The sequence below is a fragment of the Trichomycterus rosablanca genome, chromosome 6, assembly GCF_030014385.1.
Source record: "Trichomycterus rosablanca isolate fTriRos1 chromosome 6, fTriRos1.hap1, whole genome shotgun sequence".
Lineage (NCBI taxonomy): Eukaryota > Metazoa > Chordata > Actinopteri > Siluriformes > Trichomycteridae > Trichomycterus > Trichomycterus rosablanca.
Window position 1 is genome coordinate 41365249 of NC_085993.1, and position 121896 is coordinate 41487144.

Here is a 121896-nt window from a genome sequence, read left to right on the forward strand (position 1 = left end):
ATCTAACATTTATTTGAAGCTGTTGACAGCTTTAATCAACTCTGATTGTTGATAGGATAGGAGTGATGTGTGGGACCATGTTGAAGTTTTGTATGCAACAATTTTTACTTTTAATCACAAACTGAAATACACTGATGTTTAATGACAGTTATTTGTTATATTTTTGGGAGCTTTTTATCCACCGACAACTGCATTTTTTTATCATTTGTTTCTTAGCCTGTCTACACCAACAATATGAACTGAGAGCAGCAAGGGATGTAATAAGAAGATAATGAAGATTGTCATCACCCATTCCTACAGTGTCTGTACAGGTATGGCATTAGTGGACATAGTGAATGAACTGATTTCACTTGTAGATATGTGTCTAATCATCTCCTCTTAATCTCAACACTGATGTTTGGGATCTAATTACATACTTTCCTTTAGCTACACACACATTTTTCATTTCATTTTCAGCTTTTAGCAGACGCTTTTATCCAAAGCGACTTACACAATGAGCAATTGAGGGTTAAGGGCCTTGCTCAGGGACCCAACAGTGGCAACTTGGTGTTGGCGGGGCTTGAACCGGCAACCTTCTGTTTACTAGTCCAGTACCTTAACCACTGAGCTATCACTGCCCATTTTTCCATTGACTTGTGTATTACTGCAGAAAGACAATGCTAATACTAAATGTCCAACCAAGGTCAAAGTTGTTTATTAAAGATCTTCCTGACATCTGGGATCAGCTTACATGCTTTACTCAAAATAGAGACACAAACACATAGGAGACACATTTTGAGGGTATATCCCCAATGCCTACACAAGCCCAATGTTATAATATACAATAGTACCAATATATATGCGGAGGATAAGTTCCAAGACCAACTGCGGGTGCTTGAAACCACTGATAACACCAAACAGTACTGTGTGTATATAAGTTTTTTCTTTCTATTCATATATATCTATGATAAAGATTAATTTGAAAATTAGCCATAAGGAGCCACAAAATACATTTGCAAATTGGAATGATTCAGATGGAAAAAGCTGTTCAAGGTCAAACATCCTCTTCTGACTCAGTCCCCCACAAATTATTTAAATAATGTGCATTAAAAAAAACAGACGGTATCCTAGGCTCCATTCACAAGACACGTGACAAACTGCTTTTGCACTGGCAGTGCCATTGTTTCCTATGGAATGAGGCCGTACCTTGAGTGTTGCGCACCATGCACATTTACCTCTTTAACGCCATTTACCACTTGCCGCTGCATTTAAAGTTTTATCTGACTGACCCAGATTGCTCCTCACCAGCCTTGTGGTAAACCAAGTGCAAACCACTTACCATGTGAAAGCAGCCTTAGACTACAAGCTCTACTATTTAAACCCTTGGTTCCAGCAGTAGTGTTTGTTTGTTTATTAGGATTTTAACGTCATGTTTTACACACTTTGGTTACATTAATGACAGGAACTTTAGTTACTCATTACACACAAGGTTCATCAGTTCACAAGGTTATATTGAACACAGCCCTGGACAATTTAGTATCTCCAATTCACCTCACTTGCATTGCATGTCTTTGGACTGTGGGAGGAAACCTGTGCACCTGGAGGAAACCCACACAGACACGGGGAGAACATGCAAACTCCACACAGAAAGGACGCGGACCGCCACACCAAGGGATCAAACCCAGGACCTTCTTGCTGTGAGGCGACAGTGCTACCCACTTAGCCACCGTGACGCCCGTTTATCATGTGAAAGCAGCATTAGTCCACAAAGCCTTACTTTTCGAACCCTTGGTCCCAGCAGTAGTGAGCTAACATAATTTATCACTGTGCCACCCAAGACCCCTTTTTCTTATTTGGGGTTATAGTGTAATAGGGTATGTGTGCTTTAAAATTTGGTATTGCGTAAACTATTGATGCACTGTGTGACCTGTATGTAGAGCTTCTTTTTGGTATGAAATTCTACTCCATCATGTCAGGGTTATGAGTTCATGTCGAATGTATATTCTGTTTAATGACAAACATATTTAATTATTAAGCCTGAATGAAAGCCCAGCCTTACATGGCTTTTGTTGTGCCACAGGCTTAATATCATCACTCTAATGACGATGGAGCAAACAGAAAAGAAAAGACAGGTGTGTTTGTGATACACAGAGAGAGTACACATAGTATTGTTGAATGCATATGCTTGTTTTTTTCATTCTTCTGTTTCTTAAAAGTGGTTCTGAAATCCTGCTGGAACTAGATGAGCTGTTGTTAAGTTCCTGTGTCTGTTTTTCCTCCTAGGCGCTGGACTCTCATAGCTTTTTGTTGGGCACTTGCCATGTTTATATTTAACAAGTGTCTCTGCTGTAAACTGCAGAGCTGCTCCTGACTGTGTGAGGTTCTCTCATTTTGGCTGTTGTTTTTAAATGTTGAAGTTTGTGGTGTAGATTACTCCAGACTATGCCCCCTGCGTGAACCAATTAAAAGAGGAACATTACCTTAAAAAGGTAGAGAAAAAATGTGTAAAATTGAATTACTTTAAAGAACTTAAAAAACACAATGTTTCAAAATCTGGTGGATAAAATGGTACATGTGAATTACAAAATATATTTCTAGTTAAAGGTGCATTTGTCAATATTTGGCACGATTATTATTATTTATTCATTGTCTTTTTTTATGCATTTTCTCCCCATTTTCCTCCTGATTTAGCACACTTGATTTGTCTTCCGCTGCTGAGGGATACCCGATTGCATCTGAGGAGAGCACATTGCTGTACATGACACGTGCACAGCCCTCCTCTTCTCACCCCTGCATTCTGCACAGTCGTCTTTTCCACCAATCAGGGTCCTTACACTGCGTATGAAGATCCCACCCCACACATAGTCCGGCCCCCACCCTGCAGATACGGTGCCAATTGTGCCCGCCAGATGGCACCCAGCCGCCCGGTGGCAACGCGAGTTTCGAACCGAGGAGTTCAGAATCTCGGCAATGGCGTGCTAGCGGAATATCCCGCTGCGCCACCTGGGCAGACTTCATTGTCTTTTTTCACTTTATCTTATTCAGGGTCACGTTCACTGGGTGAAAGGTAGGAAACACCTCAGACAGGTTACCAGTCCATTACAGGGCAAACACACACACAAACACACACAAACATTCACACTAGTAAGCATGTGTCCATAACTAAGTAGCTCCAGAGACTCCAGTACTTCAGTCTTCTCCACATACCTTTAGGTGTAAGCAAGTGTAGATGTGGGTGTTTTATGTCTCATAATCTGGCATGATCTGGCATTCTTTTTAGGAAGTATTTCTGCTTTGAGACAACTGTCATGGACTGGCCCTGAACTCACTGTGACCAGAATAAGAGATTACAGGGGAATTAATAAATATTCAAAAATGCTGTATTAAACCTATCATTTAAAATCCAACTCTGTATTCTGTAAAAATATATTACATACGAACTACAATACTGTGTGTCATGTTGGCACAGACTTACCTTCGCTGCTGTCCTCACATAATGCATGGATGCCTTCTTATCCAAGTAACCAGAGCTATCAGTCATTACACCAAACGTTTTAAAGTCAGTCTGTACTCAGGTTCTCTATAACAGAGGTGCCTAAGCAACCATGGAATTCAACTTCCAGTGCAGGCAAATTCAAACAGTTTACCTCAGTGAGTCAAAATGTGCCTTGGTTGCCAGGTGCTGCAGATGTGTCATTTCAGAAGCATTTTAACAAATAACCACCAGGGTGTCACTGGCAGAGCCTGTGAAAGGTGAGACTTGCTAAAATGTTAAGTGAATGGAAGTCAAAGCCACAGATTTTATATGATGAGAAGAATAATGCCTTTTAAAAATATGTAATCATTCCTCTGTAGAAATACTTCATAGACAGAGTGCCAGATCATCATGAGACATCATGCACCCACTGTCTCATCTATACTTGCTTAGACATAAATGCATGAGTAAACCCTCTTTAGGAGATAGAACCTGTTTCAGGGTTGAATGGGTTCAAGGAACAGCAATGTGTATGTGTGTGGCTGGGAGTTATTAGTTAACGAATGCTTGTAAAACCATGAACCATTAGATTTAATCCTTAAACAGTTAGTCATTTAACAAACTAATAAAAATGCCTTTATAGTCTAAGTATACCAGATAATTGTATTTATTGAAAATACTATGTTACATAAATAATGGCCAAATAAATACTATTAATAATGTAGAAATAATCTAATAAAATAAACACGTTTCAGTCCATCTAAAGTGGCTAGGCATATTTTTCGAAAAATCAAATCTTTTTAAAAGTCATCTTATCAAAATAACATCAATGAAGTGACAAAAGCCATTCAGGTGGCGCAGTGGTAAAACACGCTAGCACACCAGAGCTGGGCTCTCAAACACATGGTATCGAATCTCAGCTCTGCCATCCGGCTGGGATGGGCAGCTGCATGAACGGCGATTGGCTGTTGTTCATAGGGTAGGACAAGCCGGATAGGGACTCCTTATAACTGAGCGAATTACAACCTCTGCTGGCTGGTTAAAGCCGTCAGCACAGAGTTGAGGAATAATGCCGATCAGGGTGTGACTGTCCGTGCACAAAGCTGATCGGCATATGAACTCGCCTTGTGCAGGTGAAAAGATGCAGTTGGCTACTACACACATGCCGGAGGGGGCGTGTGACAGTCTCACTCTCCTGAATCGGGGTGGGGGTCAGCTCCAGTGGAGAGGAAGCATAACGGGTATAAATCGGACACGCTACAATCAGGAGAAAAAGGGAGAAAATATGCATAAGAAAATAACAAATTTACATGACAATAATAAAATCAAATCTTATATAAATAACTTTATTAATAATAATCTAGGCATGAAAGAATTAGCCAAAAAGCTGTAAAGCTGTAGGCATCAACAGACTGTGACTTCTTGTGTAATTATCACCAGTTCTAAATATAATAAAGTGATTTTAAAACTCTCTGTAATTAAACTGAATGTACAGGTGTGTTTGTGTATAATACTGAAGCTTTGTTCCTGCTCCATGCACCACTGTCACTAAGCAAACTGCTGTTTTCTGTTTGGCTGTTGCTGTGGTGCTGAGGAGAATAAATGAAAAGCTGTTCCACCAATGGTTTTGTGAGGAGCAGTTCATGATCAACCAATCATGAGAAGTGAGAAGAAGGGATTTACAGACGGGGTAAAGCAACACAGAAAGACATAAACAATGTGAGTCAGCTGTAAAAACAAGTGTGAACTTGAAATGCCTTTTGTAAACTATTGAAAAGTGGACATGTCTAAAAAAAGATCACATAATGGCACCCTGTGTTAAGGTGCTGTTAAGATGGTATGGAATTTCAAATAGTTGCTTCAAATGGTCTGCTTATGGCCTCTCTGTCAGAATCACATTATAAACAATCATATTATATAAGCAGCACTGTGTAGTGTTATAATTCACATGCATAGCCCTACAGATCTGTATCTGTAGCATAAACGGTACAGCAAAATCTCTACCAGCAAACACTCTTCTACTGTCAGATAATATACACCGATCAGCCATAACATTAAAACCACCTCCTTATTTTTGCACACATTGTCTATTTTATCAGCTCCAGTTACCATATAGAAGCACTTTGTAGTTCTACAATTACTGACTGTAGTCCATCTGTTTCTCTGCATGCTTTGTTAGCCCCCTTTCATGCTGTTCTTCAGTGGTCAGGACTCTCCCAGCAATAGATGAGCGATCGTCTCTGACTTTACATCTACAAGGTGGACCAACTAGGTAGGAGTGTAGAATAGAGTGGACAGTGAGTGGACACGGTATTTAAAAACTCCAGCAGTGCTGCTGTGTCTGATCCACTCATACCAGCACAACACACACTAACACACCACCACCATGTCATTGTAACTGCAGGGCTGAGAATGATCCACCACCCAAATAATTTATTTTTCCATCTCAACATTTTCACCACTTTATTTTATTCCAACCCCACTTTCATATATTGCTGTCTCTTTCCTTTTTTTCTGCTTTTAAGTCCCTTACAATTTCCAGTTTTTCTATAAATATAGTCATTGCTTGTTTCCACTAACAGTTAAGTTTTTTCAATTACACTACTGTTACCAGACTTGGAGAGTGAGCTATTTATGCTGCTGTTTATGATCAATGGAAGACTTACCCAAGATTGGCTAATGCAACTTTAATAGGGGAAACAAGAATGCTATCCCACTCAAGGGAGTCGGGCCAGTTGACTCCTGGCCATGGCTGGATTTGGAATCAATGAAACATTAAACTTTCAGTCTACCAACAGCAAATGCTTTTCTCTTGTGCCACCTGTAGGCCCATTTTTAGCCTTTTGTCTCTTTCTATTTTGCCAATTGATCATACTTTCCATTCAGAGTAATAACAGCATCACTTGTGAAAAGATAAGTATGTAACCCCTAGAATATTATTTTAATAATGACGACAGTTAGGAAGGTTGTTTCAACAACATTATTTGGAATGACTTGGCAGATGGCAGCCATAAGCACCCCCCTCCGCTCGAAATGTTGATTCATTAATAAAATGATATTACATATACTGTTATTTCAAAATGTAGAATGTTTCTTGGCTCTGAATACATGTTATACTTACCTTAGGCAATTTCACCTCTTCATTTTCTACTACTGTTTTTTTTCTGATCCATCTATATCACTTTTTTTTATGATTTGATATTTAGCTTTGGGGCAGACAGTATTATTCCATTTGGAAGTAGGAAAGGGGCAGACATGTATTAATAGCATCAGACTGAGACAGTTTAATAGGGGATTAAACAGACTACCATTGCCAGATTATCACAAAACCTCTTCTTATGTCTGGGTTGCCATTCTGCATCTATTCATTATTAAAATATTGTCCTAAGCAATTTAAGTTATGTTGACTAATGGTTAATTGTGTACTTTAGGCCAAATCACTAAATGGGTTAAGTGTTGCACTAACATGTCTAATAGTACAATGCCTTTTTATGCAAGGGCTCCAATCCATTGCATTGCATTGCAGGACACAAAATATTGACACTTTGGGCACAATTTGGACATGTTCACTGTGGGGTGTACTCACTTATGTTGCCAGCTATTTAGACATTAATGGCTGTGTGTTGAGTTATTTTCAGAAGACAGTAAATCTACACTGCTATACAAGCTGTACACTAACTACTCTAAGTTATATCCAAGTTTCATGTCTATAGTGTTGTCCCATGAAAAGATATAATGAAATATTTGCAGAAATGTGAGGGGTGTACTCACTTTTGTGATACACTGTATATATATATTATATATATATTTATATATACTATATATACACATACATATACATACATACATATACATATAGCTATTTGCCACTGATAGCTGGCAAAAGCTAAAGTGCTAGTAAACTGAGATGACATGACACAATTCTGTAAGACCTAGATACAAAAATAAACACAAAAAGATAGACAGAGAGAAAGCAGAGAGTGTGTGTGGGGGTGTGTGTATGTTTTTGCAGGTTTAGTCATGCACGTGTGCATCTTGTGCAGCACATATCAAGTATCTTACAAAAGGTGACAGATTCCAGACCTGGTGAACCTCAACTGCTCCACTAGACTATTTCATTATGATCACATTTCACTTGGACTCACATTGCATTACATTTGCACACTGGTCCTCAAAGTGCTATCTTTTTCTTTCTGCATGTGAGTTCGTGCCAAAACTTCTTACCCCCTAGAACACCTGCTTCTGCTTTCCGTCTCTCGGGCTTAGCTTCTGTTTGTATTTTCAGAGTGACGAGTCACCTTGGCTCGTATCTTTTGGCTTGTGCTTATTACTTTCATTCCTGCCTAATAATGTATATGTGCCTGTTGCCCCACTTGGCCTGGTAAGCCCATTAAAAGACCTGGTAGTAGGTGTTCCAAAGCTTTTGATTTCAAGCTTCAAAGAATTGGATTCCAAGCATAACAAATGGTACCTAAGAACATGAACTCTAATTAGTAGATTGCTGAATTAGTGCCAGTCTGAGGATGATGAAGAAACTCCACCATGTTACAGTTTGTTACTTTATTCCAAGCCGAGTTGGTGTGTGTGTGTGTTTGGGGGTGACACAGTCTTGTTTACAGAGATTACCAGGGCCTGCTTGGTAATCGAGATGGGTTAAATGCATGACTTAAATGGACCAGTCTATCAGAGAGGTCACCTAGTAATTTTTTTAATTTGTATTTGTTGTTTATTTTAGTCAGGGCACTGATGCCAATGGGTTGATTTTTGTCTTTGACATATTCTCCCTTATGTGGTTTTATTAAGTATTTGGGTGGATTGACTACTTTATATTGTTCCCAGTAATTGAGTAAATAAATAGGTGAGTGTATATTCCTGCGTTGTACAAATTGTTTTCTGCTGGCACAAGACCCATCCTGACTATCATCAGGTGGTAAGTGAAAATGAAAATTACTACAATTACTTATATACACTGATCAGCCATAACATTAAAACCACCTCCTTGTTTCTACACTCACTGTCCATTTTATCAGCTCCACTTACCATACAGAAGCACTTTGTAGTTCTACAATTATTGACTGTAGTCCATCTGTTTCTCTGCATGCTTTGTTAGCCCCCTCTCATGCTGTTCTTCAATAGTCAATACTCTCCCAGGACCACTACAGAGTAGGTATTATTTAGGTAGTGGATCATTCTCAGCACTGCAGTGACACTGACATGGTGGTGGTGTGTTAGTGTGTGTTGTGCTGGTATGAGTGGATAAGACACAGCAGCACTGCTAAATAATACCCGCTCTGTGGTGGTCCTGTGGGGGTCCTGACCATTAAAGAACAGGGTGAAAGCAGGCTAAAAAAAGTATGTAGAGAAACAGATGAACTACAGTCAGTAATTGTAGAACTACAAAGTGCTTCTATATGATGTGAAGCTGATAAAATAGACAGTGTGTGTAGAAATAAGGAGGTGGTTTTAATGTTATGGCTGATCAGTGTATGTTTTTGCTCTATGTCAGATGCATTAGTTTAGCACAGTGGGTTACAATGGCACAACAAGTTAAGCTTCACTGAACCAGCAAACAGTCCATCATTCTATAAATTTACAACTGCATGTCATCCAGCACAATGTTCAACATATGCACGCATGGCATGCAGTGCAGCGAGCAGTGAAAGGGATCCCTGTGTAGTCTGTAACCCAATAGCCATTCTGCTTCATAAAGGAACAAGATGTTCTTTTTTTTCATTTTAGATAAATGCTAACTCTAATCAGTAGATAGCTGCAGCTATCAGATCATGCAGTCTGCATATAAATATTACGTCATTACTGTAGTATTTTTGATTGTGAAGTGATTTGTCACAGTGTTTTTTGACAGGAATGCTTTGGTTCAGTACACGATGGTGGTTATTTATTTGCTGTAAAAATAAGAGAACTGTGTGTGGCTATAAGCTCTGCAATGTATTGGTGCCCTGTCAAGGGTATTTCTGCTTTCTGCCCAGTGTATCCTGGTGAAACCAGACTTACTTTGACCCTGTCCAGGATTAATGATAGCGGTTAATGAAAAGGAATTAAACTAAATGTACCGTTAAAACAGCTGGAAGGAATGCACACATCTGACATGTTTTGCACATACAGAGCCCCAAAGAAATTCACTCATACCATGTAGGCTTAGCTTTTTATTTACTTTTAATGATCTATACTTTTAATACTCTGTCTTTTTAGCAATATATTTTATACATATGTGGATGCCTTACTGGCTCTACTATTACAGACAAGTCTACAATTACAAACAAGGTTCATCACAGAAGCACAGTGTTTGCCAGTTTCATCCTGCCATGCCCTAAGTAACAGCTGCCAAACAATAATTGTGTATATGTATAAAAAATTTATTAATGTATTTTTGTTTATACTTTTTAAATGGGTGGGTGGCATGGTGGCTCAGTGGGTAGCACTGTCGCCTCACGACCTTGCATGTTTTTCCCGTGTCTCCGTGGGTTTCCTACGGGAGCTCCGGTTTCCTCCCACAGTCCAAAGACCTGCAAGTGAGGTAAATTGAAGATACGAAATTGTCCATGACTGTGTTTGACAATAAACTTGTGAACTGATGAATCTTGTGTAACGAGTAACTACCTGTCTTGTCATGAATGGAACCCAAGTGTGTAAAACATGACGTTAAAATCCTAATAAATAAATAAATAACATTTAAATTATTTCTGTACAGTGTACTTGTCCCAATCTTACCCATGCTGGCTGTTTAACTGCCATATTGTTAACATCTAGCATCTAGTAGCTCAGCATGTTTACTGAGTAAAATTAATCCACAAAAACATTGTTTAAATATTGTTTCCTTTACCAACATCATACACACAATTATTCTTAGTAAATCTCTCACAGAGCACCCACTGACTTTAAACAAACTACTAGATAATGCCAAAAAAGCCCTTTGTTTTTGATTTGGTAAATTAGAGCACATCTGTTGACACATTACATAGATAATGAATAGATAGATAGTTAATGAAAAGGAATTCAATTAAATGTACACATTAAAACAGCTGGAATGAATGCACACATCTGACATGTTTTGCACATACCAAGTCCCAAGGAAATTCACTCATACTCATGTTGGCTTAGCTTTTTATTTACTATTAATTATCTGTACTGTCTTTTTAGCAATTTATTTTATACATATGTGGATGCCTTACTGGCTCTACTATTACAGACAAGTCTACTATTACAAACAAGGTTCATCACAGAAGCACAGTGTTTGCCAGTTTCCTTTTTCCATGCCCTAAGTTACTGCTGCCAAAAACAATAATTGTGTATATGTATAAACATGTATTAAATTATTTTTGGTTATACTTTTTAAATGGGTGGGTGGCATGGTGGCTCAGTGGGTAGCACTGTCGCCTCACGACCTTGCATGTTTTTCCCGTGTCTCCATGGGTTTCCTCCCACAGTCCAAAGACCTGCAAGTGAGGTAAATTGGAGATACGAAATTGTCCATGACTGTGTTTGACAATAAACTTGTAAACTGATGAATCTTGTGTAACAGTGTACTTGTCCCAATCCCACCCATGCTGGCTATCTAACGTCGTATTGTTAACATCTAGCATCTAGTGTTTCAGCATGTTTATTAAGTAAAATTAATCCACAAAAACATTGTTTAAATATTGTTTCCTTCACCAACATCATACACACAATTACTCTTATTAAATCACTGACTTTAAACAAACTACTAGATTATGCTAAAAAAAAATGCCCTTTATTTTGGATTTGGTAAATTAGAGCCTAGGTGTGCAAATAATGAAGTTCAGAGTTTAGCTTAAACAGTCAGAAAGATTTGCACATCTGTTGACACATCATATAGACACTCATGCATGCTAGTTACAATACACTGTTGATATTTTTTGTCAAGCAGACAGACTACTGTGTATACTGTAAACATAGCCGGTACAGAGCAAGTTTTGTAACACAGACATAAACACAAACTGGCTCTGTACAACTGGACATGAACATAATCATGAACTCACAGTGACAAGCTAAAATAATCTGATCTTTAAAGAAAGTTAAGGTGACAGCATGAAGCATGGCATTTATTAAGGATTACCAAATACAACAATAAACCTGTACAGTCAATGTCAGTATACTAACACAGTTTCCAAAATGATATGTAAGTAAGTAAAATTTATTTATAAAGCACATTTAAATTGACAAAGTCAACCAAAGTGCTGTACAATGCAAACATAAAATACTGAGCAGTTTAGGGAACTAAAACATAAATAAATACCTAACAAAATTGCACAATACCTAAGAATTAAATGACAATGTAAAAAGATGTGTTTTCAGTCTTGATTTAAAGACTGTAAAGGAGGGAGCAGACCTAATATTCAGTGGAATGCTATTCCAGAGCTTTGGAGCAGCAACTGAGAAGGCACGGTCACCATTCAGCTTCAGTCATGACCGAGGAACAGCCAGCAGTAACTGGTCTGAAGATCTCAGAGACCTAGATCCAGATTAAGAACTAAGTAACTCTGAAATATATGACGGAGCTTGCCCATGTAACGCCTTAAAGCTTTAATAATTTCCTGGCACAGAAGAAGAATATGCTGATCCTCTGAGAATCAAACCCAGGTCATCAGGAGCCATATTGTTGTGTCATGTGTGCTACTGTGCTGCCCTGAAAAAATCTAGCTGGGTAGTAGTGCAAAGAAACTCACTGGTGACATCCTGCAATGTTAAAATATACAGAACTCAGCCATTGTTGGTCATTGGAGAGTTTAATTTTAGGTCTATACACCTTAGCATGGTTGGAATATTTTAACCCTCTAATTACAGAAAGTAATTACATATGTGCTTAATAAATGCCTCTTTACCTGAGCAACAAACTTCCAAAAATCTAAATTCTCAATAACACCTGTTTTTGAACATTTTTGTTGTTTGTAAGTGGCTTTACTTCCAGAAAAACCTGTTAAGCCACATTAACTGTTACTGTGATACTGAAAAGTGATGATAATCTTAGATACCTGCATTATACAAAGAAAAATGCAAAAACAAGCAATATTAAACACATATTGTCGTATGTAAGGAAACAAATTTTAGAATTGTACTGTAGGTTAAGTAAAATTACACTTCCGTCATAACCACAGCAGCCAACATGTACAAGCTGGTGAGGGACTTTAAATGTTTCTATTTAAATAAATACATTTACTTAATTTTATTTTTATTTTTAAGGTAACTAAGGTGAAACATCTGTTTTTAAAGGCGAGCAGCCATTGGAATTGATGTTAACAGGTGTGGCAAAGGCATCACACTTTTGAACATTGAGGTTTCACAGCTTTGCCAGCTTTGACTCTGCACAATTTGTCTTTTTCAACACCCTGTCATTTATAGCCTATAATTTATTTATTACTGTGTAATAAGCACTGCTAGTTTTGTTGCAATGTTAGTGTTTGTCTAATACAAAAGGCAACTAAGGAAATCAAATGCTACATCCTACTGTAAATCAGTAAATTTACTGTATCCTTGCCATAATCAGTTCTTGAGTTTAGGTCTAGTTTTCTGCAAAATAATCAGCCTTCTATTTTTACCAAATTTGTACAGAAAGGATTTTGGTTTATGCTCTTATGTCAGATTCAACAAATGTCCCTTAAAGTTATTTGACCATATGGTTTAGTTAGCTATGTTGCTTTGAAATCTCACATATCAGATTTCACATATCAGGGCTGGAGTTTCTCTTCATTCACGTACAAATCTTTCGCCTTTTACTAAAGATTTCCGTGGAGAGGAACGCTGACAAGTTCAACTTCGTGTTCCGCTCATTGTGTAAGTCGCTTTGGATAAAAGCGTCTGCTAAATGCTGAAAATGTAAATGTAAAATGTAAATATCAAAGTGCTCATTTGTCAGTTCTGTGTTATAGCTGATACATGCTTTTAATTACCATTGAAGTCCCTTCAATGTCAAACTTCTTTTTATATGTAATCTGTATTAGTTGTATAAGTTTTTTTTATGTAATTTTTTTAAATTTAATTTACTGGTAAGATACATCAAATAATAAAATGTTTACATGCCATACAATGCCTTTATTTCTCATATATATATATATATATAAATATATATATATATATATATACGTATATATACAGTATATATTCATGTGTGCAGTACAACGAAATTCTTTCCTTGCACATCCCAGCTTGTTTGAAAGCCGGGGTCAGAGCACAGGGTCAGCCATTGCACAGCTGAAAAGGTTAAGGGCCTGGCTCAAGGACCCAACAGTGGCTGCATGGCAGAGCTGGGATTCGAACTGTCAACCTTTCAATTGATAGTCCAAAGTTCTACTCACTAGGCTACCACTGTCCCTGCATATGTTACATTTGATATAACAACAATGTGGCATATAATATATGATACACAATATATAACCACTTTCTGACCTCCAGCTTTGTAGCAACAAATTAGAGAAGTCTGTTACATGTTCCAGCGTGATTGTGTCATTGTGCACGAAGCAGGGTCAAAAAGGACATTATTTAAAGAGTAGGAATTTCAGTGACTTGCACAGAGCCCTGACCTCAAACCCACTGAAGACCTTTAATATTATGCTGATTGTGATCCAGGGCTTCCGTTACTGACCATACAAATATTCTTTTTGGTTTTGGAAGGGGATTTTCAACAACCTCATGGTTAGATGTCCTCCTATTTATGTAAATCTCTGGCAAAGGTCAATGACCAATAAACCTACTGTCGTTTTACAATACAGCTACATGGCTGCTTTCTCTGTATATTTATATTAGCTTTCTGAGAATAAATTAAAATGTTTAGCCAATCATTTAAATCTATATGCATTTATACATTTTATTTTATTAAACATGCTCATTTGTTTCAGTGAAGGAAATAGTCTTCTGGACACAGTGATCATTTCTTTTGCAAATATGTTTCATATTTGGTTGGTGCTCTTCAGCCTATTCAAATACAGTCAAATGTAACACCCGGTTTTATGAGTGGCTCATTATAGAGAATGCTGATAATGATAGCTTTTGTTTAATGACACACATAAGCAAACATTAGTTACGTTGTTTATATCTCTATGTTAACATTATTAATAGTTTTTAAATTACATGTAAATACTAATTATTGCACTGATAAATAAGGGTGTGTGTGTTTAGGGGGGTACGCACTTGCATGACTTCAACGTGACAAGATAAAGCACCAACAAGCTGTCTCTTACACAGTAAGCCCACTTTCAAATAAAAACACACTGCTTCTGAGAAATGAATACTTTTCTCAGGCAGAAATTCCTTAGGCAGCCTGCTCTATTCTGCATGAGCATAAGACGACCCTCTGTGTTGTTGCTTGACAGTAAAACAATGGGTCTTAGAGAGCAGCGTACCCAAAGCACGTTCCTGGAATGCGAGACAAGAAGAGAGTGGGTAGGTTGATTGGCACCAGACTAAGACATTAATTTTTGTCTAGCACCAGTCATTTTTCTGTCACGCATAGAAACATCTAGTCTTTTTTATCCTAATTTATATCCAAACACATTTGTACTACACATAATTGACATCAATCAGCTATAATATTAAAATCACCTCCTTGTTTCTACACTTACTGTCCATTTCATCAGCTCCACTTACCATACACCATTTACCAACAGCGCCCCGTGGGCAGCGTCCTGTGACCACTGATGAAGGTCTAGAAGATGACCAACTCAAACAGCAGCAATAGATGAGCGATCGTCTCTGACTTTACATCTACAAGGTGAATCAACTAGGTAGGAGTGTCTAATAGAGTGGACAGTGAGTGGACATAGTATTTAAAAACTCTGATATCTGATTCACTCATACCAGCACAACACACACTAACACACCACCACCATGTCAGTGTCACTGCAGTGCTGAAAATGATCCATTACCTAAATAATACTTGCTCTGTGGTGGTCTTCTGGGGGTCCTGACCATTGAAGAACAGGGTGAAAGCAGGCTGAAAAAATCATTCAGAAAAACAGATGGACTACAGTCAGTAATTGTAGAACTACAAAGTGCTTCTATATGGTAAGTGGAGCTGATAAATTGGACAGTGAAACAAGGAGGTGGTTTTAATGTTATGGCTGATCGGTGTATGTAAATATATACATTGCTATGGCCACCTTATGACTTTTACAGTTGCCTCTCTTATTGCATATTCATTGTACTAAACGAGTGGCAGACCTGCTGACCAGCTCAGTTATGACTGTCCCAAATGATCTCAGAAAAAAACATGTACAAATGTAAGGGCAGTGGCTGTTTAATGGTGTGGGGTGCTTTGCTGTGTCAGGACTTAGAAATGAGGAAATTAAATGTCATCTCTTGCTGAGTTAAAACTGTTACATTAACAAGATCAAGATCTCAAACAATAATAAATAATTTAGATAAGACCTTAATTTATTGATTGTCTGTTCTACCAACACTTTATTCTCGTCTGGGTTGCGATAAGTCTGAATCATTGGGCAAAAGACAATAAACACTTCAGACAGGTTGCCAGTCCATCACAGTTCATTTCATTTCATCTCATTTTCATCAACCACTTTGCCCTAGTCTATGTTGTGGTGGGTTCTGTTTTTCCCAGCAGGAATACACTGGACAGGATGCCAATCAATCACAGGCGATCCCTGATTGGTCATGCTTTCTGGTTGAGTGGAATGGTATTTTAGTGTCCACTATGAATCATGTAAGACCAGCCAGGTCTGGGCTAGTGCTGATGGACGTGGATATATGTCCAAGAAATGTGCCAGCTGGCTTCTGACAGAAGAGACATATAAACCTGTCTTAATTGGGGTGAAAATGGACTAAAACATCCAAAACATTGGTGTCTGTTGGTTGTGTGTTGACTACCTCAACAAAAGCCCTTTTTAAAGGCTTTCATTACAGGTGGGTTATAATTAAATAAACAGGTTTTCCACTCTTGGTACACAAAAACATGTTGAAATTTAAAATTCTTGTCTGTTGTAATGACCCAAATGCTACAGATGCTTTAGCCAGAGATTAGGTTTAAAATATGAAGAATAATAACGTGTGAAAAGTTTACAACAGCCAACATTTATATTTAATTGATGAAGATTGGGTGAAATTTACAATAGTGTATTTTTATGTCCATGTATAAGCAACTTCAGCTTGCTACGGTTGTGATGTTCTCTGGAATATAACACGCAATCTTGAGGACAATCTCACCTGACGAAGTTGGCTGGGGGGCCCTCGCCTGAGCTGGAGCTGTTTTTTACAGTAAAGCCAAGTTCACACTACATGACTTTCCAAGTCGTCAGGTCGCTGTACAGTTCATACTTCACAACTGGATCTCTTGTAATCTTTTGTAGTCCAAAAATGCACGTCAACAAGTAGTGAGTGATTAAAGTGTGTGCGCTGATGTGCAGCGTAAAATCAAGGAGAAAAAAATAATGAATCTGAGTGGATTTGGCTTGGATTGTTCTATATGAGTTGGAGGTTAATAAATCATTTTTGCAATGCAGTGTTGGTGTTATGTTTTGTAGAGAACGATAAGGTCAGAAATACTGTAAAACTTGTGTGTGCTGATGTATTCTGCTATAAGCTAAATTAAGCCCCTGTCCCACTTTTTTATAACTTCTCCCCTGCGTTTCCCCTCACCCCCTATCTTGCGTTCTCATTAACTGTTCAACACTGCACTCATTGCCAGTCGGGCAACTCGAATCCAGATATTTAACATGCTAGAAATCTCTCTTCAGTCGGCGAGCCACTCGGATCGAGTTGTTGAGTAGTTCACATATAGCGATTGAGAGCCGAGTTTCGATCGCCGAGCAAACGCCAAGTTACTCCCGAGCCGCAAATCTAGCGCCGACCAGTCACTGAGCAGGGCAAAAATCGTGTAGTGTGAACTATGCATAAGCAAGATCATATATTTTTCAACCACAATAAAGGTCGGCTTATTACAGCAACTGATCCATATTGTTTTACTTACTTACTCATGGATAAAGGCTTAATGACAGAAAATAATATTGCATTGATAGTTGAGAGCCAAAATTTTAACAAATTGACCCCCTGAAAATTCACACCAGGTGTCCAGTTGGATTTTGTGTAGAACTTTCTCTCTCTCGCTCTCTCACTCTCTCTCTCTCTCATTCTCTTTCTTCCTTTTTTAGCAATATAATAGACAGTGGAAACTCCGAGCCAGAGTGTGACCTCTTGTACTAATCCACACAAGGAGTTTTCACTCCTGAGATGAGTTGTGTGCTCATCAGCAGGATGTGCTATGATAGGATGAGGTGTGGTTAGAACAGTCAGGACATTTTAGAGGAAACTGATTCAGGGAAAATCTTTTCCAGGAATGTTTTAACTGCTAAAGATTTATGTATTTTTCTCTCTGTATCGTCCTCCCCCATTTTTTGCTCCTACTGCCACATACACACATTGCGTATTATATTATACTAGTCTGAATCATTATATTCTCAATTAGAGTGCTTAAAATATGCACTAATATGGCTGCATTCCAAAATGCATTAATTGGACTAAATAATGTCATGTAATAAAAAGTAGGAAATAGTGTTTGAGCAAAGAGCAGCAAAAAAGAGAAAGAAGTCTGATGTTTACTTTCACTTGTAAAAAATGGATTTTTAACTGTTTTTATTGTATTTCTTTTGGTTTGTGAGTAAATGATTATAACAGAAATTTTACTGTCATGTATTCACCACCAAACTAATAAGCTTGTTTATTTATTTAATTGATTTTGCATTCTTTAAACTTATAAAAGAACTTAAATTTGTAGAGGTTTTTAGACATATAAGTACACCGATTAGGCATAACATTATGACCACCTTCCTAATATTGTGTTGGTCCCCCTGTTGCTGCCCCATATGCAACAAACTGTGATGCACTGTGTATTCTGACACCTTTCTATCAGAACCAGCATGAACTTTTTCAGCAATTTGAGCTGCAGTAGCTCAGCCTTCGCTCCCCACGTGCATCAGTGAGTCTTGGTCGCCCATGACCCTGTCGCCGGTTTACCACTGTTCCTTCCTTGGACCACTTTTGATAAATACTGACCACTGCAGACCGGGAACACCTCACAAGAGCTGCAGTTTTGGGGATGCTCTGACCCAGTCGTGTAGCCATCACAATTTGGCCCTTGTCAAACTCACTCAAATCTTTACTTTTGCCCATTTTTCCTGCTTCTAACACATCAACTTTGAGGATAAAATGTTCACTTGCTGCCTAATATATCCCACCCACTAACAGGTGCCGTGATGAAGAGATAATCAGTGTTATTCACTTCACCTACCAGTGGTCATAATGTTATGCCTCGGCGGTGTATGTTATCATTTATTTACAGTAAAAGAGTTGCAATAAAATTCCAACATGACATACATGTTCCTCAAATGTTAACATTATTTGCTTTCTCTTTCTGTTTCTCTCTCTTTTTTTGTCTGATCTTCTTGCCTAAGTGTGTTACAGATGTTGACATTTTGGGTAGATTTTCATGATGTGTATGTGGGATTTTTTAAATGTGTTCATAACTGCAGTTGCTGTGTTTTAAGAACTTGAATGTTAGTGCTGGTGCAGGTATGTTAATATATAAAGATATAAAAAGTTTTCTACCATGACCCCTACCTAGATAAAATGGCTAATTAAAATAAATAAATGACTAAGTGAACATCCTGGAAATCAGCAAAATTCTGTTTTCTGATGTGCAAATAAATTTGAAAACTCAATCAATAACAAAGGTTAGTGTATCTTTTTATTATACACTGCCTGTTATGCTTTGTAGTGTCAGGTCAGGAGTCAGGAGACTGTAGTCATTTGCACAAGTATTGGAACGTTTACAAATACCCATCTATGTGTGAGTTTTTGTGGATGTGGGAGGTACATGACTATGTGTCAGCTACGGCAGTGTATTTATGGTCTACGTGCCTGATCGTAGGTGGTATTTATAGTTTTGGTATTACTCACTGATCTGTAGGGATTTGCTCTGAGCTGTCTGGTCAGGAGACTGAGCTTGTCCCTTTTTCCACCACAGTTGACCACACAGGAACATGGTTTTATGGGCATCGGGCCATGTTTATTTAAAACATATCCACATAACCTGCATTTAGAATATGATCTTGTTGTCTGCATTTAGATGTCTCTGTGTGCTAATTTATGTGCACATGATTGTCGACAACTTGTAAATCTGGATGTCATGTTATTGTATTCTAAAATGAAGCCTGTGTATTTTTATTCTACAAAGTGGCAGCCATTTACACTTTCTAACATGTTACACTTTCTAACTGATTCAGCTTTTTGCTGTATTTAAAATCAGTCAACACCTGCAAATTTATACCATCCGTAACAGTAACAGTAGCTAAAGCTCTTTGTCCTTCACTTGCACTTTTCTATCTCCAAGGCAGTAATTATGTTTTATAGCAATCTATCTAGGGTTTAAAATTCTGCCTGTGATCCCTGTGCCCTACAAAACCTGCCAATAGTGACCTTAAGGGCAGGTATGCGAAATGCCAAACTGGTTCACATAAACCCACCTAACAGGGTGAGCGAGACACGTAACACATGCATCTCTTCATTTAAACCATTTAAATCTGGTATCTTCCACAAATATGTAAGAATCGTTTTAATCTGTAGGTTCAGCCACTGTAGTCATACCCATTGCATAAAATTATATATACAGACAAATAATCTTTTTTTGACAAACATTGTAGAATTAATTTTACTGCAAAGAGCTTTGCCATTCAATGTAGCCATGTCATTGGATTCTAGCTTTCCAGCAAATCAGTGTATCAGCTTAAGTACTATTATTGTAAAGTGAATGTTTAGGACTATAAACAGCTTTGTCAAAAAGTGTTGGGCCAAACAATCTCAAAATCATATTTCCTTATATTTTCAATAACTGAATGCTTCCAGCTTTGTGGCAATTATTATAACCAGATCCTTTTAAAGCACATAAAGAAACAGTTTTCCGTGGGTGGCATAGAATATCTTGACTGGTCTGCACAGAACCCTGACCTCAACACCATTAAATCCTCTTAGGATAAAGTGGAATGTTAACAACATGCCAATTCTTTGCCCAAAATTAGTGCCTGACCTTCCTAATCCACTTGTGGCTAAATGGAAGTAATGGAAGTAAATCCCCAGTCATTCTAGGGAAATGAAGGCTGATTTAGCAGAAACAATTAGACCAACCCTAATAATGCCAGCAATTTTGGAAAAATAGAATAAGATGTTTAACAAGCGCATATGGATGAATTGTTTATGTGTCTATACACAGCAATGGGACATACAGATTGGATGTAGAAACATACCCTCACATATAAACAGTTGTTTAAGCAAAGGAAAAATTAATACAAGTTATTATGTATTTTAACCTGATCAATATGAGGGAACAAACTCATTTAGAAGTGGTATCTTCCAGGATAGGGCAGGGGATAGGGACAAAGACATACCCTTGGTCTATAATCCATTGATTAAATCCAGTCTTGAGTAAAGTGCCAGTCCTCATGCCCTTTAACTGTTTAACGCATTAACATGAGACTTGGTATCACATACCCATTCATGAGCTCCAGACTTGGCCTTTTAGATTGAGCTCCTATTGGGTTACCAAGCCGCTGGTTCTCCTGCTCTCTCCGTCTTGCTGTTTAGCTGGGTCACAATGTACTGAAGTCAGGATTAATTTAAGCAGGGCTGGGTGCTACCCTGGCACCTTCTGACTGAACTCTCTTTAATGTGCTTGTTAAAAGACTGGAAAAGATGCCAAAAAACATGATTAATGCTAGTATGCTTCCTCTAAACAGTTTAAAACTTCACCTATCAATCCTCTCAGTATGCCCATTTAATAAGCAGTTATTATGGACCATAAATGTAGGTGGTTTTGCACTGTATATTTATGTGTTCTTGTCATCTTTCTATACAATTTGTAATCAGATCCTATTTCTCTAGAACAATGTGCAAATAAGATAGGGTGGGAAGTCAGACATCTGTCAACGTAAGACAGACTGCAGATAACATTAATATCAACCAGTATAAACAGGGAATGGAAGGACTAGGGCAGTGCTAAAACTACTAACATCTGCAAAGAAGCTGATAACAACTTGGACAGTCCTTTACGTCTTTGGTACAGAGAACCCAACGTCTGTTTTTACACGTTTCCACTGTCTTTAAAACCATCTGAAATGAGATTATCCCCTAAAACCTCAATAATAATGTAGTTATAAAGTATTAAAGCATTTTTTCTTTTTCAAGAAAAGTGCTTAATATTTTATTATGATGAAGGTATAACCAGTTGCTACATATCAGTGATAGTAATATTGTTTCTGTGGCTTACAGCCAGATGTCAAGTCATTCCCCAGCCTTAGAAACAGTGTAATAAGGGGAAAAGGAATGCGTTTAAAAATAATTCTTGGCATCTGTTAGAAAACACATCAGTGTGCATTGTTGGAATGTTGTGTTATTATTTTTTCACCTACTGGGAAACTTGTATGTCAGCCAACATTGTGCTGGATAGTTTGCAACAGTGAAAACTTAGTTTAACAAAAGGCTTTTTGTTGTGGTTCATCATTATAGCATAGAATGGCTTTATTTGTCATATATACATATACAGGTGTACAGTACAACGAAATTCTTTCTTTGCATGTCCCAGCTTGTTTGGAAGCTGGGGTGAGAGCGCAGGGTCAGCCCTTGTACGGCGCCCCTGGAGCAGAGAGGGTTAAGGGCCTTGCTCAAGGGCCCAACACTGGCTGCATGGCAGAGCTGGGATTCGAATTCTTAATCTTTTAATTGATTGCCCAAAGCTCTTTCCAGCAGGCTACCACTGTCCCATTTGTTATTCTAAATAGTTTATTCTAAATAGTTTGTGTAAATGTAACATTTTATTTGAAATTGGTAATTGAGATAGTCCTTTATTTAAATTACATTACCTTGTTTAATTTGCTGGCGTGTGTATGAACAGATACTACATTTCTAATTCAGTTAGCTGACGGTCAGCTGGAAAACGGTCTACAATGGTCTACTGTCTACAACTAAGCAATTTTTACAAAGTCATAGAGTTAGAGAATGCGCTTCAAAAACAAGACTGTTTGTTTGTTTATTAGGATTTTAACGTCATGTTTTACACTTTGGTTACATTCATGACAGGAACGGTAGTTACTCATTCCACAAGGTCATCAGTTCACACAAGGTTATATCAAACACAGTCATGGACAATGTTGTATCTCCAATTCACTTCACATGCATGTCTTTGGACTGTGGGAGGAAACCGGAGCACCCGGAGTAAACCCACACGGACACGGGGAGAACATGCAAACTCCAGACAGAAAGGACCCAGACCGCCCCACCTGGGGGATCGAACCCAGGACCATTCTTGCTGTGAGGCGACAGTGCTACCCACTTAGCCACCGTGCCACCCTCAAAAACAAGAAAAATGCAGGGAAGCGGGGGCTTCTTATGCTGCGGCCCACGCAAACGCTTGATTGTAAAACATGTCAGCTGCTTACCAGCGACTTCTATGAATTGCAAATTGCCATTGTTTGTACTTTGACTTCAATTTACTTCAAATTAGCATTGCATTGATCTAGTAAGTAGAGGAAACCATATTATACTCATGGCTATGGTAATGTTCTGCTAGCCAACTATACTATGGATAGAGTTTAGGGTAAAATGATTGTATCTCTTGCCCTTTAAACGGTGGTGCAATTTGGACGCCCATGTCAGAGCTGAAACTAGCTCAGTGGTTTTGGTGGAACTGCTGTTTGTGTTCCTCCTCTTCCTCTTTCTCTCCTCCCCCACAGTCCTGCTTCCTCTTTCTCTCTTTGTTCGTCTGTTTGCTGTCTTCGTTGGTTTCCAGCGACACTTCTGTCTGGGCTCTGATTGGTCAGTTGTTGAAGAGGCGGAGTCACTTTTGCTTGGTAACGTTTTATTTGTCCAGCGCTGATGTACGCAGCCTCAGACTGACGTTAGCGCACTTCGTGACTGCGGCTGTTATGTATTTGTGAATTAAAATAAAACGTTTACCCATAAACTATTGTTAAAAACGGTTCATACGGTGCTGTGTGACTAACAACACGGTTAAAACTAGTCGGGTTTTGTCGTTACAGCTCCAATTTTTCTTTGTTTCTTCTGTTGTTTGTGTTTAACAGCGACGCTGTGTGCTAGCTAGTCGGCTGTGTTCGAACAGAAATGAGAGAGAGATAGAGAGAGCTCTTCTCTTGTCTTTCTCCCACCAGCTTCCGTTTCTCCGCGTCCGTTAGGATCCGACTTTTGGGAGCCTTAATGCCCGCGGAGGATGAGTCCAGCCATCGAAGGGATGGAGCCAGATCAGCCGGTGGCTTTGGGGAAGGGGGTTCTCCTTGAGCCCTTCGTGCACCAGGTGGGCGGCCATTCCTGTGTGCTTCGCTTCGGGGAGCAGACTATCTGCAAGCCGCTTATCCCGCGGGAGCACCAGTTCTACAAGAGCCTGCCACCCGCCATGCGCAAGTTCACCCCCCAGTACCGAGGTAAGCACCAGCCGAGGCTTCTTAGCTGCATAGGCCTGTTTCTCCTCAGACTTACAATCCCAGCCTGCGCTTTCCCTTTATCCACACTGATGCGTTTATAGTAAATCTGTATGATTAATGGTGTTTACGATCTGAATATCATTTGATCAGATAGACAGGACAGTACATAGTACTGTACTAAATATCAGTATATACCCATATATCAAAATAGTGGCGTAACGTCAAGACTGCACCATAATAGCTACAATATTTATTATTTAACTGTATTAAAATCGTGATTCATTACCTCAGATAATCTAGCCACGTGTTCGTTCTGTTACACTTAATTTTATTTAAAGGGCTTTTATTTCTTGCATATGATATTTTTATATGTAATATATGGCTGTCCAAATCCGATGCTGTAATAAATATTAATTTAAGTAAACAAATAGTCATTTAAATAATTCTGGCTATCCTTACATTTCTCAAAATCATGTGAAAGATGTATTAGCTGTTTCTAATTCCACCTGGTTCTAAGTCAGTGGGTAAAATGAGTGGGTGATGCCCTGTCATTGTATTTTCATTTCTGTGTAAATACATTAATTTGTCCTTTTTTTATGTCATTTTCTTCTTCTAACACAGTATTTTTTGTTGTTATTACACAGTACTGTACTACACTATTGTTATATTACCCATCAATAAACATAAATAATAAAACAGCTACTTACAAATATAACAACACCAAAATAGTTACAATATGTCAAATAAAAATGCAAGTAAACAGCAAAACGTAGTCCAAATAGTGACTTACTGATGACAAACAGTGGGTCACTTTGATGTGATTCACAAAAACTGATGAATAATTGTGGTCATTTTAAATACTCATGATTGATTAACAAGTATTTGGTAATTGTGACTGGCCTCATTAGGGCCAATACAAGTGGTGAACAGTGGCTACATATTGGATTAGATTTTATTTTTATTGTTTTTTTATTTTAAGTATTTTGTTTATTTGATAAAACTGTAATGCGCTGTGCAGCGTACATAGCATTGTTTTTACTATTTATTACAGTATGTGGTTTTGGACATTTTATGATTTTGTGTCTCAGAACAACATTAATGTACATTTGCAGCATTAACAGCATTATGACTAAAATCGAGGTGCACTAATGGGGCTGTAGTCAATAGCTAAACACCAGATTAATTCTATTAGGCATATCGAATGCATTGTGTCATACCTTATAAGTTGTCCACTTATATAGGCAATGGGGGGAATTCAGGTGGTGTTTTGCTGTAGTGGTGCCTCATATATTGGATACACAAGTTCGCAGGCACAGTCAGGTAAGTAAAGGTTTTCTAGCCAAAGTTAATAAGGACAAACTCCAACAAAGAAGAAGGACCTCTCTAGTCTCTTCCTGGCTGTGGATATTAACATGTTGACACATGATGTGTTGACCATGTTAGCCATCTCACCTGACAGACCTGTTATCACACATCCTCTTTATTTACCCTCTGAACACTGAAATACAAAATATTCTTGACACAAATATTTCTTAACCATATCACCAAACTGTTTTATTGTTGTTTACTTTTTGAATGTGTAGTATTAGCATTCTTGGAAGGCAATGTGGTCTTGTTTAACACCTGCCTGTATTTGCAGTCATAAACATAATGTGCTTGGTCATTTTAAGTCACGTAACAGTCCGTTGTATTTGTATTTTACTTGTACTTTCTTTTTTTTTTTTTTTTTGCTATAGTTTACTTAAAGATGTCACTTTTTTGCTTAGACTCATCTACACACATGTCCACACAATTTAGCAATTAGTGAAACAAACAGGACATTTGTTGACATACTGGACTGGTTAGATGGAGAAATATTTATTTTTTATACACTTGCTTCTCTCATGTTCAAACAATTTTGTTTGGTCATGTTTTGGCTCTTTTGTATAAAGTGATGATGCAATGTTTTGTGTATTAAGTATTTGTTTTATCTGACTTTTGTTATGAAAAGTGGTTTTTGTGCTGCTGTTTTATAAGGGTTGATCAACACTTCTGTTATTGCTGTTGCTGCTGTTTCATGGTTGAGTAATTTGAACTAATAAATTCTGTTGCTTTCAAGTCTTTTGCCTTGTGTCCTTTCTTGGTTTGTATTCACTACTGTTGGTTGGTTTCTCTTGTGGAAAAAAAACATACTTGTTTCAGATACAGTAAAACCACACATATATTGTGGTCTTTGTTGTTTCTTGCCCCCAACCCCCACCCAGCTCTTTGTTTCGTGTCTTTTTCTCTGTACCTCTGCTTTCTGCACGCATCTTTCTTTTCTCTGTATATTGTGGACCTGTCTGATCTCTATCAGGTTAGGTGAAGGCTGTGCAGTCGGCTCTGTAACTTTTGTAAAACGCTGGAATACTTGTAAGAACATAAGAGTGCTGTGGGTAAGAGAAGCTTAAGATTTCCCAGTCTGCCTATTTTTGAGCTGGGAAGTCTGCCTATGTTTTAACATGATGTGTTTATTTTGGGTTTTTGAAACTAACTTCTCCTTTTCTCCCTCCCTTCCTCTGTCTGTAGGGGTGGTGTCAGTGAGCTTCGAGGAGGACGAGGAAGGCAATCTGTGCCTAATAGCCTACCCTCTGCACAGCGATTTGGGTGATCTGGAGAACATGGACCCCTCCTCTGATCTGGAACCCAAGAACAAGATGAAGTGGTCTAATAAGATGCTTATGGACAATGAAGGCTACAGCAAGGACAGGTCCAGACATACTCGCAAGGACAAAGACAAGGGGTGAGGTTACTTATTTTTGTTTTTTTCAGTTGTGCGGCTAAGAGATAAAAAGAACAGCAGACTTAAGCCACATGAATGGTGCCTGAAATTATTTTCCTAGTAGGATGCCACATTTTCCTTGAGTTTAGAATATAAAACAAAACACAATTAACTTCTTTTAGTCTTCTGTGTCTGAGCTGAAGTGGACGAATCAAAAATTCAACAGCTAAACAGAATATGTAGCAGAGAAAGCCAGTATGGAAACTGGTTCTTTTCAAGTTGATTAAGAAAGCTCTGGTCATCAGTACCTGGACAATTGTACTGGCTGCTGAGATTGGTACCAAAAAGTTTACCCTAGTACATAATAATACCAACATCCCTGACAATAAACACCATTTCCCATAAATCTTGGCACTTGTATTTAACTAACTTAAGACCTTTTAAAGATCTCGGTGATAAGGTGACAAATGTGCTTAGCCCCCAGATCATCGCTTTGCACCAGTGCAGCTTCTGGAAAATTGCTTGTACATGCACTCAACAGGACCGAAGCATAGCATGACGGTGTAGTGTCTGAACTCACTGTGACCCTGGTTGTAATTTGTCTTTGCAAATTCATCCAAGCCAGTGGTTCTTAAACCATTATCCATTGGTCTGCAACAAAAACCAAAAGTAATTCCCATGTGCTGCTGACATGTATAAGTCATCCATTACTGTGAAGTAATAATAGGCCTGTGGCTTACAAACAAGCCGCACCTTCTGTGAGAATCACTGCTGTAATCAGCTTTTTAAAATTCTGTGCTGAGCTAAATAAAAACTTGTGAAATCTAAAAGAACAGTTGCTGAGCACTGGCGGTTTTAGTCTTCTGTCACAGTTGGAAAATCACATTTTGTTCATTGAAATAAAAAATGCCAACACAGTGTCTGTTTATTCACAATTTCTGCAACTACTAAAGAAATATTTACCCATAATTTCATAAATGAATTCCCATAATTTCAAACCTAGCTTTCACAACTGCTTTTTTATTTTTAAACAGAAAAAAATTTGTACCTTAAATCGTCTTAAAATTCGGCTGCTCAGGTGGTGCAGCGGTAAAAACACACGCTGGAACCAGAGCTGGGATCTCAAATACATCGTATCGAGTCTCAGCTCTGTCTGCCGGCTGGGCTGAGCAGCCACATGAACAACGATTGACCTGTTGTTCATATAGTGGTGGGATTAAGCCGGATAGGGTCTCTCTCTCATAATTAATGTAATTACGATCTCTGCTGGCTGATTGATGGCGCCTGCGCAGAGATGGGAAAAGAGTGCTGTCAGAGTGTGTCTCTGTACACAGTGTTGAGCTGCACTGCACCCATCAAAGTGTAGGTGACAAGATGCATACGGCATGCTGCCCACGTGTCGGAGGGGGCGTGGGTTAGCTTTGTTCTCTTCAATCAGAGCGGGCATCGGCATTGGTGGAGAGGAGGCATGACGCAATCGGGCAATTGAACGTGCAAATTATTATTTTATTTTTTTTAATTGTCTTAAAATTGTATCATTGTGCCTATTGTATCTGTTGGATGCCCAAATGTTAAACCACAATATTTTTGCCTGAATGATTGTAATGGTGTGGTGTTCTGTCCTTTAGTCTTAAGCGGGAAGAGGAGTTGGAGTGGTTCCAGCAGGCTGAAGTGTTCTACTATAGACTAGAGAGGAGCAACGCAGCTGCACCACAGCTTAAGCACAACCCTTGGAGCCTCAAGTGCCACCAACAGCACCTGCAAAGAATGAAGGAAAACGCCAAGCATCGCAACCAGTACAGTATCCTTTGAATGCTGTTTGCAAAAGGACATGACAGAAGTAGAGTACTGCTTATGGAGGACATTAACTGCGACCGATGTTCATTGTTGTAGTTGCAGAGCAAGGAACAGAATAGCAAAGACATGCGTATGTTCTCTACTGAGCTGCAACCTCTTTGTAAAATCTGTATTTCCCTTAACCCAGTTAATTCGTAGAGTTTATTCTGCTGGAGAACCTGACATGGCGTCACAGGATGCCGTGTGTTTTGGACCTGAAGATGGGCACACGGCAGCACGGCGATGACGCGTCAGAGGAAAAGAAAGCAATGCAGATACGAAAATGTCAGCAAAGCACATCAGCCAGCATCGGAGTCCGTCTCTGTGGCATGCAGGTCAGCTAAAATTCAACACACCTAGAGTGCTATAATATTATTATTGTTCTTCACATCATTATCAGTGGCATGGTGGCTCAGTGAGTAGCACTGTTGCTTTACCTCAAGAAGGTCCTGGGTTTGATCCCCAGGTGGGGTGGTCTGAGATCCTTTCTATGTGGAGTTTGCATGTTCTCCTTCCACAGTCCAAAGACATGCAAGTGAGGTGAATTGGAGATGCAAAATTGCCCATTACTGTTTGACATTAAACTTGTGAACTGATGAATCTTGTGTATTGAGTAACTACAGTTTCTGTCATGAATGTAACCAAAGTGTGTAAAACTGGACGTTAAAATCCTAACAAATAAATAAAGTCTGTCTGTCCTGTACTATTCTGGTCTTTTAAACCAGGAATCCTGCCCAAGGGTTATTTCCGTTCTGCAGAGCGTTTGCCTGCGAGACTAGCTGACAAAAAGGTTGACAGCCACTGCCATCAACTGATCTTTTGTTAAGCATTTTTCCCTTTTTGTCCTAAGACTATTTCTCTCCAGGGAAGCTACCCAGATTCTGGTCCAATCACATGTAATCTCACGGTTGGACTACTGCAACTCCCTCCTGGCAGGAGCTCCCATGTCCACTATTAAACCCTTGCAGCTCATTCAAAATGCAGCTGCCCGTCTGGTTTTTAACCAGCCCAAACACTGCCACATCACCCCACTGCTGCGTTCTCTTCACTGGCTTCCTGTAGCTGCACACATTCAGTTTAAAACACTGATGCTCGCCTACAAAGCCAAAAATGGACCAGCTCCAAGCTACCTTCGAGGCCTAATCAAACCTCGCTCTGTACCATTCAACCTTCGAGCCACTAGTCTCGCTCGACTTGATCCTCCACCTAGGACTAAAGGAAGACAAGCATCAAGGCTCTTCTCTGTTCTAGCACCCAAGTGGTGGAATGAACTTCCTCTGTCTGTCCGAACATCTGAGTCTCTTGCTGTCTTTAAAAACGATTAAAAACCTGCATCACCTCTTTACTAAACACTTAAGCTGACTTGTACCTATTTACTAAAAAAAAATTTTCCATTTCCAAAAAAAAACAAAAAAACACACACTTTGGTTCTAACAGGTTTCAGCAGATTTGTGTTCTTTGACTGTTGTTTACTAAAACTTGAGAAATGAAATGTTTACTATGGAAGCACTTCTGTAAGTCGCTCTGGATAAAAGCGTCTGCTAAATGCAGAAAATGTAAATGTATCTCTTCTACTGCTGAAAATACCTACTCAGACCCAGGAGGGCTGTACGTGACACAAACCCCTTCCAAAATGTGTAATAGTAACCAACTGCTTTTTTCACCTGCATGAGTTGTGTTTACAGTAGGGATGTAACGATACACTCTGCCCACGATGCGATACAGTTCACGATATGATTTTGTCCCGATTTTTTTAAACAGAATGAAAATAAAGAGACATTTTGACAGTTTCCTTTTATCATTTCTCTTTAAAAAATAAAATAGAATACTGTATGTGTGCTTATCTTTTATTTATCTAAATAAAAAACAATCAAAACAATGCTGCACGTTTCCCCTCATTTCACATTGTGTAAAAATTTTTTAATGAAATTTTAAAACAAATCCCACATTAAATAAATAAATAATACAAATAAAAAAAGTAACCTCAAATAAATAAACTAAGGTTTTGTCTGTGCTCCGTCCAGGCTTGGTAAAGTGCTGGCATTACAGCATGGCTAAAGTGCGGGTGCAATGGAATGCAATATTTAGGCTCCAGTGTGTTAACCAGCAATCAAAATCCCTCATTTTCAGCTACTAAAAATGGTCTCATATCTTTTGCCATGGAAGTACCAATGCGCCTTATAATCTCGTCTGCTCTCGCACTCGCTTGAGCGAGCGGTTGTGTAAACGCCCTTTTATAAATGATTTTTGCTTACGCGGGGTGACCGGAGCTTTATATGTTTATCATGTTCGTTGTGCTATGTGTGTAGTTCAGTATCCGGTTGTTTTGTTTTGTCCATTATCTTTTTTCATTTTTGGTCTTGAGGAAGCCAAAATGCGGCCACACTTCTGATTTGAAAGAGGAAGGAGCATCCTCAAGTTCCACATCTTTACCTGCGGTCACCTTTTTTCTAGGACTGTGTAGTGACTGGGTTGCCAAGTCAGGCATGAATCACCACCGCAACCTTTTAATTTTTACCCATTTTGAATATAGCCTGATTTGGCAACCAGGCGAGGTGGCTAGCGCAAGTGCTCTTTGCTGTTTTAAGTCAATATTGATTCAATTTACTTGAATTACCGATTTAAATCGTGGCAAAAATGCATCGATTTTTAACTGTGTATTGGTGCGTCGTTACATCCCTAGTTTACAGTGATCAGTATCACGTATGAAGAATAACGCACCGATGTCCATTATTCCCAGTCTCTTTGCAAGTGCCATCGGCTGGCCAGCAGAGGCCACGATTGCAACAGTAATGATGAATTTCGTTGGGCTGCCCTCACTTAGACATAGCTAATTGTGTCTTGTGTAGGAGTGCTATTGGCCAATAGTGAAGTGGTGGGGTAAAATGTTTTAGCGCTGTGCCACTTGAGCACCCTGCACCGATCTTTTAAAGTTCTGGGAAACTGCAAAACAGACTGTAGCTAAGCCCATCTTTGTACTTTATTCTTATTTGTGTGTGTACAATTAAAACTAAATGTAGCAACAACAGTTAACGAGCATTTACCATTATGCAAGTTAAATCCTGTAATCCTGCTGTTGCTGACAATACTGAATGAATCCTCCATCAGCAAGAAAAAAATGACTTATAATAAGTTAAACAAGGAAGGCATAGCATAATAACAACCCATAATAACAGGGATTTCATCTAGTGTTTACATACTAATAGAACAGCTTATACTATATACAAATTTTAAATAACTAACTTTGTGTTTGTTCCATCTTGTTGCCTGCAGGTCTACCAGTCTGACTCAGGACAGCTTATGTTCATGAACAAGTACCACGGGCGCAAACTGACTCTGGTCGGCTTCAAAGAGGCTTTGTTCCAGTTCTTCCATGATGGGCGGAGACTAAGACGCGAGCTTCTCTCCCCCGTACTGCGGCGCCTCCGTGACATGCAGGCCGTGCTGGAGGCGTGCGAGAGTTACCGCTTCTACTCCAGCTCGCTTCTTATTATCTACGATGGAGAACCTCCGTGCTCACGCCGTTCCCCCGAGGACCGCCTCTCTGACGAAGAGGGAGAAGAGGAAGAGGAGGAGGACGACGACGAACAGCAGCAAGGGGCATTCGGTTTTCCTCATGGTGCTGCGGGTGCGAGCGGGAGCGGCAGCAGTGCTGCTAGCGGTGGTGCTAACTGTAGCAGTGGGAACTCGCCCGTGGTGGATGTGCGTATGATCGATTTTGCCCACACCACTTGCCGCCACTACGGCGAGGACAGCGTGGTGCACGAGGGCCAGGACACTGGGTACATCTTCGGCCTGCAGAACCTTATCACTATCATTTCACAGCTAGAGGAGCACAGCGCCGATTAGACCTGGCCTTTTGATTTCAGTCTACCAATAAAACTGTCTGACTCCTTCAAAGATGTGACTTGTAAGATTATATCCAAGGGAGTTTGCCAATGTCAGTCTTTTTCCAACGTCTTTCTCTTTTCGATTCCCAATCTGTCCTGCACTTTCAAAGGAACGTCAGTGCAGCTCTGAAATTCAGAAGCTTTATTTGTGATTTCTTGATGTTCCTTTGCCGTTTTTTCTTGTGCACAGAGGAGTAAAAAGGGTTAAAGGGAGTGGAGGGTGAACACTGAGGACATGGCAGTGGTTCGTTCACCAGACTGGGTGACTGGCAGCCCTCACATTATCCTTCCTCTACTGTAAAAAATACTATGTATACTATGACAAGTGGTGCATCCCGAAATCCTGTGTTCTAAATGTATTTACAAGCAAAAACATTGAGAAAATGATGAACTGATTCTAGTGAAACCCATTCCAAAGGAAGGTTCTAGAGCTACAAATTGCACTCTGTTGTTTGCCCATTAACAGGGTTAAGAATAAATGAAGGGAGGAAAAAATTTCATTAAGAAATGACCACTCTTACAATTGTTCCATTGTAACGAGAGAGTTATATTCAGCTACGCAGTAGACAAATTATTATAGAGCTTTATTTATTTGACATACCATATTTCTTAAATAAACTAAAAAAAAATAAAAACATGAATGGTGATGACATTCCATGTTACTACTATTATTATAATAATATTAATAACAATGCTGTTATTTCACATGTTCACAGACCTGTTGTCAACAGTATGTTGAAAGACAAATAAAAATGCTTTTTGTTACATAAGCTATTTTTGACTTTGTGATTGATACTTTTATCGTAAGCTGCAGATTTTAAAGGTTTTTATTACCTTAAAAATAATATACACTTCTGTGCCATTATCACAAGATAAAAAATGCTGCAGTAGCATTTTTTTATTTAAATTTTTTTATTTTTCCAACCTTTTTTCCCCCAATTTTCCTCCCCTAATCTAGTCGTGTCCAATTACCCTGACTGCATCCTCCACTGATTCAACCCTCCACCGCTGACTGAGGACACTTCTCAACTGACACACGCCCCCTCCGACACATGCTCAGTACAGACTGCATTTTTCACCTGCACGAGTCGAGTTCATATACCGATCAGCACTGTGCATGGAGAGCCACACCCTGATCAGCATTATTCCTCAGCCCTGTGCAGGCACCATCAATCAGCCAGCAGAGGTCGTAATTGCATCAGTTATGAGGACCCATGATCCGGCTTGCCCCCACCCTATGAACAACAGGCAATCGTTGTTCATGCAGCTGCCCAGCCGGGTGGCAGAGCTGAGTTTCGATACAATGTATTCGAAAACCCAGCTCTGGTGTGCTAGCGTATTTTACAGCTGTGCCACCTGAACGGCTTTGTGTAAGAACAGTTGACTGCTTTACATATTTTGGGGAAGGCATGTGAAAGTCTACGTTTCCCCCTGGCCAGTGATGTTCTTGTGCGATTAGCAAATGTCTTCTTATTGCACAGGAAATCTGAGTATATCCAAACTGGGACAGCGCAAGAAGTGTTTGCTCCGATTGTTTTTGTCCATGTTCATGGTGCTGAGTGTATCCCGGCTGCACCAGACTTCGTTTGGAAGGGTGCCCCATTTAGGGTGTGTTCCTGCCTTGTGCCAAACTTACTACAGCTCAGGATTGAGTGTTGAGTGATTATTGGATAGTATACACTGTGTGGCTGATACAATGGGTGCTGCATGGCACCTGAAGACCATGGATTCATCGTCTTCAATCGTTGAGGAGTTTTACATTCTTACTGTCTCAGTTTTCTTCAGTCCTCCAAAAGTAATTAAGTGAATGTGTGAGCGAGATATATTTGACTCGAGAGGAGCCAGCTGATGTGGATTGGGCATCTTACCAGAAGGGATTGTATCTCACAGTTGGGTTGGGAACTTCTGGGGATCCCCAAGTAGGAGCTGGAATCCGTGGTTGGGGACATACAAGTCTGGGCTGACCTTCTCAGCCGGTTGCCACCGTGACCCTCACGAGAACAGGCGGATGGACGCTGGACTTAATTTATTATATAGTCCTTCTATTCTGTAGAGTTGAACACTTCATCTTGGGCCTGTAAAATCAATGTATAGTTTTACGACTAGGCACTCTCACTCTGTGGTAATTTAGCTTACAGTTTCAGTACAAGCTGGCACTTAATGTGCAGCCAAGCGCAGTGACCCTTACATGCTGGAAGTGTGAGCGGGTACTCTGTGGTGTCTGCCAAAAATGTCACGAAGGATTAATGGATTCTACAGTTGATTAGACTAGAAACAATGTAAAAAAGGTTCGCCTCATTTCAAGATAAGCTCTGTCAGACTGGATTACAAACATAGCTCAGACTAATTAAAAGGTTATTAGCTGTAATAACCAGTATCTATATTATGACTGCAGTCACATCGAGTTCTTTGAACGTTGTCCATTAAGCCTCGTTTGAAGCTTTAAATAATCACAAAGGCAGAGTTTTAATTATTTTGCTTATGAAATGCCTATGTCTCAAATTATTAATAGCAGTAAGTGATTTGCAGAAAAACTATTTAAAAAATTGCACTTGCAATTAGTTTTTCCAATGACTCTTTGCCCTCAGTAGCAACACAAATGTATTCATCAGTGTAAAAGTTTCTGTCTGTGGCTATTGGCCTAATAACAGGGTTTATACAGTTTAACATGCAGACACAGGCCCTGAGAAAGCAACGGAATTTTTTTCCTAAAACAGCTCTTATCACATCTGCTTCAGCACCACTAACCCCAAATAACAGTTTCATCCCTCTGAGCTTTCGTTGCTCGGCCCATCACACGGAGTGAAGGAAAGCACCCATGCTCCCGCTCAGCTGCTGCAGAAGGTTTATACTGTACTGTGTACGGAGCGCATGAGGCTGCAGCTTTTATGCTTTAATATGAACTTTAATGGCAGGATGATTCAGACACCGGGCTCGTGTTCTGATTTTGTTAAGCTGTCTATGCTACTGTCTGAAAGGGTGTGTGTCTCAGGTTTCTATATAATGCAGACCAGTTCAATAACAGTAAGCATATCGCCATGGCAACAGAACAAATCCAGAGTGTTCTTTATGTAATGCTGCAGCTCATACCTACAGTGTATCACAAAAGTGAGTACACCCCTCACATTTCTGCAAATATTTTATTATATCTTTTCATGGGACAACACTATAGAAATAAAACTTGGATATAACTTACAGTAGTCAGTGTACAACTTGTATAGCAGTGTAGATTTACTGTCTTCTGAAAATAACTCAACACACAGCCATTAATGTCTAAATGGCTGGCAACATAAGTGAGTACACCCCACAGTGAACATGTCCAAATTGTGCCCAAAGTGTCAATATTTTGTGTGACCACCATTATTATCCAGCACTGCCTTAACCCTCCTGGGCATGGAATTCACCAGAGCTGCACAGGTTGCTACTGGAATCCTCTTCCACTCCTCCATGATGACATCACGGAGCTGGTGGATGTTAGACACCTTGAACTCCTCCACCTTCCACTTGAGGATGTGCCACAGGTGCTCAATTGGGTTTAGTCCATCACCTTTACCTTCAGCTTCCTCAGCAAGGCAGTTGTCATCTTGGAGGTTGTGTTTGGGGTCGTTATCCTGTTGGAAAACTGCCATGAGGCCCAGTTTTCGAAGGGAGGGGATCATGCTCTGTTTCAGAATGTCACAGTACATGTTGGAATTCATGTTTCCCTCAATGAACTGCAGCTCCCCAGTGCCAGCAACACTCATGCAGCCCAAGACCATGATGCTACCACCACCATGCTTGACTGTAGGCAAGATACAGTTGTCTTGGTACTTCTCACCAGGGCGCCGCCACACATGCTGGACACCATCTGAGCCAAACAAGTTTATCTTGGTCTCGTCAGACCACAGGGCATTCCAGTAATCCATGTTCTTGGACTGATTGTCCTCAGCAAACTGTTTGCGGGCTTTCTTGTGCGTCAGCTTCCTTCTGGGATGACGACCATGCAGACCGAGTTGATGCAGTGTGCGGCGTATGGTCTGAGCACTGACAGGCTGACCTCCCACGTCTTCAACCTCTGCAGCAATGCTGGCAGCACTCATGTGTCTATTTTTTAAAGCCAACCTCTGGATATGACGCCGAACACGTGGACTCAACTTCTTTGGTCGACCCTGGCGAAGCCTGTTCCGAGTGGAACCTGTCCTGGAAAACCGCTGTATGACCTTGGCCACCATGCTGTAGCTCAGTTTCAGGGTGTTAGCAATCTTCTTATAGCCCAGGCCATCTTTGTGGAGAGCAACAATTCTATTTCTCACATCCTCAGAGAGTTCTTTGCCATGAGGTGCCATGTTGAATATCCAGTGGCCAGTATGAGAGAATTGTACCCAAAACACCAAATTTAACAGCCCTGCTCCCCATTTACACCTGGGACCTTGACACATGACACCAGGGAGGGACAACGACACATTTGGGTACAATTTGGACATGTTCACTGTGGGGTGTACTCACTTATGTTGCCAGCTATTTAGACATTAATGGCTGTGTGTTGAGTTATTTTCAGAAGACAGTAAATCTACACTGCTATACAAGCTGTACACTGACTACTCTAAGTTATATCCAAGTTTCATGTCTATAGTGTTGTCCCATGAAAAGATATAATGAAATATTTGCAGAAATGTGAGGGGTGTACTCACTTTTGTGATACACTGTATATACACTAATACTGGGCTATAAAATACAGTTGCAGTGAATGTTTGTCAACGCCTTTAAATTGACTGAATTTCTGTGTTAATCTGCATTTCTGCATTAATTACAAAAAATGCCATCTGCTCCTCTAAGTCAGAGGTTCCAATATACCTGCTGCTAATACATAATCTGCATTCACAAGCACAATTAATCCAGCTACATTATAAATCTGCCAATGAAAAGCTGCCACACAAATTACTTTTTTGGATTTTTCCTCGAGCAGCTTCATTAAGTAATTGCCCACAATGCATTTCCAGGAATAAAGACCTAAGGGGCCAGTTTATTATGGCCAGACATCTGGGTTGAGGTATTTATGAAACAGCAAGGGGGGCTCACAGGCAACTAAGTAACCAACAGTGGTTTGAGGAGGAACAAGCCATGAACTGCCGACAGGCCAAGACTATGTGTAGACAGTCTTGTTATTTAGTCATAAATAAATTCATGTATTTATTTATCTTCAGTTACTGCTTAATTCTGACCAGGGACACAGTGGATATGGAACTAGATGAGAAACCAAATCATTGCAGGACCAGAATTCCCCCTAGATTCCTCCTGAGGACCCTGGAGATATGCAATGCCAACACTACTTGTGTCGTCTTTTAGTCACTGACAACAGGACAACATTTTTTTCTGACAACTGTTGCAGTTACATTAGCAGTTGCATAATGTTTAGGGTCATACATAATTTATGTCTTCTGGCAAAGGATAAATCTGAGACAAGACATGGTGGCTAAGTGTAGCACTGTCGCCTCACAGCAAGAAGGTCCTGGGTCCTTTCTGTGTGGATTTTGCATGTTCTCCCCGTGTCTGCGTGGGTTTACTCCGGGTGCTCCGGTTTCCTCCCACAGTCCAAAGACATGCAAGTGAGGTAAACTGGAGATACAAAATTGTCCATGACTGTTCGATATAACCTTGTGAAGTGATGAACCTTGTGTGAAGATAAACTACCGTTTCCTGTCATGAATGTAACCAAAAGTGTAAAACATGACGTTAAAATCCTAATAAACAAACAAACAAACAAACTGAGACAGGACTGAGAAATAGTGTGTAGCCTACAGCACATGGCTTACAGACAACATTTTATTTATTTATTTATAATAAATAAATAAACACCAAACTGATAATTTATTAAATTTTCAGCATTTAGCAGACGCCTTTATCCAAAGCGACGTACAGAACAGTACACACAGTCTGAGCAATTACGGGTTAAGGGCCTTGCTCAAGGGCCCAACTGCAGCAACCTGGCAGTGGTGGGGCTTGAACCAGCGACCTTATGTCTACATTTGTGCATGGGGACATTGTCATGTGGAAACAGGAATGGAACGTTTTCAAACTGAAGCATGAAATTTAAAATTCTTAGTTTTTATGATAAAGAACTAATAACTAATAACTTTTTTATGATAATGAACTATGCTTTCTGTGTAAATTAAGTCTCTACATTAAAAAGACCTGGGAATTCCACCTCAGGAAGGTTGAATAACAAGCTACACAGGCAGTTAGAGAGGCTTATTTAGGGGCTTACATGATGCATTTACATGATGCTTTGACATACATTAAGTGCTTTTTGTGCATTAAATTCATCATTTCATTTGGAGGAGGGGGGATGAAATTTAGAGTGATATTAGAAATCAACTCCAACTCCAAAAACAGACTGACGACAGACCCCTGCAGACAGTTTTTTAATGAAAAACACTTGCACTTAAAAATCTCTATATTTTTTTAATTACAAAGGCATTACATTTTTCACAGCTTTTACCTTTTTTAACATTGTGAATTATTTACAGATATCTATATGATGCTATAAGCAGCAAAGTTGTAGTGCTTTTCTTTGTCTTATTAAAAAGCCTTAAAATTTGTTCATGCAGTTTATAAGAAAATGTTAAAATTATGCGAGTAATATAAGTTATTCACTCCAAGCTTGTATGTAACCAATTATACAGTACAGTAGACCCTTGAGTTACGAACGGTTTACCATACGAACATTTCGGGTTACGAACGATCTTTTTCAACTTAACGTACGAACAAATTTCGGATTACGAACCGAAATTCGCAAAACAACCTACAAAATACAACACTATTGAAAGTAGTTATTGTTGTTTCTGGTAGATACATTTTATAAAAAAAAAGAAGGAAATGTATTATGGGGTATGGTACAGCACACGTACTGTAGTGAAATGTGGTGTGTGTTTTATGTACAGTGCTACTGTGTATTGTTGTTTATTATTGTTTATTACAGGAATGTATATTCTATAATTTAAGATTCAAGGGAAAATATACTTGTATTTATAACAAAAAAGAGCATTTAAGACATTAGAAAGGTTAGGTAAAGGGGGGGGAGGTCTGGCACGGATTAATTCTATCTACATTATTTCTTATGGGAAAAATAGGTTTAACTAACGAACATTTTGACTTAAAAACAGCCCTTCAGAACCAATTCAATTCGTAAGTCAAGGGTCTACTGTATTTCAAAGTGCCGGTGGTAAATGAAGAATGACTGGAACCAGCAGCTAAGCGTGGAGCTTTTTAAAACGCTGGTGTAGAGCTGACATCTACTGTTCACGAATGGATTTACAAATTACAAGTATAACTACAGTACATTCTACTGTATATATTTGTGCATCCCATATATAATCAATGTTCAGGAATTTAAAAAAAATGATAAAAGCATTAGACGCTTCATTCAATACTTTGTTAAACCTTCCATTGGAGCAATTGCACATGCAGGTCGCGTTTCTACAGGCTTTGCCTACATGAATCTGGGCAGTTTAAACCATTCTTTATGGTAGATTCTCTTGAAAAGAGAGTTTAAAAGGTGAACTGTTGCGCCAGTCTACGTTTGAATGTACTCTGCGGTTTTCATAAAGGCTCTGTTTGTATTTGGCTGTTTTTTAGCCATTCCTTAGTCCTAACGAGTCCTCTCTCTGCCGCTGAGAGGCACCACACCCTCACCATGTTGTACCAGAGGTATGATTTTAACCAGGGTGGCTCGGTGGGTAGCACTGTTACCGCACAGTAAGACGGTCCTGAGTTTGATTTCCAGTTGGAGCAGTCTGGGTCCTTTCTGTGTGGAGTTTGCATGTTCTCCCACAGTCCAAAAACATGCAGTCAGGATAATAGGAGACACCAAACTGCCCTAGTTATGGATGTATGTGTGTTTTTCCTGTGTTGGACTGGCGAACTTTCCACGGTGTTTCCTACCTTTCGCCCACTGAATCAGACCCACCATGACCCTGAAATGGATAAAGCGGTGGTAAAATGAAGCAATAAGCCACGAGAGACCGGTCTCGAGCGGCTTATTGCTTTTATAAAACGGCGGTCAACATAAAATATAATAAAATACAACAATGTTCAATTTATAAATGTTTTTATTTACAAAAACACTTACAAAAAGCATTCTTCCGCGAAATCAGGTAGTCCTTAACAGTGTTGCTAGGCAACATGAGGGCGAACATAACATTCTCAATAAACATTCCTCCATAAACACTATTACACTATTTTTTGGACTAATGATTAGGATTACTGTTTATATTAATCTGGACATTTCCTTGTATAGTACATGAGTTAAAATAGTGTTCAACCAAGTTTGTACTTTTTCTTTTCAGTGGCGTATTAATATGGAATGATGTGAGGTGGTCATAGGTGTGCGTTTATCAGGGATTTTACAACGGCGTCCAACGCGGCTCAGCCAATCAGATTTTAGGACCGGAACTATCCGTTTTATAACAGACAATGAAAGAATGAATGATTTGAATCAGATGATATACAGTGCCTGTTTTTCTACAAACATTCAGGTGTGTTTAAAAAAATCGAATATTGTGGAAAAAGTGAACTATTTCTTCATAAATTGATTTAAAATGTTTTTTTTTTTTTTTTAATTACACGAAAACATATTGCAAGCCTTTTTTTTTGTTAATGTTGATCAGTATGACTTATAGCTCCGGATAATTAGACATCCAGTAGCCTATCTCAAATGTTTGAGTAAATCACTATTCAAACAATGTGAATACCACAATCATGGGAACGACTGCTGATTTTAAGGTTGTCCAGAAGACAACACAGTGCAAATGAATATATGTTATATTATTACACATATATCACAGATTTGATGTTAGTAACAGGGTTGACAGGTCTTGTCTGTGTCTTAAATTGAACATAATTTATAAAAAGTTCATCCAATTAAAATAAAATGCAGTTCCTTTATTTAAGTAACTAGTAATTTAAAAAAAGTTGTTAATGGTTGAAATGCGTCTCACACAATCTGTGATTACATCTGCATTTAAATCATAAGCTGATTTCAAAAAGTATTTTTTCGTACACCTAGGGCACTTATTAGGGCGTAAGAGGCTATTGTTTCCCCCTATACGTAGTGCCCTTATATAGATAGTGTGTTTGTATTTGGGACTGAGCCGCGGAGACAAACACACTGACGTGTTAGTGGTTTTCCAAGATGACGTGTCGCTGTGGATTCTCTTCAGGCTCTCTGCAGGCTCATGCCACACAGTCACTGTAACCCCGACTGGCACACCGACACAGCAGCATGGGAAGTGAGTCTGACTTGTTTCTTTTTATTTATCTGCAACGTGGCTTGTAGTTCTCATTGGGAAGAAATGTTAAGTGCTAGACGCTGTATGATACATTAGTAAGTCGGTTTATGGGCTGTCAGGTGTTGCTATAACTTGGACTGTTTGGTTTAAAATGTGTTTGGTTAAAATGTGTTTTAGTTAATGTGCATGTTTGTCGATATCTGGTCGTTCCTAATGTCCAGTTTGTGCTTTGCAAATGATTTACAAGCTTGCAAACTAACTGGAGATGTATCTGTTAGTCTTGGAATCAGTAGTTATGATTAATGCAACAAGTTGGGGCTGATAGCATCCTAGTGTAGTAGTACTATCCATACTCATAAATTCTCATAAAACATTTTAATATTATCGTTTGTGAATTCGGATTATTGCACTATATGTTTTGCTTTATATATGTTTTATATGTTGTAATAATAAAACGTTTTTAAAGCGCATTTTCTGCTACATTGGTTACTCCTGTCATTTAAAGAGAATCTAACGGGATGTGATGACGTTGCACTGGAGAGGCAGAATCCCAAACTGCTCTCTAAATAATGCTCTAGTGCACTAACTACGGCGCACAAGACATTATTTCATCCCCTGCCTAGTGCTGATATATATAGGGAGCTGAGATCCATTTAAAAGTCAGCCTAAGTCTTAGTTCCCACCAAGTTTTAAGACGGCAAACAGAGCAGTATGGCCACGTAGTCTGAACCACTTCACGCTGTGCAACACAGATCCTAAATACTGTGTTTTGTTTTTAAATTTCATTTATTACAACTGGCTCAATTCATTATTCATTTTAATAGGCAATGTCAGACATATATAAGGCATAAATTAAGTTGGGTTTTTAATAAAAATTTTTGGGAAAGTTCAATTTGGTTACAGTGTTCATAGTTTGAGTGTAACAGTTCTTAATGGATAAATGGATATTTATTATTTATTTATTAAGATTTTAACCTCATGTTTTACACACTTTGGTTACATTCATGACAAACTCGTTACACAAGATTCATCAGTTCACAAGTTTAATGTCAAACAGTCGTGGACAATTTTGTATCTCCAATTCACTTCACTTGCATGTCTTTGGTCTGTGGGAGGAAACCGGAGCTCCCGGAGGAAACCCACGCAGACACGGGGAGAACATGCAAACTCCACACAGAAAGGACCCGGACCAACCCACCTGGGGATTGAACCCAGGACCTTCTTGCTGTGAGGCGACAGTGCTACCCGCTACCCACTGAGCCATCTTAAATATAATTTCTGTCTGCACAAATGTTAAATTACACAAGAATCTGATTTTGGAATAAACAGAATACAGAATAAACAATATAAAATTTTCTATCCCCTTTCCCTGACATATTGTTGTTTTATGCATCTTTTGCAGTTAAATTTTTGGAGGTTATAAAGCCGTTTTGTGCAGTATTACCTGAGATCCAGAAACCTGAGAGACGGGTATTGTACATTTTTTTTGTATATTATGTGTGTGGTTGTTTGTAGATTTTTAAATAAATGTCTAATTTGGGTAACTTAATGAAGTTGGGCACTGAAGTAACTGGCTTATTTTACTACAGATTCAGTTCAGAGAGAAGGTACTATGGACAGCCATCACTCTGTTCATATTCCTGGTGTGCTGCCAGGTATGTTTGCTTTCTCTTTTTAAATGGAAATGATGTATTTTGGGTGTTTGCATTAATATTTTCATATCAAAATAATTAAATTGCTGCTCTGTTTTTTTTAAATCCCAGATTCCACTCTTTGGTATCATGTCATCAGACTCAGCAGATCCTTTTTATTGGATAAGAGTCATTCTTGCTTCCAACAGAGGTAAAATGCAGGCCTTGGGAGAACAATGTTTTAATGTAGACATTAGTCACAATAAACTTTGTAAAACTGATTATTACCTGTAGGTGCTGTAGTGATGTGTATTTTTTTAACAGGTACTTTGATGGAGTTGGGTATCTCGCCCATCGTTACCTCTGGACTTATCATGCAGCTGCTGGCTGGAGCTAAAATCATTGAGGTTGGAGACACACCTAAAGATAGAGCATTGTTTAATGGAGCCCAGAAACGTATGTTCAGAACATTTAGTCTTGAAATCAGCTTTGTTATGTATATATGACTGTATAGCAGAACATGAGGGTCTGATCTAACTTCTTTATTTCTTGACAGTTTTTGGAATGATCATTACTATTGGTCAGGCTGTTGTGTATGTGATGACTGGCATGTATGGAGACCCGTCAGAAATGGGAGCTGGTATTTGTCTGCTTATAATCATTCAGGTGAGAGTCATTTCTTTTCCACAGTAATCTGATCTGTGAGCTTTTTGCTTGCAAGCCACCCAGATAAGCTTGCCACTTGTCAAAAGTGCTACTCAGATAAGCTTGTCAAATCCCTTCTTTAAAAAGCACTGATCTCTTGAACACATTCAGACACTGTGTGTGATCAGTATATTTTGATGAGATTATTTCTACGGGCATTTTAAGATCATCCAAACCAATCACCTTAATTGTTTTTCTATTGTCTTAATATGTCCAATTAGGTCCATCTAGTAAGTTTCCAAACCAATAGGTACCATTAAATACCATGGTACTTGTATAACTCGCATAAGATCAGTAGAAACTCAAAAATAAAATCCAGACCTAATCACCAAATATGCCCAGATTTTTGGAAGTAACCTTAATTAATACCAGTACCTTTTGGTAGGTACTAACCACTGCATACCAGGAACACCCCACAAGACATGCTGTTTTGGAGATTCTCTGACCCAGACTAGAGATGGGACGATCGATCGGCTATGAATCGGTATCGGCCGATTTTTAATCAAAATATGCTATCGGCGATCGGCGATATTTCCTAAAAGTAGCCGATCCGATCGTGTGATATATAAAGATCACGTTAAGTTAACAGCTCAGTGGATTGATCCAGACTTTGAGCTACGAAGCACCAACCATCACATCACCATTCATCAACCATCGTACAGAAACCACAGTGAAAGCTCTTCATGACCTAAAATAACATCATTAACGTTGTGCATCATACATACGATGTAATTTTGCTGATTGTAATATTTACTTTAAAAAGATAATTCAACCCGGTCACATCTGAGTCGATTCTATCAGCACGTTATATAAACTCCTGGTTCACTTTGGTAAATCGTAAGCGGTTCTTACTTGTGATGTAGATGAGAACAGAAAACGTTACAGAGCCAATCAGAGGCAAAAGTTTATTCATTACCAAATTCGTTAGTTCAGGATCATCTGCTGAACTTTTAGCTCCTTAGACGGAACGAGTCTGACTCGGTTACAGATCTGTGGTAATAGCAGTTTAATTAAGCTTTTTAATGAAGCTTTTTAATGTAAGAGAGTCACACAAAATGTTCTGTAGTAGCTGGTGTTTATTTAAAACCACGACATTTAATTAATAACAGTAAACACGGAGAGATAACTGAGAAGAGAAACTTACGCTTCGCGAAAAATGACTCGTGAATCAATGAATCACTTATAGCGATACAGTGAACAAAGCGTCTCTTCTAAAGGCGCACCCCCCCCCCCCCCCCCCCCCCCGATCGCAATCGGCTATCGGCTATCGGCTATGTCCCTGAAAGGAGATCGGAGATCGGAATCGGTGCCAAAAACCCCATCTCTAACCCAGACATCTGACCATTATAGTTTGGCCCTTGTCAGAGCCACTCAGATCCTTACCCTTGTTTATTTTTCCTGGTTCTAACAAACACATCAGCTTCAAGAAGTGACTGTTTACTTGCTACCAAATGTATCCCACCTCTTTACAGATGCAATTGTAATGTAATCAATGTTATTTACTTTACCTGTCAGTGATTTTAGTCTGCATTTTAGATACTTTTCTTTTGTTTAAAATGAAATTTTAAATGCTGCTTCAGTCTCTTAATTAAAAACTAGCTTCAGTCACTTAATTTATGTTTATTTTAATTAGTCATAAATGTGTCTTGACTACTTTCACAGCTTCTATACTTTTTGCAATGCTCTGTTGACGTGCATTCTTTTTTCCATGAGACTTCAGAGTTATCTGTCAGTCTCTGGTCAAAAAATTGGCATTTACAAAATGTGCATCTCTAATGTAATTAAGTGATTTATATTATTTTTCATTTTGTATTTGCTGTTAATTGTTTCTAGAATTTACCAATGGTGTGTTTTCTCTGGTGTGTTGCACTGTAATGGTGTGTTTTTCTGTGTAGTTGTTTGTAGCAGGTTTAGTCGTGCTGCTGCTGGATGAGCTGTTACAAAAGGGCTATGGTCTGGGCTCCGGTATCTCTCTCTTCATCGCCACCAACATTTGTGAAACTATTATTTGGAAAGCCTTTAGCCCAACCACAGTCAACACAGGCAGAGGTATGTGCTGCCATCTTTATTTACTTTCTAGTGTGGTTGGTCATTATGATTATGTGCCTGATTGGTCAATAGGTTATTCAAAAGCTTCCTAGTCAATTAGTATGGACCTGTTAATTAATTATTAGCTTTTTTTACTATGTTTTTTATGCAGGCACAGAATTTGAAGGAGCAGTTATTGCTCTGTTCCACTTGCTGGCTACGCGTACAGATAAAGTACGAGCTTTGAGAGAGGCCTTCTACAGACAGAACCTGCCCAACTTCATGAACCTCATTGCTACTATCTTTGTTTTTGCTGTGGTCATATACTTCCAGGTCAGTATGCACCAAAGTTATAGTTGTACATGAATTTGTACAGGTCAGTGTTGGCTTTGGTACTGGACTAGTAGGAATGTAACGATACACTCTACCCGACGATACTGAGTTCACGATACGATTTTTTCCCGATTTTTTCAACTGAAATTGAAGACAAATTAGGACAAAGTTTCCTTTTATTATTTCTCTTAAAAAAATAAAATAAAATACTGTATTTGTGATTATCTTTTATTTATCTTAATAATGAATGCCCTTTATTTCTGAGGTAGGTACAAACTATGCAAAACAATTTTGAATTAAGCCCAATTTGGCTGAAAAACCTCGAATTTGGCAACCAGGTGTATAGCGCCGGTGACGTAAACCAAGCGAGGTGTATAGCGCCAGTGCCCTCTGCTGTTTAAAGTGAATATTGATTCATTTTACATGTCAAATCGATTTGAATCGTGGAATTTTTGAATCGGTTATTAACTGTATTGTGGTGCTTCGTTACATCCCTATGGACTAGTAATCAGAAGCTCACTGGTTCAAGCCCTGACACCACCAAGCTTCCAATGTTGGGCCCCTGACTTTTTACTTCAGCATATCATGCTGCTTTCTTGAGGCAGTATAGCCCATCATTGAGCACTATATGTCTTCACACCTGCTGAGAAGGACTTCAGATCTTGGAGCACTTGTAGCTCAGCTGCAATAGTGTTCCAGAAATTATTTGATTTAAAATACAAAGTATAATATAATTAAAAATAATAATTCATTATTATCAACACAAAACATTTTTTTCAGGGTTTCAGAGTTGATTTACCCATCAAGTCTGCTCGTTACCGTGGCCAGTACAACACATATCCCATCAAGCTTTTTTACACCTCCAACATTCCCATCATCCTGCAGTCTGCTCTGGTGTCCAACCTCTATGTCATCTCTCAGATGCTTTCTACCCGCTTCGGTGGCAACTTTTTGGTCAGCCTGCTGGGTACCTGGTCTGTAAGTAGTCAGTGCTTTTTTGTCAGTAAACAGTGAAGTTCTGGCTGCTCAAAAAGCATCAACATTACAGGCATGTTATTTTAATTGTTTGTGTGTGTTTACAGGACACCACAACTGGAGGACCAGCTCGTGCTTACCCTGTAGGTGGTCTTTGTTACTACCTCTCCCCTCCAGAGTCATTTGGCTTGGTCCTAGAGGACCCAATCCAAGCCATCATCTACATCATCTTTATGCTGGGTTCTTGTGCCTTTTTCTCCAAGACTTGGATCGAGGTGTCTGGATCTTCTGCTAAGGATGTGAGTCATTATTCTGTCTCTGGATGTATGAAGATGTCTTTTATGTTGTATACATATTCTTTACTGAATTGGAAGTGACGGTGTGTATGTATTTGGCTGTTTTTTTGTCTTTAGGTTGCAAAACAGCTCAAAGAACAGCAGATGGTAATGAGGGGATTCAGAGACTCATCCATGGTGCATGAACTTAACAGGTAAACACACACACACTCTCTCTCTCTCTCGGCCTCTGACGAATCTGGCTTTATTCAGATACACAGAGACAACAGCATTAGACCTATTCCCACTGAGTTTTTCACATTACAGCCTATTTTGTAAGTGTAAAAAGCTTGTAAATTGAATATATTTGTTTATTTATGTTATAATGTCAGTTAAATTACGTTCAAATCACCCAGTTAGAAGGTCCTGGGTTCGATCCCCAGTTGGGGCGGTCCGGGTCCTTTCTGTGTGGAGTTTGCATGTTCTCCCTGTGTCCACGTGGGTTTCCTCCGGGTGCTCCAGTTTCCTCCCACAGTCCGAAGACATGCAAGTGAGGTGAATTGGAGATACTGTGTTTAATATAACCTTGTGAACTGATGAATCTTGTGTAATGAGTTCTGTTTCAGACCGTTTCTGTCATGAATGTAACCTAAGTGTAAAACATGACGTTAAAATCCTAATAAACAAACAAACAAACAAACAAATTACCCAGTTCTCTAAAGCACTGCTTGTCAGTGTCGGTTGCTTAGCACAGAAATACATGTATATGCAGAGTTTTCTCTCCAAGGTTGTTTTTTGCAGCTATGCTGTTTAGCATGTGTCCCTTTGCAATTTGTTTGATTGATCTACTGATTGGCAGTGTTGATGGGTGAACTTTACATGAGCCACATGAAAATGCTTTATTGGATAAGTAACGTATGCAAATGGTGTGTCACCACAGTACAAAACATTGGTCTCTGTGTGAAGGCTCTTTAATAATTAAACATTTTCTGTATAAAAAATGTTCGTCTGGAACTGACAAAAATCGTTGATATAAAAGACCCAGTAATAACAACTAGCAATATGTTTAAATATATTACATTAAAAAGTTCAATGAAGCATTTTTCAGAAGCTATAAAATACAGCATGCATTTGTGGCTAATGTAGCTTTGACTCATGTTGTTACCCAATAACATTGGGTAACATTGCTTTTTGTCTGCAAGTACAAAGAAAGTGCTTATTGTCTATCATTTTCATTTTAAATTTCAAAACATTTAAATGACAAGCTTAGCTAATGTGAATGACTCTAAGAACCAAAAACTGGTGTTATGAAATGATATTTTAGGCCTGTTCCTGAGCATTTACTTTCTCTGCTTTTACATTCTAGGTACATCCCAACAGCTGCAGCGTTCGGAGGACTGTGCATAGGTGGCCTGTCAGTAATGGCCGATTTCTTGGGCGCCATCGGCTCTGGAACAGGAATCTTGCTGGCTGTCACCATCATCTACCAATACTTTGAGATCTTTGTAAAAGAACAAAGTGAAGTTGGCAGTATGGGTGCTTTGCTTTTCTAGAAAATTTTCCAGGGATGTTACAGACTGGCACAGTTTTTATATAACTTTTTATAAAATGGACACAATCAGTGCATTTATACAGTGCATTTCTTCCCTTTCCAAAGCCCTGCACATTTAAGATGCAGTTTTTTGTTTGTATTTGGCAGCGGAAGCTTCCAGGTATTCAGCATTGGAAGTTTTTGTCCTGGTCCTCAGCTCAGCTCTGTTCAGCTAGAACACAACCTGCTGTGTCAATCAAAGTACTGATGGTTAAAAGCCCACATGGTCAAGACTGTGGAACTGACTGAACCAGTGATGTCAAAGTGTGCAATGTATTTGTAGTTTGTGAACCCAAGGTTTAAAGCTGTGTGTGTGTGTGTGTGTGTGTGTGTGTGTGTGTGTGTGTGTGTGTGTGTGTGTGTGTGTGTGTGTGAGGGAGAGATCAAGTAATTACAGTGTCATGTCAGGTATCATCTGATGTAAACAAAAACGTTTTGATATAATGTCTGAAATAGGAAAGATGTGTACATGTGTATCATACACCCAATCATTTGGGTGAAATTCATGGGTTTGCAGGTAAAAGGCAGCTGTCTTACTCATTTTAAGCATTTTCTTGAATATAACATATCGTATGGTTGGTCTCTGCTGAAATACATCTACATTAATGGAATTTTTTTCTCCACTTAGGTTGTAATTTCAGACTTACAGTGCAAGAATGTTCTTGTTTGGTTTACTTTGAGGTTCTAAATTCTATCTTTTATTTAAACTGAGACTCCATGACATTCAAAGAGTATGAATGAATATTTGTACTGTATTACAAAAAGAGTATTCTGACGGAGAATTGTTTACAATGTCTGCTTCCCTCTTTTTTTGTTCTATTTAGGGTGGAAATAAAAACACTACATGGACAAAGACTGTTTCAATAAATCTTTTTTGTGAAGGTTTACATTTTTTGTGAAGGTTTAAGATTTACAACCTCATTTCCAGAAAAGTTGGTACATTTTGTGAAATGCAATAAAAAGAAGAATCTGTGATTTGTTAGTTCTCCTGAATCCTTCAGGCAACAAAAGTAAAAGAGGTTTTGAATATTTAAGTTAGTGTTTTGAAACAACGTAGGACGATATGGTGGCTCGGTGGGTAGCACTGTCGCCTCACAACAAGAGGGTCCTGAGTTCGATTCCCTGGTAAAGCGGTCCTTTCTGTGTGGAGTTTGCATGTTCTCCCTGTGTCTGTGTGGGTTTCCTTGTCGAGCTCTGTTTTTTTCCCACAGTTCAAAGACATGCAAGTGAGGTAAATTAGAGATCCAAAATTGTTCATGACAGTGTTTGAAATTAAAAACTTGAACTGATGAATCTTGTGTAATCAGTGATTACCTGCCCTGTCATGAATGTAACCAAAGTGTGTAAAACATGATGTTAAAATTCTAATAAATGAATAACTACAGTAAGCAGTTGAATTGGTAACAGGTGAGGGAATTGTGATTGAGTATAAAAGAGTTAACCAAAGGCTTATTCTTAGCAAGCAAAGATGGTTGTGGCCATATATAAGAAAATTGCCCATCAATTCAAAAAGAACATTTCTTAATTTAATGTAATCAACTTTCACCATCTACTGTTTATAATATTGTGAAAACATTTAGGAAATCTGAAGAAATTTTAGTTGGTGTAGGGCAGGCCCAGAAACCACTGTAAAACTGTCATATTTTTGTAATAAATATGGCCACCTAAGACTATATTACACAAAAAAAGAAATCCATGAAATAATTTGATGCTAAAGGTACTCCAGAGTCCATGTGCCTATGTGTATCACAGCAGCATGCTGATTTCTCATGCAGTGCTGTCTGAGGGCTTGAAGGTCACTCAACAATGGTTTGCGGTTTCTTCTACGCTGACTTCTGATTCACGGAATCTTTCCACAATATAGTTTATGGTATATGGTAAAAAAATCGAAATTATTTACATTATTGTGTTGAAAAATGTTCTTTTGAATTCTCTCACAAAGTTCGGCTTAAAGTGATAAACCATGACCCATGTTTGCTTGGAAAGACTGAGCCTTTGTTGGATCCTTATTTTGTATTCATTTGTTACCACACTTGTTACCAATTCATTTGCTTACTGTGGAATGTTTCAGAATGGTGCAACTTGAATATCCTATGACATTTTCATGCTTATTTTGCCCTGTCTGGTTTTTTGAGTGTGTTGCATCAAATGTGTTTATTTATACAAAATACAATTAAGTTGGTCAGTGAAAGCATTGGAAGTAAGTCGGTTGTACTGTTGTCAGTTAAATAAAGGTTCAGGAGAGTTAACAAATCACAGAATTTAATTTTTAATCAATTTTACAAAATGTCCCAATGTGTATGAAAATGAGTTTTTCTTTCTTTTAATTTGTAATGCATTCGCTAGGGGTATTATCGTTTTAAATGGGCTAAATCCTAAATGTTATAAACTAGATATATAGTGCACTGGTTATGGTACAAAGGCTCCTATAACTCTCCGCATATGTAGTGCACTTGCTGTAGGGAGTAAAGGGGCATTTAGGATTACACCGCTTGTGTTCTAGCCTCAGCCTGGTAGTACCCAGTCTAGTGAAGCTGGTGCTGCAGATGATTTTGATGCTGTTCGGTACCTGCGTTGTCGGAGTCTGACATTACCAAGTGTTTAACCCCTAGTGACAAGGTAAATGGCTCTAGCTGATAAAAAAAGATCTCTTGACTTTAACTGAAGATGCTGCGGCTTTATAGCATTTTTACTGAGCATCAGCAAGCTCGGCTAGTTTGTTAGCTATTTAGCTTCAGTCCGGTGTTAGTTCTGCGGTGTTTTATTTTAATAGACATTATCAAGACATAATGACTAGTTCGACTTAATTAGGTAGTAAATTATTTAATTGGGTAATACGTGTAATTCAGTTGAATTGGTAATATGCAGTTTATTAATAAATAACTAAATAACAGCATTAGCTAATAGAGTTAGCTTGACGCCTATAGCTAGCTAGCCAGCCGGACAGGGTGGTATTATTTTGACTTAACTTGGGACGCTATTATTTTTAACGGTTTTCGGATTAAATGCTGCAAAAACATATACATAAAGAAATCAACAGACTGAACACAATTTGTTTCATTTGATTAACTCGATAAACGTGTATTTTATGTTTGCATGACGAATTAACTCACAAACCAGCCACCTATAACACATCAGGGTTACTAGGGATGTTAATGGTTAACCGATACTCGACAGAGAAGTCAATGTTCGGTTAATACTGTCGTATGTAAACGGTATTTCAATTAATTTCCAACAACCGACACAGAAGAGATAGATTGAGAGCTCAGTTTGCTCATTGGGGGGACTATACATCAGCCAGACTCAGTGCGCATGCCCTAGTTCTCCTTTTGCTGATGCACCATAAGAGGCAGATCTGGACTGCAGGCAGGGCAGTCAAGCACACACACTCCATGTCTATAAAGCAAAGCTAATGGTGGCTCGGTGGGTAGCACTGTTGCCTCACAGCAAGAAGGTCCTAGGTTCGAACCCGGGTCGTTTCTGTGTGGAACTTTTCACAATCTATATGGTAGATGCTGAATTTTTTTGATATGTTAATTCTCTTACAAAGTTAAGCTGCATGTGGTGAGCCACGACCCATGTTTGATTTCATAGACTGAGCCTGAGGTTCTTTTACACCCAATCATGATACCCTTACCTGTTGGAATGTTACTGTTTAATATTTATGTTTAAAATTAATATTTATTTTAATTTTTTGAGGGTGCTGCAAACATCTAATTAAATTTTTTGTTATATTACAAAGTCATGTTTGTAGTTTTGTTTAGAATGTTGTATTTTTATTTAACTGAAATCACATAATCTTGTTTTTTTTGCATTTATTTTCCCAACTTTTCTAAAAATGGGTTTGCATAAAAATCCATCTGTCCATCCATTTATCTATACAAATTTAAAACACATCACAGGTGTATGTTGTCATTTTTTTCATTCAAAAAGTAAAACATAATATGGGACCTTTTTGCCTGCCATGTGGTCTTTACCAGATTTCTGTTCTTGGTTTGTTTAATGGTCTTAATTTTATTTGCTCTTAAAGTTTTGTAAACCAAACTGCTTTCTCTCTTCTAAAGGTTGGGCTTGTCAGTGCCTGAAATAATGGCTGAACCTGAACTACTTTTGGACTCCAATATTCGCCTGTGGGTGGTTTTGCCTATTGTGTTCATCACTTTCTTTGTGGGAGTCATTCGACATTACGTCTCAATCTTGTTACAGAGTGATAAAAAACTCACACTTGAGCAGGTGTCAGACAGGTAACTTATCATCTTTCCTGCTTACAGGCACAGTTTAGATTTAACCTTGATTTATAGTCTTGAGATGTGTTCTTATTTACAGTCAGTTGTGTGGCATTTTTTTGTTCAATTTGCAGCCAGGTTCTTATCAGAAGTCGAATATTGAGAGAAAATGGGAAATACATCCCCAAACAGGTAAGCAATGAGCATTTAACTTGATTTAGCGTCCCTGTTGAAATGCTTACTTATGCACTAACTGGCCATATTAATATCAAAACAACAAATCAGCCTCTGTGAACTTAGTAATAATGTAGGGCAGCTGGAATGGCTTTGTCATATGTACATATACACATGTACAGTACAATGAAATCCGTTTTGTGCGTATGCAAGCTTGTTTGGATGCTTGGGTCTGAGTGCAAGGTCAGTCATTATACCTTGTCCTTGGAGCAGAGTGGGTTAAGGGCCTTGCTCGAGGGCCCAACTGTGACTGCATGGCAAAGCTGGGATTTAAACTGTCTTACTGCTTCAAACTGTTTACAAGAGGGGGAAAATGAATGCCCAGATTTTGTAGAAAATGTGCAAGTGAATTCTGATTTTGTTAAACAGTCTTTCCTGATGAGGAAATTCTACTTCAATAGCCAAGAGGATGGATTCTTCAAAAAGACAAAAAGGAAGGTGGTGCCACCATCCCCAATGACTGGTAAGCACTGTAATTATTACTGGTATTTTCATGATAAACCTTAAACAAATGAAACAATAAGAGTATTTATTAATATATTGTGTGTGTTTGTTCAATCCAGACCCAAGTATGTTGACGGACATGATGAAAGGCAATGTGACAAATGTTCTTCCAATGATTCTTATTGGTGGCTGGATCAACTGGACCTTTTCTGGATTTGTCACAAGTAAGAGATTTCACATCATAGGCTTTGTTAGAGAATTCTGTTAGGATTACTTTTACTTTTATTTTTAACTGGAGATATATATGGTGGTGCTCATTCAGGGTAGAGACACTGTGGTGAGGTTAAATAAAGGAGGCCAAAAATGTACACTGTGATAGAATCTTTAACCTAATGGACTTTTTTGGAAGCTAAATCGAATTTAGCAGTAGCATTGTGTAATATGATGATCAAAAGTATATTATATTCATCCCTTGATGTCTGTATAAATTTTGTATTACAAGTAACTGTTACACTGACTTCTTTTGTTAAAGTGTCTATACATTTTTGGCTCACTCTGTATATTGCATTGAGGCGCTCGGATGGTGCAATGGTCTTACGGTATTATAGTCTACCACCATCACCACCAGTTCTGGCTTTGATCCCAGCCAGTCTACACAGGCAGGATTAGCTGGGTCTATGGAAGGGGTGGGGGGTTGTAAAGACCCTGCGATGGAGTAGTATGCTGACCATGGTACTCCTGCCTTGTGCCCAATGTTTCCTGGAGAAATCACACCCAACATGACCCTGACCCAGATAACACGGGCAATGAAAATGGGATGAAATAAAATATTGAAGTGTAAAGATAAACACAACTAACTGGTTTAAACAGTGAGTTTAGTTCGCTATGCTCTGTAACCCTGTATATTTTGCAGCTATGCTGTACATATGCTGATGTTTTAAAATTGTGTTCTTTCCTCAGCCAAGGTGCCATTTCCTCTCACACTTCGTTTCAAGCCTATGCTACAACAAGGAATAGAGTTGCTTTCACTGGATGCATCCTGGTAAGTGATATTCCTGCCCGTGAAAGATGTTTTGCTGTTTCACTGACCACATAAAAAAACAATAAGGACATTCATCTATAAATCTGGATTTTAAATATCTTTCAGTGTAGCCTGATGGGTGCTTTGCTTAATTCTAATTTCTGCAGGGTAAGCTCAGCATCCTGGTATTTTCTGAATGTATTTGGACTAAGAAGCATGTATTCTTTGATTCTTGGACAAGACAATGGTAAGCTTTTCTTCTTTAAAATATCTTTTAATTTTATAGTTATTTAAATTCCACTTGTTAATTTGGTAAAGTTGTATTTACAGATAATTTTCTGCAAACTGATTATACTTAGCCTTGGCCTAAATGCTGCAATATGCATGTAGATGTGTGATTAAGAAACAAATGCTGGAAAGCCTAAATCTTTCATTGTTCTTAGAACAGTAGGAGGTTCTTAGCTCTCCGTCCATTAGACAAGAGGACAGATAGGAAACAGGCAGAGAAAACACCATTTGAGACATTCAAAAATTCTTCATAAGGCTTAGTGTACTATTGATGCTTAATTCAGCTTTTCTGTTGTAATATGAGGCTGTTTATAACTCTAAGGTTGATTAGGGATTTTAAAATTGTACATAATCAAATGCAAACATAGGGCTTTGCTCAGGGGCCCAATATTCGCAACTTGGTGTGGTGGTGCTTTAACCAGCGACATTCTGTGCACTTGTTCAGTAACTTGGGTAACCACTAACCAACCACTGCCCTCACACATGGGGGGAAATGTTCAGAATGATAGAATTGATATTTTATTTGTATTTGAAACCACGAGAATATTAAGATTCAACCATTCAAATGTCGTTTTTAATTAACAAGCTTCTCGATGTCATACGTTAGAATGTAAAACTGCAATAAATGGCATCAGCAATTTATTTATGTTTACAAATGAGTGGACTGCACTGGAAACAGTGGTTATCTGTGATCATACAGAGGGCAAGAAAGACCTGGGTACAACCGATTAGCCTCACCCACTGCTAATCCACTAACTGCAGACTTAAACTGCAGAATTAAAAAATAACAACCTGAACAAATAAATACAAAATGTGCAGCAGGGCATCAGTGTTCAGTTAGTTTTGTGTTTAAATTTTATTACAAGCTGAAACTGACCTGGTTTGTCTTTTCGTGTGAATTTTGTCTAATGATATAAGAGGTGAAATTACACATTCTATTTTAAATTAATAATTATTTTAGTATAATGACATTTTAAGTATTGAGGACTTTACAGAGGTCACTATTTTAATATTATTTGTTTCTGAATTGAGATGTCCAACAAGCTCATGGTTAGATGTCCAAGTACTTTTGAGCATATAGTGAATATTGTAATGAGCAATATTGTTTTGGAACAGGTGCTGATCAGTCGCGCCTCATGCAGGACCAAATAAGCGGTGCTGCTATGGCGATGCCTGCCGACACAAACAAAGCATTCAAGGTATCAGAAAACATTCACAATCGCTGTATTTCTTTATTGTTTAATTAAGTGAAAAAAATAAATCCAACTTTTAATTTTTATGTTTTACCTACTACCAGGTTTATCCTGGTAAGGGTCACGGTGAGTCCAATTCGCCCAGAATCACTAGGCTCAATGCAGTAACACACCCCTGGACGGGTCATAATTCATTATGGGGCCTTGGCCATTTCCCCTTCCTCCTCCTTTTAGACACAGCCAGTCATGTCTGTATGTTGATGCCTGACCGGTTGACAGCACCCCTGGGGATTCATAGTCTGGATCCCAGTGGTAGTGGGCTAGTTCAATTTACTGCTGCATCTTTTAAGAAATATACCATGTTGTCGTTACTTGCTTCTAGTTCTGAGACAGTGGTGGATTGGGTTGTCTTGTCTGGACAGCATTTACCATTTACCCATAGCTGTTCATTGATGGTCAAGGGAAAACTTTTTTTTTATAAAAGTACTTTTTATCCCTTTAAATTTCAGTAAAAACAGACCTGATGGCAACCTTATTTTATAGGACCACAACTGCTCCTACTAAATAAAGAAAAAGAAAAAAATCTATTTATTTAGTCCATCCACAAAGGTAAAATTGGTAAATACACAAATGATGTGGGATAACGTACCAGATATGTAATTTTGGCATGACAGCCCAAACGTTGAATTTAATTCATTTTAATGATTAGGAGAACAGAGAAGCCTGTGCATTTAGTTATTAGGGCAAGACTTTTGTGTGATGATTTCACCTTTTTCTTCTGTTTATAGGCTGAATGGGAGGCATTAGAGCTGACTGACCATCACTGGGCATTGGACAGTGTGGAAGAGGACTTGATGAGCAAGGACTTGGACCTCTCTGGCATGTTCAGCAAAGACTTACCAACTGGCATGTTCTAAATAGCTGTTGGTCTGTGGAAAGACATTAAAGGGCATCACTTATTACCTGTAATTATGATCACATTGTACGGACCAGTCTAAAATGATAGTAAACATCTTAGTGATTATTTTTGAACGACTGTATAAACCTCACAGATAGACATAAGTCAGAAATTGTCATAACCTTGCACTGTTTGTCAGATATGTTCTGTTTAAGTATTCTGAAAATGTTAATGAAATGCTTTGAGAGTCAACTTTTCTATTCCATCTCGATTTGCGTTTTCAGCTGTAATATAGCAAACTGCAATGCAACTATTAAATTAATTACTTACAGTCCTGAGTTTGGGTGGAAGTACTGCAAAAAGTTTAGGTTAATTAACTAGCAAGTTAGTGTCTAGTGTAAAGTATGTTTGAACTGTAATTTTAGTTTAATGAGTTGAATTTGAATGTAATCTTTTTTTGCTCTTTAAAACATTTAATATTTTTCATTTTCTTCAACCACTGTATCCTTGTCAATCACAGAGGGTCCAGTTCCACTGAAACACTGGTTGCAAAGCTTGATATTGCCAGTCATGCTTGTGTAGTGATTGCACCGCTAAGATTCGAACTCTGATCTCAAAAGTTGTGGGCTTCCTCTTTAAAACATTCCTTTATAATTATTAATGTTTTTTTAACGTTACCTTAGTGAGATTAGTTTTTTTTGGATTGTACTTTGTAAAATGACTTATACACTAAAACATTTGTCAGTGTTTATCTTTGTAAACATGTTAAAAACTGTGCACAAAAAAATCTCCAAAATCATCCTGTTGGAAACATTTGCACTTCAGATTTTCAGTAAATACGACTCCCAACTGTGTTGAACACATCAGTACCAGAAATTTGTTTTAAATACTTTGTTGTACTTAATTAACCATCGTTCATTTGTGTGCTTAGTTTTGTTTATTTGACTTATTTATTTGTTTTAGAACATATTTGTAAAGTAAACCTCAACATCATTATGCACCTGCAAAAAAGAGTTCATTTCAAATACAAGTTTTATTAAAGCAACAGAGTTTTGTGCTGTTTGTTCCTTCATCTCACTGATGCTAGTTGTGTAGCAATGACAGCAGTGAGGATTATATATACAGTGTATCACAAAAGTGAGTACACCCCTCACATTTCTGCAAATATTTTATTATATCTTTTCATGGGACAACACTATAGACATGAAACTTGGATATAACTTAGAGTAGTCAGTGTACAACTTGTATAGCAGTGTAGATTTACTGTCTTCTGAAAATAACTCAACACACAGCCATTAATGTCTAAATGGCTGGCAACATAAGTGAGTACACCCCACAGTGAACATGTCCAAATTGTGCCCAAAGTGTCAATATTTTGTGTGACCACCATTATTATCCAGCACTGCCTTAACCCTCCTGGGCATGGAATTCACCAGAGCTGCACAGGTTGCTACTGGAATCCTCTTCCACTCCTCCATGATGACATCACGGAGCTGGTGGATGTTAGACACCTTGAACTCCTCCACCTTCCACTTGAGGATGCGCCACAGGTGCTCAATTGGGTTTAGTCCATCACCTTTACCTTCAGCTTTCTCAGCAAGGCAGTTGTTATCTTGGAGGTTGTGTTTGGGGTCGTTATCCTGTTGGAAAACTGCCATGAGGCCCAGTTTTCGAAGGGAGGGGATCATGCTCTGTTTCAGAATGTCACAGTACATGTTGGAATTCATGTTTCCCTCAATGAACTGCAGCTCCCCAGTGCCAGCAACACTCATGCAGCCCAAGACCATGATGCTACCACCACCATGCTTGACTGTAGGCAAGATACAGTTGTCTTGGTACTTCTCACCAGGGCGCCGCCACACATGCTGGACACCATCTGAGCCAAACAAGTTTATCTTGGTCTCGTCAGACCACAGGGCATTCCAGTAATCCATGTTCTTGGACTGCTTGTCTTCAGCAAACTGTTTGCGGGCTTTCTTGTGCGTCAGCTTCCTTCTGGGATGACGACCATGCAGACCGAGTTGATGCAGTGTGCGGCGTATGGTCTGAGCACTGACAGGCTGACCTCCCACGTCTTCAACCTCTGCAGCAATGCTGGCAGCACTCATGTGTCTATTTTTTAAAGCCAACCTCTGGATATGACGCCGAACATGTGGACTCAACTTCTTTGGTCGACCCTGGCGAAGCCTGTTCCGAGTGGAACCTGTCCTGGAAAACCGCTGTATGACCTTGGCCACCATGCTGTAGCTCAGTTTCAGGTTGTTAGCAATCTTCTTATAGCCCAGGCCATCTTTGTGGAGAGCAACAATGCTATTTCTCACATCCTCAGAGAGTTCTTAGCCATGAGGTGCCATGTTGAATATCCAGTGGCCAGTATGAGAGAATTGTACCCAAAACACCAAATTTAACAGCCCTGCTCCCCATTTACACCTGGGACCTTGACACATGACACCAGGGAGGGACAACGACACATTTGGGCACAATTTGGACATGTTCACTGTGGGGTGTACTCACTTATGTTGCCAACTATTTAGACATTAATGGCTGTGTGTTGAGTTATTTTCAGAAGACAGTAAATCTACACTGCTATACAAGCTGTACACTGACTACTCTTAAGTTATATCCAAGTTTCATGTCTATAGTGTTGTCCCATGAAAAGATATAATGAAATATTTGCAGAAATACTGCATATATATACAGTATATATATATATATTCTTTTTATTACATTAGTTTTTGTACCACTGTAAAATGTGAGATCATGGGTATGATAACATTTCCAAAGGGTTACATTAATACACAATGTGTATTAAACAAAGAAATTGTTTCTTTTTAAACAAAGAAAAGCCATTCACTTCTTGTTAGTTTTTTATGTTAATAGGCCCATTACTCTTCACCTGACCGTTAATGTCTAACTATTTTAATATGTATGAATACGTATTAACAAAGTGGACAAATTCCTTTAGTCCATCCACAGTCCACAGCAAGATTAGAAAATACACAAATCATGTGTGATACTGTAAATACATTTCAAAAAGACTTAGCTGCCAGACAATGCTTATTTACAGTCATGGCCATTATTAAGAAGTGAAACTGAAGCATTGATGAACCTTGCCAGAATGAGGATATGTGATTTACCTTTATAACAATGGTTACAAAGGCAAATATTTCTTCTTTTAACATAGTGGAAGATTTGCAGACGAGGGAAGCATTTTGGTGTGACAGGAGACCAACCCATGTATCATGCATGGACATGTTCGATATGTATATAGAAATAGTGTAATGGATACCAAAAACAAAAAAAATCAACTGTAAATTTCAAATTCAACTGTATGATCCTTACTATCCCACTGTACATGTGCTTTAATCAGCTTCGAGCAAGAAATACAATATTTTATATTATGTCTTTGTTAATTTCTAATAGTATTATAACTCTATTAATCAAATCTCATAATTAAATATTTGTTGTCATCTTTCTTTACTTATACCTGTCATGAACAAGTTCATAAGGTAATTACTTAGTTTTATGACACTGTTGAGAGAATATATACTGTACATAAAGCGGTTAAGATCATTAATTTGCTGGTGAAGAAAAATAAGTGGTGTCCGTCCTTGTTAGTGACTGATAAACAACAGCTGGTGAATTTTCTCTGCGCACACAAATATGGATAAATTACATGAAATTCTAGCCAATGTCTGGCTTAAGTTGGAAAAAAAAACCTGAACAGTCATGTATGCCTGGTTGACGACACCAATTAAAAACAATCAAAAACTAAAAACCAGATCTGGAATAAATTAGAATCTGCTGCAGTTAAACAGGCTTTAACTTAATATGGGCTTGACAGTTGAGGTCCAAGATCAGCAATAATTTAGGTCGAGTTTTAAGGTGGTTTTGGAGCAGGGACTTCTTTCTGATCATCACACACGTTTTCTCTTAGGCGACTGTTTGTTTGTTTTTCGACCTGGGGAAAAGACCACTTTTTAATCGTACTTGTACTTTTTAATGTATTTTGATGAGCTTCTACCAGACACAGAGAAATCACTATTTAAATCATAATTACTGTTTAGGAAATGATTTCTATATTGTATACATATAAATATAGAACTATAAACTTATATAACGTAAATTTCTGAAAGTTTTGTTTGGACAAGAAACCATGTGTTCCAATCATTTAGTCAGAAAAAAGAACAATAGCAAAATGAACAATCAAGACTGTCCTGACATACTTGTTTCTTCAGACGTGTACAGATGAGATGCGCTTTGTAAAGCTGTGTACTAAATAATCAAGCGAGTCTTAGCTTTAGCCGCTAGCGCCTTTCTACAGCGGCACTGTGTGTGTGTGTGCGCGGCTTCACTCACTGCAGCATGGCGGAGGGAGGCGGACCCGAGCCGGGCAACAGTTCAGACCAGGAGCCGGTACACCACCAGCCTGCGGTCCCTTCTATCGAGAACCAAAAGCAGAGCATCGGAACGCTACTGAAAACCACACTGCGGAAAGGAGACGAATGGTGGGACTGAGATACATTGGATTAAAGTTCGCTAACAAGCCCGGTGAACCCAGCACCAACTGTAGCATTGCTAGCTCACACTGTAGTTCAGGCCTCGGAAGCGGTTAGCTAGCCTAAGCTAAGCTAGTTGTAAAAACTTTAAACGGTATTATGGCTGACCTAGTTAACATTGTGTAAAGTTTCTGAATTGAAACATGTAAAATTAACTAGGCGCCACCTTAGCTGCTTTACAAATAACCGTAATAACTAAAACTTACTAACCTAGCTAAGGTTACCGGTAACTTGCTTAGCGTTCCAAACCGCACACTGCGTACTTTGTAGTGCGTGTAAAAAGAACTGATACTATATAGTGGTGTACTACGGTGACACACTATTTAGTAGAAAAGTATGTTGTTTGCGACGCAGCCATTTGATTAGCTTGTTAACACTGGACTTTAAATTCGACTTCTTTTAATTTTTTTCTTCTGTTTATCTTTTGTTTAAGAACTAATGTAAGATGACGGCCTATATTACAGTCTGTGTGGTCACACAGAATTGTTTTGACAATTTTAATCAGGGTTGACTAGCATGTTAGCTTGGCCGCTGTTCAACTAGGCTACCTGTAAATGCGTTTGCAATTTGTCATGACTAGTGTTTGTTCTGTAGTTGTTTAGGTGACTGACACCTTAAGGAAACGAGAAAGATCAATATAATATCCTAAGCAAATTTCTTGCCAGTTACTCATTTGTTAATATATTGCTTTTGTTTGTGATCAAACTCCCTACATTAGGTCGTAAGCTAGCTAGCTATGCTACTGCTTTGTCATGGGCACTGGATTCCACCCAGTTACAGTGATAATGAGCACCAAAAGACACTTTTTTAATCAACCAAACAGTCCATGTCAATACAATAATGAAAATGTTAGATTAGCAGAAGCCCAAACTGTTAGATACAGCTGTTCGATAGATCCAGTACTACTGCTGTACTTGACAACCAGTGCTGTTGTGGCTGGGTTCACAAGAGTGGTCTGATCTTGTGGCACACTGATTTCAGTGATTGCCATCCCTGAAATCAGTGCCATTACTTCAGTCACAAGTTGCCCCTAGAAATTGAATTAGACTTTAATCATTAAGATCACTCGGTTTTACAGACTTGCAATCCTTGCTAACCAGTTAATGCAGTGGAACAGATTTGGATCAGATTAAAACGCTTGACATCTAATAATTTTTGTTATGCTCTGCTTTTTTTTTTTTAAGCACCTAACAGTTTATCTATGATGTGTATCTTCTAGGTATTTAATCGACAGCCGGTGGTTTAAGCAGTGGAAAAAATATGTGGGGTTTGACAGCTGGGATTTGTACAATGTTGGGGAGCACAATCTATACCCTGGCCCTGTTGACAACTCTGGACTTTTTTCAGGTTAGTAATTCATACACAATGTTTAGTTATTGTTTGATTCATTACCTAGAGCACTGTGATGATAGGGTCTGAAATGTGTCAGTATAATATTTGCATCCAGTTATGTCCCGACTGACCTAAAATGCTTTGACATGTTTTAGTTTAGTTGTCTGACATTTTGAAACATGTAACATTTATGTAAATAAACCAACAAATAATTTTAATACACACCACTATAACATCTTTCAGATTTTGCTTATCCTATGTTCAAAGAGTTGGCATGATGACTGCAAAGTTGTCAGTATTGCATCAGTGTTGATATCAGCAGATTGGTAATCCTTATTGCAGTTTGTTATTGTTAGTATTGTCATGATTAAGTGCTTTTAAAATTAGTGAACCTTATATTATTTGTTGTCGATTTGTAACATGAAATGTGTGTAAACTTGTTGATGATCACTTCTTGCAATTACTATATATGTAACTGATTAGGCAGATCTACTTTTGTACTACTACATTTTACATTTTCATTTTCGGCATTTAGCAGGCGCTTTTTATCCAAAGCGACTTACAGTACAGTGACAGTGTACTGTCTAAGCAATTGAGGGTTAAGGGCCTTGCTCAAGGGCCCAGCAGTGTCAACCTGGCAGTGGTGGGGCTTGAACCAGCAACTTTTCGATTACTAGTCCAGTACCTTAACTGCTAGGCTACAACTGCTCTCTAATAATAAAATTATATTATATAATAGTAAAATCTCAATCATAAAAAAAAAAGTCTAATAAAATTTGATTAGGTTGCTCATACATCTCCAATATTTTGTTTGCAAAACTTAAAAATGATTTTTTTTGCATATTATCTGTCCTAAATTCCTAATGATTACCAAGGCATGTACATTTTATCAAGTCTGTGCTACCTAATACCTAGTTTAAATAATAAGTTTCAATAAACAGTAAAGAGAATAAATGTTTATTTTAATGCACAACTACCTAAACTGTACTACTTCACTTAATCTCATTACTATACTATGCAAGCTCACAAAGCTTATGGGCAAGTGAGCAGAAAGGCTGGGCATGATCTTAACTAAAAGTATGCTATCTATTCTGTTAGGCAGCAGGAGTAATGTAGTGCATTTTTTTCTCCTATTGTCTTGCAGACCAAGAAATGCAAGTGCTGAAAGAACATCTTATTGATGAGTTAGACTATGTCCTGGTGCCCACAGATGCATGGAATAAGCTTGTCAGCTGGTATGGTTGTCTGGAGGGGCAACGACCCATTGTCAGAAAGGTAACTTTTTTTTAGATCACAGTATTTTAACATTGTAATGATTTATTGTTATTCAAGGTTAAAGTTTGTTTTTACTGTCTGCTTAATGTTCTTTAAATTGAACCCATGAGTGGAAGGGATGTTAGGACTATGTGTATAAGAAGTTGGCAAGAAGGTGTGAAATAGTAGTAAAGATGATAAATGTGTTCTTGTGCAGATATTTAAAACTTAGCCGTTCAAATATTTTTCAGACAGAAAATATCTGCTCATATCATCCCATCTCACATGTAACCAGTCTCTTTCCATGTGTGCTCAGCATAGTGACTTTCCTGGTGTAAACCGGACAGGAGAGTTTTTGCAGCACAAACAAGCCAAGGCACCTTCACTTTTGATTTGTACGTGGCATTGTTTACTCTAAGGTGCACTAAAGCTTTCATTTTTATTTTGTGTGCCTTGCTGAGCAGGAGAACTACTATAAAACACTGGTGAACTGTTAAAGATTATCTGTTCAATAAGAGCTGTTGCTAAAATGCTTCAAAAACAGCTTGACAGTGCTGACATTGGCATTGTACCATGCTGTAAAGACAGCAGTTTACTATTTTAGTGTCAACTTGTGATTGTTTACTTGTCTCTCACAATGGTGGCAAAGAAACTAGAGTCAGAATCTTAGGTTTTGTTGGTTTTAGTTTGGATCATTTTACAGTTTTTCATTTAGCTGCCATTTTCAGCATTCAAAAGTGAAGACAGGAATACCCAGGACAGGGGGCCAGTCCATCACAGGGCTTCGAACGTAGCATGATTTAAACTCAGATTCCAGCAAAGGTTAGGCCGCTGTGCCAGACGAGTGCCAATCCCATATATGCAAAATAAATGCAATGAATGCAAACCTAACTCTGTAACATTGTGCTGCTTTATAGCAAATAGCATGCATCATTAATGATTGTATCTTTGCTTCTTTTTCTTCTCAGGTGGTCGAGCATGGCATGTTTGTCAAGCACTGTAAAGTGGAAGTCTATCTATTGGAACTGAATTTGTGTGAAAATGACAACATGGATAAAGTGGTAACTCGCCATTTCAGCAAAGCTGATACTATTGGTATGAGACCTATACTTTTGTCCCTATAAGTCTTTAAAAGGTTTTAGGTGTGAACAATATAAAATCAGATCAGCACTAATTTATTATAAGTTTTTAAACAATTGTGACTTTTGAATTAGCATTTTGTGAGTTTCGCCTATGGAATATGTGTCTGTTCAAAATAATTTGATTCTGCACCCACAGTATAAATATAGTTTTAGTCTCTTCTTAGTGCATTATTCTTAGAAAAATACCCACAATATCCAATAGCTACCGTTTGTAATATGAGATCTTGATGTAATTAAGTCTATTTTTGACAATATGTGACTGGTAACATCTAATTGCACCCCTATGGGCATCATAACTCTGCTCTTATTTCATTGTTTACTGTTTTTCCTCAGACACCATCGAGAAGGAGATGAGGTCTCTCTTTGATATCGCATCAGAAAAAGAGACGCGATTGTGGAATAAGTACATGAGTAACACCTACGAGCAATTAAACAAGCCTGACAGCACTGTTCAGGATGCTGGGCTTTTCCAGGGCCAGGTAAGATGTTACACAACCCTTAACTCTCCACATAATTCAATTCAATCACAAATTAATTGGTATAATTATCCACTGTTTTGATAATAAAGGATTTGTGATCTCTGGTCCCTATCTGATGAGTTAGAGGAGACGGTCTCACTGGGTTCTTGTGGTTTTTTTAGCCACTCTTATTTCTTCCCAACATCCCAAAACATGCTTGAAGTAGATGTACTGTAGTTGCAATCAAAAATATCACAGGATATTTTGTTAATGCCTCCATGTCATTATTATTCCACCCATTATTCTATATGGTCTTAAAACCATCTGCTCACCTGTATGAGCAAAAGTTGGGTTAAAACATGATTAAATTGGAACTTAATAACCACCTTTAATTTGCTTTCGCTGTAATGTGTTGTATAAACACACCCAGAGATTCAGTGCAAAAACAACCACAGTAAGTTGCTTGTAACTTATATATAAGGCTACCGATTGCAAGTAAATAAAGTCACGTACAGTGTGAGCAGTGCAGTGTTTCTGAGATTTTAGGTATGGGCACCATAAGCACTCTTGTCTGCCCTCAGGTGCTTGTGATTGAGAGAAAGAATGAAGATGGCACATGGCCCAGACAAGCCTCCCATCCCAAGTGAGCACATTTATATTTTTGCTTCACATTGGCTCCAGGTATCTTTTGCTAATAATGGTTTTCATTGAGAGATTTGATCACTTTCAGGTCCAGTACAGCCACATCCAGGACCTACACCACTTCACCGAAGCTCTCCTCCAATTCACCTGCCACTATTTCTTCTACAGTGACCAACGGAGACAGCAGTAGCAACTCAAGCTACATGCTAAACAACAGCAGCTCATCTGGTAACAGGTATGTACTTGCATCATACCAGATTTTGGTATTTGATTTCTGCTCTTTTTTTTTTTTTACATCTGAACATAGCACAAATGCAGTGAATCATCATCAGATAATGTGAAACGCCTATTAGAAAAGCTGAATTTTATTTATTTGTATTTACCTGCATATGAATGTTCTATGTACAGTGGGGCCAAAAAGTATTTAGTCAGCCACTGATTGTGCAAGTTCTCCTACTTAGAAAGATGAGAGAGGTCTGTAATTTTCATCATAGGTACACTTCAACTATGAGAGACAAAATGAGAAAAAAAAAATCCAGGAAATCACATTGTAGGATTTTTAAAGAATTTATTTGTAAATGATGGTGGAAAATAAGTATTTGGTCAATAACAAAAGTTCAACTCAATACTTTGTAACATAACCTTTGTTGGCAATGACAGAGGTCAAACGTTTCCTGTAAGTCTTCACCAGGTTTGCACACACTGTACCTGGTGTTTTGGCCCATTCCTCCATGCAGATCTCCTCTAGAGCAGTGATGTTTTGCGGCTGTCGCTGGGCAACACAGACTTTCAACTCCCTCCACAAATTTTCTCTGGGGTTGAGGTCTAGAGACTGGCTAGGCCACTCCAGGACCTTGAAATGCTTTTTACGGAGCCACTCCTTCGTTGCCCGAGCGGTGTGTTTGGGATCATTGTCATGCTGGAAGACCCAGCCACGTTCCATCTTCAATGCTCTCACTGATGGAAGGAGGTTTTGGCTTAAAATCTCACGATACATGGCCCCGTTCATTCTTCCCTTAACACGGATCAGTCGTCCTGTCCCCAAAGCATGATGTTTCCACCCCCATGCTTCACAGTAGGTATGGTGTTCTTGGGATGCAACTCGGCATTCTTCTTCCTCCAAACACGACGAGTTGAGTTTTTACCAAAAAGTTCCATTTTGGTTTCATCTGACCACATGATATTCTCCCAATCCTCTTCTGGATCATCCATATGCTCTCTGGCAAACTTCAGACGGGCCTGGACATGTACTGGCTTAAGCAGGGGGACACGCCTGGCACTGCAGGATTTGAGTCCCTCTCTGTGTAGTGTGTTACTGATGGTGGCCTTTGTTACTTTGGTCCCAGCTCTCTGCAGGTCATTCATCAGGTCCCTCCGTGTAGTTCTGGGATTTTTGCTCACCGTTCTCATGATCATTTTGACCCCACAGGATGAGATCTTGCATGGGGCCCCAGATCGAGGGAGATTATCAATGGTCTTGTATGTCTTCCATTTTCTTACAATTGCTCCCACAGTTGATTTATTCACACCAACCTGCTTGCCTATTGTGGATTCACTCTTCCCAGCCTGGTGCAGGTCTACAATTTTCTTCCTGGTGTCCTTCGACAGCTCTTTGGTCTTGGCCATGGTTGAGTTTGGAGTCTGACTGTTTGAGGCTGTGGACAGGTGTCTTTTATACAGATAACGAGGTCAAACAGGTGCCATTAATACAGGTAACGAGTGGAGGACAGAAGAGCTTCTTAAAGAAGAAGTTACAGGTCTGTGAGAGCCAGAAATCTTGCTTGTTTGTCGGTGACCAAATACTTATTTTCCACCATAATTTACAAATAAATTCTTTAAAAATCCTACAATGTGATTTCCTGGATTTTTTTTCCTCATTTTGTCTCTCATAGTTGAAGTGTACCTATGATGAAAATTACAGACCTCTCTCATCTTTCTAAGTAGGAGGACTTGCACAATCAGTGGCTGATTAAATACTTTTTGGCCCCACTGTATTTGCATATATTGGCATTTAAATCATAAAAACTTTCACATCTGTCATTTAATTGTGAAACCAGACTAAAGTGGTGGTTTTGATGACCTGTTCCTTTTTTTGCAGGTTGGGAGGCTACAGCTCTTACAGCTCATCATACAGTTACAGAGAGTCTGCGGCACAGCCTGGCCTTTGTGGCCTAAGCAATCTGGGCAACACCTGCTTTATGAACTCTGCACTCCAGGTTTACTTGGTTGTCTTTGCTAATTTGCTCACACCCACTGATGATTTTCTGATCTTACAAACATGTGTATTAAATACTGGGTGGTTAAACTTGTCTCTCAAGGTTTCTTTTTTTCTTGTGCTTATTAATTTCAGTGTCTGAGTAATTCGCCACCGCTAACAGAGTATTTCCTGGAGGACCAATATGAAGCGGAGATCAACCGTGAGAATCCATTAGGGATGCGAGGGGAGATCGCCGAGGCCTATGCAGATCTGATCAAACAGATGTGGCTCAGTCGGAGCAGCTACGTGGCTCCCAGGACTTTCAAAGTAAATTTTCATATTTGCATTTACTAACTGGCCAACATTTTCTTACTTGGATCAAGAGATGTGAGGTTTGGCCTATAAAAGTGCTCCTTTATGACCCTAAATCAAACATCATTAAACTTATTCTGGCTGGTCTTTTGTGTGCAGACACAGGTTGGCCGCTTTGCCCCTCAGTTCTCTGGGTACCAGCAGCAGGACTCTCAGGAATTGCTGGCCTTTTTGCTGGATGGCCTGCATGAAGACCTAAATCGGGTCAAGAAGAAGCCGTACTTGGCCCTGAGAGATGCAGAGGGACGGCCAGATGAGGTATCTCATAAATCAGTACAGTCAGGATGGTTTGTGGATGCGCTGAATTTTTTTCAGTAGATCTGACTACTACTACTTTTACTAATGTTTTCACATGCTTGTCTCTTTCTCTGGTCCCAATGTTTCTGGCACTACCCAGAAACATTGGGCACAAGACAGTTATACACTCTGGACAGGATGCCAATCCATCCTATCCTCACAGTAGGGAGAGCAGTAGGAACTAGTTCACTTTGTGCATAGTTTTGGGTAAACCAAGGTGCCTGGGGAAATCTCAAGAGAGAGATTGCGCTTCACTATGATGTAACTTCTCTCTGTTGACTACTGTTTAATAGGATTTATAAATGGTAGTTAAATCATAGTTGTTTGGGACAAAGTGGATGTAAACATAACCATTTATATACAGTTTTTACAAATTAAAACGTATTATTAATACATTTCCTGCCCCAAAATCTATCATGTAAAGGCCGCCCTATAAGTGACTTACAAGTTGTATTTAACTGGATGATTCAACAACACTTAATTGCAACTGCTGTGTTGTTCAGATAAACACAGTAGCATTCTGTTTAAAGAGGGTAAAATACTTTTAATGTTTTTCCTTCTTTCCAACCTGTTGTAACAGTTTTGTTTAGTCAACTCTGATGGCCTTTACAGTAAACCTGTCTTTACCTCAAACCTGTTTTACTTTACCAGATTGTAGCTAAGGAGGCTTGGACGAACCATCGGTTACGTAATGATTCCATCATCGTTGACATCTTTCACGGCCTGTTCAAGTCCACACTGGTCTGCCCCGAGTGTTCCAAAGTGTCTGTCACTTTTGACCCCTTCTGCTACCTCACTCTGCCTCTGCCCATGAAAAAGGACCGCACCATGGAGGTGTTTCTGGTCCGCAATGACCCTCAGTCTAAACCCATGCAAGTAAGTCCTTGGCCTTTTTTTTATTTCTATGCTTTGGGCATTGTCTAATTACATTAAATACAGTGAAAAACAGTATATAAATAGATATAAGCACTGGAAAGAAAAACTTGTATAAAATCTTTCAGCTCATTGAGGTTTGACAGCTTGCACGATGATTTCTTTAAATCCCACCTAAGAATTTTCTATAGTATTTACAATTAAGAACACTACTGATTCCAGGACTGATTCCTTAATTAAGCTTTGGTTGACTTGGAAGTGTTCCTTGGATCATTGTCTTGCTGGAAAGTCCTACTATCACTAAGGTATAATTTCAACTCTAAACACAGAATATTCCTCAAAATTCCTTAAAATGCCTTGGTATTCCTGTAAATCCATGATGCCAGTCTCACAGTCAAGATTGGCAGTTCCTGCAGCAGAAAAACACCTCCATGCTAGTCTGGGGTAGTTTTGTTTCTTGCACAGGACAAACAGCTCATCTGCATGACCAAACAGTTCACATTTTGATTCGTGACCCAATAGAAGTCAGGTGTTCCAGACATCTGCAGGCCTATCCAAAATTCATTCTGGAATATTCTGTGCAAATCAAATTCATTGCCATTGAAACAGGTTTCAGAAACATAATAGTTGTACAGTATACACATTCGAACCAATCCAGCAATTCTATGGGAGGTGAACCAGCCAGCTGCGGTTGCACTATATTTGCGTCCATAGTTGCCTTGTTATTAATAATACAAAAATGCACAGGGTAAATGTTGGCTCTAGTGCTTTCATGATGATTAAGCCTTTTATTAATTAGCCTGATGGGTTATGTGGCTAGCAGAAGGAATGTCAACAACCCAGCCCAGTTTTGCTTTGAACAGATTATTAGCTTATTATTATCATTAAGCCCAAATGATATAAATGGGATTATGTTTTACTGTTACCTTGTCGTTGTAAAAAGGAAATTTGTATATGGACAAATTTGACCTAAATGGTTAGTGTAGCCTATATGGTGGTGATGTACATTACACAATTTATATATTTTTATTGTGCATTCTGTTCTTTCCAGTTTCGTGTGGTAGTCCCCAAACTAGGTACAGTGGCAGATCTGTGCAGCGCATTGGCAAAACTGTCCGGAGTTCCTGCAGAAAATGTAAGACTAACATATTTGCATATTTAACATAATTAAAATTTTTTAATTTTGGTGTTGGTATTCATTGGTCTGTTTGCTGTTCTTGTTTTCTATCTAGATGGTTGTTGCAGATGTTTACAATCACCGTTTCCATAAAATTTACAAAAAAGAGGAAGGTCTTAACCACATCTTGGAAAAAGATGATATCTTTATGTATGTCATCATTAATTCAGCCTCACCTAGTTGACAACAAAACAAGTTTTTAGTGAATTATTTGGTTTATATTTTGATTTGACTCATTTCGTTGTATGTGTAGATACGAGGTGTTGGAGGAGGACAGTGATCGGATGAATCTGCCGGTGTACTTTAGAGAGAGACAAATGAAGCACAGTGGAGGCTCCTCAAGCGCCATGCTGTTTGGACAACCACTGCTCATCACAGTTCCTCGCCAAAACCTTACTCCCGACACTCTGTATGAACGCGTGCTGGAAAGAATTGGGTGAGTGCCCCCGTTAAAAGCAGGTGTGAGCTATGTGTACCTTCAGTTCACGCCACTTTCCTCACTGCTCTGTTTAATTTATTCTTGCTGTGCAAACTTTTTAAACATTTTCATGTGGTAACAATTGATTTGCACCTTTCTGCAGGCGCTATGTAAAGCACTTGCAGGGCACTGTAACGGAAAGCAAAGCAGCTGCTACAGCTACATCCTCCAATAGCCATTCACTGGATTGTGGAGCTTCAGCATCCAGCCACAAAGCAGGACTAAGTAGCACTAGCAGCTCGATGTCCAATGGAGCATCCTGTAGTGCTGGTTCCATTAATGACAGCAACCACTCGGAAACCTGCAACGGCCCCAATGGAGTGTGTGAACGTAAGACACACAAGTGTTCAAACATTGTGACCTATATATTAACGTATAAGTGTAGTTTCTATCTGGCCTAAATAGCTTTAAGATAAGTAGGTATAGATATAGGTCTTGGGGCAGTGGTCGAATGCGGTAGCAAACCATTGTGGAATGTTCAAACTTATGAGTTCGACTCATCAGAACCACCAACCTGGCCAGGAGCCACACAATCTCTGGCTGTGTTCGACAAAGAGAAGGTTAAATGGGGTCTCTTCTTGCTGCCACTGGATTATGCAATCTCCAGGAGAAGTCCAGGCATGTAGGGGTTCATGAAGCATAGTGTAGCTCTTCGTACACAATATGCTTCAATGTAGGAGCCCAACACTGGCAAGTAATAAAAAGCTGCTGCAAATTGGACATTTGTCAGAGGGGGCAGTGATCAGGCTCTCCTTAATCAGATTGGGGTTGTGCAAGCAGCAGCGGATTCACATTTGGAATTTAGAAATGACTAGTTTAAGAGATAAAGAGGAAAAATCCAGAAAACAAATTATATATGTTCTTACTACATTTCCTTTTTATTGCTTTTTTTTTTTATCACTTTTTTTGACTGTATACCTTTTTTTTTCTTTTTTAACTGGTCCATTCTGTGTCCTTTCTTTCTTTTTTCTATTTCTTTCCCACCTTTTTTTAGTTTATTGATTATAATGTTGGGTTATTTTCGGTCCTATTTACAGGCGAAGAAGAGGCCATGGATCACCAGGGCAGCCCAGATCCAGAAAGCAGCCAGTCAGAGACCGTGGATAAGGAAGATGAGGCCTCAGATTCTGAAAACAAACCCATCACTAAAAGTGGAAAATCTTGTTCCTCCCGGCCTAAACTCTTTTCTTTTAGTGTGGTGAACTCCTATGGCACGGCTAACATCAGTTCCTTACCATGCGATGGCAACAGCCTCAAACTCACACGTAACCACTTTATATCAACGTGCACAATTATTTTGGTCATGTTGTTGTGAATTGATTAAAATAACAAACCAAATAAACTGTTTGTGTTTTCAGCACATTCCACTTTAGCCATTGACTGGGACTCGGATACCAAGAAACTGTGCTACGATGAGCAGGAGGCAGAGGTTAGCTTGCTATACATGTTCTGTCTTTATTGAGATGGTAACATACCCGTTTTCAGAAGGATTTGAGCTTCTTTGTCTTTCTTTCAAGGCCTACGAAAAGCATGAGAGCATGATGCAGGCTCAGAAGAAAAAGGCCACAGTAGCTTTGAGGGAGTGCATTGAGCTCTTCACTACCATGGAGACTCTGGGCGAGCATGATCCTTGGTAAGGAATAATAATAGAAATAAGCACACTTTGAACAGTACTTTTTAAGACTTCTGAGCTAAAATTATTTTACATGAGCTTAGAGCCTGTTTCTGTTGTCTTACTTTGCAGGTACTGTCCCACTTGTAAAAAGCACCAGCAGGCCACTAAAAAATTTGATCTGTGGTCTCTACCCCGGGTACTGGTTGTGCATTTGAAACGTTTTTCCTACAACCGCTGCTGGAGAGACAAACTGGACACCGTGGTTGACTTCCCTATCAGGTCAGACAATAAGCTTTCAGGTCACACATTTGTTCCTGACTCCACTCTCTCCTTGTTTTAGTTTTTCTTTTTTTTCCCCACGGGGTCTACCCTATATTAGCTTGCACCTGCTTCCTCATAGACTCATGAGCCCAGTTACTTCCTTTTTATTAACTACAGCTATATATTTTCATTAGGCAGATTACCCTGCATTAAATTTGTATGCACCACAGCTGCCTATGAGTGGCTAGTGTTGTTTTGCTCAGTAGGAAAGGCAGGACTATCATGCTTTGTAGAACTCTGTTAGGCCGATTCTAAGGGCAAGTGACTGACAGGGGTCATGTTAGATTAAACATGCTGATCATAAAGTTTTGTAGTCTGATACAAAACACAAAAGCCTGTTCAAGATCATAAATGATCATAAAACTGTCGTACTGCCTAAATATCTGCACTCAATAGCATTACCCCATAATGAGCATTTTTCAATACATGTACCTATAAGCAAGCCTCAAGTGTTATGTCTCTCTATTGTTTCCTTTCCTTTTGAAAAGGACAGTGGTAGCTCAGCGGATAAGGTACTGGCTTAGTAATCGGAAGATTGCTGGTTGGCAAGGGCTCTTGAGCAAGGCGCTTAACCCTCAGTTGCTTGCATTGTATTTGCCACTGACTGTACGTCTGCTATATGCCGTAAACTACATTTTTTACTTATTAGCAGAAAATTTTAAATACCTTAAAGATTTTAAATACCTTTTATCAGGTTTATTGTATTGCTGCTGCTTGAAATTCCATAAAATGTAAAGATTTGTGCTTAACAGAAGCGTGTCAATGCACTGGCATCTGTAAGTATGTGCTATTGCAGATTTGCTAAAGGGGTACATAAAATGCTCATAGAGGGACCCTGTAAGCCTTGAGACACACTACAATCTTACAGTAGCAAAGGTCATTGAGGGACAGGGACAGTGTAGTCTTTCCATCGGATGGCAGCACGCTCCAACGAAATGACTTGCATGGTTTATTTATAGCACTGTCTAGACTGTGGATTAGGGTGTGATGCTGTGTTAAAGGTCTTAAGGGTTATTGATTTTACATGGGAATAAGTTAGCTGGGAGGATTTATCTGACAGTCTAGATTGAAATGCTGCAGGCACACTGAAGTAATGGGATGGGAAGTAGTGTTCTGTAATATTTTAAGTCATTCTCAGAATATGGTGTTAGGTAAAGAAAATGAAGCTGATAAATCACCTTAAGTGTTTAAAATGTTTATTTGACCAATTTGGTTTATCTGCACTCCTGTGTGTCAGAGGGAGTAGTGGTTGGTTCTACCAAAGAAATAGGGTAACAAAACACTGTATTAATAGTGCAAAATCTAAAGTATTTGGTCAAATAAAAGGTCAAACATGGGAGAATAAACACTTGTCATTAGGAGCAATTTAGCGACAGAGTATTGCTCCTGTGCAAATTTGTAGTAAATATGTTTGCATTTTCCAGTTAGTTACAATGATAACTAAAACATTATTTTTTATAATGTTGCTTTACTTTACTAATTGGTGCCTTTGCTGAACTGTTTCCAGAATAATAATTATTATAGATTTGGATCATAATATACACAGAGGAGTCGGTGGCTCGGTGGGTAGCACTGTCGCCTCACAGCAAGAAAGTCCTGGGTTCAATCCCCAGGTGGGGCGGTCCGGGTCCTTTCTCTGTGGAATTTGCATGTTCTCCCCGGGTCTGCGTGGGTTTACTCCAGGAGATCCGGATTCCTCCCACAGTCCAAAGACATGCAAGTGAGGTGAATTGGAGATACAAAATTGTCCAGGACTGTGTTCAATATAACCTTGTGAACTGAAGAATCTTGTGTAATGAGTAACTACCGTTCCTGTCATGAATGTAACCAAAGTGTAAAACATGAATTTCAGGGTTGTTTCTATACTGTGTTGCACTGGGACGCACAGAATAAAGACGGGCACAGGTGTACCTCTCTGATTACCAGTCAGTCTCAGGGGCATGACTGTGCAGCTGGTAAAAACCTGTTAAACACTAAACAGATAAAGTGATTTCACAGTAAAGTAGGCACTACTCTACCTTGAATGAGAAACAAAGAACAAAAGAACACTTAGAAAATTTGGATAAATTACATTTGTTTTTTTTCTTAAAGATACAAGAAAACCGTCTCAATAAGTACAGTTGTGTTCCGTTTGCCAAAACTGCATCCATTTTTCTTCCACCAATTCTCCTTTTCAGTTTCTAATTTAATGACATTGTTGTATCATATCCATGGCCAGGCAAAACACATACGCACAAGCTATCATTACCTTCTCCGCTGCGTGTCTGTCTGTTATTTATGCATTTATTTATGCCTGTCTGTTACTTTTGGGAAGATGCTGGGGCATTATGGTAAATGCAGTGCATGTAGCGAATTGCTGTGGCCTGTACTGTAGTTCTCCTCAGCAATTAAGGATTTCTTATTGACTTTTTTACTGTAGTGATTTTAGTGAGGCACAGCAACATTTTACTGTGATTACATTCCCCTAAAACTATGAACTATGTCCCTGCTGGTATTTGAGCAATAACCCCTGTTTTGTTTGTTAGGAAAGAGCCAACAATACATGCTTTTTTTTTGTTTATAAATGTAATAACGTAGTGATTCAGATTTTTTAGAACTCTGCATCCAGGATCACTTTTGCTTAAATTAGTTTGTTGAACAGATGACTTGGTGTGACGATAACACTAGCTTGTTTTTTCTCACAGGGATTTGAACATGTCTGAGTTTGTCTGCGACCCTAAAGCTGGCCCCTATATTTATGACCTTGTTGCTGTGTCCAACCACTATGGAGGAATGGGTGGAGGCCACTGTGAGTTATTAATATGTATCTTTCTTATAAGCTGTTACATCCTCTACAGAAAGTGAATCACATTTACAGCTAAACCAGTTAATATTTACTCAGCTTATCTGATTCTCTGTGTGCAGCACAATGTTGCCATTGTTCATCTGGGTTATATTTATCAACGGCATGTCGATTCATGTTTACTCACACACTAATACCTAGGGCCAATTTGTACCAGTCACTTTACTGATCTGTTAGTATACAGACATAATGCTGATTTAGCCAATGGATTTCTCTGTATACTTTGTACCCCCTTACCCATTCCATCAATGGAAAGGGACCTCATACCGCCCCTCACTGACCTCCCAGTGTGGTGCCTTTTGATTTTCTGTAACTCTGTTTATGTTTTCTATGTTTCACATGTCACCATTTTATTAAAATCAGTTGCGGACTGTTTTACCAGTCAAGGGTCTGTATTGTTTTTGCCCCACCCATACTGCCTATAGTATTTTGGTACGCTTGGTCCCTGGGCAAGAAGGGCGATCAAATTTAGCTTGGGTACTTAGATAAAGTACATGTAATTTAGCAATGGAAAAGCCACTAAATGTGGGAGCCTTACCGTACTGCAGGGTACCATGCAGTAGAAAATGGTCGTAGGTGTACAAAAGCAACAAATGGGCTACAGTCACAATAAATTTGTATGCAAGATATAGCTTAGTCATTATTGAGTGGACATTTCAGATGTACCAAATGTAACTAATTAAATGCTTGATGACCATGACGGTTAAAAATATTACACCATACCTGACCTCAACTGTTACGAGCAACATTAGACACTCTCTTGACAACATTAGACATAAAGTGTTAAACAGTAATTACAACAACTGATTAATTCCCAGTTAAAGGCCAATAAATGTATTTGCATGTTTTCCCCAAATGTCGTAAAAAAAATTCAGTGCTTCCTTTATAAACTCAACAGTAAAAATAGTGGCTTAAAAATGCATCATCTTGCATTTGCTCCTGATAAAAAAAAAAAAGAATACTTGTGTTGCTTAGATTTTGTATTTTTGGTTGCACAATCAGTGTTTTTTTTGTACTTCATTCTCTTCCTCTTACAGACACAGCATATGCTAAGAACAAGAGTGATGGGAAATGGTACTACTTTGATGACAGCAGTGTGTCCTCTGCCTCTGAGGATCAGATAGTAGTAAGTTTTTTTTTTTTTTTTTTTTTTTTTTTTTTTTTTTTTTTTTTTTTTTTTTTTTTTTTTTTTTTTTTCTTCTTTTTTTATGTTGTGTTTTTGTTTTTGTTTTCTTTTACTGGAACCAAAGGGCACAAGCCTATCTTACACTACAAGTGCTGGTTGGTTGCAACTAACGTTGAACGTTTTAGAGGCCCTTTTAGAGGCCCTTGAGTCAATCAAATTTAAACAAAATAAAATATTATCATTTTAAAGACAGGTCTGTTCACTAGCATTTAAACAAGATAAACAAGCCGTCCAGTAGTGAGGTTTTATTTATATAGCGTTTGTAAGAAAAGGGACACCGGTCACCACATGTCATTTAAACGTTAAAATCCACAGTATTCAAATATGCTCTTGTCCACAAAAAGCTGCAATGACTGCATGTGATTAATTCCCCCATGCAGGCATTTGACCTGAAGTTACCAGTGTGTTTAACCAGTCTAGTTCTTTAAAAGCGTAAGATGATTCATGAATTTATATAAAGATTTTGCTTGACCGAGATCAGAACCTGTAGCCGTATACCATTTTTGTGTTTAGAAAAATCTGTTGTACCAAGCCCTCAAACAATACAAAAAATGCTGTAGATCAGACTCTCCCCAGCATTGTTTTTGCCTTGTTTTTTTGAAGTGCTGTATTTGTTTACATGATTCTCTCTGTTCTATTCCAGACTAAGGCAGCCTACGTGCTGTTCTACCAACGACGAGACGGAGAGTGCCCATCAGGATCGGCTCCCTCCGCAGCACTCGGAGGAGCCTCTGAGTCCCAGGATGACCGCATGGACACCAACTGAGATTTGGTAGTTTTTAGGCACAGCTCTGAATAACAGCTGAATGCTTTATGAACAGGTTTCTCAGTGACTTTGGCGGTCCAGCCGTTTTTTGCGTTGTTTGAAATTTTTTCCACACATATACCACAGCGTATTTGCCACAAGCCAGAAAGGATCATTTAAAAAAAGAATTTAAAAAATCAATAAATAAATTGTTTAGTTTAAAGTGTGATGACAGACTTTGTCTATGGACAATACAGCCCACAGAGCACTGCTTGTTCGTTTAAAAAGAGGAAGATGAAAGGGCGGGAGACGGAAACAGAACTTCTTGGTGGAAATGTTGAAAAGTTGCTTAAATGATTTTTGTGAAAGCAGAATTTCCCTCGGTGGTAAAGTTTGAAACAGAAAGGAGCCACGTGCATTGTGTTGCATCAACCAAAGCTTTAAGAGTATGCCTAGATTTAGTCTCGATGTATGCAAACCTTCGTTGAATTTCTTTTTCCCCTGAACTCTGAATTAAGCATTTTGTAATGTGCCTCATGAAGACTAGAAAAACAAAACAAACAAAACAGAAAACGCAGAATGCTTTTTGACAGAAAACTTTTACTTAAATATGGGGATTTCTTTTCTTTACACATACTTCATTAGAAAGCTGGTGTGGATAGTATAGGCTAAATAAGCAGATATTCATTGCTGAGCTCTCTCTCAAATCTTAGCACTAGTTGCCTTTCTGCCCCAAGAATTCTAAAATGAGGGGCTTTAGAGTACATTGCTCATTCTAGTTTACACATTCTGCTTGAAGAAAAGGCACTGAAATGTATGGCACAGTATTTCTTTGGCTAAGAAAAAAACATTTGCAATTCTTTATGCTTACGCTTCTTAATCTTCCGGTTTGGAGGATTGTAATATTTAGTTTGACGTGGTTGTTCCTCTCTCCTGAAAGAGTCGATATAGAGGAGAGGTTTATCCAGACACTGGTTGAAATGGGTGCTAAATTTGCAAAGCTTGAAAAAGTCTCAGCAGGGTGGGGGCAGGGGGTGCAATATCAAGGCACCTTCAAAATAAATTACATATTTCATTCTTTGCTGAATCATGCATTTTATTGGTTGCAGCATTATTTTCTTTGGAGTGTTCTTTAGTTACTGATAAATTCTGCACTTACTGGCAGTCAATCTTTAAGGCTACCAAGTGTGCATACATCATTAATCCTCTGAGTTTGAGTGGAAAATCAGCAAGTACGCGTCTAAAAATGGAACGAAAATGGAACTGTCTCACGTTGCCCCCCCTCACTCAGTCAAGCTGTGACATATGCTCGAGATGATCCTTCAAATGTATAAAAAACATGCAGCCTACAGTAATAACGTAGGGGCCAATGCATTTGTATCCAACACATCAATGTAACATCCATCATATGGATCAGTTTTTCAAAGACGTTGCATAGATGTAAATAGTCACATACTATCAGCAAACTAGGATGCGTTCGTTGTGTTTTAATATTTATCATGGCAATATGTTCAACCCCTGATTTTGAAATATTCAGAACAAGAATAAAGAATTGGAGTCTGATTTAAGTCATGTTTACTTCTGATCGTTTTACAGCACCAATCCTAATGAATTGATTAATTACTGTTAGAGATACCAGATGCCTCTGACACACTGAAGTGTGGCTTGCACTTGTGCATTGACTTCATCCACTGTTGTGACCCAGCTGACTAAAAGTAACACTGATGTATAGCAAACACCACTATTCTATGATAACTGGAAATGTCTGAATATTGCCATAAATTACTAATAAAACAGCAGCTGATGTTAGAATTAAGTAGATGTTCGGTGGTAGCCATAAGTTATATTAACCTATTACCAATGGGATTCAGGGTTTGGGTCTTATGGGCAATAGGGGTCTACATACACGAATGGCTATGTCTGGGATTGGGGGGGGGTGTGGCTAAGGCCCCGCGATGGATTGGCATCTGGTCCACGGTATGTTACTGCATTGCGTCTTGTAGTTGTTGGCGACACCAACCCCATCCCCATCATGACCCTTACCAGAAGAAAGTGGTGGTAAAACATCAATCATAAAAAAATTTAGGGAGTCTGAAGAAATCTCTGTGTACAGGGTAAGATCTATTTGAGGGCATTGCTTTCAAACTTGTCATGGTTCTGTACTGGATATTGCCACACAGGTTTTTGGATAACTTTGATCACTCAATTTATTTTTTATGATTTATTACTGCGTTATCCTGCTCAAGGTTGTGATGGGTCAGGTTTTCCTGTTATCATTGGGTGCAATGTTGTAACACACCTTACAAGTAAAGTTACTTACTAAGTAAATGTGTTAAATACATAGTATAATTGTTAGTGTGGTGTCGGTTTATTGGAATGCATTGGAGGATCAATCACAGTTTATGATCTAAACCAGCTGTTGATCTTGCCGCTTATCTTTGACCCTGAGATACGTTGCAAAATCTCTTAAATGTTTTAATATCATTACCTGATATAATTTTCTTCAGTTGACCAGGACTAGGATAATGCAGTCATAAAACATGAAAATGGAGTGAATAATTGGTTGTCATAAGCTTGCATTACAGGTTCCAGATACTCAAACATGGTCCTAAACCACTTGGATTTCTGTTTTTTTTTGGCAGCATCTAGGAGAGGTGGCTGCTCCTGTGCTTTTCAAAAACATATGTTCTTAGTACTATGTACAGGTGTGACGACTTAATGAATGATTTAGACTAGAACTACTGAGATCATAAATAATCAAAACTACCTAATTGATATTAAATTTGTAATGCACTTAAAAAAAAAAAAGTTATAAAAAAACTTAAATCTTGTAAACATGACCCATTTATCTCATACTCATCCCCTAATATTTATTTTACAAACTTGTATAATATGGGCCATGCTTTTATTTTCCTTTTTGCTCTTTTCTTATTGGCTGTATGTTCATATAAGCATGCTGTCATTGGCAGCCTACTTTATTTTTAAAGAAAACCCCATGAAGGTCAGATTTGTCCTAAATCAGGAAATTAGGACAGTCTTTAGTAACCTGTATATAACTGTAAAGCTCTGGGGCCAGGTTAGCTTTTAGTAGTTGAGGTAATTGGTGACAATATGCAATTAAAGTTTTCTGGAGCCAATCTCTCAATGACCAAGTAAGGGTTTTTAAACTTGATGTTTATCTAAACCTATATCCTACACAGTGCAATGTTTTGGAATTTTCATGTTCAACTTTACAGTAAATACAATCCAATACTCAGGAAATGTCAGTATGTCACAAAAGATAGATGTCGAAATGCATTAATGGAATTGAGGACCCAGAACTTCTTAATAACTGTGGTCTTTAAGGACTAGGTAACACTTATGTGAAAGTGTATGATGACCTGCTTACTTTTTGGTTTGGTTTGGTTGCAAGCAAGTACGTTTCTTAGTACAACAGAGACTTGCTGCCAAAGTGTGGCATTAATAAACAATGCGCTTCTCATAGCAACAGAAAGTAGATTGAAAAAGTCAACAGTGTCTCTAGTAGTATCTCTATCTCTAGTGAAGTCACAGACATACAATACCTGGCCAATACATCTTTTATTCCATTATCATGGGCATTGACATGGAGGGGCACAGTCCATGCCAGGACAGGAAAGAAGCTTCCCCAAAAAGTTGCCAGAGTTAAAAGCATATAATACATTTTAGATGGTTGTTAACAATTAGCACTTCAAAATGAACAAGAAGGGTGTCCTCATCCTTTTGGCTTTAGTGGGCTTGTCCCATGTCTGACAAAAATGATACAAATCTCTATCTAAAATTACAAATATCTGACCAGGCTGAAGATTTTTTTCTAGACACATTTATGGTCTGCCTGTGTTTCAGTAAACAAGTTTTTCCCTTCCTAGCTCAGCACAGGGGAGGTTTTTAAATTTCTGTCTGCTAATTACTCGTGCTACATGTGGCAGATAGAAATTAGATTAAAACACTGACGTATCCCTTTAAAAGAACTAAAGGAAAAAAAACAAGACCCTTGAATCAGAAGTACAAGGCATTTATTTATTCAAAAAAGGCATGATGTGCCATTCATGGGCTCAATGCAACTGTTAAGTTGTGGTTTTTTACGACCATCTGACAACCCTCCACAACACTGTTTAAGAGGGCATCTTCATTAAGTAAAATTCCCAACACAGCAGCATGAAGCATATGAGGGCACAACAAGCTATGAAAGACTACACTGGTCAAGACACTTTAGTTGGCGATTCCAAGAAGCTTCTTTATGTCTCCCTCAATGTTGTTGGTCAGGAATCTTTTGCTGTAGCGTTTAAATGGAACGCCATCCGGGCCGATTAGGAACTTCTCGAAGTTCCAGGAGATGTCGCTCCTGCACACAGGACTCCAGATGATGCATTTGTGGTCATTCATTAGTGCGGTGGGCTCATCACTGGGGAATGGAAGCTTCTCTTTGAGAAAGAAGAACAATTGGTGTTCGTGTTGTCCGTTGACATCAACCTTCTCCAAAAGCTTGAATTTGGGCTCGAAGCCATTTCCTGGACGGACATACTTTAGGGAGAGCAAGATCTCCTCATTTTTACTATTTTCCTAAAAAAGAAAGAGAGAGATTGTGATTAATAAAATCAATTGGTAGCAACCACACTTCCAATTTAGTTATACGTAAATAACCTTATTAAATTAATGTCTACATAAGAATTATTATATTTGGCAGTATAGTTTATGTACTTTAAAATTATATTAAGTTTTTTTTTTTTTTAATGCATTTTCTCCCCCTTTAGCGCGTCCAATTGCCCAATTGCATCATGCTTCCTGTCCACCTATGCCGATCCCTGCTCTGACCGAGTAGATCGAAGCTAACCCACGCCCCCACCGACACGTGGGCAGCAAGCCGTATGCATTTTATCACCCACTCATTGACGAGTGTTGTGCCACCTAGCGCTGTGTACGGAGAGACACACCCTAAGAGCACTCTTTCCTCATCTCTGTGTAGGTGCCTCTAATCAGCCAGCAGAGGTCGTAATTGCACCAGTCTGACAGAGAGAGACCCATATCCGGCTTAGTCCCGCCCATCTGAACAACAGGCCAATCGTTGTTCATGTGGCCGCTCATCCTCAGCCGTTAAGGCAGAGCTGAGGTTCGATACGATGTATTCGAGATCCCAGCTCTGGTTGCAGCGTGTGTTTTTACCGCTGCGCCACCTGAGCGGCCTGGGATATTAACGGTTAGTCGATAAGTGACTAAACAGTCACTGATTAACACGGTCAGTTAAAGATGTCTTTCAAATTCCAGTAGCTTATGTGCAATTCCAACTGGGAGTGCAGTTACAGTCTGTACAAAGCAAACCAAGGATTTGAAACACACCGCAGTGCACATGTGCCAGCTCCACTTACAGCCACATTCAGAAATTCTAATTCAAACAGGAAAACGTATGCATTTATTTTATAAAAACACAAACTGTGAAGCCATTGATTTGCTCCTTAATGGCTACTGTTAAAAATCTAGATTCCTGATATTTAACTGTTTGGTCATTTGCTTATGTTCTTACTGTTCTACACTACTGCTATGTTCACTGTTACAAAGTTTATTAATAAAGCATGTGTGACTGGTTAATAAGAAACTCGGTGACATGTTTGAATGTTGCTTCCAGTAACAGCCCGTTTCGACATTGGCATGTTCTCCTCATGTCTACCTACCTAGGTTTCCTCCACCTCCTTAAAACTTTTACAGCAGGTAGTGCGGCTGCCCCATAGCTTCAGGTACCTCTAAACATTACCAGTCCACCTTAATAATACCAACTTCTGCTTTTAACAGACCAAAATATTGTGTATTAATATTTATCATGAGCTATTTTTAACGGTTGTAGAATCGACTCCCAAGCTGGTGAGTCGATTCCTATTTCTCAACTCATGGAAACAATGAATCAACTTTTTGTGACACCTGAGTGAGCAGGCCCAGGTGAGCGGAGGTGTGACGCCTCTGCTCCATGTCGTCTCATTGAAGTCTTACAACAACAACAACAGGTAATACAGCGTAAACTATTAAAACAAAATGAACTATTTACCTGATGGCCAAACTGATTGCAGGGTACGCCCAGAATCACAAGTCCCTTGGCGGAGAAGCGCTCATGGAGCTCGTTCATCTGGGTATAATCCCTGGTGGTCGTGCCTCAGAGAGACGCCACGTTCTCTATTAGAACCACTTTGCCCTGCAAAGACGAAAATTTAAACTCCTCTCCTGTCAGCGTCTTCGCTGTAAGGTCATAAAACGACTTCTCGGTAGCCATGACGGTGAGCGCACAACAACTTCTTCTTCAAATTACGTTCAGAAGGAGGTCACAGGATGCAGTGATGGAGTGGCTGACGGGGTTCAGGGCAATTATACGAAAGAAGGGGGACCAGCGGACCAATCCGCGCTCTCTAATTTGCATAATCCACGCCCACTTTTACATAACGTGCCCAACTTCAGGGAGTGTCTGCAACATTCAAAACTATAAAGATGAGAAAGCTATAATGTATGTTTTTAAATCAATGAGTGGCTATGTGTTGTTAAAACGTATGCAAACTAAATATAATCGTTAAAGAATTGCCCAAAAAGAGAGATAATTATTAATTCAAGTGAAAAACTAAGCAGCATATACGTTACGTTTTTTGAGGGAAAAGGAAATGTACCACGGTTCCTTATGGTTTACCAGCCCTTAGCGCGGGAACGTCTAAACCGAATGTTGGTTTTGAAAGAGCTGAAATAAAGCTACACTGAAAGACAACATAACTACGTAAGTGATTTTCAGTCGTTTTTAAATGTAACTGGTTAGTTACAGCCAAAATAACTAACCGCTAAGATAGTTATACGTTACCGTTTATTATTTAGCATGCTAGCCGGTATTACTGTTTTTACTTAGTCTTCTAACTACTAGTTGGTTACCATAGTTTCCACCTAGCTGGAATTGGTTTAGAATGGCACCTCCAGCCTAGATATCAAGACTGATTAACTAGTAAATTTTAACGACCCACTAAGCGACTTCTATATTGTCCAATACTTAATATGGTCATATATGGTCCATATTTGGTTGAATAAAATGTGGATAAGGTGGGTTGAATATAAGGTGAATTATCTGTAATGTCATAAAACGACTTCACGATAGCCATGACGGTGAACCTTCTGGTTACTAGTCCAGTACCTTAACCACTAGGCTACAATGTCCCATAGTGGTTAAGGTACTGGACTAGTAACCAAAATGTCCCATACATTGTAGCCTAGTGGTTAAGGTACTGGACTAGTAACCACAATGTCCCATACATTGTAGCCTAGTGGTTAAGGTACTGGTCTAGTAACCACAATGTCCCATACATTGTAGCCTAGTGGTTAAGGTACTGGACTAGTAACCACAATGTCCCATACATTGTAGCCTAGTGGTTAAGGTACTGGTCTAGTAACCACAATGTCCCATACATTGTAGCCTAGTGGTTAAGGTACTGGACTAGTAACCACAATGTCCCATACATTGTAGCCTAGTGGTTAAGGTACTGGACTAGTAACCACAATGTCCCATACATTGTAGCCTAGTGGTTAAGGTACTGGACTAGTAACCAAAATGTCCCATACATTGTAGCCTAGTGGTTAAGGTACTGGACTAGTAACCACAATGTCCCATACATTGTAGCCTAGTGGTTAAGGTACTGGTCTAGTAACCACAATGTCCCATACATTGTAGCCTAGTGGTTAAGGTACTGGACTAGTAACCACAATGTCCCATACATTGTAGCCTAGTGGTTAAGGTACTGGACTAGTAACCACAATGTCCCATACATTGTAGCCTAGTGGTTAAGGTACTGGACTAGTAACCAAAATGTCCCATACAATGTAGTCTAGTGGTTAAGGTACTGGACTAGTAACCAAAATGTCCCATACATTGTAGCCTAGTGGTTAAGGTACTGGACTAGTAACCAGAATGTCCCATACATTGTAGCCTAGGGGTTAAGGTACTGGACTAGTAACCAAAATATCCCATACATTGTAGCCTAGTGGTTAAGGTACTGGACTAGTAACCAAAATGTCCCATACATTGTAGCCTAGTGGTTAAGGTACTGGACTAGTAACCACAATGTCCCATACATTGTAGTCTAGTGGTTAAGGTACTGGACTAGTAACCACAATGTCCCATACATTGTAGCCTAGTGGTTAAGGTACTGGACTAGTAACCAAAATGTCCCATACATTGTAGCCTAGTGGTTAAGGTACTGGACTAGTAACCAAAATGTCCCATACAATGTAGCCTAGTGGTTAAGGTACTGGACTAGTAACCACAATGTCCCATACAATGTAGCCTAGTGGTTAAGGTACTGGACTAGTAACCAAAATGTCCCATACATTGTAGTCTAGTGGTTAAGGTACTGGACTAGTAACCACAATGTCCCATACAATGTAGTCTAGTGGTTAAGGTACTGGACTAGTAACCAGAATGTCCCATACATTGTAGCCTAGTGGTTAAGGTACTGGACTAGTAACCACAATGTCCCATACATTGTAGCCTAGTGGTTAAGGTACTGGACTAGTAACCAAAATGTCCCATACATTGTAGTCTAGTGGTTAAGGTACTGGACTAGTAACCAAAATGTCCCATACATTGTAGCCTAGTGGTTAAGGTACTGGACTAGTAACCACAATGTCCCATACATTGTAGCCTAGTGGTTAAGGTACTGGACTAGTAACCAAAATGTCCCATACAATGTAGCCTAGTGGTTAAGGTACTGGACTAGTAACCACAATGTCCCATACAATGTAGCCTAGTGGTTAAGGTACTGGACTAGTAACCAAAATGTCCCATACATTGTAGTCTAGTGGTTAAGGTACTGGACTAGTAACCAAAATGTCCCATACATTGTAGCCTAGTGGTTAAGGTACTGGACTAGTAACCAAAATGTCCCATACAATGTAGTCTAGTGGTTAAGGTACTGGACTAGTAACCAAAATGTCCCATACAATGTAGTCTAGTGGTTAAGGTACTGGACTAGTAACCACAATGTCCCATACATTGTAGCCTAGTGGTTAAGGTACTGGACTAGTAACCAAAATGTCCCATACATTGTAGTCTAGTGGTTAAGGTACTGGACTAGTAACCAAAATGTCCCATACATTGTAGCCTAGTGGTTAAGGTACTGGACTAGTAACCAGAATGTCCCATACATTGTAGCCTAGTGGTTAAGGTACTGGACTAGTAACCAAAATGTCCCATACAATGTAGTCTAGTGGTTAAGGTACTGGACTAGTAACCAAAATGTCCCATACATTGTAGTCTAGTGGTTAAGGTACTGGACTAGTAACCAGAATGTCCCATACATTGTAGCCTAGTGGTTAAGGTACTGGACTAGTAACCACAATGTCCCATACAATGTAGTCTAGTGGTTAAGGTACTGGACTAGTAACCAAAATGTCCCATACAATGTAGCCTAGTGGTTAAGGTACTGGACTAGTAACCAAAATGTCCCATACAATGTAGTCTAGTGGTTAAGGTACTGGACTAGTAACCAGAATGTCCCATACATTGTAGCCTAGTGGTTAAGGTACTGGACTAGTAACCACAATGTCCCATACATTGTAGCCTAGTGGTTAAGGTACTGGACTAGTAACCAAAATGTCCCATACATTGTAGTCTAGTGGTTAAGGTACTGGACTAGTAACCAAAATGTCCCATACATTGTAGCCTAGTGGTTAAGGTACTGGACTAGTAACCACAATGTCCCATACATTGTAGCCTAGTGGTTAAGGTACTGGACTAGTAACCAAAATGTCCCATACAATGTAGCCTAGTGGTTAAGGTACTGGACTAGTAACCACAATGTCCCATACAATGTAGCCTAGTGGTTAAGGTACTGGACTAGTAACCAAAATGTCCCATACATTGTAGTCTAGTGGTTAAGGTACTGGACTAGTAACCAAAATGTCCCATACATTGTAGCCTAGTGGTTAAGGTACTGGACTAGTAACCAAAATGTCCCATACAATGTAGTCTAGTGGTTAAGGTACTGGACTAGTAACCAAAATGTCCCATACAATGTAGTCTAGTGGTTAAGGTACTGGACTAGTAACCAGAATGTCCCATACATTGTAGCCTAGTGGTTAAGGTACTGGACTAGTAACCAAAATGTCCCATACATTGTAGTCTAGTGGTTAAGGTACTGGACTAGTAACCAAAATGTCCCATACATTGTAGCCTAGTGGTTAAGGTACTGGACTAGTAACCAGAATGTCCCATACATTGTAGCCTAGTGGTTAAGGTACTGGACTAGTAACCAAAATGTCCCATACAATGTAGTCTAGTGGTTAAGGTACTGGACTAGTAACCAAAATGTCCCATACATTGTAGTCTAGTGGTTAAGGTACTGGACTAGTAACCAGAATGTCCCATACATTGTAGCCTAGTGGTTAAGGTACTGGACTAGTAACCAAAATGTCCCATACAATGTAGTCTAGTGGTTAAGGTACTGGACTAGTAACCAAAATGTCCCATACAATGTAGTCTAGTGGTTAAGGTACTGGACTAGTAACCAGAATGTCCCATACATTGTAGCCTAGTGGTTAAGGTACTGGACTAGTAACCACAATGTCCCATACATTGTAGCCTAGTGGTTAAGGTACTGGACTAGTAACCAAAATGTCCCATACATTGTAGTCTAGTGGTTAAGGTACTGGACTAGTAACCAAAATGTCCCATACATTGTAGCCTAGTGGTTAAGGTACTGGACTAGTAACCAGAATGTCCCATACATTGTAGCCTAGTGGTTAAGGTACTGGACTAGTAACCAAAATGTCCCATACAATGTAGTCTAGTGGTTAAGGTACTGGACTAGTAACCAAAATGTCCCATACATTGTAGTCTAGTGGTTAAGGTACTGGACTAGTAACCAAAATGTCCCATACATTGTAGCCTAGTGGTTAAGGTACTGGACTAGTAACCAAAATGTCCCATACAATGTAGTCTAGTGGTTAAGGTACTGGACTAGTAACCAAAATGTCCCATACAATGTAGTCTAGTGGTTAAGGTACTGGACTAGTAACCAAAATGTCCCATACAATGTAGTCTAGTGGTTAAGGTACTGGACTAGTAACCAGAATGTCCCATACATTGTAGCCTAGTGGTTAAGGTACTGGACTAGTAACCACAATGTCCCATACATTGTAGCCTAGTGGTTAAGGTACTGGACTAGTAACCACAATGTCCCATACATTGTAGTCTAGTGGTTAAGGTACTGGACTAGTAACCAAAATGTCCCATACATTGTAGCCTAGTGGTTAAGGTACTGGACTAGTAACCAGAATGTCCCATACATTGTAGCCTAGTGGTTAAGGTACTGGACTAGTAACCACAATGTCCCATACATTGTAGCCTAGTGGTTAAGGTACTGGACTAGTAACCAAAATGTCCCATACATTGTAGTCTAGTGGTTAAGGTACTGGACTAGTAACCAAAATGTCCCATACATTGTAGCCTAGTGGTTAAGGTACTGGACTAGTAACCAGAATGTCCCATACATTGTAGCCTAGTGGTTAAGGTACTGGACTAGTAACCAAAATGTCCCATACATTGTAGTCTAGTGGTTAAGGTACTGGACTAGTAACCAGAATGTCCCATACATTGTAGTCTAGTGGTTAAGGTACTGGACTAGTAACCAGAATGTCCCATACATTGTAGCCTAGTGGTTAAGGTACTGGACTAGTAACCAGAATGTCCCATACATTGTAGCCTAGTGGTTAAGGTACTGGACTAGTAACCACAATGTCCCATACATTGTAGCCTAGTGGTTAAGGTACTGGACTAGTAACCAGAAGGTTGCTGGTTCAAACCCCACCACTGCCAGGTTGCTGCTGTTGGGCCCTTGAGCAAGGCCCTTAACCCTCAATTGCTCAGACTGTATACAGTCACAGTACTGTAAGTCGCTTTGGATAAAAGCGTCTGCTAAATGCTGAAAATGTAAATGTATCTGGAGAACATTATAAAACATATACAGTGTGTTCCAAAATGAACTGACATTTTAATTTTTTAATAAAACAAAATTTTTAATTTGAACATTATTAATGTTTTTGCTTTATTTAAAAGTAAGGACATGGAGGATATGTATGAAACAAAACATCTGACAAATGACCCCCTTGACCGTGGCAGCACATGTTCACTCTTTTGATGAGATTTTCCATGACACGTTGACATAATTGCGTTGACATAATTGTGGTTTGTTGGTGTACACTTTATCCTTAAGATAACCCCAAAGAAAGAAGTCTAACGGTGTCAAGTCAGATGATCTTGGCGGCCAATTTGCATCACCATTTTTAAAGTGAATTTTTACCATTTCTACGAGTTGTTCGATTGTGCACCTTTTCATGATTTAACCTCAACGTGTACTAATGGCAGCTAATTTAAAATGTCAGTTCATTTTGGGACACCCTGTATTTTGGTTAAGGTTAAAGCAGGTCTGTCATGAAACATACACAGGAATGTAAACAAAGCTTTGCTGACTTAGAAAATACCCAATTTATCCTGGCGCCCAGGTGGTGCAGTGGGATATTACCCTAGCACACGGTAAAGTAAAAAAAACTTTAGTAAGTTGCTCTTTTGACTGAAGGGGTCCAAATTCACAAAGACAGTTCAAAATCGTGTGACGGGGACAGTAGGACTAGTCAGCATTAAGGGTGAGATGGATGCAGTCAAATGCAGAAACCTCAGTTAGAGCATGCACAAACTCAGACTGGGATGACAGATCATCTTTAAACTTGACAATGACCTGAAGTCTGGCTTCCTTGAATGTACTTGAGTGGCCCAGCCAAAGTCGAGACTTAAACCCCATCAAACACCTGAAAATGTCAGTTGACAGAGGCTGTATTTTGTATACTCTATAAAATCGTGATTGCCAAGCCCTACTTTTGGCAGGCTTTATTGGATGGAATTATTATTTGGGCTCATTTATATTACCCATCTCCTGTGTCAATTTACTTTTACCAGTGCTACCAACTGGACTTTAAACAGCACTGACCAAGGATGATGCGCAAGAAGAAACGTTCATCATCCATTTCTGTTGACGATGGACCAACACTCGATGCACCCAGTAAGTTATGTCTCCAAACTGCACATGAAATTGTGTGCTCTGAAATATTAATCAGTGCATGCTTGTTTAATTAATAAAAAGTGCCTAATATCAGATTGAATGAATTGTGTGCTTGCTTTGTGTATACAGAATCAAAGAAAAGTAAGGCAACTGGACGACCATCCAAAACGGTCGTTCCTGCCGAGGTCCCTGATTCTGTTTTTGTTCAAATGCTCCAGGAATCAGGTGTCACCTTAAGACAAGGCACCCAGGCTAATGAGATTGGTAAGATGCTTCTAAATGTAGATGTCAGGTCTTTCATTGACATACACCAATACTAAATAAAAAAAACCTATTTGTTTGATTTGAAATAGCTGTGGATCAAGTTGTGTTTCAAAAGAGACTACAACAGCGCCTGAGAAAGAATCCCAGATATCCCAGTGTAAGTAATCGAAAAGAGATGTCAACTTTCTGTAGCTGGGCTGTTTTAAAGGTATTTGTGCTAAAATCTTTTTTTTTAATCCCCTGACAGATAATTCAGGATTTTATTTCTGGCTTAGAGTCACACATTGAAGACCCAGACAGCTTTAGGAACTGCTTGCTTCCTTGTGCGCCACGCTCTGCAGTCGACAGAGACACCAGGTACAAATACCGCATGTTATTTGGTAACTTTGGCTGATTGTACATAGAAAGATTTTTTATTAAACTGTTTGTTTATTTACTTTTATTATTGTTTTGTTTCTACTCATACATACATGATAACTGTTCATATTTATATGTACATAGTCGAATGTGAAGTGGATTTATGCATGGGAAGCATATTAGTTTAATCAACCAGGTGCTAAAGTGGCACAGCCAAAAAATTTGCTAACCTACTACAACTTTGAACTCAGAGACTCTTACCAGAATGACACATTAAGTGAAAACTTAAATCATACATTAAATATTATAAATAATAATGTTTTTTTGTTAAATAATATACTGTGGGCATTCACAGCAGTCTATGCTAGCCCACCACCTCTGAGATCCAGCTTCAGATCCCAAGCCTGGATAAAATAGGAGTAAAAACTGTACTAAATCAGATATGCTGACCAGAATACAAGGGAAAAAATCATTCTTTTTTATCAATGGCTTATCCTGGTCAAGGTCAGTTTCCACCAGGGAACACTGGGTGCAAGGCAGGACAGGGTTATCAATCCATTGAGTGCTTTGACTATCCTAGCATAGCCGAGCATGTCTGTGTAGATGGCCTGCTGGCCCATACCATAATAGACCACTGCACCGCACCCATTGACCACCTTCTAACTGAAATGTGTACATGCTCCACATTTTCTATTTGCATTAGGCTTTCATTTTCATTCGAAATGGCTCAGCCTGCATGAAAATGTAGTTTTCTGTTTTTGTGACTTTGTCTTTTGTTTTTAATGGTAACAGTTCCAGCTCGTTTCAGGAAAGCCTCATGCGGCTGCTTCTTGGTGTTGAGATGCTACAGGTAAGGAACTATGTTTTAAATACAACCATCCACTATCAGTTTTCTCAGTCATATGCAGTTATTTCTTTTTTGCAGACCCTGGTCATAAACACTTTGTTTGAGAAGCTTCCAGAATTTATGTTTGAGGGGTAAGTTTTTGTGAAATATTGCCTGATCCGGTTCAGGAAAGCCTATTGCAGTTGAAATTGAACACACTGCAGTAATCAGTGATTAACATAGCTTTGATTGCTTTTGCTTTAGCATTGGAGCGGATGGCCTAAATATTCCACATCTCATCATAAACCAGCTGAAGTGGCTTGATCGAGTTGTGGATTGCAAGGTATGAGTTTATTTGGTGTAAACCAGTTCATTCCTGGCTAATGATGCTGCTTTGTCATTGCACCCTGAGGCATGACACAGCACGGTTACTAATCAGAGTTCAGATCTTTCCTTAAGGTTAAACAAATCAGCATTTCCTTAAATAGCTCATGTTTTCTGGCATATTGTGCGAGTAGTGTGTGTTTGTGTGTTCAGGATTTGGACAGTAAGCTGATGCAGCTTGTGTCTGTAGCTCCAATTGAGATCCAGCGTGACATCATCACCAGTTTGCCTGAAATACTGGAGGACTCACAGCATGGAGACATGGCCACAGAGCTCAAGTAATGTTTCAGATTAAGCGAAGCCTATTATTAGCCTAAATCTCTCACGTCTGTGTTTTGTATTTAAATGACACCTTGCCGGCAAATTGGTACATCAGCCGTCACTTCAGATGCCACATTAGATCTTATAATGACTGGATTGTAGTCATGCTGGTGTGTTTGAGGTGTGACTTCATTTTTTGTGTGCAGTGCTCTACTCCAGGAGAACACACAGCTTACTCTACCCATATTGGATGCTCTGTCCAGCCTCACCCTCAGCTCCACACTACTGGCTGAGGTAATTACGTACCTCCCTACCACAAATGCTTTTGTACATGGGATAATAACTAATAGTTTGGCAGCCATAATGCAACTTCACCCAAAGGCCCAGTGATGGATTGACATCCTGGTGGTAACATGTAATAAAATAACATAAATAGTGAAAACAGAACCAGTTCAGCATCAGGAGTATAAATTTACATACCAAACGGTTCATTAGAAGCTGTAACTTAACATGCAAATCAGAATGTATATATTTATTATATATATTTATAGAGTTATAAATAAGTTGTTTTTATGTAGATTGTGAACCAAATATTTCTTTATTTGTTTTAAATGATTTTGGTGTGTGTCAGGTGCGTGGTGCAGTCATGACCACTATATCTGCGGTGCAGCTGGAGGATCTTCCTGTCGTAGTGAAGTTCATCTTGCACTCGGTCTCTGCTCCTGATGCTAACGAGGTCTGAGCTCACACAGCATGCTTTTTAAATCAGCCAGTTAAGGCAACATTTTTATTGACAGCTGTACTTTTAGCTCATGTATTGCTTTTTTTCCGGAGCATAGGTGGTTGGGGATTTACATAAGAAGCTGGAGCTGGAGCAGTGTACAATATCGTCTGTACTTCAGGCATCACAGAACCATGAAAAGAGCCGAAAGACGGCAGGGTGAGATGCATTTTACTAATTGGATTCAATTGTACTGAGCAACTGTAGTCCTTAGTTCAGTTATAAAAGGTGTTTAGAGAAGCCTGTACTAAAATTGGCCGTTTTCAAGGTTTATGATGATGATGTCTGTCATAACAGGTGCATTTATTAATATAACTAATGTCACTGGATTGTATCAAAACAGTAAAACATGATTAAATCCAGTGATTTAGGGCTACAAAATACCTATAATTAGCTTTTGGACATCCCTTGCTATTTTTTTTTCTAAAGCCCAGCCAACTGCGATGTATTCATTCTATAGTACAATTTAAAATAAACAGAAATAATTATATTACATTTATATAAATTGTGTATTGTATTTGTGCCTTTAGGTCCTCCAGTGTCCCATCTTGCAACAGTAAAGACAGTGTGGCTCTGGTTCTAGAAGTTATTAAGTCAGCTGTCCGGTTTCAGAAGGCCATCTCGGAGGCTTGGCTCAAGGTGACCAGGGCCAGTATGGCCGAGTTCTTTATTTTTCCAGTGGTAGAAAAGTGTTGCGCTGTAATTGAGGTGTGCTGTTTGTTTTCCTGCAGGCTATAGAGAGTGTCAGCACAGCTGAAGATCACAAGGTGCTTATTTTCATTAAGCATTAGTTTCCCCTTTTGTTCATGCGATCATGATCCTGGTTCTATTCACTGTGTTTTTCTTTTCAATTTAGGTTATTGATGTGTTGGTGCTACTCATACTTCACCTCACTAATGCTAACCAGAGTCGGCGTGCGGCAGAGAGGGTGCTAAAGTCTAAAGTGCGCAGCGGCCTTATTCACGAAACACTGCTCAACAAGACCTTTAGGGACTATGCACAGGTCAGGACTGTGCTGTAGCACACATGCTTTAGACTTTAAGCACATGTTGGCAGAGAGGTTATAGCAGATGTTTATTTTAAAAAGAATCCTTATGGTGTTGATGTATGGATCAATCTAGCTGATATTTAATGGCGCGTTTGTTATTTACTGGAAAGGTAAAATGTTAAACAGTGCAGCCTGAAATGCAGCTGTAGTGAGAAACGGTGAGACAGTGTGTCAAGAGACAGTGAGTCAGTTTCTAGGGAAATGAACAATAGGGAACGCTGTGCTGAGGGTGTAAGATGGTTTACACAATTCTGTTACTAAGCATAATAATATGGTTTCATTACACTGTGTTGCAATGGTCTGTTAGAAAGACCAAAAATTTAGCAATTCGAAAAAACATGGTGACACTCTTCGACTCTTTCTTTTTTCTTTCTCTTCTCTCCAGCTTTCTATCTCTCTATTTATTTTTCTATTTATTTTTACCTCTCTCTTTTTTCCTTTATCCATTTCTATTTTTTCTTTCTATCTCTCTCTGTCTTTCTCTCCTTTTTCTATCTCTCTTTCTCCAATTTTCTCTCTTTCTTTCTCTCTTTTTTTTATCCTTCTCACTGATTCTTTTTCTTTTGCTCTATCTTTCTCTTTTTTACACCTGGGTTTTATCTTTATCTACTTAGTAGAACTGGTAGATTTTAACCATATTGTTTTGGTATGCATTTTGAGTTGGAGTGCTGAGCACTTAAGCATCAGTGCAGATATTTTATGTATTTGCTATAGACGGTGCACTATTTTATTCATTTTATTTTTATCAAACACTTTATCCACTTTACAAAACCTTCCCCGCCCCACAGACATTTATGTCTGTGTTAAGGCCCAACTGGCCAATAGCACTGCTGAGATTTGAACTTGGATCTAGTCGGTAGTTGGTTACCATAAAAGACTGCTGCACAACTCGAGCACTGTAATGTAATATTTAACTAACTCCCATATCACCTATCAAATTCATTACATCATTGTTTTGGTGTGCATTGTTTAGGACAGGTTCGTGCAGATGTTTTTGTTTAAAGAGGTCCATATGAAAAGAACTAAGGGCCAAAATATAAGTATTTATTAATTAAAAACTTGAAGAAACTTCAGAGCTTAAATTTTCTCAGTATTTTAGTGGAATTGGGACAACAGCAAACAAAATTAAACTAAAAATCCTAATTTTATTATATTACATTCAAGCATAAAACAGCTTATTTTTCATTAAAACATTAAATCACCCAACTGCTTTTTTAAAAACAATAAGATGAAACATTGAAGAACATTTAACATTAACAATAATGTAACAGTCTGTTTACTAATACATGTAAAAGTGACATGCTAGTTAACAAGCTTCTTGGTGTTGCATAGGTGATGCGTAGCTACTTCCCCTCCATTCTGGCCTTGGCACAGGGGCTACTTCGCTCCGCAGACTACGGTGCAGTGACCTTTGGAGGACACATTTACAAACAGGCCTTCACTGCTTTTGACTCCTACTGCCAGCAGGTAATGAAGCTCTGCCATCTTTTAACATGTTTTAGAGTTTGAAAAAACGCCGTAAGATTTTGAATAATTGTCTGTAGCTGTAGCAGGAAACTCTTGTGTTTGTTTGTAGGAAGTGGTGGGCTCTCTGGTCACACATGTGTGCAGTGGTGTGTCTGGGGAGGTGGATGTGGCTCTTGAGCTGCTGTGTGAACTTGTGTCCAAGAAACCAACAGAGATGGCTCAGTATGCCATCTTTGTTAAGGTAAGAGTCACACTGTGTTTGACATTAAAAGACCTGAACTGATGAATCTTGTGTAACCAGTAATTACCTGTCCTGTCATGAATGGAACCAAAGTGTGTAAAACACGACGTTAAAATCCTAATAAATAAATAAATAAAATATATATATATATATAATAAAACTGCACACCTTTCAAAGGGGGCATGTGATAGTCACGGCCCTCCACAGTTAGTAGAGGAAGCAAAATGCAATTGGGTAATTAAAAATGATTATATTGAGAAGAAATCTGGGGAAAACCTTAGTTTTTATGTACTGTTCTGTCAAACAGTATGCAAGTATTTTTTTATTAAATTATTGGCATGTACATATTTGGCATATGTATTCTTTAAATACACATTCTTTTGACCCATTGTGCATTTTGGGTTTGTGCTGCAGGGAATTCTGGACTACATGGAAAAGCTGAGTCCTCAGCAGATCCGCCGTCTTTTTCATCTGCTTAGTTCTCTGGCTTTTGGACAAGACCAACACAGCAGCCATATTCAGGTTAGAGCTACACTATATACACTTCGTATTGGCTTACAAACATTGCACATACTCTTATTTACTTTTATTTGGCATTTTTTGCTGCCTGTAGGATGACATGCACATAGTAATCCGGAAGCAGTTGTCCAGTACAGTGCCCAAGTACAAGCGCATCGGCATCATCGGTGCTGTTATGATGGTGGGAAGTATGGCAGCGCAAAGGTATAACCTGTATTCATAAACCAGGAACTTGTGTGGCTTTTCAGTCAGTAGTGATTACAAAAGGAAATATTTTTGATTCTAATGTGTCATCTTTAATTGTTCGGTCCTTTAACAGAAACACAGCAGAAGGCACTCAGAGCAGCACACTGTCCAAAGAAACACACAGACAGGTAAAGATTGCTGAGTGTGTATGAATGTGTGTTTGCAATATCACACGAGAGGGTCTCATGTCTACCCCCTCATAGCAGTGTGCTGATATTCAGTAGAACAACATGACCTGACTTCAATATTGCTCTTATACAACAGTTTTCATGAGCCACACCGTTTATGAGCCAACAGTTATAAGCGATAATGACGCTCGATTGGTGCATTTCTGAGGTTCAGGATTTGAATCTCAGTGGTGCCTAGCCTTTGTAAGGTGCACTTGTCAGTGCGCTCCCAGCACTGGTCCAGAGACTGGAAAAAAATAAGTGGGTTGCCTTAGAAAGGGACTGTCTGTCAATTGTTGCTGTGGTGGCTCATGATTCCAGTGCTATTCAAGCTGTAATGATTGTCATAGTATCCAATTATTGGTTATTATCCCGTACACTAGAGTGATACACATAGTAAAAAAGTCCCAGTGCTGTTTTTCTGCATATCAACACTTCTCAGATGCCTCAAGTCCAATCAGAGTATTGGGTTGGCACTAACTGTTGTAGAATTCAGTGTTGTTAAGCGTGTTTGCTTATAGTAAGTGTGTGTATGTTAGGTGACAGCACTGCTGGAGCTGGTGCGTTCCTGTAGTGAGGGCTCGGCCGAGGCTGCAGCTCTTTATTATGATGAGCTTGCCAATCTGCTTCAAAGCCACAAACTAGACTCAGTGGTGCAGGTGTGTAACTCAGTTATTTGTTTTGTACTTGAATTTATTATTATGATTGCTATTTGTATTTATTTACTTATTTAAATTTTTAATTTTGCCATCTTTACCCTTTGCAAAAGTGAAAGACACATTTAGCTAATAATCAGAAAAGCTTGTTTATTAAGTAAAAAAAAAAAATATTATTTTCAAATCTTTGCAACAAAACCCCTGAGAAAACTGGACTAATGACATCACTGTCTGTCTGTCATACAGTATCATAAGCTACACCTCTCTGCTATGTACATTTTATTGATTATTTTAGAACCTACACCTAATATACAGATAAACTTTGTGTGTATACCATTACTGACTAGCCTATCTGTTGCTTTGTACATTAGCCACTTCCCTATACCCCATCTATCACTCAGAAGAGCTCTCATGACCCACAATTACCATATGGTGTTTGGATCATTCTCATCACTGAGAATATACTGGGGTCCTACCCAGTATAAATAATATAAATAAAAGTCGCTTATAGGTGTATTTAGTCACTACATCTGTCTAAGAATTGAAATTTATTTAAAAATATAAATATTACCACACATCTTAAATTCACACTGTTCTGTCTTGTCAGGCATGGATTGGGAAAAATGCACTGGAGGATTTCCAGGAGGACTTTGTAGTGGACCTTGAACCAGAGATAACAGGGTTGGTGTCATGGTCAACTGTGTGCTATTTACTGAAAAGCTTACTGATTAATTTGTTTATTTATAACACATTATTTTAATGAAGTGTTTATCAGGTACAGACACCTGTGTTACAATAAGGGACAAATTACAGTCACTTGCAGTCGAAAATATTCAACCCCCCACCTTAAAATGTATTATGGTGATGTGTATAGAATTGAAAATATACAACAGGAAGTCTTAGTAAACAGATATTCACTACTACATTTTGAGCAATTTGATACAGCATGATATATTTTAGGTTGAAATGAAAAACATCTAGTTCTCCTAACAAATATCCATGTACTGTATTATTCAACCCCCAGCCTGTACTTTATTTAACATACTTTTTCATAACAACCTTAATTAGGTCATCCTGTAAGTCTTGTGTAATAATTCAAAGGCTTTTTGTTGTCCCGATAAGATTGTTAAGCCTCTTGGTGAAGTTCTGGGCTTTCTTTCACAACCAAGCAGGTTTGCCTTCTGCACTATAAATTTGAATACTGTGTTCATGACAAGAACTGGGAATGTTCAAAGTCTTGGGAATCTTCTTATACCCATTGCCCTTTTGTTGCAATACAATGGTTCCCTCTCTCAGCTTTTGTGAAAGCTCTTTAGTTTTCACCATGGTTGCAGCACACCTTGAACACTTTTAATTTTGGGTGGTGATTATATAAACAAGCACAACTGAAGCAAATGAAAGACGTTATTGAGACCCATTGGTTTTGCTAGTTTTGCAGACTAGCAGTATGTATTAAGATCAGTAATTTTATGTAGGGGTTGAATAATTATTACATGAATAATTATTGCTATCAACCAGTCGGGTGTCGTACAGACAAGATTGGCAGTGTCTGAGGGGGAAATGGCAGAGGCCCCATGATGGATTGGCATCCTTTCTGGGGTGCGTAACTGCAATAATAGGGAAAGTTAGATGGGAATTCTTTTCACTGCCACTTCGATACAGAATCTCTGGGTCTGTCTGGGCACCTGTGTGAGTGGGGGTGGGGGAGGTTGTTAGTTGGAGCATAGCCTGGCTCTCCGTACACAATATGGCTCAGTATGGGAACCCAACATTAGCCAGTAATAAGAAGTGGCCCGGATTAGACATGTGTCAGAGGGGCCGTGTGGAGATCCGGTTCTCCTTAATCAGATGGGGTTGTGCAAGCCCCAGCAGATTCAAAGTTGGGAATTGGAGGTGAATACATTGAGAAATACAGGGGGACAAATTCAGACGAAATGAAATGACTGAAATATGTCATCTTAAATGTTTTAATCAATGTCTGCTTTTGCGTTTCAGCTCCTTTCCTTTCCCCGCTTCAATGTTGTATAATCTGGATGAGGACGAAAGTCAGGGAGGAATTGCCATCAACCTGCTTCCTCTGATTGCTCAGGATTTGCCGCGCAAAGCAGACAGTTTTGTCTCTGACAGCAACAAGAACAGCAGGTCAGCAGCAAATCACACAGCCACTATTCCTCCTGTAGTTTTATTAGTGGTTATCAAACCTAAAAATGCCTTTTTAAACAAACAAGTTCTAAAACATCAGCACATGAAAGACTAACATAGAAGCAAAACATTTCCTCTCTCATTATTCCCCCACCCTGCAGACATGCATCTCCTCTGTGTCTGGCCTCGTTCTTCCGACTGTTGAGGCTCTGTGAGGAGAAGCAGCACGAGGGGGATCTGGAGGAGATTGACGCTCTTCTGGGTGAGACGAGTAAACACAGACAACTTACAACATGACTGGTTGGGGTTCGTTCCATTTGGTCTTTGAGTCTCAATAGAATAGCACGCGTACACTGCATGGCCAAAAGTTTGTAGACTTTAGGTATTTCGGCCAGATACAAACAAATCATATGCTTCCAACTTTGAGAGTTTGCAAAAGGTCATTTCATGTTCCAGCATGACTGTGTCCTTGTGCACAAAGCCAGGTCCATAGAGATGAGTTTAGTTTGGAGAAACTCCAGTGATTTGCACAGATTTCTGACCTTACTGAGGACGATTGCATGGCAGGGCAAATGGTCTGTAGACTGAATGGGCAAATGCTTTTTTGGCAGCTCTAATCAGTGTTTTTCCTAATTGTAATCTAACCAGAAAACATTTACCATAATAGCAGATGCTTTAAAACATTGGGTCATGTATCATCTAGGGCCACTGGATAAACATATGCTAAGGCAAAGTTTTTTTTATTTCATGTAAAGAAGAGCCAATGTGCCAAAATGTTAATTTGTTTGAAGGATGGCAGATTTTCTAGGATCCCAGTAATAGCAAGCAGTAGGATGCTGAGACTGGGGCAAGATAGAGACTGATGATCTGCTGAGTCATCGCCTAACAGGAGCAGCCAAAAGTGCTGATTTCTGGAATGTCTAAAACTGGCTGTGCAGGGTTTGTTTTTAGTAAACTTGTTGCAGATCATAATGTATGTAATAGTGATCTGATCCCGGGACCAGTCATAGCATTAGATTACAGATTAGAATTGTGAACTTTCTGACATCAGGTTTTATGATCTACAGATAAAATGTGACGCCCACTTATGTCTTATGGTTTGAAAACGATTTTAAACTGAGTATAAGCATGTAATAACACTGAATTATTTTAAGGACTTCCAAATAAACTCGATGCCCTTGACCAAAAACATACAATCATAGAAAGGCCCACATCAGAGGAAACAGAAGAAGAAAGTGTGGTAGCACGCAGGCACAAAGTGCTTGGTTGTTAAATAAAGCACCCTGAATATACTTCAACAGACACACTTCATCAGCTCATAGCCGTTGAAATTCAGAATTTCCTTCTTCTCAGCTTACAGTAGACTTTGCTTTCATTGTAAACTCTGCCACATGATCCTAGTGTCTTGGCCTTTGTGTAAAATAAGAAAGTAGACATATTTATGTAGCAGACATAAAACAGAAACAGTTCTTTTTCAAGCTCTGCATGCTGCCAAAATGTCAGTGAATGAAATCTTTGAACACCATGTTGCTGAGTAGCTACTGACCTCAACTGAACTGAAAGACACACACTGCGATGCAATAACAAACATGTCAAAACTAAAAGAGTACACCTGCTGGGATGACTGTCGAAAGTACACCATTAGGCCAAAAGTATATAGACACTGCTCCAAATGATGAAGTTTAGATGTTTCAGTTGTGCTCATTGCAAAGATGTGTTGCTAACAAAAGAATGCTATAGATTTTTTTCCCTAGATTTTTCCTTTATCTCTCAATCTAGTTTCTGATTTTTGAGTGTAAATCTGCTGCCACCTGCACAAACCCTGATCTGATCAAGGAGAGCTAAATCTCTGACAGGTGTCCAGTTTGCAGTCGTTCATCATCACCTGCCAGTGTAGGGTATCATGTACAGAGAGCCATGCTAAACTCCATGTGAGCATCCAAAAGATAAAGAAGTATAAATACAAAATGCAGCCAACAAAGAGTTGACATGGTAAACACAACTGTGGTTTTGATCCTCAGGGTTTGATCCTCACCTAGTTTTTTCTTTTTTATTTGCATGTTTTCTTCTACCTTGCAAAACATGCCAGCTAAAGTTGTATGAATAAGCTGCATTTATTCTAAACCATCTCATTTTCATGATCTGCTTACATTTGTCCAGCATTATACCAAATTGGAGCCAAATAATTCACAGTATTAATTTTAGTCTGATTCTCATGAGGCAGTTTGGAGCCCTCTCCAGAATATTCCTGGCTTGTGCCCAGTGTTTCTCTGCTGTGACTCTGACCAGGATGTTGATGAATATCTGTTGTAATGTCTATTTAAATTAAACTAATGATTTTTGACCCCCCCTACGCAGGCTGTCCATTGATCCTGACAGATATGGGAGTGGTGGAGAAGGTGGACAGTTTGTCTAAATCAGAGCGAGAGTTTCTCTGCTCTTTGCTCTTCTACACCATCAACTGGTTCAGAGAGGTAAGTGCAAGTACTTTATAGACAAGGCAAGATGTTCACGGCGATTGAAGCCTGATGTACTGCTCATTTATTTGGCTAATGTAAGAATAATGTACATTTCTGAGTGCATGTTGTGTGTATCTAGGTGGTTAATGCATTTTGCAAGTTGAAAGACCCTGAGTTGAAGGTGAAGGTTATAACCCGTATTCAAAACATCACCTATCTGCAGACTTTGTTGGAGACGTGCTTGGCAGGTACCAAATCAGTCATACAGTAAACATCAACATTACATAGAGATTTTAATCTGGATCTCAGCTTTGTTGGGCTAGCTTAATAGACCGCTGAGCCACCTGAGCGCCTTTAAAAGACAACATCACAGTTTTAAACATTTACATTTACGGCATTTTGCAGACACATTTGTCCAAAGGTAGTCTGACACATTACAGCATAAACTAAAAAGCCAAAATCTTAGGACCACCCACCTAATATGCTATCAAAACAGCTCTGACCCAGAGACATTGTGTTGTGTGTCTGTGTCAGCACCCAGCCCACTGATAGCAGAGTTGAGATTCAAACTCGAGAGCTTGAGACTCTCAGCACAGGTAATTAATCCAATATTTAATAATATTTGATAAATCCCTGATCGAAATACAAATTGCTGGGCACATTATTGAGCTGTGGTCCTTATGATTTGGCTGATTGTTGGTGTTACAAAATCCCCTTAAAAGTACAGACACAAACAAACTACCTCATTAGGTTTACAAACCTTTCTTGGCAGCATTTGCCATTTAGAAACGTTTTGTTCCTCGGCAGCTGAACGTTATGTCAGCGGGGTATCCATGATTGCATGGAAAACCTTCTAAAGGAAATTACTAGAGCCAGTAATAGCCTCACATGGCATAGAACAGCCAACAAATATCAAACAGTCTTACAGGAATAGGTTTCCTGATTATACTCCCATAATCCAGAATAAGTATGCCCCATATGTACAACAAAACTCATTTAAGTGGTTTGATGAAAATTATCAGTAGAAGGAATGACTATGTGGTTGCTTAGTGGGTAAGGTACTGGACTAGTGATCAGAAGGCTATTGGGTTAATTCCTCTATCAACAAGCTACAATTGTTGGGCCCTGAGCCCCTAACCCTGAATTGCTTGTATGGTATTTATAATTGTAAGTTGCTTTGGATAAAAGCTTTTCTAAATGCTATAAATGTAAATGAGCTGGTTATAAGTGTATACTTGTAGGTTTTTGTTATTTTGTCTATTCCTTGTATGTATTTTTCTCAGGAGTAGATGAGTAGAGCTTTGCTGAATTCTAACAGCTTGTGTATGTGTTTCAGCCAGCCCTGGTTACACTCCTCCCCTGGCTAATTTCGACTATGACAGTACAGAAGTTACAGCTCCTGCTACATCTGCTGCCACTGCTGCCAAAAAAGCAAAGAAAGGTACAGATATGCCTAAGAAGCCATGAGCATGATTATTTCTATTTTGCTGTTTTGGGTAAACCCGGGGGTCTAATCATTGTACTCAGTGTTCTAGTTCTCAGACCTAGGCTTTATTAAAGCACAAATCAGTTAGGTGATTGTTCTAAATTCAGGTTTGCTGTAGAAAGTGAATCTAGGAAAATATTATTGTATTATTTTAAAATATAACAATGATCTATCTGGTCTGGATAATTATGTTGCATTGGTGTAATGGTGTGTTTTAGGGTCAGCTGGGAAGAAAAGAAAAGCCTCGACCAGTAAGAATACTTCGGCAGACGGCTCGGAGCTGGAGGAGGCCACAAAGGCAGAGGAGTCTCAGGCACAGGCAAGTAGTACCCATTCTGTATACACAAACCCACAGGCTAAAAGCCTTCAAATCTACCTGAACTAAATCAGTATTCTTTTAAAAAGCCTCAACATATAAGTTTGATGTAATCCCTACTGAATTTATGGATGTAGAAGTAGCATCTAATGTCTACATTGTACAGTACAATGTATGGCATTAGTTTATCAATTCCTCAGTCATGTCTATTTAATCATCAACTGTTCCTTTTATATATACACCAAAAAGAATTCTACACAAAAGCATTTGCCGTATTGTGCGTGAACTTGGGTGGTATAAAAGTAAGAGCTACGCCTGTGTTCTTGGAGTTCGAATGCTGTGCTGGACTCACAAATACAGAAAGCCATTGAACCTAGCCATTCGGCGGACACAAATTAGTGCACCCTAATACCAGCCCTAAGCCTGCATAAATGGGAGGGTTGTGTCAGGAGGGGCATTCGGCTTAAAAACTGCCCGTGGCAAAGTTTAGATATTGCTATGCGCCTTTTGTAAGCAGCTTGGCTCCTGCAATTACACCACACAATAATAATAATAATAATAACAATACGAAGAAAAAGAAAAAAGTGGGTCAGTGTATATTACACAGAGAAGTGAATTCACCTTTACAGAGCAAAAAAGTATTTTAATTAGGAAACTATGGATGCTGAGCTATGCTTGTTTTGTAGCAGGACCATCCAGAGAAGGAGACCAAGGTGGGGGCCAGTCTGTCCTCTTACTGGGCATTCTTTAGGGAACTGGACATAGAGCTACTGAATGTGCTGCAGTGTGGCCTCCTCTCCAGATCACTGCTGGACACAGAGCTCCACAGCAAGGTTCACAAAATGTTTTGTTTTATTATTTCTTCTGACATGTTTTATGTGTGTACACATTGATCATCTGTTGTATATTATTACAATGTGAGCAAATGCAATAAATACTAGAACAAATACACTGAGAGTGTAGAGCTTATATTTAAATATTATATTCTACGTTGGATGTCTGTTGTGTGAAGATGACAGAGGAAGTGCAGCTGGGTCCTGCTGAGTTGGTGTTTCTGCTGGAGGACATGTGGCGTAAACTGGATTTCAGTCTGGCTTCTGCCCCAGTCAAGAAAGCTCCATTTTTAAAAGTAAACACACACAAACACACACACACAAGACCTGCTAATTAAGCACTATTGGAAAACACCAAATTACCCAATTAAGCAATTGCTTTCTAATTTATATTGGTCTATGTATACATTTATGCAACAATGCAAGCCATTGAAGGTTAAAGGCCCAACAGAAGCAACTAGGCAGTGGTGGGATTTGAATCAGTGACCTTCTGATCACTAGTCCAGTACCTTAACTACTTAAATACCTGTTCATCAACAGCACTAATTTTAAGGAGCTGAGCCCAATACCCCATTGAATCCACCCTAGTGGTGCTATCGGCCAGTCGGGGAATGGGCAAGGTCCCTAATGGACTGGTGTCCTGTCTGGGGTGTGTCACACCCACTACTCTGTGTGACACCCACTACTGTGCCCCATTAATTTGTTGTTATATAAAGATACAATTACATTCAAGAATGAATTTTATAACATAGGACTAAATAATTTAAACATTTGGCAATTTTTTACATTATAGTATTTTGAAACCATTGTAAAAATAAATCTGATGTGTTTTAGGGATTATCCTTATTTCCAAGTCCATTTCCGAAGTGAATTATTAACTGCTAAGCTGTCGCACATAGATTTTTGGGAAGGCTTAGTTTAAATAAGCTTTAAAAGTAGTGTCCCTGGGTTCAAATGGAATGTGGGAAAATGGTCACATTTGTTTTATCATGATTGTCAGGTTAAAAGGCTTGTTGTGGCTTAAAATCTTAGTTTATTAGTGATTCAGATGCACTTTTATATTATTTTAAAATGCCAACATTTATTTATTAATAAATAAGCGTGTCTAGCGTAAACTTAAGAGCTATGTGGATGGTAACAGCAGTCCCTAAGTCCCAAGTTGTCGAATCCCAGGCTCATGGCGTTACGTGAACCTAGCCATTGGCCGGCCACACATTAGGGCACCTTTAGTGTCAGCCACAAGCCTGTATAAATAGTAGGGTTGAATCAGGAAGGGAACCGGCGTGCTTCTTTGTTTAATGCTACAGTTCTTTGTTATTGACTTATTCTTGTTTTTGACTGTGCTGTGCAGGCGAAGGCAGACAAAGCAGTGGGCTTCTCTCACCTGCAGCAAAAGAGCTCTAAAGATGTCGCCGCTCTCTGTATTCAGCTGCTACCAACACTGTGCACACACTTGGAGAACTGCCACAACCACTTTCAGGTACACATACTGTAGGCCAGTTTTGGTCTTGCTTTGGGTTTTTTAAGCATACTTTGGTATTCCAATGTGTGTGTGTTTCTTTTTATAGACTCAACTGAATGAGAATCAGGGCGTAGTGGATACTCTGGGTGTGGATGTGAAAGAGCAGCAGCTCATGTGCTCGGTTTATCAACTCCTGCTGCAGGTGTTGCATGTGACCTTTAGCTGGTGAGAACACTCACAGCCATCCCACATACTGCTTATAGTCAAGTCCAGTGGATGCTACACCAAGCGTTCTTTTTCTTTTTACGTCGAGGGCTTTTTACGTTGTGTACCCACAAGCAAGAAACAAAAACATTTTTTAGGTCATTATTGCCACCGATATTATTAGTTGGCATCACAGCAGTATATCTATTTCTAGAATTTTAAAGGAAAGGGTCTTTTGTTGATATTTTTATCTTTAATGTTAGCATTTATTATACTGTTTTTTGATGTTAAAGCCACTAGACTACGTGAGTTTATAATGTAATGCATTGTCTCCTTAGGTCTGGCTTTTCCCAACCAGGGCAGAGGGCTCTGTTAAAGAAAGCACTGGGTGCGTTAGCCAGCCGATTGAAGGAGGAAGACACTGATCTAACCCTGGAGCAGCTTGTTAAGTAGGAGCAACACACAAACACATTTAATTTTTATCCACCGGTCAGGGTCGCTGCAGGTCATGTACCACCGGGAAAAACCAGACACAAGGCAGGAAAACCCTGGATAGGGCGCCAATCTATTGCAGGGCTTTGGCCACCCAGACCTCAGACATAACCAATCATTGCTGTGTAGACGCCTGGCTGGCTGATAGTGCTTGTGAGATTCAAGCCTGGATCATAGCAGTGGAGAACTAGTGTAATAAACTGCTGCCTCATACACAAGATATAAGATTAAAAAACATTAGATGTGCACAATCAATATCAGCCAAGATCATTTATTAGTTTATCTTTATTAATCAGTAAATCCTCTTAATTTGTGGTGGGTCAGTTTATCTTGGGTGCATCAAAATGTCAGAAATGTATTATTTGATGTAATTAACAGCAGTTTATGTAAACAGGTAAATAATATTTTATTTAGAAATTAACAAAGAGATCCGGGTTCAAATATCAGCAGTGCTATCGGCCAGCCAGGCATCTACATGGACATGATTAGCTATGTGGCCAAAGCCCTGGGATAGATCGTCACCCTGTCCAGGGTGTTCCTGCATTGCGCTCAGTGTTTCCTGGTAAAACCAGACCTGCTGCAAATTAATTTGGATTTGTAATAAGATAAAGATTTTTTATGAACATTGCCGATCTGTCATCTGTGTCATCATTGCAAAGAACTTTATAACAATAATTGAATTACCTGAGATTATCCTTGAATAACTACAGTTGTGTGTGTGTGTTTATTTGCCTGTAGACAAAGTTTTCAGTACCTGCAAAATTTCCGCAGTACTGTGCCCAGTCTAAGCACAGCTTTAATCCTGGTTCAGCTGCTCACTGTGCTCAGTCAGTATGGAGGATCCGACCACAGCTTGTACAAAGAACACACCGGTCAGTCAGCCTGCAAGCATGTTTAACATTTTTATTGATTTACAAACATTTTATTCCTTGATATTTTAAATGAAGCTGTTACATCAAGTTATATTACTGAAAAAGAAAGGAGCTCGGACAGTGGTGGCGTAGTGGTTATGTTACTGAGATATTGATTGGAATATTTAGACTTGAGCAGCACAGAGTAGCGGTGTCACCTCACAGCAAGAAGGGCTTGGTTTCATTCAGCCCAACTGCTTAAACTGTATACATCACAGTTGTAAGTTATGTAATGTTTTCTTACAGCATCCTTAGCAAAGCATTTCCTTTGTCAGGAGTGGGTTATGGTGGTTGGAGCGAAGGAACGTGGAAATAAACACAATGATGCTCTCCAGAGTCTCCTCAGGTAATCCAATGTTCTTTAATATTGAATAAAAAAATTTGTTCTGCAGTGTAATACGCTATCCCACCACGGCCGAGACCCTATTCCTGAGTTCGAATCTCTGCGGTGGCCGTATTCAGGGAGAGCAAGGTGGGATGGAGAATCAAATTGTTGTTGTGGTGAAGGCAAGGCAAGGCAAGGCAAGGCAAGTTTATTTGTATAGCACCTTTCATACACAGTGGCAATTCAAAGTGCTTTACATAAGGAAAAATTAAAAATTAAAAGCATTAAAACATTCCTGAGATCTAGAACCTCAGAAAGACTTCTTGCAAACATTTAGTTACAATTAAAAACATGAAATTCAAACAAGAGAGATAAAAACTCTTGAAAAATTAAAAGAAAATATTGTAAAATATACCCTACAATTTGGTAAATACGAAATTAAAACAAGAGAAATAAGCAAATAAAACATAAAAACTAAAAGAAAATATAGTAAAATATACCTTACAGTTTAGAGAATATGGAATTAAAACAAGACTAAAAGAAATATGGTAAAATGAGGGTAATAGTAAAAATATCGAGCTCAATCATAGGCACAAGAAAAAAGAAAAGTTTTTAACCTGGATTTAAAGATTTCTATGTTTGAGGAACATCTAATATCTCCTGGCAGTCTGTTCCAGTTATATGCAGCCCAACAACTAAATGCTGCTTCACCATGTTTAGTTTGGACTCTGGGCTCTACTAGCTGACCTGAGTCCATGGATCTAAGAGATCTACTGGGTTTATATTCTCTGAACATTTCTGAGATGTATTCTGGGCCGAACCCATTCAGTGATTTATAGACCAGTAGCAGCACTGTAAATTCTATTCTGTAACTAACCGGAAGCCAGTGTAGAGATTTTAGAACTGGAGTGATGTGCTCAGTTCTCTTTGTCTTGGTTAAAACTCTTGCAGCAGCGTTCTGAATGAGCTGTAACTGTTTAATGGTCTTTTTGGGAAGTCCAGTTAAGAGACCATTACAATAGTCCACCCTACTGGAGATAAAAGCATGGATCAGCTTCTCTAGGTCTTGTTGGCACACTAGACCCTTGATTTTGGCTATATTTCTAAGACGGTAGAAGGCTGTTTTGGTGATGGTTTTAATATGGCTGGTGAATGTAAGATCTGAGTCTATTAGAACGCCAAGATTTCGGACTTGGTCTTTGGTTTTTAGAGCCCGGGAACTGAGGTGTTCAATGACACTAGACCTCTTTTCTTTGTTGCCAAACACGACAAACACTACTCTCTCTGTGAAGGACTACAGAGAGAGTAGTGTGATCCTTATACAGGGTAAACATGTGGCAGGTGCTGTGTGCCAGTCTGTGGCACTCCTTTTCCAGTAAGGTTGTCGTGTAACAGGGTATTTGAGTATATCTAAATTGGGACAGTATGAAAAAAGGGGGGGGGGGGGGGTATTATGATATGAATAGAATATTTTGGGGTCTTCTGCTGTTGTAGCTCATCTGCCTCAAGGTTTGACCTGTTTTGCATTCTCTGCTGTCTGAAAGAATGTCAGATTGAATCTGCCTGGCCGTTTGTCTCTGTCCTTTCTCTTTAACAAGACATTCCTATTTACAGAACTGTTGCTCACTGGGTGTTTCATGACACACTTAATCGTGAGGTGACCAAACATTCCCACCCCTCTGTCTTTCTCTAGTATTTATTTAGAGCGCACAAATGATGTGTTGAAGGCAGTGGAGGAGATTGCAGGAGAGGGCATTTCCGAGCTGATAAATGCACCTAAAGATGCTTGCTCCCGCAGCTGGCGCACACTTAACAGGTATGACACATTTTCACACACCTTTTACGGATTGTTGCGGTAGTGTTGCGGTAAATGTTCCGGATTGTTGAAGTGAACTAAAAGCCGACAGGATTTTTGCAGGCAAACCTTCCTGGTGTATTATAAAGCAATGCTTGCTGAACTGGACAAGTGTGTGCGGAAGATGCCTCCTGGAACACGGACAGACAGTAGAGAGGTGTGTGGGTGTGTTTAAGCTATTGCACATGCATGTCAAGTAGAAAAAAGCAGAAGTGGGAAATCAGCCTAAAAGTTTATGTTTCAGTATTTAATGCTATTAATGTGTTTTTTTTTCTTCTGGTAATTTACAGGTTCAGAGTGAGAAACTCCTTAAGTGGAACTTGGCAGTACGGGACTACCATATTCTTATCAACCTTGTAAAGGTATCGGCGCTACTGGTTTTTAAATCAGTTCGATATTTTTTTTAGGTTTTATCAGCTTTTTGGAGGTACAATGGTACCTTGTAACTCAACGTCCCCTAAACTCAAAATCTTTGAAACTCATGCCCTTCGTTGAGAAATTTGTACCCTTAAACTCAACGTTTCCTTTAAACTCAACGTGTTCATTTAGTTTTTAAAAAAATTAACAATGAACAGTTGCTTTGTTCAGCGCTCGGCTTGATCAGTGCGGTAATACGTCATCAAAGTGTGCATATGAGACGAATCTACATTTGTGTGGAATAACCGTGAAATCCGCTCTGAATGCTCCACATATATCTGTGTTTAGCTGTATTTTCCTCAATGTTTCACTTTTAAACTTGTGTTACAGCTGGGGTTCTGAGAATTTGTGAGAACCAGCTTTTTATTTCAGTGTTTTTATATTATATTTGTGTTATTTTCAGTGTATAAGTGTCAAAAACAACCCCATTATTTTACATTAGCCTACAATATATGCAAGTCCACAGGACCATGGAACGCATTAACAGGTTTCCCATACGTCCTTATGGGAAAAAATGCCTTGAAACTCAACGCCTCTTAAACTCAGCGCCAGTCCCAGAACCAATTGACGTTGAGTTTCAAGGTACCACTGTATTTGTATTTAATTTGTCCTTGTAGTCAATTTGTCATTATATTCTGTCAGCAAACGAAGAAGCATGGGTGGTGTTAATGAAATTTTTTTTTTCCATGTTTATGGGCAAAATGTTTATTTGACCATATTATTTAGATATTTATTCATTCAAACACGGGTTCAATGTCAAAATAGGTATACTAAATAGTTACATCACTCATGGTGGTGTATTAAAATGACATTTTTTTTGTATCATGGCTTGCTGTATACAAATTCAAATGAATGGCACAGTAGTAGCCTAGTGGGTGGAACTCTCAGAATATTGTGGGTTCTTATCCCGGATCTGCCAAGCAGCCACTATTGGGCCAGTGAGAACGGCCCTTAACCCTACGGCATTCCAGGAGCACCATACAGTGACCTCTACCCTGTGCTCTGACCCCAGCTTTTTTTTTTTTTTTTTTGCACATATGAACACAAGAAGAAAGAAAACTTAATGATACCAAAAAAAAAAAAAAAAAGAATGTGCAGGGAAAGTAAAAAAAGCCGAATGGGCTTATATAAACAAACTTTCCCTCAAGACAAAAATATATACACATACATATATATACATACATACAGTGTATCACAAAAGTGAGTACACCCCTCACATTTCTGCAAATATTTCATTATATCTTTTCATGGGACAACACTATAGACATGAAACTTGGATATAACTTAGAGTAGTCAGTGTACAGCTTGTATAGCAGTGTAGATTTACTGTCTTCTGAAAATAACTCAACACACAGCCATTAATGTCTAAATAGCTGGCAACATAAGTGAGTACACCCCACAGTGAACATGTCCAAATTGTGCCCAAATGTGTCGTTGTCCCTCCCTGGTGTCATGTGTCAAGGTCCCAGGTGTAAATGGGGAGCAGGGCTGTTTAATTTGGTATTTTGGGTACAATTCTCTCATACTGGCCACTGGATATTCAACATGGCACCTCATGGCAAAGAACTCTCTGAGGATGTGAGAAATAGAATTGTTGCTCTCCACAAAGATGGCCTGGGCTATAAGAAGATTGCTAACACCCTGAAACTGAGCTACAGCATGGTGGCCAAGGTCATACAGCGGTTTTCCAGGACAGGTTCCACTCGGAACAGGCTTCGCCAGGGTCGACCAAAGAAGTCGAGTCCACGTGTTCGGCGTCATATCCAGAGGTTGGCTTTAAAAAATAGACACATGAGTGCTGCCAGCATTGCTGCAGAGGTTGAAGACGTGGGAGGTCAGCCTGTCAGTGCTCAGACCATACGCCGCACACTGCATCAACTCGGTCTGCATGGTCGTCATCCCAGAAGGAAGCTGACGCACAAGAAAGCCCGCAAACAGTTTGCTGAAGACAAGCAGTCCAAGAACATGGATTACTGGAATGCCCTGTGGTCTGACGAGACCAAGATAAACTTGTTTGGCTCAGATGGTGTCCAGCATGTGTGGCGGCGCCCTGGTGAGAAGTACCAAGACAACTGTATCTTGCCTACAGTCAAGCATGGTGGTGGTAGCATCATGGTCTTGGGCTGCATGAGTGTTGCTGGCACTGGGGAGCTGCGGTTCATTGAGGGAAACATGAATTCCAACATGTACTGTGACATTCTGAAACAGAGCATGATCCCCTCCCTTCGAAAACTGGGCCTCATGGCAGTTTTCCAACAGGATAACGACCCCAAACACAACCTCCAAGATGACAACTGCCTTGCTGAGGAAGCTGAAGGCAAAGGTGATGGACTAAACCCAATTGAGCACCTGTGGCGCATCCTCAAGTGGAAGGTGGAGGAGTTCAAGGTGTCTAACATCCACCAGCTCCGTGATGTCATCATGGAGGAGTGGAAGAGGATTCCAGTAGCAACCTGTGCAGCTCTGGTGAATTCCATGCCCAGGAGGGTTAAGGCAGTGCTGGATAATAATGGTGGTCACACAAAATATTGACACTTTGGGCACAATTTGGACATGTTCACTGTGGGGTGTACTCACTTATGTTGCCAGCCATTTAGACATTAATGGCTGTGTGTTGAGTTATTTTCAGAAGACAGTAAATCTACACTGCTATACAAGTTGTACACTGACTACTCTAAGTTATATCCAAGTTTTATTTCTATAGTGTTGTCCCATGAAAAGATATAATGAAATATTTGCAGAAATGTGAGGGGTGTACTCACTTTTGTGATACACTGTACATACACACACACATACACACATATATACATACATATATACATACACACATATATATATATATATATATATATATACATATACATATACAGGGGTTGGACAAAATAACTGAAACACCTGTCATTTTAGTGTGGTAGGTTTCATGGCTAAATTGGACCAGTCTGGTGGCCAATCTTCATTAATTGCACATTGCACCAGTAAAAGCAGAGTGTGAAGCTTCAATTAGCAGGGTAAGAGCACAGTTTTGCTCAAAATATTGCAATGCACACAACATTATGGGTGACATACCAGAGTTCAAAAGAGGACAAATTGTTGGTGCACGTCTTGCTGGCGCATCTGTGACCAAGACAGCAAGTCTTTGTGATGTATCAAGAGCCACGGTATCCAGGGTAATGTCAGCATACCACCAAGAAGGACAAACCACATCCAACAGGATTAACTGTGGACGCAAGAGGAAGCTGTCTGAAAGGAATGTTCGGGTGCTAACCCGGATTGTATCCAAAAAACATAAAACCACGGCTGCCCAAATCACGGCAGAATTAAACGTGCACCTCAACTCTCCTGTTTCCACCAGAACTGTCCGTCGGGAGCTCCACAGGGTCAATATACTCGGCCGGGCTGCTATAGCCAAACCTTTGGTCACTCGTGCCAATGCCAAACGTCGGTTTCAATGGTGCAAGGAGCGCAAATCTTGGGCTGTGGACAATGTGAAACATGTATTAATCTCTGATGAGTCCACCTTTACTGTTTTCCCCACATCTGGGAGAGTTACGGTGTGGAGAAGCCCCAAAGAAGTGTACCACCCAGACTGTTGCATGCCCAGAGTGAAGCATGGGGGTGGATCAGTGATGGTTTGGGCTGCCATATCATGGCATTCCCTTGGCCCAATACTTGTGCTAGATGGGCGCGTCACTGCCAAGGACTACCGAACCATTCTGGAGGACCATGTGCATCCAATGCATATACTGTATATATACACGCATACATATACACACATACACATACATACATAAAAAAAGGAACAAAATATATACAAATATGTATACACACACGCACACATACATGTATATAAAACACTCCAATCAATAGTGACAGTGCTTAAATTACATAACTACGAAACATAAAAACAAACAACAGAATAAGAAATAAAATAACTTGTATATAATATTCATGTCACACTTTAGAATGTCAGTGATAAAAAATGGGCTTTAAGCTGTTTTTTTAGGTTACTGATATTATTACATTCATTTAGATGAGGTGGTAGGTTATTCCAAATTATAGGTCCTCGGTAAGAGATGGCAAACTGACCTAGTGAAGTCCTAAAGTATGCTGTATGAAGGTTATTAGATGACCTTGTGGAGTAATGGTGAACTTGAGAATTGTAATGAAAGCTATTTTCAAAACAATCAGGCAGAAGATCATGTAAATAAGAGTAGATAAACAGACATATCTGAATTTGGTTAATTTCATAAACATTCAATATCTGTAGATTCTGAAAAAGAGGTCGAGAATTTGAATGATAATTTGATGTAGAGATCATCCTAACAAAACGTTTCTGAAGTACATGTAAACAGGTAATATTACTTTTGAATGTACTAGCCCAGATAATATTACAGTAGGAAAGATATGGATAGATCATTGTATAATACAAATTGATGAGTGTTTTTTTTGGTAGGAGAAATTTGATTTTTCTGATGACACCAATATTTTTTGCTATTTTGTTGGCAATTAAAGAAATGTGCTCTTTCCAGCACAGTTTGTCATCTATAATAATTCCAAGAAATTTGGTACAATGGACCTGTGTTATGTTATGACCTGCCATATGCACTGCTGGAAGTACATCTATGCCCTTTTTATTTTTAGGACTAAATAGCATGTATGATGTTTTTTTTGTATTAAGTGATAATTTATTAGCTTTGAACCAATGCTCAATTTTAGATAATTCCGAATTGATGGATGATATTAATTTGTGACCATCTTCATCAGCAAACAGGATACAAAAAATATTCTTAGATGCCAAATAAAGATCATTCACATATATTAAGAACAGTAGTGGTCCAAGTATTGATCCTTGAGGAATCCCACATTTTATATATTCCAATTTAGAGCAAGTGCCCTGCCATGATACACACTGTTTTCGTTGTGATAAATAGCTTCTAAACCATTCTAATTCCATGTTATGTATTCCATAGAGTTGTAATTTCTGCAATAAAATATTGTGATTTACTGTGTCAAATGCCTTAGATAGGTCAATAAAGACCCCAATAGTTATTTCATTATTATCTAGTGCTTTTAAAATTTTCTCAGTTAATTGTACAAGTGCCATGGCAGTAGAATGCTTTTCTCGAAAGCCATATTGATGATGATATAACAGTTTGTATTTATTAAGATGACAAATGAGTTGGCTGTAAACAGCTTTTTCATACACTTTAGAAATACATGGTAAAATAGATATAGGCCTATAGTTGGAAAATACTGATGCATCATCTGATTTGTATAATGGTATTACTTTTGCCAATTTGAGCTCATCAGGAAATACCCCGCTGACTAAAGATTGGTTTATAAGATGAAGTAAAGGTTTTGCTATTGATGGAAAACACTGTTTTAATAACGCTGGCTGGAAATCATCCAAACCAGCTGCATTATTCTTAAGCTTATTTATTATATCTTTTAATTCCATTGACGTAACTGGTCGAAATTTGAAATCATTAAGTGTGGAGTGAGGATGTGGAAGTGATAATGGAGTATCTGGTATTTTATCGGCTAATAAGGGACCAACATACAAAAAAAAATCATTGAATTCTTTAGCAATGTCATGATGGCTAGTAATAATTGTATTATATTTTGAGGATTTCAACTCCTTGGCATAAGTAGTATGGGTACATTTATTAATAAGTCCATTAATGATTTGCCATGTGTGTTTCATGTTATTTTGGGCTTTTTGGAATTTGTTATGATAAAATTGCTGTTTGGCTTTTCTAAGTGTGTTATGAAGTTTATTACGATAAATTGTATATTTTCTATGCATTAAAGGGGTGGGATTTGTTAGGTAATCTCTGTAAAGCTTGTGCTTTTTCTTAATTGCTTTCTTATGTGCATTGGTGATCCAGATCTTGGATTTTCTGCTTAGCTGCTTCTCTGTAAATGTAAATGACTGACTAATTCCTAAGTTAATTTTCTCACTAAAAACAAGCTTTCAAACAAAAAGAATTTGATTGCACTGTACATGAATATGTATGTATGACAAAATGAAGTCGTTCATTCATATCTGGTCTTTTGCACACTCACCTAACTTGTGTATTTTTTTTTTTTCCAAAGATCTTTGACAGCAGATCTGTGCTCAATGTCTGTCTGAAGGTAAGCTGCATTTTATTTTGTATGACAGATAATTAAGGAAAAGCAACTGTTCATTCACAATGTGCTTCTGTCTTTCAGTATAGCAAGGTTTTCCTGGAGTCCTTCCTAAAACTGGGAATGCCTTTGCTTGATTACAGCTTTAAAAAGCACAAGGTACCCATCTTACATTTAGCTTTTGGTTGGAATGATTTAGGGTTTAATCAGCATTCAGATTATCTAAAATATTTTTATTCTGTATTACTTCTGTAACATATAATATTAGCTGTGGTAATAGTTGTGCATGGTTTTTTTTTGGTATGGTATTGACTTGGTATTTCTTTCATTCAGGAGGATGTTCAGAGTTTACTGAAGACCTTCCAGCTTAGCACCAGGCAGCTCCACCACATGTGTGGCCACTCAAAGGTAAAAAGTAACGAATCCAAAGTCCTCGTACATGCAGCACAAACACAACTAGAGGGTTGTTGAGAAACTCCAGCTATACAAAGGGGTATACAAGTACAGTATTTTCCTACAAGAAAAAAAGTTGCTTTTAGCCCTGATATGCCTTAAATCAGATTAGTGGTGTATCGATTAATCACGTTCTAGGGTTTGAATACAGGAGTAGTCGGGGGAAAAAAGCATTACATTCAGTGTTTTCAAAATCTTTAACATCATTTACCATTTAGTGTCACTGTCCCCCACTGGCTACCCATCTAGTGGTGACTTGCATTTGTTGTATTTAGGTCTACAAACTATTTGTATCGTTTTAATAACAATTTGTGCTTATGCGTTTAGCGCTTGGTGCTAAATTCCCTTTTTGTTTTTAGATTCGACAGGACACTTCGCTGACCAACCATGTGCCCGCACTAAAGAAGAGCCTGGAGCAGTTTGTGTATCGTGTAAAGGCCATGCTCACTCTTAATCAGTGCCAGGAGGCTTTTTGGCTGGGCAATTTGAAAAACAGGGATCTCAAGGTGAGCCATGTGGAACCATATAAACCAGCTGCATCTATCATTTTTTGTTAGGAGGCACCTTATTTCAGGTTTTGAAAGTTCCAGGTACAGATTGAGCAACCAATCAATGGTCCACAAACAAGTCATGGTCAAACATTGAGTCAGGTCTTTCATTGCCTGGAAACAGAATCCATTTATTAGTGGATAAATCACAGAGACAACTTATGTCTTATTTTCTATGTCTCATATAACGCAGGATGACTTCCACCGGCAAACTGGGTGCAAGGCAGAAACACCCTTGACAGGGTGTCAATACCTTGAAGGGCTGCAGCCCCCCCACCACCTTGTGTGACGCCTGACCGGCTGATAGCATTGTGGTGGGTTAGCCTAATAGAACACTGTGCCATTCAAAACTACCACTATCCCACCATTTAATAACATTAGACATCAGCAGATTTCTGACTCAGCAATTGTAGTGAAATTGGCATTGTCATGCACATTTATGTGGGGTTGTCCTAATGATTTGACTGATCAGCAAATTCATATAAATAATGTATATTTATATATAAGTTGAATAATATCAACTTAAACTATTGTAATTACTATAAAACTAACCGATCCATGTTTTATGTTATGTTTTATTATTAATTGAGAAATTTATGGCATGCAATTTTACTTATTTACCAATAGATGTCACCAGACAACATAAATACCATGTTGATGTAAATCGTGATACCCTGCATTAGAGAGCAGTGCCACTGCTTCTCATGAGAATTCAAAGGGATTTTGCAGCCAGTGAACTTCTCTAGATGCCTGATGTGAAACCTTTATTTAATGAAAGTTCACTAATTATTAAAAATGAAATGTCTCATTTATTTTTACTGGTTGAATTAATTACTTATAAAGTGTTGTCCGGTCCATTTGACATCAGGTGACCTTATAAATACGATTTCTTTTGTCCTCTGTTTGGGTCTTCAGGCTTCTTAATGGCTCATTTATTATTCCTTATAATCCATCCATCTTTACTGGTCATCTACTTCCTCTTTTACTTTCAACTCTTCCAAGCATAGTTGTCTTTTACAATGAACCGGTTCATTAAGTGCTTCAGTTTGGTTATATGGACTTCGAGTGAGAGGTTAGGGTTGATTTGTTCGAGATTGCATTTGTTTGTCTTCTTTGCCATCCAAGGTTCTTTCAAAAGCAATGATATTTTTCTGTCCTCTTTTTTATTGGACAAGTTTGGTCAATTGTTACATCTGCAGGTCTTTTCGAGTTCCTTTATTCTTGTTCTGCCAAAACTCTGTGTCATACTTTCTGTCTGCTGGATTTGCTGCATCATGTTTGCTCTAATTCATTGAGTTAAAGTTAGTCTTTCCTGTCATTACTTTTGTCCTCTTCATATTGACCTGAAGTTCCATCTTTTCACTCTGTTCTTCAGTTTTTCCAGTAAGAGTTCTGTCAGTTTGCTTCATGGTGTAGTGAAGCACAGGTAGTATTGTTTACAATGTGGAACATTGTAAACGTGGATGCTAACGGATGTCGCAAGATTACAGAGAATTACTTCAGTCTATGGAGGGGACAGAACCCAACCAGACAGCCAGGCCACTAATGCTGTCGTGGATTATTGACCACGGATGGCTACAGCCTTTAACCTACAATCTCTGCACATTAGAGCCATTGCTTCTGTTGCACCATTCAGGAGCCCACAGCTTACATAAATATATACATTTCTAATCTTGATTTGGAGAACTGTGTATACACGTGTGCTTGTAACATGTAGTGTTGTTCTTTTAGGGTGAAGAGATCCTCACACAGCGGTCTCAAGAAAGTGACGAAGATGACGAAGAGTCTTCTGAGCTACCAGATGCGCAGAATCAGGAGGAAGAGGAGGAGGTATAAAGGAACTTGCATTAATATAAGCAATATATGCTTTAAGCTAAGGTTTAAGCCTTCTAAGATCTGGTTGTTGTTTCGGACTAGGAAAGTGATGCTGAAGTTCAGGGAAATGGGCAACAGGATGAAGAGGAAGACTCGGATGTGTCAGACTGATAGTATTGTGGCTGTAAATGGACTGGTGTTTCCTGCTTACACACACACACATACACATATATATATTTTTTTTTCCAGCTTTCACATGGGTCTATACTTACTTTACAGGTTGTTGGTGGGGAAAAACTCTTTTTTAATAATCAAGTAAATTTTCATGTTCATTGTTCATTTTGTACTATTTTGAATTTTGTATTTAATCACATAACAGTAAAATTAGTTTTTCCCTCTTAAAATAATAAAAAGAAAATTATTTTTAAAAGGTGTTTTATATTTTGTTGTAACTGTGCTTCATCAGAAGTGCTTTTTAGAGCCCCCTGATGAATTGCTGCCCTGTCCAGCCTTGTGTATTCCTGCCTTGTAAGATAAGATAAGATTCCTTTATTGATCCCCATGGGGGAAATTTGAGTGTTACAGCAGCTCCAGTACAGTGTAAGTACAGTAAATACAGTAAATAAAAATAGAGTAGAATAAATTATAAAAGAAAATTATAGAAAAATTTAGCTATGCTATGCAATTACTATTATACAACAGTATGGTAATTACAACAATATAATAAAAACACTATATATACTATATGTAGATATATA

The 121896-nt window shown here is 38.9% G+C and overlaps 6 protein-coding genes, 1 long non-coding RNA gene and 1 pseudogene across 10 annotated transcripts; 6 read left to right on the top strand and 2 right to left on the bottom strand.

Annotated features, from left to right (window-relative positions):
- The first annotated feature begins 13161 nt into the window (after positions 1-13161).
- On the top strand, positions 13162-13288 carry LOC134317401 (U5 spliceosomal RNA; annotated as a pseudogene).
- Positions 13289-23419: 10131 nt separating this feature from the next.
- ip6k2a (inositol hexakisphosphate kinase 2a) lies at positions 23420-32398 on the top strand. Its single transcript, XM_062997852.1, has 5 exons — positions 23420-23922; positions 26470-26683; positions 28291-28463; positions 28658-28833; positions 31772-32398. The coding sequence occupies exons 1-5, from the start codon at positions 23712-23714 to the stop codon at positions 32345-32347; spliced, it is 1350 nt and encodes a 449-aa protein (XP_062853922.1). The 5' UTR covers positions 23420-23711; the 3' UTR covers positions 32348-32398.
- A 10845-nt stretch (positions 32399-43243) lies between these two features.
- sec61a1b (SEC61 translocon subunit alpha 1b) lies at positions 43244-49573 on the top strand. The gene is made up of 10 exons (XM_062996975.1): positions 43244-43309; positions 43418-43496; positions 43610-43741; positions 43842-43951; positions 45886-46039; positions 46191-46351; positions 47132-47329; positions 47434-47625; positions 47740-47816; positions 48968-49573. The coding sequence occupies exons 2-10, from the start codon at positions 43436-43438 to the stop codon at positions 49152-49154; spliced, it is 1272 nt and encodes a 423-aa protein (XP_062853045.1). The 5' UTR covers positions 43244-43309; positions 43418-43435; the 3' UTR covers positions 49155-49573.
- A 2146-nt stretch (positions 49574-51719) lies between these two features.
- On the top strand, positions 51720-58533 carry emc3 (ER membrane protein complex subunit 3). Its single transcript, XM_062997854.1, has 9 exons — positions 51720-51811; positions 53257-53436; positions 53553-53610; positions 54022-54115; positions 54216-54320; positions 55057-55138; positions 55285-55364; positions 56522-56604; positions 57387-58533. The coding sequence occupies exons 2-9, from the start codon at positions 53282-53284 to the stop codon at positions 57513-57515; spliced, it is 786 nt and encodes a 261-aa protein (XP_062853924.1). The 5' UTR covers positions 51720-51811; positions 53257-53281; the 3' UTR covers positions 57516-58533.
- On the bottom strand, positions 56001-61988 carry LOC134317139 (uncharacterized). Of its 2 annotated transcripts, none has more exons than XR_010013175.1 (3): positions 61856-61988; positions 57368-57527; positions 56001-56578 (listed from the first exon to the last, which is right to left on the bottom strand). It is a non-coding gene; the product is annotated as an uncharacterized LOC134317139 (long non-coding RNA). The 2 variants fall into 2 exon arrangements; XR_010013176.1 differs by lacking the exon at positions 61856-61988 and adding an exon at positions 61723-61846.
- Positions 61833-80554, top strand: usp4 (ubiquitin specific peptidase 4 (proto-oncogene)). The gene is made up of 22 exons (XM_062997853.1): positions 61833-62004; positions 63275-63402; positions 64532-64662; positions 65610-65736; positions 66117-66262; positions 66823-66884; positions 66972-67118; positions 68982-69099; positions 69234-69407; positions 69552-69710; positions 70401-70625; positions 71674-71757; positions 71855-71949; positions 72053-72235; positions 72381-72607; positions 73315-73542; positions 73636-73706; positions 73795-73910; positions 74022-74171; positions 76898-77001; positions 78093-78181; positions 78885-80554. The coding sequence occupies exons 1-22, from the start codon at positions 61862-61864 to the stop codon at positions 79005-79007; spliced, it is 3030 nt and encodes a 1009-aa protein (XP_062853923.1). The 5' UTR covers positions 61833-61861; the 3' UTR covers positions 79008-80554.
- A 2449-nt stretch (positions 80555-83003) lies between these two features.
- Positions 83004-85333, bottom strand: gpx1b (glutathione peroxidase 1b). Its single transcript, XM_062997858.1, has 2 exons — positions 85042-85333; positions 83004-83567 (listed from the first exon to the last, which is right to left on the bottom strand). Exons 1-2 carry the CDS (start codon positions 85261-85263, stop codon positions 83217-83219), a joined length of 573 nt encoding a protein of 190 aa, XP_062853928.1. The 5' UTR covers positions 85264-85333; the 3' UTR covers positions 83004-83216.
- A 181-nt stretch (positions 85334-85514) lies between these two features.
- fancd2 (FA complementation group D2) lies at positions 85515-121568 on the top strand. 3 transcript variants are annotated; one of them, XM_062997855.1, is made up of 44 exons: positions 85515-85752; positions 91972-92074; positions 92204-92338; positions 92428-92495; positions 92586-92695; positions 93488-93545; positions 93621-93673; positions 93786-93864; positions 94059-94183; positions 94373-94460; positions 94798-94902; positions 95006-95106; positions 95478-95586; positions 95679-95714; positions 95804-95950; positions 97328-97462; positions 97572-97703; positions 98118-98225; positions 98317-98426; positions 98542-98596; positions 99175-99294; positions 99899-99972; positions 101287-101433; positions 101595-101695; positions 103792-103907; positions 104032-104140; positions 105229-105333; positions 105597-105697; positions 106381-106527; positions 106707-106823; positions 107879-108007; positions 108096-108214; positions 108532-108642; positions 109424-109557; positions 109843-109942; positions 111615-111737; positions 111840-111933; positions 112067-112138; positions 118290-118328; positions 118407-118481; positions 118656-118730; positions 119135-119281; positions 121055-121153; positions 121241-121568. In XM_062997855.1, the coding sequence occupies exons 2-44, from the start codon at positions 92008-92010 to the stop codon at positions 121307-121309; spliced, it is 4344 nt and encodes a 1447-aa protein (XP_062853925.1). In that variant the 5' UTR covers positions 85515-85752; positions 91972-92007; the 3' UTR covers positions 121310-121568. The 3 variants fall into 3 exon arrangements, with proteins under 3 accessions (XP_062853925.1, XP_062853926.1, XP_062853927.1); XM_062997856.1 differs by having other exon boundaries at positions 106384-106527; XM_062997857.1 differs by lacking the exons at positions 111840-111933; positions 112067-112138; positions 118290-118328; ... (3 more) ...; positions 121055-121153; positions 121241-121568 and having other exon boundaries at positions 109872-109942; positions 111615-111698.
- The last annotated feature ends 328 nt before the right edge of the window (positions 121569-121896 follow it).

Coding starts and splice junctions, on each gene's coding strand:
- ip6k2a (XM_062997852.1), top strand. CDS start 23,712: ATGAGTCCAGCCATCGAAGGGATGGAGCCAGATCAGCCGGTGGCTTTG. Junction 28,464..28,657: donor CAAGCATCGCAACCAGTACA/GTATCCTTTGAA, acceptor GTTAATTCGTAG/AGTTTATTCTGCTGGAGAAC. Junction 28,834..31,771: donor TCCGTCTCTGTGGCATGCAG/GTCAGCTAAAAT, acceptor TGTTGCCTGCAG/GTCTACCAGTCTGACTCAGG.
- sec61a1b (XM_062996975.1), top strand. CDS start 43,436: ATGTCATCAGACTCAGCAGATCCTTTTTATTGGATAAGAGTCATTCTT. Junction 43,952..45,885: donor GTCTGCTTATAATCATTCAG/GTGAGAGTCATT, acceptor TTTTCTGTGTAG/TTGTTTGTAGCAGGTTTAGT. Junction 47,330..47,433: donor GCCTGCTGGGTACCTGGTCT/GTAAGTAGTCAG, acceptor GTGTGTTTACAG/GACACCACAACTGGAGGACC.
- emc3 (XM_062997854.1), top strand. CDS start 53,282: ATGGCTGAACCTGAACTACTTTTGGACTCCAATATTCGCCTGTGGGTG. Junction 53,611..54,021: donor GGAAATACATCCCCAAACAG/GTAAGCAATGAG, acceptor TTTGTTAAACAG/TCTTTCCTGATGAGGAAATT. Junction 54,116..54,215: donor GCCACCATCCCCAATGACTG/GTAAGCACTGTA, acceptor TGTTCAATCCAG/ACCCAAGTATGTTGACGGAC.
- usp4 (XM_062997853.1), top strand. CDS start 61,862: ATGGCGGAGGGAGGCGGACCCGAGCCGGGCAACAGTTCAGACCAGGAG. Junction 70,626..71,673: donor CTCAGTCTAAACCCATGCAA/GTAAGTCCTTGG, acceptor TGTTCTTTCCAG/TTTCGTGTGGTAGTCCCCAA. Junction 73,707..73,794: donor ACGATGAGCAGGAGGCAGAG/GTTAGCTTGCTA, acceptor CTTTCTTTCAAG/GCCTACGAAAAGCATGAGAG.
- fancd2 (XM_062997855.1), top strand. CDS start 92,008: ATGATGCGCAAGAAGAAACGTTCATCATCCATTTCTGTTGACGATGGA. Junction 112,139..118,289: donor TTCTTATCAACCTTGTAAAG/GTATCGGCGCTA, acceptor TTTTTTCCAAAG/ATCTTTGACAGCAGATCTGT. Junction 119,282..121,054: donor TGAAAAACAGGGATCTCAAG/GTGAGCCATGTG, acceptor TTGTTCTTTTAG/GGTGAAGAGATCCTCACACA.